The sequence below is a fragment of the Haemaphysalis longicornis genome, unplaced genomic scaffold, assembly GCF_048455015.1.
Source record: "Haemaphysalis longicornis isolate Haplotype H1 unplaced genomic scaffold, Haemaphysalis longicornis Haplotype H1 scaffold_3, whole genome shotgun sequence".
NCBI classification, from domain to species: Eukaryota; Metazoa; Arthropoda; class Arachnida; order Ixodida; family Ixodidae; genus Haemaphysalis; species Haemaphysalis longicornis.
Window position 1 is genome coordinate 101,256,611 of NW_027526335.1, and position 132,069 is coordinate 101,388,679.

The following is a 132,069-nucleotide window of genomic DNA, read 5'->3' on the forward strand; positions in this document are numbered from 1 at the left end:
TTCGAGGGAGAGGAGTACGGGGGAGAGACGCGCATGCGCACACTTCCGTACACAAGCGCGCGAACTTTCCACGCACCCACCACGCCGTTATCACGTGTACACGCCCTGTCGCCGTTACTGTTGAGCGCGACGCAGCGCACGGGTAGCTACGACGCATGCGCGCACAGACGCGCTCCCCCCGCACCGCCGCAGCTGTTGTTGAGAGTGACGGAGCGCACGGGGTACACGCGCTCCTCCCGCACCGCCGCAGCTGTTGTTGAGAGCGAGGAGGGTACGGGGGAGAGACGCGCACCTGCGCCTCGACGCGACGCGCATGCGCGAGCGTATGGACGGCGCCGACAACATCGACGAGTGACATCGCGAGCCTAAGAAATGCTCCGCATTTAAAAGAGGATCAACCGGACATTTATATCGTGTGGACACCAGGGCACGAGTTTCTGGAGGGTAACGTGGCGGGTGACGTCGCTGCCCAAGGCCATTCCCACCGGGCAACAAACACTATCCTCACCACCGTCACAGAAGCTCAAGCTGCTCCCCCGTCGATGTTCCCACCCGTCCCGTGCACGACGCAGCAGAGACATCTTGGAACACTACAGATTAGCCTGAAGAAAATACCCACCTCCTCATCCGGAACTCACCAAAGACGAAGCAATTCTACTGAGAATACTTCAAACGAACTCCTTCCCTCGTGCCAAGCAACTGCATATGATCCACCCCAGTCTCTACAGTTATAAGTGCAAATTCTGAAGCACGCCCAACACTCCTACCACATCGTATGGAAGTGCAGGGGTGCCAAGAAACTCCCAGAGGTCCTGGCCCCGTCGACAAACCAGTGGGAGATCCTGCTGTGCAGCGAGGTCGTGGAAAACCAGCTCGTCCTCGTGATCCGGGCCAGACAAGCAGCTGAAGTCCATGGCATATATCCTGAAAACGGTACACCCACCCTGCAGATCAATGTTAGAGCACCGAAGTGTTTTTGGGTGCAATAAACGCTTATTTCTCCTTTCTATCGCAAAAACCATTCAACGCGTTTTCTTAACTGGAAGTACGCTGGTACTGTCGGTTACGTACTTATATTATGCCTCATATATGCGTGAAAATTCCTTCGCACTATGTCTATGAGCCATGGCAGCAGTTTTAGTGGTTTTCCGTGTTCAAGCACCTTTCATTTTTATTTTGACTTGGTGACTGAATCGAGGGACGGACAGACGGACGGACGGACAAAGATTTTCAAGTTTAGTTAGTACAACAAAGATCATCGCCTTTACAAAAGATATAGCAACACCTTGATCGAACGAGTGGACGCTCAACTCTCCTTCACAGGACCTGTACGTGCTGTTGTGCCAGGGCACTCAGCCCAAATGTGTTGCACGGGGCGACGCGCCGACAGCGGGGCCGATTCACGCCTCAAACCAGACCAAACCGCCCGCGGCCGACTTGCCCAGACTTGTGCCGCCGCAAAGTCGCCTCTCCTTTTGCGTCGTGGTGGCTCGGCCGAATCCTGCACCGGGTGAACGACCAGCAACGGGCATGTCGCCACTCGTTTAGAGGCGAGCTCGCGGAGACGGCGTGGTCGTCGCCCTCCCTTTCCCCATCGTGGCGGCTCGGCTGACTCACCGCTTCACTACCATTCGTCGGATTTAAAACTTCAGCCAGCGAGAGTCCTGACTGGAGCGATTCAAGCTTCTCGACGCCACAACGGAATTCCGGGGGTATAAAAACCCGCCCGGATCACGCATCAACGGCATTCTCCGGCGGCATTCTTCGGCGGCACTTTTCGGAGGCACCGAGTGAAGAGGTGCTGTCGCCTTTGTGCGAGTCTTGTAACGTGTGCTTACCCTCGTACATCCTGTATATAAATGTTACTTCAACTTTTCGTCTGCTCGAGAACTTCATCGCTCTGCTCTGCGCCGCGTCGATAGCGGACGGAGCAAGGCAACGCCGCTACACCGGTGGCTGCGCTCGGATGGCCAGTCGCAACAGTGGTGGCTGCGGTGAGCGGGCCCAGTCCCAACAGCGGAGACAGCGTCGGGATGGCTGATTCCCAACATCGGTGACGAGCTGTATGCGAGTCACAACCTTGGTACCGGCGCTGGGAAGGTCATTCCCAACAGTGCGAAGGAAGTCACTCGAACCCCACGCGTGACACGTGCACTTAACAGTCACTGCATGTGAGTGTTTCTAGCATGTCTTTTGTTACTCAGAAACTCCATAACAAGCAGTTACCGTGCATCTCACATGGACTGTTTCTTCGTATTCCGTGTCTTTTGAATAACTTTTACTATCCTGTTCATTACAACCACGCGTGCTAACTCGAGGACACGCCAACACGCAGCTCGCCACAAGCCTCTTCTTCCCGACGCCTATTGTTATAGTTACGCCAGCGTAAGTACAATGTTTCGCAAATCTGCGGGTTCCACGTGGGGTTTTGCCCTGAAGGCAGAAATTATGTCGCACACGAAAGCGCGAAAGATGAAGCGCGACTGCGGCAGCTGATTGCAATTCAACGCGACTTGTGCTGCGCTCCTTCTACTTGTTTTTAACTTCCCTTTTTAAGCAGTGGGTGCTATGACGCACTACAGGAAAGATTGAAGGGCGTCCACGAGAAAGTAAGGTCGCCGAGGAAGCGCAATCTTTCTTTCCGTCAAAAGAGGTGATAAAAGCCTGCCACGCTCTGACAGCACCACTCCGCCTTTCACAGACGACGTGTTTATTTTCGCTTTCATTCCAGGCACCACCAGTTTTATTCGCATTTCGTTTTCTATGCTTTGTGTAAGAAGCAACGCGGCTGCGACAAGCCGTGCATCATCATCAAAAGTCTTGGCCACAACTCGACAGCTTTCGTGCAATACAAACGCGTCGGGGTGCTCACGCACGCGGGGGGGGGGGGGGGGGGGGGGGTGACCAAAGGTACAACAAAAGACGCTTATAAGTTCCGCGTGTGTGAGCACATTTGCTATTAGCACTCGTGCGTGGATTTTGTTCAAAATGACTTTGTCCTGAGGATGACAACAACAATGAGCGAGCTCTTTTCGTCACGCGGGGCAAAGCGCTCCCCCTGAGGGGACAGACCTCTGTGTTTGTGAAGGAAGCTCTGCGCCTTCCAAATCAACACGCACTTTTGAATGCTTGTTCTCCCCCCCCCCCCCCCCCCCCCGCGCAGAAGGTTTAAATCTCTCCCCCCTCCCCCTCTCTCTATCTCTCTCTCTCCCTCTTCCTCTCTCTCTCTCTATCTCCTATTCTATCTCTGTTATGGTGGCTATAGCGCGCCTATAACTTTTATTTATTTATTTATTTATTTATTTATTTATTTATTTATTTATTTATTTATTTATTTCGAGAAGAGACAGAGGTCCGGTGCGACGTTTATTGTAGAAGCCCAGGCGCTAGAATGGCCCACACACCATGATGATGATTATGTACAGGAGCGAAGATGAGGAAGCGCAGGCGTAATGGGTAGTGCTGATGATTATGTACAGATGAAGACGATGTGCTAGAATTCTGTCCATAGTCCACTCGCTGGTCACCACTGCCAAAATAGTAAACAACGCTCACAATTTGTTTGTTTGTTTGTTTGTTTGTTTGTTCAAGCTTACGTACATGACTACAATTACCTTCGTTGTCAGCTGACTCAGAACAACATTCTTCAAAACGAAAAAGGAAGTGAAGAAAGGCTTCAACACGACGTATATAATAGTTTAAAGCCATGGGGCATAGGATAATTTTCGGGAAATGTTCGGCAGCCATGACGCAGGCACGTGTCCAGGGAAGGCGCAGAAAGTTTGGAGAGAGTGCGACAATGTTCGGGAGGGTAGGACACTTCTCCCCCTTCACCCCCTTTCACGAATGAAGCCTCCTTTCCCATCCCCCTGCTTTTTCGCGGTGAGCACATATTGCTGTCACTAGATTTATGGTGGCTATACTAGATTGGAACGAGCTTATTTTCTGCAGCCGATATCGATGAAGGCCCGTTCTCGTGTACTCTTGAAGTTGTAGACATCCTTGTGATTTTACCGGAAAAATAAAAGCAAAATAGGTCCATTTGTCTGTTTCTTTCTTCATTTCTTTTACTTAGCTGCGAGCTTAAACATCTGCCGTCGTTTCATCTCGCGCAATAAAGTTGGACGTGGGACCGAATTCCAGGTAATCACGAGCAAAAATTTACGAGCGCACGCTTGGCTCCCCTGAACTGAACCAAGCAGCTGATTTGAAATAAAACGTAATAAGTATACTACGAAGGCCTAACATCGATTCAAACGCCGATGCGTCCTCAACGGCGTAAACAAAGCTGAAAGTTAGACGAGTTGTTACATGTCTGAATACTTGAAGGGACATTAGTGGGTCTGTATCGGCAGATAACAGTGCCACGAAAGAAATACACCCCTCGCAGCAGCAGCTGCAGCAGCAGCAGTAGTTGATTATTAAAGGTGAATACGCCAATAGCTTGTAAACCGGCATCGCCGCCCAATACTACCCTTTACGCAGCATGATTTGTGACATCACGAATCGTGAATGGTGAAACGGGATTGGTGCAACTTGTCTATAAGCATTTTTTTTCTGAAACAAACACTACAGCTGAACGTAAAATAAATGTATTCTGAAACTTCTGGGGAGCCCACGTTTCTAAAAAGGACGTGATTCGGCTTTTGAGGATTGTTAAGCATGTTCCCCGATTACAACCGGTGGTAAATTTTGTTTTAGTTTCTATTTCAGCCAATGCTCAGCATTGACGCACAAGTACAGGACTCGGAAGGTTTATGCGAGCGCATGCTGGAGCGATTGCCCCTGTTTGCTACCGGCGTCTATATATACAGTTGAAACTCGAATTTACAAAACCCGATTTTACGAATTTCCCGATTTAAAAAACAAATTCGGGTTCCCCCCGCAGTTGCCCATAGGCCTAATGCTTTTACGAACTCTAAATAACGAAACGAACTTTGCCGCCAAACCATATGTAACGAAGCATTCCGAGGAAGAAAAAAGATGCATATAAAAAGAGGTTTTTCCAAATTTATGGCGTCTAGATTGTCTGGTAGTGTGCTGCCAGCGTAGGAGCGGTAGAACGCTGCCTGCACACTGCCAAAGCAGCTTCCACATTTCTACCTCCGAGGCTGCGTCAGGCTCCACAAGCCCGCAACACGAGCAGGAAGAGGCATCGTCCAGTTGTTGGGAAGACAAGCTTCGTCGTCGTGACAAGGTGGCGGCAAATTTGAACTTGGACGACTTCGTGAACTCCGACGCAGACGCGGACACTGACACAGCAGAAGTTCTCGACGACGAGGAGATTCCTTTCCTACGCATAAAAGGGGTCAGAAGACGCGAACGATCCGGATGCTGTCATTCCGGATCGTTCATTGTCATTCTCTCAAACGAAATTTGTCGTTCAGTCGATTTTACGAAGTTCCCGATTTAACGAAATAATTCGCCGGTCCTGGTGACTTCGTTAAATCGAGGATCAACTGTACACACAACCACCAGCGGCAAAATTGTGGCATTACTTGCGCAATCATCTGCGCTATTTGTCCGGAGGTCAGCCATTATGCTGAGGAGTTGCCCGTGTGTTTTCTGCTTCTTCCAGCACAACTAGAATCGTTTTGAATGACTTTGTAGGCGGTCCCTCTTCGCGATTTCTGGCGTGCTGTGTCGCATCTTTAAAAATGAAAGGAAAACAAAAGAGAGGAATGCCCGCTTCAATTATTTATTTCTAAACAAACAAAGGCCGTTTAAATGTAGTTGAATAAAAGCCGAAACGGCTTTAAAAGGTGGGATCATGTAGTGTCCTCTTAAAGGGGTCCTGAAATGCCTTCCGCCGATGCATGGATGTACATGTAACCAAATAAAGCAATGTATTAGCAATCTCCTCCTGCAAGAATTTTGTTAAAGCGATGAGTATTAGCTGAGAAATCGTAAATCAAAAACCGCGAATTACCGTCGCGCCGTATTTCCTCCTCCTTTCAACTGTTTCTTCGCTGTTGGCCTCCCCTCCCATGATGCTCCGCTCCTCAGCGGTGACGTACTTCCGCTATTGCGCTCCCACAGACTGCTGTCTGCTACGGGCCAGCTCTTTCGGCTTTTTCATCTCTGTAGACACCATGGACACAGGCTGGAAAAGCGAACGAATGACCTGGCCGCATGTGTGCGGCCTGGCCTCGCCCTTTCGCGGTTTACGTAGCTGCAGTTGGTATCGGCGGCGAACTCGCAGCCGCGTGGGGAGAATCGTGCGCTCGTTCCCTTTGGTGCACCGCGCACTGTTTATCCAAAAAGCGCGGTCTCAGATGTGGCCCCGCTGGTGCCGGGTGTTATTTTGCGGTGGTTGTAATTCCTACTACCGGCGGCATGTGAAAAAAGACATTTTCAACCGACACAGAACCCGTGCACAAAACGCGCCGGATCGGATCGCTTTATCAGCGGCGATGAACGTGAAGGCGAAGAGCAAACCAACGCTGCACTCGATCAGCGAGAACCCGTGTTCTGACAAGCTGCAACCATGTGTTGCATTCAACACTGACGGGAAAGCGTTTGTTTGCACTTGTTTGGATAGTCGTAAAATGTCCAAACACTCCGGCACTCCGCTAGCAGATCAGCCGGCGAGACATTTCGGAAAACATTTGACAGATGGCGCCGTATGCATTAGTGTGTCGCTACGCAAAACTGATGAGACGCTCTACTAAAACTCCCATCGCGGTATCACGTAGCGGGACGCAAAAATTTAGCGTTTAGCGTATGCAAAGGCCACAAACGTTGTACTAAAACTCTATTAGCAGCAAAATAGCGTGCGTATGTGAAACCGCTTGCGTTTACAAAGCTGCACGCCGAGCGCGTACGTTTCAAATCTAGTGACATCGTTTAAATATACTGGCAAGCACAGTGTAACGTAGTCAGATATCAACTGTATGCTCAGGCGACAAGCAAGAGCTTGTTTTATGTGGGGCGGAGATTGCGCATAAAGGCCCGTTCGCACTTGCGACGAAAGAGAGTGAGAGCGGCAGGAATTCCGTCGCTTTGTCGCGCGACGATCGTTTTTGTCGAATGGTCGGGACAAATTTTGGTTGCGCGACAGAATTCCCGTCGCTTTCGCTCGCTTTCGTCGCAAGCGGGAATGGAAAGTTCTGCCGCTGCCGTCTGCAACGCAGCTCGGAGGTAACCGCGCGATCTGCTCGGGCCGGATGAACGCGCACACTCCCGCACGGCAGCGCCCCAAGCGGCAGACGGCCGCGTACATCGCTCCCGGCGCCCGCCTGGAGCCCGCCCTCGGCACACTAGCCAGTATATTTCAGGCACTATACTGGAGGAAAGATTTTTTGCTTCCGATGAACCTAGTTCTTTGCCCCTGTGTTTTTAAATACGTGAAGTGGTTAGCACGTCGTCCTCACGCAGCTCTGTATCGTCGTAGCATCGCTGATTGTCCGAACGAAGCTTGCAGTTAAGCCAATGCAGCGACCGAAGCTGTGTGTGTGTGTGTGTGTGCATCGCCTCCTGTGTGTTGTGGACGCGTTCGTTTCGCGATGAAATGCGACATTGTACTTCTGCGGGTGGATAGTGCTTCCCATGGTCTGGATTATCTTTCTCGAACGACGTACCACTCAACCTCGCATGGGGTATGTGCAGTGTGCCTGGCTAAAAGCCTTCTCGCTTGCGCGCCAGAGTTGTGACTTGCTGCTCGTCCCCGCAAACCGGGTGTGAGGTGAGTGCCGAATTTACGACGGGCAGGAGGAGGCAACTCATCGTCTGTCAATCGCGGTTCAGACTTGCAACGCATGTTGTGACGTTGCGTTCGTTCGAAACGCATCTCTGGATTGTTTTGAAGTTGAATAAAATGTACGCGTCAAACCCGGGCATTCGGCTCAGGGCGTTCTCTGCGATTGCACCAAAGAAGTGCCACGGGACTTTCTTTATGGTACGTACTCACGTAAGATAAAATCCACGTCGTGTTATGGCCGTGTTGCATTCAATACAAACGGTTAAGCGTTTGTTTACACTTGTTTCGTTTGTCGTAAAATGTCAAAGCACTCCGGCACTCCGCTGGCAGATCAGCCGGCGAGCCGACGCTGAGCAGACGACTCATCTCTTTGCCGGAAGTGCGTGAAAAAGCCGCCCAATAGCAGGATGTCTAGCTCATGACGAACATCTGGGAATCGATGATGTAGACATGTGAAGATGGCGGCGTCCAAAAACACGAAGGAAAGGGTGAGAAAAAAGCGACAAACTTTGCAACAAAAGTGTGAGCTTTCCGCTGCGCGTAAAAGAGTAATACTTGGCACAGGTGACGTTGGCGACCCAATCTAGCGATTGCGCTAGTTCATTTAGTGTGCTCAAAATGCCTTTCAGGGCCCCTTTAATAGATAGAGCGCAATCACATTTTTGTCATATTCCTTTATCCATCCTTTATCGCGTCGTGTAATATTGTGTACTATTAATTTTCCAGCGGCGTAAACAAGCCACATTATGAGTCACTAAGCCACTTATTAAACCATGTTGCGTGGCTGTATGTGCACAGAAGAGCAAGACGAAGGCGCCCACCTGCAGACCCAGAAAGCGGCTTACGGCATTTTTCACCTGTCTCAGTTGAAGATCCAGCCATATGTGGGATTCTATACTAGTATACGTATTTCTTCCTAAGCACTAGTTCCCGTTCTTCGTGCTTTACTCCTCGAGCGACCCGCTGCTGCTTACCGCTGCTTAGCAGCCGTTCGCGTGAAGGGCAGGTGAAGGCCTTGCTACAGTGAAGTAGACGCTTTGCACTGCCTTGGCCCTGAAGGATGATGTCGTCGTCGTTATCACCATCATCATCATTGTCATGCTATTACCAGGTGTAGTAGTAGTATCCTGGTAGTAGCAGTAGCAATAGCACTGTTATATGATGAAGACACAGCAAGCACCCTCATGCGTCAATTCGCCACTGTGCATATCTCATTCCAAACTCCATGCACCAACCGCTGCCGCGCCGGACGCTCGAAAGAGCGAGCCGAGTGCATCAAGCAGACGCCCCGCATGCATTGGTGCCGGGCGTGGTCACTTGGGCTCGCATATAACATTAGATCTGCCGTTACATTCACAATGTTACGGGGAATTCGAACAGCGTATATGATCTGTAAGGTAGGAAATGTCGTTTGAGTTACTCTAATTACGAGCGTGGTGCTTAATTACGAAAGCCGGCGGTCGCGATTGCAACCATTTAAACTACGCGCGCAATATATAACCTTAATAATGCAACTGATACCTAAAACATTTGTTATTAGTGCATTATTAGATAAAATAAGCTATTTTAGAGTTTAGGATTTTTATTATGAAACAAATGACATCAGTCATCGCACCTGTTGTATTGTTGCTGCCGTAGCCTGCCGTAGCCGAGACAAGACAAGTCAACGTGTAGTGAAAGTTTACAAACAGCAAGCACGTTCGTTCCCGGTGACGGCTCTTCATGTTCTGCCTACCTCGACCCAGCTTGCACGAAAAATGACAGAAATGGAAGAATGTAAAACCTTTTTCCACAGGTATTACCAACCGCTGATTCGCCCCTATGGGCATTTGTCGACTTTTAAATATCCTACTAGCTCCAGGCGCAGCTGTTGTCAATCTAATCAGCAGCGCTTTCCAGGCTCGTTCATCTCGATCTTAAAGGAGCGGCCTTCAAAGATACGTATTACGAACAGGTTGGCACTTTCGTATATTCCTGAACTACAGTTATCTTGCATCCTCCTAGCTCTGGTCTAGCTCTCACTCGTGTTTTTCTTACAGTTCCTGCCGTTCATTGCAAGGATTGGAGCCACCGGAGTCCTCATCGAGTATGAGGACACATTCCCGTATGGTGGAGAGCTCGCCGACCTCAGGCATCCCGAAGCGTATTCTAAAGATTGCATTTTAAAGATACTGCAGATAGCCAAGCTTTGCAACCTTCTAGTCGTACCTCTAGTCCAGACGTTCGGCCATTTGGAGGTATGTATGCTTGTGTCTGAAATGCGATTTGCAGGAATTGTGCTGGCTTTAAGCAGCGCCCTTTATTATTATTTCTTTTTTCATGAAGGGTGGGTGTACTGCCAATTTAGTATCATCGATTCCGGGAGGTTGCCTTTTTAACGACAAAAATAACGAGCGCCTGTGCGTATAGGTGGCATTCATTGAAAAGTTTAGCTGTCAATTTAGCCACGGACATGGCTAAAGCGCCATGGACGTGGCGCGGCTTGTGCCACTGCGGCTGTACCCAAGAAAAAAATAACACTGGCGTGCATTGTCTGCTCCGTTTCAATCCGATTCTCAATGGTGGTGTCAACGGAGTTTTTATTAATTGCACTCACACTGTAGTCGAGGCATTACTTTGCGTTCGGCGGGCTAGAGCTTGGAATGTCCAACCCATATCATGGGCTTAGCACAGACAAGTACCACCATCCCGTGGAGCCCGACGTAACCAGTGACGGCGCCAGGGCCGTACCCAGAGGGGAGGTTTGCGGGTTCGAACCCCTCCCGAAATCTTTTCCAGGGAGCGCGTAAGCAATACTTACTGTTGCTTTTGGCAGAACTACCCCCTTCCCGAAACCCATAACCCCCTCCGAAAAAAATTTCTGGCTACTGCCCTGGACGGCGCACTCACATGGTTGGTTGCCTGCATGCGTGCCTCACTATTGAATACAGGCTAAAGGTGCCGTCAGAAGTAAATGGAACACGGGAGCTGTGACCGAATCGCACACCGGCGGAAATGAAAGGAGCAGAACATGCATGCTTGCCTGCTGACGGTAATAACCTATCTATACCTCTCAACCCACTCCTTTTAACGTTGCAAAGATCGGAGAATGCTTAGCAGCTTGCTGGTACCGCCGAGGGCGCTGATAGCAGACACACCTAAAAATATTAGAATGGAAAAATTGTCACTTCATGTCCCTGTGATAGCACCACTTCTTCAGCAGCTCACACGCGCTGGAAGTGTGTAAGAAACACTGCCAGATGTGCCTTTGCTATCAGCGCCTTCGCCAAGGCCAGTATGCTGTAAAGAATGCTCTTTGCCACGTTAAAAGAGGTGGCTTGAGAGGTGTAGATGGGTTATCACCGTCAGCAAACACACATGCGTGTTCTGCTCCTTTTGTTTACCCCCAGTGCAGCTACACGGCACTCCTATGCAGTTCAGCTACAGCTCTTTTGTTCCAATTATTTCTGACAGCACCTGTAAGTCACTTCGTCGTGCAGTAGTGAGCCTTACGTTGCTCAGATTAATCCGTAGCCTATGGTAGGTGTATGCAAAACAGGCTAAGTTCTCATTCTGCATGTTAAAGGCAAGTTTTAACTATATAACCCAATGCGCGCTTACTCTTGTGGCATTAAAAGTGAGGTTGGTTTTGGTGTCCCACTTTTCGCTTGTCTCAAAACACGGCGCAGTACCGGTTTTGCTGTTCTACAACGCTGTTTTGTTGCTGTTCTGCTCACTGTTACATTTGTCCGACAGCCGTTTCTCCGACATATTTTGTGGCAGGACCCGATTCTACTTTACGGCTACTTCATCAGCAAGCTTCTCAAACGTTTGGGCAATGAATTTTGCAATTCGTGGTATAAACCCTCGCGACCTGGATGTTATCTGTTGATGTCGAAGGTTGTCTGGTCCTGGCATTTGCGCATGACTGTGTTTTCATATTGCTGTGTGACAAGACCTCTGGCAAGGCTGTGACAACGTCCTGTGACAAGACTGCCATCACAGGTCATTTCAGAAGTCATTAATTTTACTTGGTAGTTAAAAAAAATTTGTGAGCTTAAGAAGAAAAAGAATCAGCAGATGCCAGCAAAAAAAGGTTCTTTGTTCCACTGAACGCTCTTAGCAAATATTACTTATCATTTGAAAACTGCAGTAAGGCCATCTATGAGACTGCTAGTGTAAATAAAAGGTCTCGTCAGCAAGGTTCTGGGAATTTAGAATCACAGAACAATACCAAAGCTAGCTGCTTTGTAAGGGGTACTTGTGATGACCGAATGGGAGCAATTTGGGCTCTTACTTTAAAAAAAAAAACCTTATGGCAAAACTCTCCAGAGGCAACTAAGCACAGAGCTCCCCCACAACCCTCAGCCCATACCCCATTCTTGAATGGTTGTATGTTAGTAAAATGAGTACAGATTTCTACCACTAACTTACATGCACCTGCAAGGATTTAGCTTTCGCTCAATGAAAAAGCATAGAGTGATTTGAGTCGAAGACTGCTCTGAATGTAAACAGATTTCGCCAGTCATTCAGAACTCAACTTCAGTGTTGATAGGGTTATTGTGGAGCACAGTGTTTGGGGGCACAAGGGTTTAGGGGTGGGGTTTTAAAGAGGAGGGCTGTATCAAGCTTATGAAAGTACCATATTGCAGAAACAACTGTCTTCGACTGCTTTAGCTAATGTGCAGTCAGTTTGAATCTCCGAAGCACATGAATTTTTTTGGCTGACAACAGACCACCACGCCAACTGTCAAAACATGGAACATGATGAAGTACTGCTTTGTGTCTTGCGTGCTTTGTACCACTATCTATAATTAATTTCAGCAACATCAGCTTGCTTTCGCATTAGCATTACTGTTTGCAGAGGCAACGTTGAAGCCATTGCTGTGCAAGCTATTATTTTCCTGCTGGTGAAGCTTAGCTGCTTGTGTCATTGAAACTTGCAAAAGTAATAGATGTGTTCTCAGTTTCTCCTTATCCTCTTACAGTTTGTCCTAAAGCGGCAAAAGTTCCAAGAGTTCCGAGAAATCGCCCGGTATCCCAATGTGCTCTGCCCATCCCACCCACGTAAGCATGCTGTCAACAGATCTCATTTTCTTTTTCTTTCCTTGACATATTCATTTATTTACAAGTGCACTGTTAACGTCCCTAATCCTTCTTTGCGGGTGCGCTGCATTTTTACAGATTTGGGCAGAGTTAACAGGAACATTCTAAGGCATCCATGAAGATGGAGGGGGGGGGGAGGTAGGAAAGGAGAGCTCCCCTCCTGGGGATTCAGCATTCAGGAAAAGTAACTAATACTTCAGCATTGCTGCCAACAGAAAGACATATTCGTTTTGCTTATAAGCACATTAAGGTTTGGTAGCTCCACTAGTACTGTCTTTGTCAGTGAACGCTCGCCCGATATTTTGATTTGGTTGTAGGGTTTAATGCGCCGACGCAACGCAGGCGATGAGGTGCGCCATAGTAGTGGGCTCCGGAATAATTTTGACCACCTGGGGATCTTAACGTGCGCCGAGATCTCGTACACGTGGGTGTTTTTGCTTTTTGCCTCCATCAGAAAAGCGGCCACCGTGGCCAGGAATCGAACCCGTGTCCTCGTGCTCAGCAGCACAATGTCTTAGCCACTAAGTCACCGCGGCGGATGGCCCGATATTTTGTTGTCTCACCCCTTGGCTTCTCGAAACCGCATTCCCAAATTCCTCTTAATTTTTATCCCTCTGGCGCCCATAAGAGCTTAGGGCCATGCTGTCCTGCTGTCTTGGCAGGGGCTGACAACACACCTGCCAATCGAGCTCTGTTGTTGGTAGTGGGCAAACAGGCCTTCTGTAAACCCTATCGTTAGTATCAAATGGCAGGTACCATGCTCTTCGTGCACAGTAGGCTGGAAGCTTGGTCTTCAACAGAATGACCATCACTGTACGACATGGACCTCTTCAGTGGCCCGGCATACCGCATTGCTGTGTTTGGGTGAAGTGGGAATTTTCAAGGATGCAAAGGCTCAAGCTCTTTTCCTCAGGCTAGGCAGGGCGATTTCTGGTAGCACGTTTCTTTCTCAAAGTGCGGCAGAATGCTGTATTCCCATTTGCTAGTGAGGTTGCATGAACGAACAGCCCACAGTGTGCTGACCACCTGTTGTGGATGCATTCTTCCCTTTTTTTATATTTATTAATGGGATCTGTTTTAGATCTTTCGTTGTTTCAAATTTGTAGCAATGATATTTTTGTTGGTATTTTATCGTCTATTCAGCTTTTTGCCGGTGATTATATAGTCTACCGGAAGATTAGGAGTGAGCAGGATGCCTCCCAACTTCAAAACGATTTTGCATGTATTCATGACTAGTGTACAACGTGAAAAACTTCTTTGCAATTTAATGAGTCCGTTTTTTTTTTTTTTTTCAAAGAAGAAAAAGAAAATCGAATATAGATATTGTATAAATGGTGTACCAGTAACCACGAAGGCAGCTTACAAATAACTTAGGTGTTTTCTTTTCCCCTGACTCGTTCACGGAATGTACATGTGGATTACGTTGTCGCGGAAGCTGCGAGAGTGTTAAACTTTATTCAGCGTAACTTGAGATGTTCGCATCAGCGACTTAAAGAATGTGCGTATTTGACATGCGTACGACCAGTCTTGGAATACGCCTGTGCAGTCTGGAATCCAGCGCAGGTATCTCTCAGTGATAAGATAGAAAAAATACAGAACAGGGCGGAATGGTTCGTCCTGGGACGGTATCAACGGCGGGAAAGTTGTACCGCTTTGAAACAAGAATTGAATCGGGAGCTGCTTTCATGGCGTAGAAGAAAATTGCGATTAAAACTTCTATATTTATTATGTAATAATAAAAACTGCAATTAGCAAAGATATGTATTTACAGATGCCATATTATTTGCCAGATCGAATGGATCATTCCTTTAAACTCAGGGAAAACTGTCCCAGGACTGTAATTTTTGCCAATTCATTTTTTGTTAAAACGATGCATGAGTGGAATGGGCTCTCAAATGTACAAGTGTCTGCTGTGAATGAAAACTTGGTTTTTTTCAAACCTGTAACTCCCCGCTATAACACCTTTGGGCACTGCAAGTGCACGTTGAGTAAAGAATGCAGAATAAAGCGCTAGTTCACCTGGTTGGTAAGAAGTTGAGTTTCTCTGGCAGACAGGTAGGGCACACAACGGTCAAAATGGCAGTCGATCAACAATGAAAAATAGGGGAATGAATGCTTGGATGCTAAGGGAAGCTCTTGTAAACAAGGTAAGGTAATTAAGTTGAGAAGTAAAGTTACTTAAGCTGAGAAGAAAATTGGGTGAATTTTGGTCTTGGTGGGATTCGAACCAGGGTCTTCCAAATCGCAAGCAAGCATGCAGCCCTAAGACCACCGCAACATAATAACTCACTCCATAAGGCTATAGGTGGGCCTAGTGAATGCAGTAGGGCCCATCCTCAAATTAGAAATGTGTGTTTGAGACATGTAGTGAGCCATACAAGAATAATTTTACCATTCAGATTACAAGTAGCATTTAGGGGGGTAGAAAGTATGCTCACACTAAATGTCTCAGCCAGACATCAAGCCCATATTGCGATAAATGTGGTTCACTTGAAACTGTTCAACATATGTTACTGGAGTGCTCTGCCTATGCCGACTCAAGGGGCCGTTTACAACATAAAATTGATTGCCCTCGCTTGAAACTTTTCAACATATATTACTGGAGTGCTCTGGTTATGCCGACTCAAGGTGCCGTTTACGACATAAAATTGATCGCCCCCACCCTAAACCATAGGTATTGAGACTATTACTTGGACCATGGCCTTCTCCCTCCGCTCAGCGCAAAACCCTGGCTGCGCTATTTGAATTTCTCCTGGACATTGGTGTGTCAGTGAAATGGGAGTCGTCCCTTCATTTCAAGAAACTTTGAAATCAGTGGCCTGAAAAATGACCGTATTTTATTTTATTTTTTTTCTCACTGCTACTCTCCTCTCCTTCACTACACCTACTACCTTTTTCCCTCTCATCCTTTCCCCGTAGAGTAGCATGCTGGCAAATTGTTGTCGGCAAACCTCTCTGCATTTGCCTCCTTAATAAAGAGTTTCTCTCTCTCTCTCTCTCCCTTCGCTTTGCGATGCCAATGAGGCAGAAGAAGCAAAAGATGCAAAAGGATAATAATAATTTATTGGTGTATTTGACTATTGGAGATTAATGCTTTTGCAATTGAATCATAAGCAGTGCTTAGGTTTGCACTTTTTATTTTTATTTATTTATTTGTTTGTTTGTTTGTTTTCACCTCCTTCCAGGGTCAATATCCCTAGTTGACGAAATGATTGCACAAGTCATGCAGCTACACCCAGAGGCGCAGTGGTTTCACCTAGGCGCCGACGAGGTATGTGAAATCCTCTCTCACGGGACTCTTGGAAGCGTGGGCATCTGATTCGCGTGGTTGGCGTGGCTTGGGTTAGGTCATGCAACATGTGATGCAAGTGTTCAGTGTCACTAGTCGAGCTAGAAGCAAAGTGGAGGTAGCAAAATTTGGAGACAACAAATTTCCCATAATTCCCCACTTTTTCACCACGAGTGGTACCGCAGGGATACGAAATTCTCAAGAGGTACATCCCAGCATGTAGTGCAGCTAGAAAGATCTTTTTTTTTTTTTTTTGCACTGTGACGAAGAATGTTTAAACCATGCAATATGAGAAGCAGATTTTGCATTTTGTGTTTCAGTAGGTATTTAATTAGCATTATTTTTAATTGGTTAGCAGGAGTACTAGTTCGAACCTAAAAGTTAGAATTGATGTAAACGTGTATGTGATTGCAAAACAAAGAAACTTCTTCCCACATTTCATTCTCCACAACTTGTGGTATCTATTCATGCCTTGCTGGTAATCTTTTGTTGAATAGTTTTTTTTTTCTATTGTTCTCAAGAACAATCAAGGAAAATTTTTAATGAACTCGGAAACTAGTTTCTTCACATCAAAATTGATTAGATATTTGAAATCAGCTAAAAAATTCCCCCGCATTTCTCCGAAGGGGAGTATGAGGAAGTGCGAAGCACGGGGTGATGCTATGAGGGGGAGTTTGTTGAAGTTTGGTGGCATTTTGCCCGTTAGTTACATTAACACCCCCTCGTGATCACGTTCGGCTTAACACGCCTCGTTTGTCCCTCTGCGGAAATCTTGGTGAATTAACGTGTATGTTAGAGAGATGTTCGAGAGGGAATGTAATCTCGCACACACACACGCACGACGAAGACGCGCGCGCGACTACAGGAGCCGAGCGAGAGAGCACGTGCGAGCCGACCCACGGAGGTCTGGCCGTTTATTGCTGCATATATAGGGGAGTGTGCCGCGCCGAGCCAGGCAACTGAGAGAGAGTAGGCGCGGGGCAAGCGCGGCGAGCGAAGGGGAGAGGGCAGCGAACGCGCGCAACGGCGCAGCGGCAGCCGAGCGAGGGGAGAGGAGGCGCGACCGCGTGACGTCACGGCGCGCGGAAGGGGAGGGAGGCGCGAGTGCGTGACGTCACGGCGAGAGCGCGCGCCATCACATGGTGTAGTGACGTCACTGCGCCGTTGCTATGGACGCCTTCCCTCCGCTACCGCGCCGTTGCTAAGGAGAGGAGGGCGCGATAACACCTGCGGGCGACGGACGGCGGTGGAAGGAGTAGGTTCGACTAAGAAGTGCTTCGCACTTAAAAACTGAACAAGCCAATGAAGTTTCGTCAAAATTGGTTGGAAAGCGAAAGAAAAGTTTCTAAGACCACTGCATCAAGCCTTTGCTTGTGTGATGTAGAGACGTGTGGGCAGACTGAGCGGGAGGCGTGGTGCTGTTCCCCCAGGTGTGGCACCTGGGCCAGTGCAACCGGTGCCGCTCGGTGATGGCCCAGAACCGGTGGGGCAAGGACCACCTGTTTGCCGACTACCTGGCCCGCCTGGTGGACACGCTGCACAAGAGGTACCCCACGCTGCGCTTCCTCTTCTGGGACGACATGATGCGCGACATGGACGCCCTCGTCATCACCGGTGGGGACACGCTCTCTCTCTACCTCTCCCCGTCCCTGCCCTCCTCCTCCTCCTCCTTCTTCGGTTGTCACATCGAACAGGGAATGAACGCAGCTTCTTTTTAGTGGCTTCTCTCAACTCTGGCGAGTGCTGTTGAGGGGCACACTGGGGCTTGGCTTGACAGTGACGACCCCGACTGCGGAAGCTGCGTTTCTGACTAGGGTGAAATGTGAAAATAACACTGTGTGTGAGGGTTGGACATGCACTAAAGAGCTCCTGATGCACTGTTTGGGTGAGGTGAATGAATAGATCCAATCCGTAGACTAAGTAGCCCAGGAACTATCCGAGCCAACCGCAATTACGGCTTTGCACGCACCACGTTTCACAGAAACTCGCTTTTGAGGATTGCTTGCCTTCACTGCCCTTGGTGTCGTTGCATTCGGTTGCAATGGTCAGTAGTAGCTTCCCTGTTGCTAGCAGGCACAAAGAAAAGAAATAGCCCCCATTTGAAAGGCTCTATTGAATATCGCCTTGGTGGGTGAAATTAATCTGTAGCATTTCAAATACAGCTGTCCTTGTAGCTGAGGCATAGCCGTGGTGCGTTAAGCCTGCATTTGAACGTTTAAACTACTTGGCCGCAAGGTCTGCCACACATCTCGTGCAGGGTTTTCAGCACACCCTGAACAGGCACCATAAGGCATCTGTGTCTGTTCCCAGATCATTCCAGCTACAGTATATACTCGAGATAATTCAAACTCGAAGGGACCCCAGGATTGTTTGAATTATGAGAAGTTTAAATTGTCAGAGTTTCTCATAAATATGACTCGGGGCAACATACCAACTTATGTTGTCATGAAACATGCACCTATATTTAATAAACCAATATTCACACGCAATACTCAAGTGCTGTTCACACTTTGCAAGGAAAAATCACGAATGGATGGCTGCTTCGCCTTTGCATGAGAGTTCTAAACAAAATCTTCGATGCTGGCAAGGGCAGCTTGTTTATTAAAAAAGTTTTCTGCACCGGTCAAGAACTTGCGGATCACAGCGATGTGCTGAAAGGATGGTAATGTGCAGAAGCGGTAAATTCAGAATATATTTTCCAGCAAGGACAAGCAAAAGGTACTAAGTAACCGAATTTACGCTATGAAGCAGTTTGAAATAACCGTCTGTAAAATACATTGAATATGTAGTGGGCCAATGAAAGTTTTGAAATTTGTTTGAATTATCCAAGTTAGGAGTATCGTGAGCCTACTGTATTTTAAATTTGAGTGGGCTGTGTGAAGTATGTGCTCAGTCACTCTGTGAAATTTATTATGTGGAGCATTCCTTGGCTTCTTCCATTGTGATCTACCTTCTGGTTGTTCTAGACCAAGCACCTGGCCGGCCACAATTTCACTTCCGCTTGATGGCTGTTTGCGTGATCCGCCAGAAGGTGCGCCATCATCTGCGACAGGGCTATTTTAAGTGTTTGTAATTAATTAGCAACTCATTTCACGCTGCTACCAGTTATGTGCCAGTTGGTTTGGTGGTACATACTGTACGTTCGAGGTAAATTTGACCTAGGTGAAATTTGGGTGCAGTTGGCCTGTAACGAGTAAAAGAACAGTGACGTCAACCGTTTTGGACTGACTGAAAACAACATTGAGTGTGAATGAATTCAGTTTACTAAATTACCCGAAAAATTGCACTGTGAGTCTCATGCATGATGCTCTCGCATATCGTAGACAACTATCGTATTTGTATCGTACTATATTGTATTGTATCGTACTATCATAGACAACTGTTTTATTTGTTCTGCAGCATTATTTTTGTTCGAGCAACATGCTACTAGCGGGATGCAGCTCTCCTTTTGTCGGCATGCCATACAATACGTGTGTAACCTGCCACCCAGTGTCAGTGTAGTGCCATTTCAGCTTTCCAAGTTCTCATTCAACTTCGGGCCATCTTCCAAAATTATCTGGTTATAAAGCTTACCATCTCTTCCCAAAGAAAGTTGAGAGCAGTGCGAAAGCTCTCTCACATCGTAACCGTGCCTAATGCGTGTCAAAACCTTCGCTAAAAGTGTGACCAGCCGTTGCTGAAAGTGTCCAATCGATCGTCAAACTTTCAAAGACCTAAATCGCGAACGAAGAATGAACCCACGTGACGATTTTTCGTGCACTAATAAGCAAACACATCTACGACCGATCTAAATGTGTACCGATACGTGTTTTATGAGATAAAGATGTACGCTTGTACTCCTTTTTCATGATCGATGTGTGTATTATCTTATCTAGAAACGTTCCTTTATTGCAATTTTCCAGTAACCAGTTTGGCGCAATAGAAGCCTGGTGTCACGCATCCGCCGTGTGTCCAAAAATCGTATCAAAGCTTTTCGGTGAACCAACCATGGGGAAATGCATTAGTTTTTTTTAACAGGACACCATTGCTCTCGCTAAGAAAGCTTTTGCTTTAAAAAACACATTTTGAATAGGCTTCCAGGGCTTGAACTCCTCTACACAACCATGCCAGGTCATCGTATTCCCCCTCAGAGTAGCATTTTGAGAGGACTTGGTTAACAAAGGTGGAATTTAACTGTACAGTGTGTGTGCAACAGCGGTGTGAGTTATAGCTGGTCCACGAAATGCTCCCAAAGGTGGAATCGTGTGCTGTGCTGATGTTGCTCTCTCTTTTTTTCATTCAGGCTTCCGACTGAATCTTCTGGCGGAGCCCATGGTTTGGCACTACTACCCCCAGCCGGAGTTCCGACTCAAGCAATGCAAGTTACAGCCCTGCTATATTAGAGCCGTCATTTTTGGTCTTTCCTTTTTTCTTCTCTTTCTCCAGTCTTTTCTATGCCCTTTATTCCTTTCCAATTTTCATTCATATTCTTTCGGTTCCGTTGCACCCTGTTGCTTTTATTTGAAGGTTACTTTGGTCGTATGTTCTTGACTGTAGTATCTGAAAATCACGCACTTGTCCCAAGTTTTATATTCGCTATATTGCAACACGCGCAGTCATTTTAAACCCATGCTGCTCTTTTTGAAGGATGATGCTGCTTCCAGCATCAATGTGGAACCCGCATTGCAGTGACATAGGAGCCTGCAGAAGTAGTTCAGCAATGCCTAATGCAAAATGATTGCCGGCTTTAGCTATATTGATTTCACAAGCTTCGACAAGCACGCACTTCTAAGCCTGGTAATGTTCATCCCAAAAAAACACAGACACAGAAGACAACAACAAGTGCTAGTACTTCCAATTTTTATTGAACCAGGGTGAAATATATGCCAGTGAAAAGACGAGATATAGAAAATGTTACAAATATACTAAAGATTAGAATAACGGAAACACTTGGTGCTGTCCCACGCGTGTCAGCCACTACCATGATCAGTTCGTTTTCAAGAACACTGCCTCCTTTTCTGGCAACGCTATTGATGTCCTACCGACACATTCAAAATCGCCTAGTTGCATTTCAGCGGCCTTTACTATCTCAGATAGTAGAGGCAGCTGAAATGCAAATAGGCGATTTTGAATGTTTTAGTACAACATTGATAGAAAGTGGCCTCCTCGCGACTTTCTCTCACACATCTTGGCCTAGAATTTTCCTCCTCTCCACTTTTCTGTGCTGAGTTTTGAGCTTTGCCAGGCATGGATTGAACTCAAGTTTAAACAGCTCCTTTGTTAAAAAGGAGAGCAACGCTTGTGATGCCAGTTCTTACAATGTAAGGTTTTATGGTCTATAGGATATTAATGTTGTGTTTATGTTGTGTTTATAGGGTGCTTATGTTGTGTTCAAACCCAGCTCTGTTAGCAGTCACAGCCTTCGTCATACATTGCAGCCAACTTGATTCCCATAACTCAACGAATTGGCCGCTTTATCCCAGTTGGTGTCAGTTCCGGCCCGCTGGTCTTGGAAACTTTTTTTTTTTTTTGCTTTCCAACCAATTTAAATGAAAATTCATGGGCTTGTTCAGTTTTTGTAGCTGAGTTCAAATATCTAATTCATTTTCATGCGAGGTAATTAGTTTCCAAGTTAATTAAAAATCTTCCTTGACTGTTCTTGAGAGCAATAGGAAAAAACTATTTAACAAAAAATTACCAGCAAGGTATATATAGCTACCAGAAGTTTTGGAGAATGAAATGTGGGAAGCAGTTTCTTTGTTTTGCAATCACAAATAAGTTTACATCAATTCTAACTTTTAGGTTTGAAGTACTCCTGCTAACCAATTAAAAATACTAATTAAACGACTAGTAAAGCACAAAATGCAAAATCTGCTTCCCTTATTGCATGGTTTAAATATTCAGCTTCACAGTGATAAAGAAATGATCTTTCTGGCTGCACTGCATGCTGGGATGTACCTCTCGAGAATTTGCTATCACTGCGATACCTATCGTGGCGAAGAATTATGGGAAAATTGTGATTTTTTTGTTGAAATTGGTCCTCTATGGCTTTTATAAGCACCTGGTATTGTCCCATGTACAAAATTTTCGGAGGAAAAACTGTGCACATGAAGAAAAACGTGATATCAAAGAAAATGCTTTTTTGGGGCAATTTTTCGGTCCCAAAGACCCATGTGCCCCTTAAAGGGGCCATGAAGATAAAATACAAGTTTGGTTCATTAGAAAGACTGCTCTGTCGTGATAACAATGATACTGATTTCATCGCAAACTTCGGAAAAATAATGGAGATATTAAAGAAAACGCGTGGAGGAGTGGCGACTCGCTAGCCAGTTTCCGGCAACTTTTTTATGACGTCACAGAATCTTATTTAGGCGATTGAAGGCGGCCGAACTGATCAATCGCCAGGACACATGACTGGACGATTGTAGTGGGCTACTAGTTCCGTTTGATCGAATCACTTGAATGCTGATCTGCAGTTAAGACACTGAAAATTATGTTTTTAGTGATGGCCCATATGACATCACTTGTGCCGATAACACGTCACTGTGGCACGAAATTTGAAAGTTCTTAAGTATTTCTTGTGTTTTTATCGGTTAAAAAACGTCTTTTGTGGCCGGAATGGAGCTGAGTGAGGTACTGAAGCCTGACTCTTTCAAGTTAACCAAAGTTGAATTTTGTCTTCATGGACCCTTTAAAGCCACCTACGATCGTGTAGTAGGTGAACTTGCTGACAGCGTAGCGCCACTGTGTGAGACACTCTCTGTCCCTCTCTTGTCAACGCGACCGTGGTTGTCGTCGTTGTGGCAGGCATGTGGCACAAGTACCTGTCCCTGTTCCCCAACGTGTGGATCGCCAGTGCCTTCAAGGGGGCCACCAAGATCAACCAGGTGCTCACACCCACGGCCTTCCACATCAGCAACCACGACGCCTGGAACGGGGTGCTCCAAGTGAACGTCCGGCATGCCGGGTCCTTCAGGGGCATTGCACTGGCCGGCTGGCAGAGGTGGGTGCAATCCAGAAGCTGGGTGGGTGCAGTTCAGCAGAGCGTTTATCGCAGGGCACTGTGACTTTTATAAAAGCGAAGCACTCACACGGTGAACATCAGCCAGGACATGGCTGCTGTTCCTATGTTCGGTGTTGAAGACCAAGGCGTATGAGTATGGTCCCGGTTGTCGAGGTAACGTGTTCAGCCGTGTAGATTGCAGGCATAGAGTTGCCTCTATTCTGACGACGAAGAGCCAGAGGTCAAAATTAGCACTTTCGTGACCGCGGAAAAATCTGTCGTTTTTGAGTGTTCCAGGAAATATTTTTTCTTGCCACAGAAAATGGTTGATGCTGAAGTGTAAGATACAAAATGATAAAGGAAGAATAGGGCTTTCTAACAGTAATAATTTCAAACAACAGATTTATTACAATTTTTTTAATTATCAAAACAAAAGAAGTAACAAGAAGGGAAAAAAAAAAAGATGAAAACATTAATGCCACTATGCACACGGTAGATATGAAAGCAATTTGAAATATACACTTTGAACATAAAATGTTTATAGAATAATACTACAAATATAATACTACAAAATATAATAATACTACAAACAAAATTATTTACATATAAAAATATAAATATAAACACGAACAGCCATGCGCTGCTCCTTAGCGCTACACCAAGGTCAACTCCACCCCATCTTCGTGGGGAAAACTCGACTCTCTGTGCAGGCAGCATCTGATGGTCTCACTTAAACAAAGGCGACACCCTGCAGATAACAGCTGTGGCCTTTAGAACAGTACCGGATCTGTTTACAACAACGCCCGCCTGCGAGAGAGCGACCGGAGAAAACAGTAAAACTCACCGGCACACACCTAATGAGGGTCTGGGGCAACTCGACGCACTTTCGCTGTCCGTACAAAAGTCTGACGAATCGAAGTCATCTTCCATGTCTGTGCTACTACCATAATGCACAGATTCAAGCTCAGATACATCGGGATCCGTCGAAATTCGCCTTTGCGCAAAGCATCGGCGAGCGCTGGCAACGCCATAACTGAAACCACGTGAGCTCATCTCCCTGCCAGCGAAGGACATTTAAAAATCCTCCCGTGGTGGAAAAACGAAATTTTAAAGCAAAACTGATAAAATACTATTTACCATTTTGATGGTGTTGTGGTCTAGAAGTGCTCGGAGAGCACCAAAATGTGAATGTGTATTCATCGATAGCATACTATCAATAGGAATAGGCGCGGTCACGAAAGTGTTAAGAAAAAGATTCTTAATCAGGGGTGAGACAGCTGCGCATATTGCGCCTTTTTGATACAATTCCATTTTCCTGCGCCAAGGTGCCCCAGAAGCACGAAAATGGCGAAAATTGCGCCAAACTGCTCCAGAAGAGCCTCGGATTTTGATGCTCATGTCAGTTTCGGTGGGGACGAAAGCCTCCAGCATCCCGGTCACCGCTTTTATCGTCGGTCAATCGCAGACACAGAAATGGCACAAATAGAAAGACTGAAACAAAGCAAGCGATAGCTTCTCAAAACTTGAGTCGCTTTCCGTCCGGGTTCGCGGAAACGGCCTTCTCGATTAGGCATCGCTGTGGCAACAAACATGGCCGCCGCCTGATCTGGCTGCTACCAATGCGCTCATTGCGCATCGCCAATATTTTCCGTGGTTTATGTTATGTTATCAGCTGGGTTCCAGTCTATTCATTCTATCTGTTGTGGCTCTGAACAGTGACGTTAACGCGGGGTAATGGTTTGAGATTGGTGCCAGATTACGGGAAGTTGCGCGGCTCGAAAAAAAGTTCATTGAAATGTGGGGCCTACGACTTCGGCGTGGTTTGTCCGTGAGTTGCGAAACGCGGTGCGCGCGTCTATAATCGGGTTCGCGAAGTGAATTTTTTGGCTCGTTGTGGTGTTATAAAATGCTGAGGTGTTGCTGTACTTCGAAGCGCGATCGCAAGCCTCGGGGATGGAACGGTCGACACGAAAGCTACGGGCTGTGCTGCGGCGCCGCGACCTGTTCAGGCAGCGCCCAATAGCTGTAGGACTACACTGTTGCCATAGAACGCGACTCTAACACTTGATGTATGCAAAGTAAATTTAATGCCAAAATCTAGGTGGCTAAACAGTAACGCTACTCAAATGACCATAGGGTGAACCTGCGCCCCGGGGACTGAAACGGGTAGGCTGGTTGGGCTATGCGACTGTTAGCTCGAAGTTGCTCAACTGTTGCCGTGACTACAGTCGTTCGTACAACGCAGCCTGGGATTACAAAAATAATATTTTTAGCATTAAAACGGAAAAAAAAAAAACGCCACAATTGCGGAGCCCTTAAATTTGATAAGAGTTTTAGCAGTTCGTCTGTTCCGTCGTGTACGTAGTTACCGTGCTGACCGGGACTCGTCTGGGCACTTGGGCATTCGTAGCGGTAGGGGGATTAGTTCCGCGGGCCTGCCTTCGCCTCATGGTTGCTTCGCCTTGTCCGCGCCTCCTCGCCCTTCCGCGCGCGCAGGCGCAGACCGGTCCGGGTCTACCCGGTAACAAAGTAACCAACAGAACAGACGGACTGCTAAAACTCTCTAATGTTAACGGCAGTTTTGTTGTCAGTGTTGTGTGCAGCCGCAAATCAATATCACCAGTTAGGAAAAAGGTAGTGCAGTTAGTACTTTGTGATACTCTTAAAAACTCTTTCAGGTAAGGCTGTTTCAGTGTTCTGTGTGTTCAAAACTGATTGAAATGTGCACTTGACCCTGCAAATAGCGGAAATAATGATTTTTTAAGCTCACAAGACGATGTATCGAATGTCCCTAACTGCTCCAAATCAAGATTCTTCTGCTCCAAAACCGAAATTTTGCTGCTCCGAAAACTGCTCCCAAATCTGTTTGGGCTGTCTCACCCCTGTTAATCCATGGCAAGAAGAGAGGAATGTCAATAGAGAACGCACACTGGGGTGCAACAACAATTAGAACGGGCAGAGTAACATCCTCGAGCTCTGTACAAAATGCACTGGCTCGGCTTGTTGAAGAGTGAGTGTCTTAATACCATTTCACTCCAATGTTGAAACATGCTTTGACATGCAGTTTTCAAAGCAGGCTCAAATACACAAGCAAAAGTGAGTCGGGAGAAACGGTAGATTTTTCTCCAAGGCACGTGCCAAGTGCGCATGGGCAGATGTGTTCTCGTAGCCGATGGCATGCTGAAATGTGAATTTGCGGCCACTGGCAAGACTCCAGGGAGAGAGGCAATGAATCACTGGCCATGAACAGTCATGCAGACTTGGCAAGCGCCTCACGTTTGTTGGGAGGATGGGGGGTGCTTGTACTGACACGCCAGCCTTATTGCATTGCTGGCTCTGCCGCAGTACACGAAGCCTCCATGAGAAAATTTGCCCTTGAGCCGCTTCGTGCCCCATTGAAGCATGGGCGGCACATCAACACAGCATGTCGCAGCCGATTCAATCAAAACATTGGTCTGATTTGTATTGTAAAGAAGCGGAGGCGCTTTGAGTCTTCTAGCTGATCCCAGAGTTTGGAAGTTTGGAATGCAATACAGTTGAACCCGACTATATCGAACCCATGTATATCGAAATTATCCTTCATATCGAACAAAAATACCAGTGACAACCCGAACGAACGATATCGAACGAGAAATGCCGCAGAAGTGCCTCCCCCAAGTTGGCTTTCCCTCGGGGCGGAGGGAAATTCAGCCAGTGCACTCCTCAAAGTGGTTTAGCTCCCCCCCTCACTTTGCTCTCCCTATCGTGACTGCCATCGCTCCGTGTAGCGCAAGCTGTCAACACCTCCCCTTGCAAAAAATTATCTTGGCCTGCCCACCATGCTTTTTTGTTTTTTTTCTGTGTGTTTCCGGTCTCCGTGCTTTGTGGGTTTTTTCAGGAGTTTAGCTGCGGTGGCTAACACTAGTGTCACTAAATAAAGGCATGTGTAGTGGCTCTAGCTAGCGCAAAGCACCCAAATTTTTTTTCGCCTTAAACTGGCAATCGTAAATAAGGTCTGACTTGGTAAGAAGTCGGGCGTCCCCGCCAGGCACGAGATTCCCGAGAATACCTTGTCGAAATGGGTTCTGGTCAGATGTTACTAAGGAAACCACCCGAAATTGCTTCAAGTCTGCCGGCTTGTGTGTGCCGGTGGTAACTGAAAATCATGAGGAGTGCAGCGAAGCCATTGCCGGTGTTGCTGAAGTGTGGAGTGGGCTGTCGGAATTTCTAAATGCTGTTGCGGGATCAACGGTCGGCAAGTTTGTGAGTGTGGATAATGGCGTCGCGACCACGGGAGAGTTTGGAGAGCTACATTGGCGACATCGTACTAAGCGCAAGTGAGAGTGGGCTAAACGGGAAAGCAACGACGATCCTTTTCTCAGGACCTCCGAAGTGATTGGTGCACTTGCACTAGTTCGGCGTTTCTTCTTCGCAAATGTGAAAGATTGTGGCCTCAGCTTCTTTGTCTCTTTAGACAAAGTGGAGAAGTGCATACTGTCTCGGACAGCGAGGTTGTTCAAGCAGAAGATACAGGACTGTTTCATGCGAAAGTAAGCAGTTTCACCAATAAAGTCTTTAAAAATGCTATGGGCTTTTATGACATCCAGTTCCTTAGCTTGTTTATATCGAATTATCCCCTATATCGAACTGATAGGTGTTTTTTTTTTTTCTTTTGCGAGTTCGATATAATCGGGTTTGACTGTATCATTTGCGTGCATTGTGAAAGTGCTTGCCAATGTCACGGCCACAGCAGAAATATAAAGCCGCGATGGTCCTCATCTTGCTAAAGCGGCATGCTACAGAAGTTCACGCTGTGCGAACCAAACCCCTCCACTTGGGACGAAGAGGTGCTAGTAACACCGCATCTTTACATTGCATTACATTACGTTCTTGCATTGGCCGTTGTTTCGCACACGCGTAGGTCACCACACCCATTGTGTTGATTTGCGCATGCCTTGATTGTGCCAGTGCGTTTTTTAGGATGTCCGGTGAGTCTCCAGGCATTCCCTTTTCCAATGGCGGGGTTGCCCATGTCTGCGCTGTGACGGCTTGCGCCGTCGAAGGTCAGCGGACGAGCGCCAATTACACCCAGTCAAGCCCAGATGCTTGAAATGTATAGTGGCGGCCACCATGAGCCCCGTCCTCCTACCTCAGCGAGTGTAACATGCTGGCGCATATGCAGGCGGACGCTAACTTCCGCCTGAAGACGTAGTCAACCTCTGTACTGTATGCGTAGTAAACCTCTGTACTACGAAAGTTATAGCTTCCCTTTGAAGTGGCAGAAGACGTACACGCGCGTAGAGGGCCATGGCTCGCTCTCAAACTTGTGGGCTGAGTCTCCCGGCAGCTTGGTGCTGCGCAAGAGCACTGAGGATAACGACGGCGTGTTATTCCATTCCTTAACGAAAGGACATGCCCACAATGCAGATGGCTGTTCTGGCACACTTTCTGCATCCAGCTTTGAAATGGGAGTGAAAGAAGTGTGAAAAGTTTGTGACGGTTAGATTGAGGCTAGTTATAGTAAAAAAGGGTGTAGTTTATTTTAGCTTCCCACTGTAGCTTCCTTCACTATAGCAGTTGCGGCATTGGCAGCGAACTCAGTTTTAAAGGAGCCCTGAAGACAAAATACAAGTTAGGTTTATTGGAATGACTGCTTAGTCCCGATAACAATGCTACCAATATAATCGCAATCTTCGAACAAATAACGGAGATATTAAAGAAAACGTGTGAAGCAGTCGCAACCCCCTAGCCAATTTCCCGCAACTTTTCTATGACGTCACGGAACCTTGTTTGTGCGATTGGCGGCCGCCTAACTGACCTGTCGTGACGACACATGACTGGACGTCTGTAATGGGGCCTCTTGTTCCATTTGACCGCATCACTTGAATGCTAACGTGCGGTTAACGCACTGAAAATTATGTTTTATTGTTGGCCCGTATGACGTCATTCTTGCTCATAACACGTCACTGTGGCGCAAAATTTGAAAGTTTTTAAATACTTCTTGCTTTTTTTTTCGTTAAAAAACATCTTTTGTGGCTCTAATAGAGCTTAGTGAGATGCTGAATCCTAGTTTTTTCAAATTAAACGAAGTTGTATTTTCTCTTCATGGCTCCTTTAAGAAATTACAGTACAGCTTGCTTTGCAGACAAATCGCACTTCTATTGTTACCTGTGCTCATATTTTCTAAATTGTTTAGTTACTGATGTGTAGTATTGCAGGAAAGTATGTGTCTAATCAATTCTAATTGTGTGTGCAATATCTATGAAGATTCTGCACCCCTCCATGGCACACAGCGGAAGAAACTCCCAGCAAAAAGGGTACAATGGACATGAGTTAGTGCCATGTTTGTTTCTGATAGCATAGCTGTCTCGGGGCTCTCAATATTCGTTGATGCTCGTCGTGCCAGGCAAAGGTACCACACTGAGCCAACATGGCACCAACGCCTTGACAGCTGTGCAGTGCGCGATCTCAGCTCGTGTGCCAAGGCACGCTGTGCACACCCACCATCCTATATGTGCACCAGTAAAGTGCCAGACCTCTGTGGTGAGCTTTGAGTACATACATACCGCAGTAAGTGGCATTGTGAGCGAACCTCAGCTCTGCAGGAGGTGGCCACCAGCATGCCCAAGTCGCCAATACCACTTCCGTAGTCAAACGAAAGGTTGCCATAGACGATCATGAGGGGCCTTACGCGCCCATTGCCGGCCTGCCACCTTCGGACCCTTACCACGGGCCCAGGAGGGCTCCCTGGACAATGCGACGGCCATCCAGTGCGCCATCTCTGCTCATGCGCCGGGGCACGCGGCACACAACCACCCCACGTACAGTCTAGTCCACTTATAACAATATCCCAATGCCAGGGAAATACCATCGTTATAACCGATAATTGTTATAAGCGGGCTGCGAAATAAAAAGATGGAAAAGAGCTCAAAACATTTTATTCGCATGCCAGCAAGGTGGTACTACTACTAATGTGTGGAAAAGAAACCACAGTCAGTCACCGTTGTTTGCCGCTAGCGCAAACCTTTTCCAAGAGCATCTACTGGTGCTTCACTTAGCTGAGGTAAATGTCCTTGGTGGAAACAAAGTCCCTGGGGGACTGTGGCACGCATTGGGCCTCCTACGAAGACACTACCTGAGTAGGCTGCACAACCGCGTCATTAGAGTCGTCACTGTTGCACTTTTGGTGCACAATATAACCGAATTCAATCGTTATATCCGATATCGTGGCACTGGAGCATTGTAATAAGCGGTTTATTTTACCATAGAAAGAACACAAAAGTTGACGGTGCCATAGCTGTTAATCGTTATATCCGATATATTGTTATAAACGGTATTGTTATAAGTGGATTCGACTGTATATGCACCGATAAATTACCATACCTCTGTGGGTCAGCTTCGAGTATGTACACGCCGCAGTGGGCGGCCTTGCGAGCCTCTGTAGGACGCGGCTGCCAGCATGTGCAAGTCAGCTTTGCTGTTTCAGAAGGTTTCACAGGCGTGGAACTGGCTTTAATATTTTCCCCTCTTTGATCCGTTTGTGCAGAACAAATGCACTCTGGGTGGATGTAAGTGCGTGCATGTCAGTGTGTGCGTTTGCAAACGAATGCCATTGATTACATCTCCATCATTGTCCAGCTGCTTTGCCGAGATAGGTGTGAAATCATGCCAATGTTTCTTCCTCCCTAATCCCGCCCCTCTGCAGGTTTGATCACTTCACTGTACTCTGCGAGCTGTTGCCAGTGGCCATTCCTTGCTTGGCGCTGTGTCTCAAGACAATCATTAACAAGACAAGTGAGTGCGATTTTGTCCATACGAGACGAATCACTCAGCTACCTATGCTGTCCTCTGGTCTAAGCGAGGCATTTTGTCTCGCCAGACGCCTTTCTGCTTGATGCCCTGTCATGCGGCGTCATAGAGATTATTGACAAATTTTATTTGAAGGCTATAAAATTAAGCAAAGTGTGGACCCCATTGAGTGGTGCCTAGAAGATGTTCAGGAGATGTCCTCTTTCCATACTAACTTTGCTTGCTCCAGTATGGGCATTCAAAGAGCAGTGATACAGCTCAATGCCATTTAGCTTATTAAAAAAAAATGGAAGCGTTAAGCTATTTATTTAAATTGTGATACAAATGAGCAGCAACAATAGATACCAATGAAAACACTCTAGGGGAGATGTTGATGCTCCAAGGACTGCACTCATGGGAACGAGGCAACTTGGTGGCTGACTCCTCGCACGTGCCTGCTGATTATGCCTTTGTGCTCATCTTACCGTATTTACTTACTCTCCTGTTTGAAAAGTCATGGCTGCTGTCTTTTCCATGTCAATGGACATCTGCCAGATTTCCCTCTGGCTTGCAAACAATGAAAACATACCGTTTCATTAAACATGTATGATAACATCGTCAGTGACAGTCGTAGTTTTCACTGAGCTTGACTGGTTTGGTGGGAACAAATGGCTCACATCAAAGATGTAAAAAGTAGGGGTGTGCGAATATTCGAAACTTCGAATATTCGATTCGAATTTTTTGGTATTCGATTCGATTCGAATGACACTTTTATGGTTCGAAATATTCGAACCACCCAAAACTAAAAAAAAAAAAATTGGAGCGTGTCTCAGCAGCAAAGTGGCGAAGCATATACACGGCGAACGGTACGTGCTTTCGCAGACTGTATCGGGGTTGTTGTTTTCTGCTCGCGAAAACGCTCTGCGCACGCCCAACGCGCGCTGACACCGCCGGGAAACCACCCCCACGCTGCGCGCGGCGCGGCCGGCGGCGTCAACATGGCGTCGGCTCAAGCCGCGAAGTGGCGCGGGCGCTCGAGCGACCGCTTCTAACCGCTCTTTAAAATGCGGCTCAAGGGAGACACGAAGTTGCTTGTGCGGTAAAGGAGCTGACAATGCATGCGAAAACGGTACTATAAAACATCATCCGCGCCGCTAGAAAGCGCCCGTAAAATATTTGCCATGGTGCTAAGCCTAACCATCTCCGGCGGAGCCAAGCCAGCTGTCTCGATCTCATCGCAAGTAGTCAGGCTCCTCCATTCTGCCGCGCGCGTCGTGCGTCTGACTCAATACAGGCTCAATACAGTCAGGCTCAATACAGCGCTCGCAGAGCCGAGGCGAGCGAATCGCGTGCAAAAACGCACCATATATGCGGTTCACGCTTGACTGTTGCGGCGTGTAGCGAGCTTGGGCACAGCGAGTGAGGAGACGAGCGCGAAGCTTTACGTGCTCCAGAAAGGACTGCTTTGCGACATGGGGGTTAAAAAAAGCAGAAAAAATAACGAATTTCTTCACGCGAAAGTAAGAGAAGAAATAAACGAAAACTTTTTTCAGCGCTCAATTTTTTGGTCTGTGTTGGTTCATACGAATTTCGGATGATACGAATATTTTTCGCGGTCCCGCGAGATTAGTATCATCGAGATTTTACTGTATCAGCGCGCGGCAATGTGCACGAGCTCGAGCATGCCAGCCACTAGTGTCTCAAGTGAGCGGCTGTTTTCGGTATCAGGTGGAGTCGTGACGAGCAGGAGGTTGTCACTGCTCCCCGAACATGTCGAGCAGGTAACCTTTCTCCATGTTAACATTTAAGTGAGTGCAGACCTTAACCTGTTGAGTGCAATGGTATTGTGTAATTTCTAATTTTACTTAGTATGATTTGTTGTGCAATAAAGTTGCAGTTTTTGTGTCTCTAGATGGTGAAAACTTTAATTTTACAAAAAACAATAAGTATTCGTATTCGAAAAATATTCGAAAAATATTCGATTCGATTCGAACTTTGTTTTTATTATTCGAATTCGCTTCGAAATTAAAAAAATTGATATTCGCACACCCCTAGTAAAAAGCATACAAAAGCCAACTAAGTGCACAACTTTGTGGAACTCCTGATGTGATGGTAACCAATAATGACAGCACATAGTTCAGTGCGAATTGTGAATGTGGCCATGAGAAATTTTCCATCAAACCAACTAATTCGCTCTCACCATGTGATATTGCAAGTTATAGCGGCCTATGAAGTCAAAGGCTTCAAAGTAACCTTCAAGTATTGCATCAGCTCATCCTTGGCTATGAATTGAAAAGACGAAATCACATGTCAGTTCAGTCAACAATGAAACAGTTGAATAACTAGCTGTGAAACAATGTTGGGAGCTTGGGAAGAAGGGATGCTTCAAAGTACTCTTTTAAGGTTGGAAGAAGAGGTTCTTCCCCCCAAGAAAAAAGAAAAGAAAGAAATGCTCGGGAAGATATTTGTTTGGCCGCTATTTGGGTGATCAAATTAGTGGCTTTGTCCCTGCAAGAAATTTACGTTTTGCTTCTTTTGTCAGACTTCACTGGAAGCACTCTAAGTTGGGACTTGTTTCAAGGCTATGGTCATTGCCTGGCATCACGTGACTTCCTTCTCATTCAAATGCCTGTAGTTCCAGCTCGAAAGATCAACGTGCATGTTACCCTGCGTGTCTAAGCAGGACTGCTTGTTGGCTGGCTTTGTTGCGGTTAGCCTGAAAAATGTGCAGTTTTTAGTTCATTTTTATAGTGACAGCCTTTTTCTGCTTATTTTAATTTTAATTCATTCATTCATTCATTCATTCATTTTAATTTTAATACCTTTATTTTTCTCTTCCTCCCTCTGTGGTTTTGCCTTCCTTTTAAGAAGTAAATGCATGCAGCCGTTATTTTCAAAGCTAACGTGTTACATAAAATTGGGTTTTGCTAGAAAAGAGAGACTGGCGCGTGCTTTTTCCTAACCTTTCCGTTGTGTGTGCGTGTGTTGTTGCTGCAGACCTTACGCAGGAAGCTCGCTCGGAGGTGTCCCAGGCGATTGGCTATGTCGGCAACATTGAGCCCGACACTTACCCAAGGTGTGTGCGACTGTACTGCCGTTCACCTTGCTTTCTACTCGTGGCTCTGCCTTCCCAGTGGAGCTTCAGTGCAGAGGAGCAACCGTGCGCGCCTGGCAAATGCCGCGACTCTTGCAGGACAAAAAATTGCCTCTTTGTGTTGTTAGCCCTTTTTTTTTTTTTTTTGCACTGTTTTGCCTAAAAAACGGACTGTCTGATTTCTTTTTCACAGGCCACAGCCTGTGCCAGCGATTCCCAACTTCCCCGGGGGGAAGTTGTATACGTATGTGTTGCACCTGACAAATGTGATGGCCGAGCTCGACCAGGTGCTCATGAACCCCAGGTAAGCCTTGCTGCGCTGTGTGATCAAATACAGGAAGTATTCTGGGATACTTTCAAGCTGCGTGTGCCCGCAGCATGCAGCTTTTAAAAAAAAGCCCGATTTCAATAACGAAAACTGGATTGAAGACATGCAATGGCCCTATTTGTAATATGCGGTATCACTGAAAAAAACAAAACGATTATGATCATATACCTTACTAACTAGTTTTCGCCAATGTACAGCGGAATCTTGACAGACACAGTCACGGCTGATACCAACTTTGGGGCGATGCGCGAATTTCAACAATTCTCCAGCTCGAGTGTTTATAGGGATGGATTTCGACTGCCGTGAACACATTCTGGGGCCATGATGAACGACAAGAATCCACATGTGCTTTTAGAGCGGTAATGTAGTCTTGGAAAACGACGCCAACTCGTGGTCTAATTCATTCACTTCGGAACAAATTGTACCGCAAAAGGGCTTGTTGAAGGGCTTGTTGGTACATTGTAACTCCAAGAAAACAGCGCAGACGATGGAATTAACTTTTTGGTGACCACGCCATAGGCCATCGATGTTTCACGGGTGAATGATGCTTTTCAAACTTCCCACAAAAACTAAAAAGGCACTATTCGTACAACTGCCACCATCTGGCATGTTCATCGGAAACCCCTTTTTCAGTTTCGTTGCCATTTGTTTGCATTTCGCGCAGTAGACGGCGTGGCGAGTGAAATTTGAACCCAAGGTAGCAGCGAGTTGGGCAAAAATGGCGTCCTGTTTTACTGCGCACTCTGCAAAGGCGGACAGCGGTTTCAGGGACTTTGGCCACTGCTGCTGCTGATTTTTTTTTTTTTACCCCAGCAGCAGTGATTACTCCAGCAACGATCTGGATTCTTCAGATTTTAGTTCTGATGAAAACTCTCCCATTCAACAGCCTCAAACTTCGGCAGATGCTGCCAGGCAAGGTTCGTTTTTACTTCACGCTGTATGTATAAGCAAAACGTGACTAATATCTGACGACTGCGGTATTACTTTCATGTGTAGGGTCTGGACAACGTGCGGCGGGGATATTTTGTCAAATGCACCGCATTATATCGCATTATCACCTTCAAGGTAGCCTGGCGCTCGTGTAAAATTAGCGCTGCGGAGCGACACGCACTGCTTCTCAAAAGCGCTAAATATTTTTTTCTTGGTTTTTACCACTGCAGGGATGAAGATATTGTGTAAGAACACACACAAGCATGCTTGGATGCGCATTTTAGAAAGATCGACTGACTCCCGAGTGGCTTCGCGGAGTCGAACAGTCGTCAGGGTGGCGGGACCGCAAAAGTCCAAAATCATAGCTTAGGAACGTAGAAACATTTTGTATATCTTATAATTCCTAAAATAATTTTTAGGCTCAGTAAAATCGCCTATTCGTGTTTTGTGTATACTCATTTTGTTCACTTTTTTTTTTTGTTTCGTTGACCAATAAACTGTTAATAATCACACCTTTCACAAAACTGCTGCTATGTGTTTGAAAGGGAAATCTATAAGCTACAATTTCATGCATAGCAATGGTAAATGTGTCCAGTAGCTCAAGAGAAAAAAACGCTTTCTGGAAGCACTCAAAATCGGCCATTTTCCGGGGTCACGAAAGAGTTAAGCAAGAAAACACACAGCACAGGTATTGCCCTGTTGTGTGCTTGCTTGTTTTCTTGTTAAACGAAGTTGTGTTTGCGAACCAGTAGTGGCAGTGGCCACTTGTGAGACAGAGAATGGCTTGCTGTCAGAACGGGCCCTGCGTGTGAAAAGCCACACATAGTTGGCGTTGCAGATTAAAGAAACTGCGTAACAAGAGACGTACCCCACATAGCTAACCTCTTTACAGTAATTTGATGTCACTGTGCCTAGTTGCAAACTTATGAAGAATTATCATAAAAAATCTGTTTGCTAAAAGCTGCTGTCCGCTGGCTGTCCAGCCCTTTTCTTACTTTCTTAGTGAGACCGATGGTGTCCTGTCAAAAAACTAGTGAATTTCTTCATAGACTGGTTAGTCAACTGAAAAGCTCTGATAAGGTCTCTAGACACACTGCACATGCATGAAACTATGAAACCGGGCTTCCCTTGTGTCAAAACGGTTACTTAAAGATCGCAAAAATGAATGGCTCTAGGTAAGACAATACACACATCGATCATGAAGAAGGAGTGCAATAGTACACCTTTATCTCATAAACCACGTATCGGTACAGATTTCGATCATTCGTAGATGCATTTATGTAGTGCGCAAAAAAGAAATTCTCACATGGGTTCGTTGTCCGTTTGCAATTTAGGTGTTTGGAGGTTTGAGAATCGATTGGACGCACTTTCAGCGAAGGTTGGGTGCACTTCGAACAAAGGTTTTGATGCACTTTTGACACAGTTTTGATGCCAGGACGCTTTCGCACTTATCTCAACTTTCTTTAAAAAGGGGTAGTAAAGTTTTCACCAACTCTAGGAACTTTCTCGTTGAACTGAGAGATTAACAGCTTCTATCAGCTACTGGCATGTCCCTCCCACTGCTTGTGTGCGTCAGCTCAAAAGAGAAATAATAGGAAGAAAAACACGGTGCTTTGTTCTCCTTTCAATAAATGTATCCCCATCCCCATGTGCAGGGTAGCCAACCGGACATTTCCCCGGTTAACCTCCCTACCTTTCCTGTACTGTTCCTTCCTTTGCAGCAAAAGTTCAGTCAGCGTAGGCACTTGCATGAATGTTCCCTCTTCCTTGAATAGTACCATGGCAATGTGGCCAACCGTGTTCTCTTGGACAGATTGGGTAGATCACATTTTGAAGAGAGATTGAGTATTGCTTTTGTGTCACACTTGTAGCACGAGGTAACTGTGGTACTAACTGTGCGGCGTGGAGCCCATGCTTAGGAGGACAGTATCTTTATGTGTTCCTGCCCGTGTAAAATGAGTAGGAACATTAATCTGCCACTTCCTTCTTGCCTTGCGTGCAAGTGTTCAAGGTGGGTTTCACGAGTACCTGGTGGCTCACAACAGGACCAACCCGCTTCACGTGGACCAGTTTGTCACCACAAGCCGGAAGTGAGTATTCTGTCTTTCTGCCTTTGATAATCGGTAGTTGGTAATGTTATTTGTATAAGTTTACCTGAATATTACTTGTAGCAGAATATTTTGAGCTCATGCTGCCTGCGTGTGTGCGCAATTCACGATAGTTTTTAGCACCAAGTCAACACTTCTAATTCTTCATGGTGGGAAAAGCCCAATGATGACGAAGCGCTTTGTCCGGTCTACTTGCTTGTCGTCGTAGCGCTTTTCCCACCATGAAGAATTAGAAGTGTTGACTTGGTGCTAAAAACTATTGTTTTTTGTTTTGTTTTGTAACTATTGTTTCTATTGTTTTGTAACCATGAACATTTACCAACAAGCCCAGCTCGCAGAGCTTCTAAGTCTATTTTCTTTTTTCTTTTCAGAAAGCAGACATTATTTAAAGCGTCGCATAAACATCCTGTTAGCCAAACCAGCCCAAATTTGTGTGTCCAACCAGCATTGGAAATTATGTGTAACTTGTTTTACATGTCTACTGAGTCTGAGTTTTAGCATCTCATGTCTAATGCGCACACATTGCTGTTAAGGTAGGAGCATAGTATACATATATGGTGGAAGGGGCAAGCTCGACCCAAGCCATCAATAACTTCTTTTTATTTATTGATTAAAATACTGTAAAAGCTTGAAGGCGTTACAGAGAGGAGTAGTTTCGTACATTAGTTACAGCTGTTTTGAATGACGTAGGATCCGGAATGTTGGCAATGGAGGTGGGAAGGTGGTTCCAGTCGTCGCAGGTCTTGGGCATGAACGAGTAAAAGTAGGGGTTTGCACGACAGTTAGGAACCTTTACCTTGTACCTGTGATCGTTACATGCGGATATGTAGAAATGAAGCCGAAATGATGGCCTGTTTCAGAATGGGGTTATTAAAGTAAATCTTATCAAAAAGGCACAATTGCGCAATTTTCCCTCTAGCAGCAAGGTCACCGAGTTTAAGAAAAGACTTAATTGACGTGACACTAGCAGTTCGTGAGTACTTTGTGATAATGAATCAAGCAGCCTGATTCTGAATGGCTTCCAAAGATGAAGACAACACTAAAGAAATGTGAAAAGTCCAAAAAATTTTGGTAAACATTTTGGAAGTTCCAACTTACAAGGTCATCCCTTGGGAACCATAACGAACAAAAAATTTCACATATTATAGAACAATGCAGGTGGACATAATTTGTAAATATTGACTCGCATGATTCATTTCTGCTGTGCATAGTGACATTTTGCAAGTGCTGCAAGTAACACTGCTCACACATGCGCGTAGCATAAGGACATTGAAGTTGGCTACTTGGATTGCTGGAACAGGCCAATTTTAAGGCATCGTTTCAGTTGCTGTAATCTATGCGAAATGTGTAATGCAGGTCAGTTTGTAAGCTTGTCAATTTTGACAATTTTTGACTCTTACAAGGGAACACTCGAGCACTGAACTTGCTACTAGTGGCAATCACTAGAGTTAGTTCTTCCTATATGATTGTTTCTTACAAAAGAATTTATTCTATGGTTTCACTGTTATGTTGGCCCTACTACGGTCTTCATTTTTATTTCTAGTATCCGTCATACAGCACCACGCCAGCATTACTGACTGCAAGATCCCCTGCTGCCTTAATTGTGGCGAAAGAAGCGGGTTATTTGAAAGTTAGAATTTGCAGACATGAAAAGAGGTACACGAATGCGAAGCTGCACGTTGCACCGACATCTCTTTTAACAGTAGCATGATGAGTGCCTTGCATGATGGTAATGCCACCTGCTGTTGTTATTGCAGTCAAGAAGGAACGTATTGGGGTCGCTAAAAGCAAATGCATTGCCAAATGCAACAAATTTGCCACATTGCGTCCCACATCCTGACCAACTTCCCTTTTTTTTTCATATGCATGCAGGCTCCTGGGGGAGATTGAAGGCCTGTACCGAGACCTCACAGACGAGATGTCCGAGATCTACTTCACAAGCACAGTTGAAGAGTGGCTATCTACTTATGTCATTCCGATCCGAGATAAGCTGAAAAAGCTGGTCAGCGATGCGGACTTGCAAATAGCCGTGAACGTGCCCCCCTGATTTATGAGCATTGTCATAGAACACTCTTGGTTGCTGAGCTGCTGTACTGGGATGGCAGCAGGACCAGTCTCTTCTTCTCAGTGTGCCAGCAAAACCCAGACGGTGTTGTGGGGCTTTGTTTGCCCAATGTTTTTATTTATTTTTTCTCCACGTTTATTGAGGTGAAATTTTTTATAGAACAGTATGATAGTTGTATCTTTGATTTGTGAATTGAAGTGGAAAGGGTTTGGCTATTTATTTTGCAAAGCATTAAAAATAGAAATTCGTGATCTTTGGGTTCACCTAAAGTAAAGTGAGTTTCACCCCTACTGTGGAAATAATAGTTCATTGCATTGTCTTTTCATTGCTTCCAAGTTTTGCACATTTAAATGTTCTTGGCATCAGTAAATAAGAATGTTACTTACTCCAAGAGTATATGTGTTGGCATGGTCTTATGGCAAAACCTTCGGAACAGTGTGTAGTATTTGCTGAACGGCAAAATTACGAATGAAAACGTTGCAGGCAGGCTTTATTTAAAGTTTTTGCGATCACTGTCTTTTCATTTCCGTTTCATTGGATATTGAGCACATTCAAATCATTTGATCGTCTGTGAGTCTGAGCCACTTGGCATACAAGCCGAGTGGCACAGACGAAAGAATGCATTAGTAATAATTCCATTCCAATGTATTTACTTTATTTAACTTGTATCTTTTGCGTGTTTATTTACTAAACCCCCTGTGAATAGTTTAAACTTGCACACACCTTGACTTTTGATTCTTTTGGGCAGCTTCTCTTAGGTAACAGGCTTGTATGTGTGAATGGTGGTAAGGCTCATTTAATCATAGCTCTAAGCTCCAAGCTTTGGGAAGGTGTTGCTCATAGGCTTTTGACAGTAAACGTTCAACTGCTTTTTGTTTTGTTCTAACACATAGAGCTGAAGCACCTTTTGCTCAGCATTGTATTTTCGTTGGCCTTAGCTGCTCACTATTGATCCGTGCTCGCAACTTTTGAGTGCTTACAATTTTTGAAGTGGATTCGTATTACTCGGTATGATTTTGCGAATTACAAGTTCTTTGTTGCATATTTCGCAGACAATTCATGCAATATATAACACAGGTACTCCTGCGTCTTTTTTCTTGCTTTTATTACTTCCTGTTGCAGCAATCTATCACTGTAACAATGACCTTTTTTTATGCGGTGAAATTTCTTGTCTGTGGGGTTGTATTACCGTATGTATCAGCATAGCAGTCAGACTGTTCGTATATTGTTTTGTGATTATACGCACACCCAGCGTTCTTTACAAATATGCGGTGATGTTTTATTGCTGTGCAACTAGTACTCTTTGATTATCAATTGTCTTCTTTTTTTAGCTGCATTTGCAAACATGGCAACTGTGTAAGCCGTGTCAATTTGTACTCTGGTTTTTGCACCTTCTCCCTTGCCTCTCCTGTTTGTGTGCGCTGAGACACATGCCCCACTGCTGAAAGCTTCTTTGTATGTATTATAAAATGCTTTCTGTGCTGTCAACGTGAAAGGTTGTTTCTGCATTAGTGCTTGCACCGGTTAATTCATGGGCATGGGAGAAAAACAAACCAATAAAAGAAAAAGGCCACAGTGAGCTTCAATTATGGCAGCAGCGAATGTGAATCCCAAGGAGAAGCTTCACATGTACCTAACTGTTGGTAGTGCAGGTGATAATTTCTGCTGCACTGAATCTAAATAAACTTGTGATGACTCCCACTCCTGATATGTAAACGACAAATCTGTGAACTTCACAAGTGTTTCAGCTGAACGCAAGTGATGCTGAGGATGTTCCACCTTTTTTTTCTTACCCAATACAAGTTCGGGTTACATAAATTCAGGGAAGCTTGCACTCACGCACAAGACTCGATTGGTGCAGCAGTTGTAGGTGCACATTGCCGAACACATAGTTAAGTTTCAGTATCATTGTTTATTCGCATAGTTGCAGTGCTAGTAATCGTCGTCATATGTGTCAAAGAGGAGTCACCTGCTTCGTGGCGAGTGGTGGATGCAGAGTCATCCTCAGCATTGTAGAGTTCCACCAGCCCTTCGTCACCGACTCGAGGCAGCAGTGGCGGGATCAGCAAGTCGTCTAGGGAAGGAGTGGCACACTCTTAGCCATGTCTCCATGGCTAAGAATTATCCATGATGGCTAGAGAATGCGGCGGCCACGGCGACCTCTCCTAAGCAGGGGGTCTTTTTCAGCTTTAGCATTAGCGCTGAAGTCTTGTCTTGCATGCACGGTAGCGATTAACGACAGCACTATTTTTTTTTTTTTTTTTTGTGCTAGAGGCACTGTGGTCGCCGCGAGGCACACACTCACGATTTTCTTTGTGTTTTTTTCCTGCAACGGCGAACTTACGGTTTGTAAAACAGATCCGCCGTTAAAACAGAAAGGAGCCAGAAAACGCTGCCTCGCGACACTTTTTAAAAGGCTGTTTAATATTACATATGCATGAAACGGTGACAAAGAACAAATACGCGGGGAAAAAAACTTCAGATGCGGACGACCTCCACCGTCGTCTTGGAAGCCATGGTCCCCGTGTACGACTCCTGGTCGACTGGCTTCACCAGGACGCGAGCAAAGCAGCCTCCCACCAGGCCCTTCGTCAGGTGCTCTGGGTTCACGCAAATGCAGCCATCCACATCCTGCGACAGGATTGTGAGAATACGCCAGGATGGCAGCGTGTCAAAACTTTTTGCTTAGAACGTATACTGCTGCAATTAAGGGGATGGTTGGTCCAAAACAGAGTAAACTTTCCTTCTAAAAAACTCTGCGGGAGGAAAGAAAAAACTAGACTGAAACAGCACTCCCATGAAAACCTGAAATGGTGGTTGCAAACTCGAGAAAAACTGCTCTAAAGCGATGGCGCAATTCTTTCACAATAATACCAATGCTATACAACCCATCCCTTGCCTATGTCACAGCGTCTACTATGTCACAGCGTCTACAGTGCCATCCAAGTGGCATTCGAATTTCTAAGGCTAACCTGGCCCAGAGCAGGACATCTGCCGTAGTGGTGTGGAGGTTTTGTCTTAGCTCCATGATGTGAAGTACAGTAATTTGAGCCCGGATTTGGCCTGCCTCTTTTTTTTGGGGGGGGGGGGGGGGGGGGGGGGCAGGTCTTTAATACGTAGAATTCTTTGCCGAGTATCCCCACTGCCAGGACCGTGTAACGCCCTGCATTTCCACAGGAATGCAGATTTTGCAGAAGTAACACCTTTAATTGTACGAATAGCCTAAATGGAGATATTTTACCATAAATGTGCATCTTGTACATCTCCCCCAAGACCGAAGAATAAATGACAAAATTCTGCAAAATAACATTCAAAATATGAATAAAATATAGCGTAAACAGACCAACCCCGCAGTACACCTTGGATCTTCGGGAAAAAAACAATTAGTGATGTAAAGGCAGTTCATTGCTATAATGGTATAAATTTACATCATTGGCAGAAAGAACCAAAAGATAACTTTAGACGAATAAAATAATCCAATGTCTTTTGCTACTCATACCCATATTTGGCTATAAAAAAGTTTCACTCAAGACAAGTGAAATAAGAATGCTACACATGTAGGATTCTTCTTTATTTCTCAAGATTTTTTTTTTGTTTCAACCATAGTATAGCCGGTATTCATTGAAAAGTTTAGCTGTCAATTTCTTCGCTTGGCAACACTCAAATGGCCACGGACATGGCCGAAGCGCCACAAACATGGCGCGGCTTATGCTACTGCGGCCGCACGTTGAAGAACAAAAGTAACACCGGCGTGCGTCGTCTATTCTGTTTAAACCCCATTCTAAACGGTGGTGCCAACAGAGTTGTTATTTATCGCACTCACATTTGAGTCGAGGCATTACTTTGCGTTCGGCGGGCTAGAGCTTGGAATGTCCAACGCATATCATGCGCTTAGCACGGACACGGACAAGTGCCGCCATCTCGCGGAGCCCGACATAACCAGTGACGGTGCATTCACATGGTTGTCTGCATGCGCGCCTCGCTATTGAATACAGGCCATTGGTCGCTTAAGTTAGTTCTCTGTGTTTTGAATGACTGTTTTTTATTTGTTAGATTAGATAACATTACATTAGGTTACAATACCTAATGCTTACAGTGTGTGCTTACAGTACTGTCAAATTGCACTCTAGGCAGCAGTGTCAGCACAGTTGTTCTTCACAGGGTCTACAAGGTTTATCATTATTTTCCCTCAAAAGTGACTGCAGCATTGGGGAAAGGTTGGGATTTTAATGCGAAGGCGTTAAAATTGCCCATTAACTCTTTCGTTACGGCGGAAAAACGGCCGGTTTTAAGGGCGTCCACAAAATGTTTTTTTTCTCTTGAGCTACTGGACATACGTAGCTTTGCTATGCATGAAACTGTAGCTTATAGATTGCTCTTCCAAACACAAAGCAGCAGTTTTGATAAAGGTACAATTACTTACAGTTCATTCGTCAAGTAATCAGAAAAAAAGCCCCCAAGAAAAGTATACGAAAAACACAAATCGGCACTTTTACCGAGAGTAAAAATTATTTCAGGTATTTTAAGATATACAAATTGTTCCTACGTTCCTTGGCTATGATTCAATATATAAATCAACAGTGTACACCAAGTTTTGGATTTTTGAGGGCCCGTCAACCTAGCACAATTGACGGCTGTGCCACGCCGCAAGGGCACTCAAGGGTGAGTGAGTCTCTGTAAAATGTGCATCCAAGTACCGTACTTACCAGATTCTAACGCGCACTTTTTCTCCGGAAAAATAGGTCGAAAAATCACATGCGCGTTAGAATCGGATACGAAACCGAAACCGACACAGCAAAAATTTCGTCCCACCCATCGCCATCGCCAAGTCAAGATGGCGCTGAAGCTTTTAGCATATTTTTCGCACGCAGGAAGCATAGGCGCCTAGGCTTTTCTATCGGCGTTCACACAAATTGTCAAATCGTTCCACTAGCGCGCTTGATAACAGCAATGGCAGCAGCGGCTCTCACGCGTTCAAAAAGAGCGGTCAGCTGAAGCGTTCGCCTACGGAGAAGCTCGCGGGATGGGAGTGTGAGGCGTGGGCCACGATCCCATCGACCATGGTTGAACGTTAGTTCAGAAGTGTGGCATCGCGAACGTGCTTGACGGCAGCGAGGACGAGGAGTGAGATGAGTGAGACTACTTCGGGAAATAAATCACCTGTTTCTCTCGCATTCGTTTTTCTTGCTCACACAGTTCCGTGCGCGTTACAATCGGAGGTGCAAGTTTTTTCGTTTTTTTGTCAGGAAAATCGGGTGCGCGTTAGAATCGGGTAATTACGGTATACTCTTTTGTGTCCTCGTACAAAATCCTTATCAGTTCGGTGGTAAAAAAACAAGAAAAAAAAATCGAGCGCTCTCGACAAGCGTCGCAACTGAACCCTGCAGCACTAATCTGACACGAGCGCAAGGTTATCTTGAAGGTGATAGCGCGATACGGCGCGGTGCATTTGGCAAAATATCCCGGCCGTACGTTCTCGAGACCCTAAACACAAAATCAAAACCGCAGTCGTCAGATAAGAAGCACGTTTTGTTTATAAATACAGCGCGGAGTCACAACGAAATTACCTGCCAGCGCTTGTTGACGTGCGAGGCACCTGAACCGGAGCTTCGTCGTCCTAACTGAAATCTGAAGATCCCACATCATTGCTTGACCCCTCACTGCTGCTGGAATCAGAAAAATCGACAGCAGGAGCTCCCGAAGTGCTTGCTACAGCAGTCCGACTGTGCGGAGCGCGGCGCGAACCCCACGCCATTTTTCCTCCTCCTTCCCTCCCCCTTCAGTTCAAATTTCTCTTGCTACGCCGCCACCACACGAGACACATAAACAAACGAAACCGAAATTGAAAGAGGAGTTGCCAATGAACAAACCAGATGGCGATAGTTGTCTGTAGAGCGCGGGTTTCAGATTTTGCGGGAGATTTAAAATCATCGGATGCCGGCTTCCGATTGCCTATGGCGCCGTCGTGAAAGAGTTAAAGGGACACTGAAGGCAAATACCAAGTTGGACCCAGACGAAAGTTCAACTGCCCCGAAGCCCTCTCAGCGTTTATTCGGCGGCGAAAGATGCTCTAATTATTGAAAAATTAGCAATTAAAAAACGCCTTTCATTCCTCACACTATTTCATGACGTTTCGTGTGACGTCAACGGTTGCTGGAAGCAAGTGAGACAGCGGTGTGGTTAAGCAGGAAAACAAACCTACCCGCCGCGGTGGCTCAGTGGCTAAGGCGTTGCGCTGCTGAGCACGAGGTCGCGGGTTCGATTCCCGGCCGCGGCGGCCGCTTTTCTGATGGAGGCGAAAAGCAAAAACGCCCGTGTGTGCGAGATTTCGGCGCACGTTAAAGATCCCCAGGTGGTCAAAATTAATCCGGAGCCCTCCACTACGGCGCACCTCATCGCCTTCGTTGCGGCGGCGCGTTAAACCCCACAATCAATCAAATCAAGGAAAACCTAGTGAGTGAGCCATCGCGGCCGCAGGAGCCACTGGTTGCACACTCGGCGCATACGACAAAACAACTTGCCCGCCCGACTCTTTCGTTACGTGCCCCTCTCTGTGCATCGATCTTGGTGCAGTACGGGACGCGAGATGGTGGTCAAACAATGTGAATGTGTTGTGCGGCCTTTTACTCTACCTACCAAACATCTAGTGTACAGCGCTACCACAGCGAGAATGACGACACGGGCGCTCTTTTGATTTGCATTCTCGTTATGGATAGTTGGGTTTTAGTCGGTTTGATGCACTTTAACAGCGTGGCACTATCTGTTAGTTTAACTTGTGACAGCGTGCAACGCTAAATTTTTTCTGTAACACTTATTGCGCTATCTGTTGAATGTTTTGCGAAGTGAGTTGCCTATTTGCCCATCTACCAGAAGTGTACCTAGAGCTTTTGTGAGAGCGCCCAAACCACTACTAGCAAACGCCCTGCCGCCAGTATGGAATGAAAAACGGGCATAACATAATACAAATATTATTTTACCTAAGTATGCCCCGTAATGAAAAAATAGCAACACACAACGCCCTGAATCAAAAGACCCGGTTTGACGCACTTTTTATTCAACTTCAAGACAACGAAGAAATGGCTTCGAACAAACACATAATCACGGCATGCGCTTCGAGGCCGAAGCGCGAAATTAATGGGCGATTGACTGCCTCCTGTTCATCGTAACAAATAGCACTCGCTTTTTGCAATTTACGGGGGCGAACAATCACTTTACTGTGGCGCAAGCCGAGAAGGTTTTCAAAAAAACTCGCGCACGCGCTATCTACGCGGTGCGGGGTTGAATTATCGTTAGTGATAATTCCAACATAGTAAGCCCTGTTCCACTCGCAGGAGCACGCCGCAGGAGGCGTGGTCACGAAAAAGTTAAGCGAAAAAGCTGCGTCCAGCATCTGTAGCAGCAGAACTGCTCCTTAAAATTCCACTGGCTGCAGCACGTTCTCTTGTAAGCTCTGGTTAAACTGCTGTGCACAATAGTACTACATAAATGCACCGCTATGGAGCCTGAAGCATTCACATTATCAATAGCCGCGAGCCCGGCAGTTGGGAAAAGTGACGACTTGAAAAGATTATACTTGTAGTGCAAACTAGAAGGAGCACACTCAGTGAAATTCAAGTGGACATTAAAATTCTTTTGCATTCACAACTTGTAATTGCTTTGGTGTCCTCGAAATTTGCTGCACTCAGCAGTGCCATGCTTGCATCTTGGAATCTCCAGTGCAACTTGAAAGCTAAGGTATGCTGCCACTTGAAGCATAGTGCCAGTTGCACAGTTCTCACCTTGGCGAAGCCCCTGAGGCCAGACGGAAGGACGAGCAGATGCGGGGTCACCGTCAGACGCCCACTGTCCTCGAGGTGGGACAGGTCGACGTTGATGTCCTCGGATGGCGGGTACAGCGGGTAAAAGCTGTGCCAGAAACACAGGGGTCGGGATGAAAAAGCGTGACATTTCCATTTTGAAAGGAGTCCAGTGTCGTTGCATGCACTGGTCGATGCAGTAACTAAGTGTACTGCGCTGTCGGCGTGCCAGTGCTAACTGCTGCAGGGTAAATTTACTCATCATAAATGGAAAGCAATACAACTTAAACAAAGAAGCAGTAGCCCCATTAGGTTGCATGGAGTTCAAGCACAAATTACTGCTGAACTGGCAAAGAAAAATGCACTTTCATTTTTGCTATTCAAGCTTACATGTGGGACGATTAATCTGAGGCTATGGGTATCACAGAGACCCACTGCTTGGTACTGAAAGCAACATAAATGTGCCCAAGCAGGTAGAACTTGGGATCTGGCTTCTAGCTGAATTCATCCTCATTAAGCCAAAGCTCAGGCTATGGGAAATAGTGAAGACAGCTGTGAGAAAGACTATTTGTGACAGTGTGTGAGCCAAAAACCTTCAAAAAGAATAAAGGCATGGCTAACTCCCAGAAAGTAAAGCACTGGTGTTTCACAAAGCAGCCTTACCTTTGCTGGACCAGGATGTGCTTTGCTAGGCGGGACAGCCTGTCTGACAGCTTGGGAGCGCTGCAGAATAAGGTGCGTTACGCTAAGTAAGCGCTTCAGCATTTCCCAGGTTGAATGGAAGCACAGGAATGGCTTCTAAATCATTTTTAAAGGGACACTGACGAATGGGTTGATTGATTATGGGGTTCAACGCATCGAAGCTGCACCCGGGGGATATGAGGCGCGCTGTAGTGGAGGGCTCCGGGTTAATTTTGACCACCTGGGGACCTTTAATGTGCGCCGAAATTTACCACATGGGCGTGATGAACGGGTTGTAAACATTGTCCGACTTTTTCGCTGCTATGTAACCCACATCTAGGAAAGCACCAAATTACCTAAATTGTAAACCAATTTGACACCACTACGGCAATAATTCCTGAGGTGGCCACAAAAGGCGCATGGTGTTCCTCCTAATTGTAAGCTTAAAAAGTGAACTTACGCCATCCACTAAACAATGAACCATGTCATTACATGTGTTCAAATATGCAGCGCGGCCATACTTAAAGGTTGCCATTAGTTCCTTGCCACTGGTGCCGTGGTAGCAACAGTGGCAAGGAACTACTATATATTTCGAATGCCCATTTCAAACACCAAAGTTTAATGAGCTGTAAAATTAGTTTCAAGCGGTGCATCAAAAAACCAACTCTCGTATTGCACTCACCAGGGTTCATAGTATTGGAAAATATAAATAATACAGTTTCATGGCTAACAGTGTTTTGTCTAGTGTTCCTCCTAAAATGACTGATTACCTCTAATTATCTTGGTAACTAATTGACTTTCAAAAAATAATGCCACATTTGAAAACAGTGGGGGAAAAAAAGCAGCAAGACTGACAAGTTTCACACAGTTTACTTAAAAATTAAAAGAAGTTGTTTTAAAAGCCATGTCCCCTGTTAATGTCGAAGTTAGCAAACCATTATATACAGCCCAACCCCGGGTAGTCATGTAAAATTTTAGTGCAAATAGTAAATCAAAAACAACACAAAAACAAAGCAATGCAGTGCAGCAGCACTCACAGGGAAATCTCCTCCCTGCCCAAGTGCATCAGGACATCTACGCTCGTAACCCCAACAACGTAGCCACCAATGTCAAGCAGACACGGGTCGGGTGCACAGACGATCTTCTGCAAAGTGAAAAAAAAAAAATGTTGCAGGACCTGTCTGTGAGCACGTAAAAACAGCAGTGCAGGGTTTTTGTCAAAACCTTACCCAAGATAGCTAGAAAACGCACATGAAACAAATTAGCGATCGCAAAAAGGTGCGAACCTCATATTTTCTTCCCAGCCTAAACGGCGGAGTCGGATACACGTAGTCATGATGCACATCTTGGTTTGAGGGCACAAGCACGATCTGCGTCCTTGTTCTGGGAACAGAAATAAAAATGTTTGCATGAAATAATTGCACATGAGAATACAGTAGCACTGTGCATTAATCAATTAATTGTGAAAACATCAAAAAAAGAACAGCTAGTCCCTACAGCAGATTTATCAATAAGAAGCCTCCAAACTGTTCTGCTTTAGATCCTGTAAGTACCACATTTGCGCGATTCTAACGCGCACCTTCTTTCGCTAAAAGTAGCCTTATACTTTGCGTGCGCGTTATAATTGGGCTCAAAACCGATTTTTAAATGGCCCCCGCTTAAGGTTTTATGCTAGCAGAAGCTGAATAAGGAAGTTTACAAAGCACAAGGAATTTTCCCTGACACGGCTGCGTACGTTAAATATATTTTCCCAGGTACCTGATGTAAATTCTTTTATACCTGCGCGGTAGTATCGGCGACAAATTATTCTTTCTAATTTTCATAATTAAACTTTCCTGCACGTTACAATTGGGGGGCGCGTTTCAATCGTGCAAATACGGTGCTACTCTTGTTAGTATTCAGGCCCCAAACAGATGAGAATGTACAGAGCCTGCTCTGAACAATCACTGTGTGGCAAAAGGAGTTCTGAAAAGGTTCTTACCCTTGCAGGGCATTAGCCAGTGCATCTATTTGGTTTTGGAATACTGTGTCAAAAGTATCGGGAAGATTTCCTTTCTGAAACGAAAGGAGGTGAAAGCGAACTTGAAAACAACTCATTTTGACTAAATTGCGTGCTTTTTTGTGCATTGTTTGATTAATTAGGTTGTTACCCAGAATATGGATTCATTGCTCAATGACACTGAAAGCAGCATGCATACACAAAGAGCAATGCACCTAAAGGGAATTAATTAACATTGCCCCATTCAGAAAGGGGCTCAAAAAATGTGCAAAAGTGGTTTATGAAAAGACTGGAAAGCAAAACAGCGAGGACACAAAAAAACCGAAACAATTGCAGCTAGAAGGTATGGCTGCCGCTTGAAAGCATTTTTGACCATTAAATATAAGCAATTTACTAACCAAAATAACAGGTAACCAAAATTGCAGTCAATTAACAATGTTCATAGTTTTTGTATATCGCAGAGGCTTACAGAGATGTTTGTCATACTGGTCAATAGTTAATTAAAGATCCTAGCAACTATATGCACCAACCTGAATCAGTTCGTGACGGCAGTCCACAAATGGCCCCACCTGTTGAGCGAAATTAAAGACGCAACACATCATTCATGAAATTATTAAAGACTACGAAAAATTGTTATTGGCTGGTTACAGCAACAGCTTAGCCCAGAAATTGCAAATGGAAGAATGCCACCAAATGCAGTTTGTCAAGCAGAACAAGACGTAGGTGTGAGTTGTTGCAACTGCTCAGAATTTCTTCGGTTTTCCTTTTTTTTTTGCACGATACAAGCAAATTCACCTCAATGCTTTACAGAATAACAATATAGAGTTTAGATGCCCTCCAACCTAATACAGTTGAACTCCGATAATACGACTTTCAAGGGACCACCGGAAAGCGTTGTATGACTGGGGTGTCGTATGATCAGGGTACGCGTAAATGCCGACCTAGTAGACGGTTGCTTGTGACAGGTGGGCTAAGAACTCATTTAAACTACTATATTTAGCACATTCTTGCATAATTTTCGAACCCCTAGCTGAAATTCCAAGCTTCTAAACAAAAAGCCTGTTTTGTGCCCCCCCTCCCCGGGCTCTTTGCTAGCCCACCAGCCATGAACCGCGCACCACGCGACGCCGTGCCGTCGAGCGTTAAGACTGCCAGCCTTGTGCCTTGCGCGCGCGAGATAAGTTTGGAAATCGGAAAGCCAACTTGAGACGGGAAAAGGCAAGAGTGTCAAACTGCCAAGGCGAAGCGAAATGAACAATATAACGAGGCAGCGATGGAAAAAAGGTGGAAAAGAAAAGAACGGAGTGGCAATGCGGGTTTCAAAGACACTGATAAGCAGAGATCAGGTGGTAAGAGTGGTGAAGACCGGAAAGAAAGGACCGCGAGGCGACGCGGAGGTTGAAACAATGCACAGGGGGAGAGAGAGCCTTGTGAAAGGAAGAAACTTGAATCGAGCCCGCGAGGAAAGCGGGTGTTCGGTCATTGCCATGGGGTTGATGCTACGTGTTTTCACGTTCGTTGGCATGGTGGGAGCTTCAAATTCACAGTCCGCAAAAAAACTACATTTGCAACAGCTTATACAGCCTGGCTTTGGGCATAACCCCTTTGCACCTATCCTTTAGGCTCATTCAATGGCACACAATTACTTTAGATGCTCATTGTCCCAAGACAGGCACGGTATGATAGCTAGCTAAACCTTTTCTGAGCCATGATTGTTAATAAAGCATTTACATATTCAAGTAGGACCCTTCATTTGTTGTTTTACCTCAAAAGGGACTCTGAAACAACGCCTGAAAATTTTCTTGAACAACACTTAAAACTCTTTCTGAACACACTGAATGAATCGGTTCGCTATCTGCAGTTTATGCGTACTTTCCCTCCACACAAAAAGAATGCTTGCACACTTGCTAAAAAAAGGTAGCTTCACTTTCACACGCATAAAATCTTCTCTGAAATATGTGGTCATCGCGTCTCCTGCAGCACTAGTGGAAGTTTTCAGTGTTTTTCCTCTTTCAATCTGTGTTGCCTCCTTCACTTACTCCTACGTCCTCAGAGGCTTGTTCTCTTTTTAAGACATTCTTAAGGGCGCAGGGTAAACCCTATACTTCCCATGCATTTTTTGCTATTTTGAAGTGCCTTTTTTTTTTAATCTACTAAAGACACAATTTTCTTTCAAATTTTAGGCTCTTTTAACTGTACCAGAATTATTCAAATCAAACAAAAATTAATCTTTTATGAATTTTTTTTTCACCAGTACCTAAATTTTGGCTTCATTTGCAAATTAAAAATTGTGTAACAAAAAAACCACTGTGTGCATATTTTTAATTTTGGCACAGTAGATGTGACAACGTATGTATATGACAGGAAAAAAATCAGCCGGTTATCCCGGAATATATAGAAAATAATGGTACCTATGTAATAAAAAATGTTGTTTTGGGATAATTGAGTTTAACGCAAGAAAAGAGGTGAAAAGAATACTTTTTTGCCACAGACACCACTTGAGTCATTTATTTAGTAAGCACCAGTTTCGTAATCACCGTCGAAGTCATTTTTTTTTTACTTTTCAGCTTGTCGTCTGTCCTGCCTTGCCTATTTTGTGAACTGTCGTACAGCTCTGTTTGCAAAGTATCTTCGCTTGCGGTCAACCACTTTCAGCCACTTGATGGTGGTATTGCGCCAGGGTTCGATCTGAATGATTTCAAAATGCTGGCTCATGTGTTGCTATCATCGGGCCTCCTCGATTATCAGTCCCGGATCGTCCGCGGACTGCCCGAGACGCGATCCGGCGCTCGATTTTCCCATGCATTCCTATGGGGCTCCCAGTCCGAACGCAGTCCTCGGACTGCCCGCGGACCGTCCAGGACTGGTAAATCGAGGAGGCCCATCATTGAATGAAAGAACAGCATCCAATGTTGCAATCTTGAGAGTATGAAGCCCAAAAAAGACATTTTTTGGTGCACGGCTCCGAAGGACAAATGTGGAAAAAACATGCACAGCATGTTTGGATTGCCTTGGCTGAAAAATCTGCTATGCAATTGTTGCCAAGCAATTTCTTAATACAGCTGGTTCCAGAAAAGTGTTTTCATCTGGAGCTGGAAGTTGCTTGATGGAGAAAATGAGTATAAACACGGAGCACATTCCAAAACGACTACTTGCTTACGGAAAAGCTGTTTTTGAGCGAGAAATACGACTTTCTAAGAAAAGCATAATTATGGAAATGTGCGTAACGTGGATTGCGAAGAAAAAAAATTCATTTTTTTTTTTAATTTCGCCTTACCCTGCGCCCTTAAAGGGGTAACATGAAATTTTTTTTTACAAATAGCGGGGCCATTCCATTTAGCCTCCCCTCACCACATCGTGAGCTGTAAACAGACTGGGCCTGTCCGCCACGTGACGTACCATGATGCAGACATGTGGTTGGTGCTTGATGATGTACGCCGTGAAGTCGGCCAGGGGTTCAAAGCTGAGTGTGTCGGACGTGGTGTAAGGGCCCGCTGCCACAACCAAGTGGAGAGGCTCTGAAACAACACCGGCTTATTGAGCCTTGAGCTGGGCTAGCGTATAGCTTCTGTACACTGCAACAACTGCTTATAAGCTACCAGTGCATTCGGTACAGCAAAGGAATCTCTAATGAACAGCTTAGTTATAAATCAAATTGTGGACTTAACGGGCAACACTGCCACAATCACTATTTGAGAACATCCCAACACAGAGCCGAGTTTGTAACACTCAAAAGCTCCCCATGTGTTTTGCAGAGTCCACTTATACTTCCCAGCACATACCTACGCTATCGTTTAGCAAACAATGAAAATCGAAATTCTCTGAGCTATGAGTCACCATACTGCCCATGCAATGCAAGCAGGACTGTTTTCCAATACTCTGAATCCAAACTTCTTATACATGGACTTTTTGTATTGGTCCAGCTACACTGAAATAGATTGTGCTAGCCACTGAAGAAATTGCAGTGCATGTTCATCTGTACTTTCTGGGGGGCGGGGCACATAGTGCAAACATAACGTTGCCAATAAAAGCTGCAAATGAGTTCAGATTATTTTGAACTATACCGACCTTTCATCCATATAACAACAACAAAAAAAAACTGTTACGGCAGGATATCAAAACAGTGATAAAAATTAAATGACACCAATATTTTCACACTGCCCTGTGATGACGGCTAAATACAACTCGTATGAATAATGAAAAAAAAAAAAAAAAAAAAAAGAAGAGCAGCAGAGCTGTAGAACAATTACAGATGGGGAAGCAGCCTAGCAGTCAATGCATTGAAATACCATCTTATAGCAGCATTACAGTGGAAACCGAATTTTACAGAACTTGACATTCCCCGTATCTTATTTTACAAACAGTTGGCAATTCTTTGACCGTATGCCAATACTGCGCTCTTAATTTTCAATACTGTGCTCTTAATTAAAAAAATATTCGCAGTTGCGATCGCCGTCATAAACATCCCATTTCAACTCTAAATGTGCCACAAAAAAATAATGAGGAGAAAAATTTCCGCCAAGGACAATTCTAAAAACTGAAGACTGACACCAACCTTTCACTTGCGGTGCCTGGTTAGGGAACGGCAACATTTTGCCCTGAAAAGTTATAATTAACATCAGAAGAGGACAAAAACACACGCAATAAAACTAAGGCGTTTAAATTTTGAGTTTTATGACTAGACAGGTTAATATGAGCTGCAGGGTAGAGGTGTATCAGGATAACAAAAAATGGCATCGTCTAGCAGTGTCATCCTTTTCTGCAGGTCTCACATTTGTGTTGTTTTTACCCTCTATCATTTTGCAAATCCCGTAGCTATGGAGATGAGTTTGCACTCTACAATAAGGCCAAGGAAAGTGATATGCGAAAGGAAACACATTAAAACTGTGATGTGGTGGCACGATAAGCCAAGCCACACTTTGGAACATACATCATAGTATGCTAAAGGTTAAAAAATCTGAAACAGATGCAAAACGAGGCACAAGGTTTTTGGACGTCTTAACTTCATCCAGGCTTTAGTTATGTTGATGACAGTGATTAGAGCTTGTATGCTCCCGTTTTTCATTGTTGTCGTACCCAGACCCTTTTTTTTTGGTATTTTTTTATGAAGGGGTTCAATGCCAGCAGCTTTGTGTGTGTGTGTCTTTGCACTTGGAAAGCGATGATTAACATGTGTCGAGTGCCTTTGAAAGCACATTGCTGCATTTCTCCTCTATCAAAAAAAAGTTGTGGAAAGTGACAGAAACGCAATGCATAATAAGGACTGGAGGCATTAAAAACCAGTGCGGCAGCAAGCACCATTAGAAGAAATACAGCAAAGACAATACGGCCACTAAAATTAATTAGATCAATGGCAGCACAGCGTGTAGCTGCGATGTTCACTGCAATCAAAATGATTGCATGAAATTGGACTTACGTCAAACAGCTCCTTTAGGACCAGCTTTGACTGGGTAGGATTGCTCCCTTTGCCAACAATTACCTGTAATGAATAATGCGCAATGTTACTAACTAGAACAGATAGAAACAATTAAACTTCACATCTGCCATTCACAGCAAGCGAGATGTTAGATATATCAGATGTCAACGGTGAGTCATTCACTCTGTTGGTGCACGTTGGTAGGCAGGTGAACACACGAATCACTTTTAAATCTTTTCTATGCCACTACTGATATCTTCCAAAGGAAGTAACCCTGAATTTTTCGCTGAACCGACGAAACTGCACTTGTATCTATCAACAGTGATAATGACATAAAAGCCATAGCCACAGCCAAGCCAGCGTTCATCTGTAATGTATCAGCACTGCATGTGGCATCTACTCTGATGCCTTCTCAGCTTACCACCATTTCAGAGATCACAAAAACATCTTTCTTTCCGCTATTCAGCCTTCGTATTTTTTTTTTTAAGTTCCAAACTTGCAAATGACTCCCAAAAAAAGCTCTTGAGCTCACAGAGCAGCCCATCACTCCAGCAACCACACCGCAATTAGCCTTCGTTTTAACATTTTTAACTAAGCACCTTTCAAATATACTGCTACTCTTCACCGGTACCACACTGGTGTAAACATAACAAATTGCGTTGCATGAGTATTGCATTATTATTCCCTTCTTTTCTCAAGGCCTCCCCCAATCCCCGTTTCTTTTTTTCTGAAGAAAATTCCTCAGGGCCCTTAAGTGTGCTTACGCACCTTGAAAAGGCCTCGCGATTCTTATAGTTAAAATTTCGCTTACTAGTATGGGACCCTGGCGGGCGATCGGTCGAGCAATGATGGATATTGAAGATGGCTCGCTGATCGAAGGCACATAGCTGTCGATGGTCTACTCCGCAATATTTACACTTTATTACAATATTTACAACTCAGTCACAACTGACGAAGTAGCATCGCAGATAAGGGCTCGAGAAGAGCTTGTATCAAGTGGGGCTCTCCCATCTTTCGACAACCAACACCTTGATTTTATTAGGAAAACCACGCCTCCAAAAGGGGAAAAACCCACGAGAAAGAAGAGGACAACATAATGAACATTCCGGGTCGCTCATAGGCCATCTGGCAGCCAAAAGGCGGAGCTCATAATTGGGCACATGGCCCGTACATTCTACAAAGCTTCCTCCCCGTTTCCCACAAACCGGACGTCCATACCAAGAAAAGATTCACACCAAAAGCTGCGAGAAGGGGGAAAAGAAAAACTAACCCAGTTATGACATTTCTTTACGCCGATTCCAGAGTGGCCTCAAGGGGCCCAAAAACCAACACGTCCTCCTAACTACGAGCCTCTACAAAAATGAAAAAGGAAAAAAAAAAAAAAAAACGAAAAGAAGGCATTGCAGGCCAACCTTAATTAGGCAATACAACCCGCAAACTTAAGACTTATGCGCGAATTACTTCACGTGCCTTCTTCTCTGATACACCGTGTATGGGTCTCTTTCACTGCTTTCAATTCTTCATCTTACGACCTGAATTACGTTAGCAAGACTCGCACATGCCGCAGCTTCTTTATAATCACAGTTGTGCATGGCTGCTGTCCACCTTTTCTGCTCACGTGTCATCACATTCAAGTGTCTATTCAACTTTTACGCCTCCAATTTGCAGGTCTGCGAATTTTGTGAGGCGGGCACACTATCCGCTCAAAGCTGATTGATTTATTGATTGTGGGGGTTTAACGTGCCGACGCAACGCAGGCGATGAGGTGCACCGTAGTGGAGGGCTCCTCATTAAGTTTGACCTCCTGAGGATCTTTAACGTGCGCCGAAATCTCGTACACACAGCCAATTTTGCTTTTCGCCTCCATCAGAAAAACGGCCGCCGCGGCCGGGAATCGAACCCGTGACCTCGTGCTCAGCAGCGCAACGCCTTAGCCACTGAGCCACCGTGGCAGGCATCCCCTCAAAGCTCCCATTACGGGCCAATCCCCATAGACATAAAGAAAGGAACGACGACAACAACTCTTGTTCATCTACAGTATAGCCCACTTATAGTGAAGTCAGTTTTAACGAAATAGTGGCTATAACGAACAAATATTCGTTTCCCGTTTACATTTGGATGCATAGCTTTTGTGTCCAGATAAAGCGAAAAGCGGATATAACGAACTGATTTCAGTTTCCTCATGTGTTCGTTATAAGTGGGCTCAACTGTACTAGCAACATGCTGTACTAGCAACATGCAGTTGGTATAGCATCAGGCTGATGCTGAGGAGACCGGGGTAGAAATCCCACCGGGTCGTGCATGCATTTTTTTTAATTTATTTACTCGTTACCGCAATACCCATTTTCTTGGCCGTACAACAACAATCAGTTTATTTCCTGATAAACAATGGTGGCACTTCTGAAAAAAGTGCACTTCAGGCTTTCGCCTTATAAAGCGGTTGCAACCCTTCAAAGGGAAAGAGCATGCGTTCTCCCACCCTGAATTCCCTATTTTCGATTGCGTTACCTGGCCAGGGAATAGGGAGTACTGCGACAGCTTGGAAATGTCCAGCTGAACAGAGTGGCCATGGCTGCTCTCGCTGCCTTCGAGGATCAGCGAGCTGGCATTCATCCTCCCGCAACTGTCACACAGGACCCTGCCCGTCACAAAGCTGTCATCCTGCAATGTCAGAACGCAGCTATAGGCACCTTTAGCCAGCGACAACTTCAATAACAGCCAAACTATCTATGCTACAAGACAGCAAGAATAAGTTGCAAAACTCTACCTCTAGCAGCCCACACACAAAAAAAGACAAACCAACCAGCTCCATTGCACGACTATAATGATGATGCGTCGAAAGTATTTGAATAAACTTAACTTACAGTGGCAATGCAGTCATGGGCATCTGCAGAACTTTTTTAAGCGGGGTCACAAGTTCATATAAAAGGCCCCAGGGGGGCCATTGTAAGGAGGGAGAAACCACTGAAGATAGGCAATCTAAAAAGCCACAAAAGGTCAGAAAAAAGCTGCAAAATTCCAAGCTGCAAAATTGCCCCCCCCTCCCCTTGCACGCCTCTCCAGATGCCCATGAATGCAGTTATGCTCTGAAAGCAATGCTTGTGAAGCCTGTACGAGTTCCTATAATAAACATTACAATCTGCATCCAGTTACTTGCTTCGTCAGGATTAAGAATTGCACTGTCAAGTGCTAGCTTAAAATGGGCATCAGTTTACTGAAAGACAGCACAACCAAAGCCATTCTTAGAGTCTCCTCAAACAAGAGAGCTATTTGTATGCTTAATATTTCTACTTACAAAGCATCTTTCCCACTCTACAATTTACACCTACAGCAGTAGTGTTGTCAGTATGCTGAATAGCAAGGTATGTCGGCAAGATTTGTTTTATGTCCAATGACATAAGATCATTCCGAATAGTTTAAGCTGATGCCTTATTTGAACAACTTGAAATCTTAATAATGTCCAGATACCTAAGAGCAATCAGAATAGCTTGAACTGATATCACGTTTAAATGACTGTAAATCTAATGAGTGGCCTTTGCCTTGTGTTGGCCGAGGACGACGATACTAAGCCAAGCCAAGCATGCTACCCCAGCCAACTGGAATAAGCTCCAGTGATCTAAGAAGAATAAGAATGGCTTGGGCTGATACCATGTTTGAATGACTGGAAATCTTCCTGAGCGGCCTGTGTACCGTGTCGGCTGGTGACAACGGTACTAAGCCAAGCCAAGCACGCCACCCCAGCCTACCAGAATAAGTTCGGTGATATTGGCTACGACGTCCGCTTCATCCATTTCCTCCTTTAGGTTGTACTCAGCCAGCTCGCTAGCCGAGTCGTACAGGCATCCAGCTTTGTCCCTGAGCTTCTCGAACATGTACATGGCGTTGGGTTTGCAGACGGATCCGGAGTGAACAAGTCCGACGTGCAAGTCGAGGTCGCTGGAGCACGTCCAGGCCGGATTCTCCTCATTGCGGAGGTGTGCAATCACATCCCCAGAGTTTGTCCGCGTTGAGTATTTTGCAGACTGGTTGATGCTGGAAAGACAAAAGGTCATGGTCCCCCTTTCGAGACAGAATGCGAAGCTGCAGATTTTAAAGGAGCCATGAAAACAAAGTTACTAGCTTGGTCCATTAAAAAGGCTGCTTTGTCCCGATAACAATGATGCCACTTTAATAGTAAACTTCGAACAAATATTCCAGGTAGTAAAGAAAATCTATGAAGCAGTGGCGACTCCCCAGCCACACTCGGGTGATTTCTCTGTGACATCACAAAATCTTGTTGCGAGATTCGCAGCTGCCGTCCTAACTACTCATGTTACTTGAATGCTCATGTGCACTTAGCACACTGATAAACAGGTTTTTAGTGCTTGGCTATATTACGCCACTGAAGCATAAAATTTGAAGGCTTTTCAACATTTAGTGCGTTTTTCGGATTCAAGAAATATATTTCATGACTGGAATGCAGCTGAGTGAGTTAGCAAATGCTAGTTATTTCAAATCAAACGAAGTTTAATTATGTCTTCATAGCCCCTTCAAGGCAAAGTTGAAATATTTGAGTTGTTCACGTTAGTAGCTTACCATTTTGGAGAGAAGGATGCCGGTGAGAAGACAACAGAGGGGCTTCTATTGGACGATACGAAGCGTTTGTTGACAGGGGTCTCGGGGGTTCTTTGGTGTTTCTTTAGACTCTGCAAAGGAACACACACATGTGCACGGTCGTTCCTGCACACGCATGCAACAAGTGCAACAGTCAACGAAAGAAGCGCGGTCTGCCACTGACCTCTTTGCTGGCACCGTAGCTCTCCAAGATTTCATCTCCAACGTCATAATCGTTGCTGAAAGTATGAAGCAGAGGACAATAACAGCTGAGGACTCAAAGTAAGAAGCTTAATTTGCATGTGTGCCACATCTACAACAGGTGAAAAGGTATTTGGAAAGTACGGGAAAACCAGATGTGTCCAAAGATAACCAGCAAGCATATTTCAAGCCCAGTGCATGTGCTGATATGATGAAGTCGAATCGGGGTTCAATATGCTGAGGCAGCAGTGCGATTACACACTAGTTTGGACAACCAGAAGTTTAATTATACTCATCAAAATTCCGTACAAACACAAGTGTTTGTATTTTGCCCCTATCAGAAATACACCCTCAGAAGCCTCGTGTATGGCAGCACAAAGATTGATGTCACCACAGCAAGGCAGATGCTGATATGCTTGTATTCAGGTTCACACCAAGGCACTTCAGACAATCTGTGGTGATAAAAGATGAAAGACTCCTACAACCCTTCCTTATTCTGTAGCCTCAAGAACTACCGGTGCAAAAAACTTCGAATTAAGGAAAAAGTGGCATGCATAACCATTGTTATTTTTTTTTTTCTATGCTGTATTTTCATGCTGGAGTCCCTGTCATGTCGCTAGTACATTGCGTTTTACAAATAAACCTGCCGTACCACGAACGCCTGACAAAACACTGGCATGTGTCACCCATGACAACTGAACTGCTGACCGTCATATTATCACTGTTCATTACACTCAGCTGTGGGCATAAAGGTAATGCCGCATCACATGCTGCCAAAGAGTTTCTAGAAATCCCTTCGAAGATATGAACGTGATGGAAGTCGCGTTCCCGACTACCTACCTCTTTGAATTGGCTGTAAAAATTCTTGGTGCGGTCTTCCTTGAAACGGGGGTTTTAACGGTCGATTTGGAGCTGTCCTTGGAGAGCACCTAATGGGCGACGTAAAAATTGAAGCGGGCAGATGTTAACAGATTACAGGGTAAGTGAAATGAACCAGTTTGGCGCTCAGAGTGCCGGCTGATTCGCATACCTCTTGTTCCATCTGCTCCAGCAGCGCAACCGTGATGTTTCCCGCATGGATGCCCTTTTTTATACTAAAAGCGATCCAAGCTGAGGCAATCGTTTCGGGTGATGACTCGTACACCGCACAAAACTCGCTCACTGTGAAGAGAAAACAGCGCAAGGGTGAATAACAAAGCTGTCGCAGCTGCGAGGCCCAACGAGTACAGCACTGACTTTTGGAGAGGCAGCCCGGCGTGATCTCTTCAACCCCGAAGACGCCTAACTCGTCTAGGAACACCTCCTTGTTATCTTTTAGTGAGCCGGATGTTCCGGTCGAGTCTAATAAGTCGCCAAATTCGGCGTCAGACATTGTAGGATTCAAGGTTCACCAAATCAACCAAGGCACGTTATGAAACGAAACTGACTGCGTTCCCGCGTTATTCGCGGATGATGTCGATGGAATTTTTTTTACCACTTGCCTGCTGACTTCTAAGAAAAATACACTTTGTGCATAAAAATGTTTTCTGGCGTTTTCTTGTCTTTTTGTTTATTTTTTATTATTTGCAGTTTTTAAATGGGATGTCAAAGTTATCGATGTCACAATTTTAAAAGTTTCTCCGCGCTCAAATCCAAGGCATGTCCAAGGCAAGGCTAGAGTGCCTAGAATATTTCCAATATTTCTCGAATATTCTAGGCACTAGCAAGGCAGTCTCAGCCGGGTGGCCGGGTCAGCTGAGAAGTTGCTGCCAAAACAAGCTTATTGCTTTCTGAACATTCTTAATACAAGTCGTCTGCGCTACTGTTAAAGGTCATGTCAAGCTTGCTGTGTCATGTGTTGTCACAGAACCAACCTTTAACCTACCGTTTGATACGGGCTTTAAGTGCAAACGAGTTGTGGAGGAGCTTATCGTCTGTTATTCCGGACGAGTACCTCGGTGAAACTTTTACGCCAACCTCAGCAGACGGTCTTGTTCTCGCTCTACAAAACAGTTTTGTTTCTACCGCAGATCTTGTTAAGTGGTTAGAAATTGTCAACGCCTTCGATGCATTGCTCCTCCTGAAGCAGGACGAACCGGTAACAATACGGGAAAATCCGCAGCCACGCCTCGAGTTGGAAGCTCAGCCCGACGCTGTGCTGCGACTCAACTGCCACGCTACGTCTTTTCCGCCGCCAAACTACCAGTGGTTTCGTAATGGCGAGCCCCTCGTACAAGATCAACTGACCCGCGTGGGGCCTGTTCTCGAGATTTACCAACCGACTCCGGCACATTCCGGTAACTACACGTGTCGCGCGTGGAACATACGCGGCTCGGAGGCCTTTTCGAGGCCTTGTAAAGTCGTCGTGAAAGCCCCCGCCGCCTCCAGCGATGCTTCCGCGGAACTAGCGGCCCTCTCCGCGACTGACAAAGTTGCGCTGCTCATCGCCAACTCGAGCTACCCGCACGACGAGAAGCTGCCGCTCACCGAAAACGATGTGGAGACCCTGGGCAAAGCCCTGGCTGGCCTCAACTTCCGCATCATCGCGTTCAAGAACTTGCGCAAGGAGGGAATTGCGCACGCCGTGCGCATCTTCTGCCAGTTTCTTCAAGCTGGGTGTTACAGCGTGTTCTACTACGCGGGACACGGGTTCAAGCAGGACGGGCGCGACTACATTCAGCCCGTCGATTGCAACGACGACTCTCCCGCCGAGGACTGCGTCTGTTTCCAGGAGATCGTGGAGACGATCAGGGCCGCGCCGTGCTGCCTCAACCTGATCATGTTGGACGCCTGCAGAGACACCAGGGAACAGTCGAGCTCGCCCGGAGTGTTGTCTGCGCGGCAATGCGAGAGGAAGGTGAATCAAGTCCGGAGGAGCACGATCGTCGTTTACGCCACGTCACCGAGCACGTCGGCCGTCGAAGTGGCCGGTCATCAGAACGGCCTGTTCATGGAACACCTCAGCAAGCACGTGGGGAAGTCGACTAGCGTCCACAACGTAATTATGCAGAGCCTGCTAGACTTGGAGGGACACAAGCTCGCCAACATGCAGGTGCCGGTGGTGAAGTACGACATCCCGGGAAACCACTCACTTAGTGACGCCATTCTGGACAGCGCGGTGTACCGTCAGAACAGCGAACTGTGGCTGTTAATCAGCAGTTTGCCAGGTGATGAGAAGTTTCAGATCGGGGACACGGGCCTCACTTTGCATGTGAATTTCTCTTGCGAGAAAGCGGTGTTCTGCAACAGTATGTTGGTCGATGCATCTGTCGTTCCATTTGCGGCCAACATTCACATAGACTTGCAGATGGTGGAACCATGTGGCGCTAGTGTGTCGCATCATTCCAGTTGTAGCCTAGCTGTCCACGACTTGCAGGATGTGGAGACGCCTGTGCGGCTAAGAGTCGTCCTCAGGGATCTCAACTCAGCGAAAACTCTTTACCTGAGGAACATCGAGTGTGGCTGGCCTCTGGTGGCTGCTTGTAGCCGGCGCAACAAAGAAGGCAGTGTTGGTTAGGCATTGCTGCTACCTACTTGTATTTCTTCTATCACTCTTGTGGCTTTTTTCTTTAGCCGGGTCTAGCCTTGCGTCCCAACAAACAATAGGAAATGCTAAAGTGCCATCCATACAGAATGCATATGGGGAAGTGTCTACAGATTCCTTCAAGATAGAGTGGCATCTCTTACTAAAGTTCTGCCCAGGGGAAACACCAACCTTACACTATTCTGCAACTCGCAATGGATCAGTCTGTCTTAATTTTAACCATGCAACCTGCCAAACCACTTCTACTTTCTGGCTGGCTGGAGTTGCTGCTAAGTATTAATTACTGTTAATAATTACACATGATCGGATATAACTTGAGCTTCATCCCCACTCACTGACTAGCTAGAGTCACTGTCAAGTGTTAATTGCTATTAATTATTACAGATGATCTGGTCTAACCCAAGCTCCGTCCAGGTAAAATTTCAAGCCACTACTTCATGCCTGCTTTAGAATTGACGCGGCTAGAGCCATCTGTCTTAATTTCTACATAACCAGCCAAATTGCCTCCACTCACTGTTTAGTTAGAGTCGCTGTTAAACATTAAGTACTATGAAAAATTACAGATGATTGGACATAACTCTAATTGTGGTTTTATCGGTGATAGCTTCAATGAGAGGCAGTGATTTAATAAAAACCAAGACCGACTGCTCTCGGCATATTTATTGTAAAGTGGGCATCAAATGTAGCCATCAAAAACTGCTATCCAGGTCACCAAAAAAAAAGGAACTTGGGGATATCTGAACATTCATAAGCTGAGGCGTTACCTCTGCACCAAAGACTACAACAGGAATGGCGTCTGATCACCAGTATTTGGCAGTTTTTATTCCACGATGACTGAACTCTAGACACATTTTAGTTCCATCTGGACAAAATGCTAGACACAGCCCTTTTCTTTCTTTTTTCTTTTTGCTCACAGTGCCTACCAAGACATACATTTTGTGGTTCTACTATACTTCGTTACAAGTTAAGAACAGTAATGGAAATCGCCGCTGTGCCTTATCACCGCAGCTGGATGCTACTCCCTGCGGCGCAAGTTGTGCGTTACTGGGAATATTTCAAACACGGCACAAGAGCTGTTTTCGTGATTTTTTTAGACTTAATATGCTTATAAACTACTGCACCGACGACAAACAAACTACATGAGAAAACGATATCGCGCATTCATTGTAATCTCCTTTCAAAATGCGTGCACCCGTTGACATGCGGGTCCGTCGCTCAGGTGAAGTGGTATTGTACATGAGCTATTGCCGTTCTTAACTTGTTCCCAAATATGTATATAGTTTTTCATTCTTATTTCTGTTGGATATTGAATCGAGCACTCTATAAATGGTCTATAATAATTGTTCTTTGTTTGTTTAAATGACATTGATAACATTGTAGTTTAGCTATGGCATTTCTTGTACGCAATCATATTACCTTTCCACTTGTGCCTCAGTCATTTCTTGCAAGGACATTTTCTTGACATTGACAGTGTCCCTGTGTACTCTACGCTTAAGCACAAAGTGAAGATTCACGTATTTAGACGTACCGTCAAAGGAGGGGTACTGTAAAGGTGGAACCGTCACCGCAGCAGTAGGAGGCACAGAGATGTGTTGTCTTACAAATATGCTCAGTGCTCGATCAGTCTGCAGGGAGCAACTATGCGCCCCTGTATAGGACCAAAAGGCTGGGACCAAGAAGACCGAGGCTTTTTTAGCTACAAGTGCAGCCACCACAGCTCTGTAATGAGATCAATGATAATCAAAGGCCAGTTCTAGCTTATACCAGCCGACTTCCTAAAAAGTTTTCCTTAGCCCTTTAATAGCATTCTGAAGCTAGTCAGCTTAGGGCTTGATTTGATTTGTGCGTCTCAGTATTGTGGTCTTTGCAGGGCCTTTGCAAGCTCAACTAGAGCTTGGTGCACAGACTAGCCTAAATGAACCATGAAGATAAAACACAAGGTCGGGTTATTGAAAAGACTGTGTTGTCCCAATAACAGTGACACCAACTTTATTGTGGACTTCAAATATTAAGATATTTAAAAATGGGGCTAGTGATTACGATACTCCCTAATGCGATATTTGGGCGCGGCAGTAGTGCGGTGAGGCAGCACTCATTCTTGGGTTCTCTCGACGGCAGTGATGACGAGTCTCTGCGTCGGTGGTGCGAAGTGCGTCTCGGGAAGGGACCGCGTCCCCATCTTAGGCAGGGAACGCATACCATCATCACGTGCACGCCCCCTTAAGTTTTTGCCAGCTACGCGCAGACGAGCGTCTCGTGCGGGCACAGCATATTGCTCCCCCATGCCCCACCGCACACTTTCGGAGAGCGCTCGCACCGCCACGGCGAACCACCCTCATTCAGAAACAAAATGGCCCCCAGACGCTTCTGGGTGCACGAAGTGGCGGTACTCTTAAGCGTAGTTTATTTAGTGACGCTAGGTGAGCTTCTCGTAGGCGGCGCGAAGTGCATCTCGGGAAGGGGCTGCGAACCGCGTCTTAGGAAGTGAATGCACATCATCGTCATGCGCATGCCTCCCCTCACCCTTTCGCCAAGTGTCGCACGTACAGACCAGCGTCTCATGTGGGCACAGCATACTGCCTTCGCCCGAACCCTTTCACCACACTTTCCTCCGCCGTTCTCTTTCTGTCATTGCTCACACGGTTACAACGCCGTCGCCGTGGCCGTCGCCATTGCGGCCGCCAAACTGCAGTAGCAGGGGCCAAAGTGCGGCACGCTGAAAAAACGAAGCAGTGGCGACTCTCTAGCCACCTTCCAGCGACTTCTCTGTCGCAGACTCTTGTTTGCACAATTTACGGCCACCAACCAAAGCCACCGCTAAGAAACTTGACCGGGCGATTCTGTATGGCCTTTAGTTTCATTTGATCATATCACTTGAATGCTGACGTGCACTTTACCCACTGATAAAAATGTTTTGAGTGTTCACCTCTAGTGCGTCAGTCACTCCTGCCGATATTGCATCACTGTAGCATTAAATCTGAGAGTTTGTCAACATTTTTTGCGTTTTTTTTCCCGTTAAAAAGAAATGTATTTCACCGCTGGAACAGAGCTGAATGATTTACCAAAGACTAGTTTTTTTCTTTTTCAAATTTAACCCGGTTGTATTTTGTCTTCATGGCCCCTAATAAGGCATTAATTCTTTGCCTGCTATCAGTGCCTTAGTAGGTAAAAAGTAGCCTGATAGCTATTTTTCTTCACCACGTGCATTGTTGCAAGGCTAGCATTTCAAGTTGTAATGGTGCAGGATTAACAGTATTGGCCACTTATAGCAAACCCAGTTTTAACAAAATCCCGGCTATAAAGAACAAATCTTTGTTTCCCGTAACTACAGTGTAGACCGCTTATAACGTATGTCGCGGGAGCCGCAAAAATCCGCACTATAAGCGGTACCGCACTATAACCAAAACGTGCGCGAATTCAACCAAATCGCCACCTACCTCTCAAGTCATCCTAAATTTTTTATCACCCAAACGCACAGCGCCTAAAAACGAAGGAAGGGTCTTTATTTCGTATTATTTTTAACATCAGCCGCTGCTGCCGGGTCTCACACATTGCAAAAGCGCGGTCTTACAAACGGCGAGTGCGGCTTTAACTTCCGTTGTGTTTGTGTTTTGAAAGACCATGGCTGCGTTTTTTGCGTCTATGAAGATGCCGCAGGACATGATAAGAAAGGCCAGCGGGATTTTTTTTTTTTTTTACCCCACCTTGCGTTCACGATGCCGAAGGCGGCTGCTTATCAGCGCAACGTACTGGTGGTGGAAATCTTCGCGCGGCTCGCTTGTTCGGGAAGAGCGGTGGCTTATCTACACAACGTTCTAAAGCGTGAACCGCATGGAGCGATTTCTCGTGAAAACGTGACGCCGCAAGCGCGGCGACGCCGGCGCGTAAACTGACGTAATGTGTGCGGCACGGTAAGAGGCGGCAACATGGCGTCGGCACTGGCCGTGAAGCGGTGCAGGCAGCTCCAGCGAGCACTTCTAACCGCTCGCTGAAATGCCGCACGAGGCGCAAGCGACGATACTTATGCAAGAAAAGAGCTGATAATGTGACCGCAAAGTGGAATATAGACTGCCATCCACGCTGCTTGTGAAAGCGCCCATCAAAAAATACCGCGGCGGTAAGCCTAAACTAAAGTCCCTTCATCTGATCGAGGGACTTAGGCCTAAACACCTTTGGCGCGGCTAGCCGGCTCGGAGCGCTTCGAATCTCCCGCCATTAGGTGCTCGTCTTTCCATTGGTGCAAGTCGTCAGGCTCCTCCCACTGCCACGCGAAGAAGCCACCGCGAGCGCGGAATCGTAGACGCGAGCATGAAAAAAACGCACGCGCAACGCCGATGTGCGAAAACGGGCCATGCGGTTCACGATTAATAGAAATAACTTGCCACGCGCGGACGGGGAGCCGGTCGCTATCTTCCGAGGTGTATCAAGCAAGGACAGCTGTGGTTATCACGTATGCGCGAACTAAAGGGTGCCTATTTTTTGCTTCTGTGTCGAAGTTAGAGAGCACGGGGTGCGCGCTGCGTCAGATGGGCGATTTCATCATTTCTTTTTTTTCTTTTGCTACCCTAAAACGATGCCCCCTGCGCCGATCGATGAGCAGACCCGCCGAAAAACCGCACTATAAACGGTATGGTGCTTCGGCCAACCGCATCTTAAGCGGTATGCTTATGCATTGAGTTCTATGGGAGCCAAACCGGTGGTCACGAAAACCCGCATTATATCCGGTCCCGCACTATAAGCGGTTACGTTATAAATGGTCTACACTGTATTTGTACGCAATATTTCATGTTCAGATATAGTGAAAAACAGATGTAATGAACTGATTCCCATTTGCCGATGTGTTCGTTATAAGCGGGCTTGACTGCATTTAGCATCCCACTCCTCATCCTGTTCCTTATAACAGGCATATGTCATTCAACATTACAGGGACATAAGTCGTGATTCCTTGTCATCTACTATTCGTAGGCTCGTAACGGCACACACGTGCACTGCATACATGTATAGTTAGGTGCGTGTATCAGTACAGTTGAACCTGGATATAACGAAGTTTGCAAAATATCGCAGTTTTTCATTACATGCAGGTTTTCAGTTAAGGCCCGCGTGAATGAAGCAGAAGCCAAACCAAAATTCTAGATTTCACTGATAATGAAGTCGCCCTTGAAGGACAAATAAAAACTGCGTGATTTGCGCCTGCTGTTATTCATTATAAGACACGACGAAGAAGCAAGGTCACTTACTCCCGTATTCAGAAACGTAACTTAAGCATCACTTTTGGCTGTTTTTCAATGCCTTGATCCTTTTTAAGGACCAAGCTTATGCTATGCTAGAAGGGCACCTTTCATGAACTTGATGCTCTTTGCCGCACTCAAAATTGTTGAGGGGGTGCTAGCTCTGCGATACTGTACAGGGCGGTGACGTTCTTTCTCATCGGTGGACACGGCATTTATAATCGCGAGCTCGTCTTGAGAAGACAAAACTTTTCATTTTCGGGCAGCAGAACTCGTCACCGACGAACCGACACCGCAGGTAGCAGTGGAGACGCGCGACTATATGCCGACGAGCAGGCCTAGCACCTAACCACCGCCACACTGACACTGGAAACGCGTGGTAGTTCGCGGTGCGGGCGAAGTTCGCTAAATTAGTGCATTTCTCCAGCCAATTTTTCAGAAAAAGTTCAAAAAACAATGGATCATCAGCGTAGCGAATTCGTTATATCAAGGTTAAGCGTCGCAACGCCTTCGTTATTTAGAGGTCACAAACACATGGGTTTCAGTGGGGCTGGCAATGGGGAATTGAAAAAACTTCGTTAAATCCAGGAATTTATTACATAGAGGTTCACTTCGTCCAGGCTTAACTGTACACGCATCATAGGCTGTCGTAATCGATTTTCTTGTCTATTGCCTCGAAGGGGGCATTAACCTTGCAGTCTTCCAAACTTGAATGTTGTGGCTGCAGTAATTCACGGCACGACTACTAATTTTTTTTTCGCTTCTTCCTGGACTAATTGAGGTGCCCCACCTGGTGGTCAACCCAACAACATTGACTGCTCCATTAAACGTTTATTCCTCCTCCTTTCTAAATTCAGCAACCTTAATTTGCATCGGTCCCCTGGTTGTTGAATACGTTTTGTTTGTTCGTTTCAGTGTGGATCTCACTGCTAGGTGCATGAGCTGGCGATGAGATAAAGGAACATGGAAGGCAACCAGCAAGTTGGTTTCAAACGAAAGTCTGACCTTCCCATAGCCATTTTAGCGTTGATTCGGCACCGAAAGATGCCCTAATTGTCGATAAAGTTCTTATCAAATGTTGACCAAACGTGACGAAAACAGCGACTGCAGTCACTGTTTGCGTCACGATCAATTGGAAGCAAGCGAGGCAAAGGTTTTGTATAGCGGTATAGAAGCAACCAAATGCAACACTACCTCGTACCGAGCAGTTTGGTCAGTTTCAGTCAAATCAGTCGTCCGTTCACGAATACCCATGTCCTTTGCAGTTCCGGACCCCTAAGTGAAATGTTCCCTCACGGGACCCATGATCAGTATTGACTCTTTGGTGAAGAAAAACATTCTGTCCTTTTTAAGCCCGCGAATGTTTGCATTAAATCAACCGCTGGTGCTTAGCTCGCACGCTTCCTCGTATAGCGTTACCGCCACCCCAAGTATGGACGACTTGCACCATCCAGTGGCAGCCAGGAACGACGTTGCACATGCTGAACAATTTAAACAGTTCCGGTGCAAGTTGCGCAGTACAGCCAGTGGCAGCGGACACCCATCTTTACATTTTCGCTGTTTTCTACCTTACTTTAAATAAAGCTAAGCGTAAGAGTGGCATATTCGTCTTCTCGGTGAGCTAATCTATCGATTTAGAGTACTTGTACTTCAGGGTCCCTTTAAAGGTGGTTGCCGCGCAGATGTCCACGGGAAAATGTTTTTCCCATCACCACTGAGCTGTTTTCATCCTATAAGCTGCCTAGGATATGCAGCTGTGGACTGCCGCAACCAACTAGTCAAAACTGACACGTAAATATTTTTGCCAGCATGCCTTTCTCTGCAATGGTTTTTTATTCAATTGTTTAGTTAGTCAAAGCAGTAATACATGACATATAAACAATGTTGCTGCAGGCTAACAATGCCAAAGTACATGTTAAAAACAAAATTCGGATTAAGTTAAACATGGTATTTGGTAGTGTGAGCTGTTGTCAAATGAAGGCTTAAAAATTGTAGCTGTGTACCATTTGTGCTGGTGCCCTCACATGCTTTGCTACAAAGTTTGCAAATTCGTGGGAATCGGACCAATGACTGCTGTATTCTACTAAACTAAATGTGTGTGATTCCTGTCATTGTGTCATGAGTATAGATAGTTTTGTTCCTGTAATACATCGTCTGACTGAACAGAATGGTGCTAATCATTCATGTTTGGACAGTCGTGTCCTTTTGTCTGCCAAATGTTTACAAGTTTATAAAGAAGTTTGATGCATAATTTTAACTGCCTCACTATGGGTTATTCGTTTGGGTGTTGAAATGTCGTTATTATACATTCGATGTCTATGCATTGCGGACACTTTTTTTAGCTGGCAATACAGAAAACATGCTTGACAACAATAAACCCCCTTTTTTCTTGCGTATTAATTGTGCATAAAAAGTGTGCATAAAAGAGAGCTCCACATTTTGGTTCAAACTGAAAAAAGCCAACGCACGTGTCTGCCAGCAAGATTTTTTCTGCATTAAATGAAGACTTCAATATTTGAAATTCACAAAGCCAGTAGACAAAAAAAATAAGACGGCCTATGATTATTGAGCTTTCTTTTTTTTTTCAAACGGGCAGAGTGGTTTGCATCCTGGCATTTCACACTCACAAATTCAATCATGCAGGCCCCACGGCAGAACGCGTTCAGCTTTGTTGAAGAATCTGCATTATAAAAACCATAGCACAGCTCCTATGCCATTGGCTGTCGCTATTATTATTATGGTATCTACTGATGCAGTGATTACACCGTAGCACCAAATGCTCCAAACTGCACCGAACGAGAATTGTTGCGCCATTCTAATAGAAAAATCATATACCCTTAAGAGAAAGATGGTTAAAACGTGGAGCAGCTGCGATCGTGTCGGATTGGTGCACTCGGGTGGACGCCAGCTTCATAGCGTGAGGGACTCGGGTTCGATTCCGACTACGAGAAGCGTTTATTTATTGAGGCACCATCATCATCATCATTTTGCGAAACCCATTGTGTAGTTGGCTTTCCTGCAGCACGTTATGTGGCGACATCGAACGCTGTCAGTGAGGCATAGGAAGCTCCGCTTTAAATTGTACAAAATGCACCATAGTGCTCAAGTGAGCCCTTTGCTATCGCAGCTGCACCCTATAGCGGGGTCTGGGGAAATGAAAAAAAACGGGGTATGTGCACAGGTCTCACTGCATCGCCTTCACCACCTTCTGTTTGTTTTATTTTTTTTGTCAGTACTTTCACGAAGTCTTTTTTTTTTCTTCCCTTTTTCATTGGTTTCAATTTTATTGTAATTTTTTTACCTCCTCCTGCCATTTTCTGGCAGTTTATCTCACTTTTTTTTCTCTAGGCGTCTTCTTTGAATGCTTTTTTTTTAAATACCTAGTATAGTTTCACTCGCTCAGCACCCCTTTTCCTAGCCAATCCTTCCGAGTAAATGAGCCAGACCTCTGGCCACCACTGGCCAATCCAACGGCCATCACTGATGGCCGTTAGATGACTCTTTGCTACATACAGTTGAACCTCTTTATAAGAGACACTGATGTAAGACACAAATGGGTATAAGAGACACTATTCACCCACATGGTTGGCTGCCCTATCTTTCCCATTAAATCGACCTTATAACAGACATTGGATGTAGAAGACAGTTGGTTATAAGGGACAAGTCATCCTTGAACTTTAATCAATAATCTCGCTTGTAACAGACATTTTAACTTCAGATGCAGTGCCACCAGTCACTAATTGCAGTTGCTTCCATTGTGGAAACACAGGTGGACGACAGACACCTGCAGACGCTATTTATTATCACTTCAGAAAACACAAAGTGGTTCAGTCAGCTATGAAATTACAATGAGAAGCCCTGCCAATGGAAATGCAACTGACAGAAGTGGTTGAAGCTTACTGCCATCCATTGGATGGAGCGCGATCGCACATGCGGGCTCTCCCACTCGCGTAGCTCCCAATCAAGAAGCACTGTAGATGTTGAGTCCTGCAAGCGTAATGATAGCCTGAGCACACAGCGGAAGCTGTGCGCTCTGGCTATTCATCAGGCTTGTGAACTCAACATCTACGATTCATCTTCCACAAACAAGGAAAGGAAAAAAAAGCTTGTAGAATCAGTTGTAAAAAACAGCGTAAATACAGTCGTGAAGCAAACAAAGTTTCATAAATTCTGGGGCCAAACATTAATTAGAATGAATCTTTTGAAACATGCTGTAGCATTCTTTTGAGCTTATTTTAGTCATACGGTGCCCACATTGAACTATGGGTTGATCAGTTAGTGAAAACATGGTACCCTGCTTAAAACAGACATCTCTTATAAGAGACAGAAACTGCTCCCCGGTACGTGTCTCTTATAAAGGGGTTCAACTGTACTACTTTGCGTGCTTGCCAAGTGTGGCAGCAAAGGATACTTTTCCTCAAGTTCCGCTTCAAGCTGTAACTCCTCTGGCTGAGGCGCACCAAAGACACAGTCAATTCGCGCACTAAAAACATCAAGGACTCCCTTTGGGTCATGTAACGGAAAATGGGGCACAGAAAATTCGAAATGAAATGCCCTGATTACACCGCCGCTAATGTTATGTCGTCCTTAACTCTAAAAGGTCGGTTGTGGCTCCAGTATGCGCAACATCTCCGCGCACAGTGCCAGACTAAAGTCTGGCACAAAATTCCTTTTATAAAATTCTAAACAAAATTCGTCTTGATGATGATGATTATGACTGGAGCTGCTAGCACCATCCCATGGTTAACATAGCACCAACTTTAGGTTTTGCTTGTGTAGTGTGGCACCATGTGGCAAGATAGTAACTACACGTAAATCCGCAAAGTATTGTGCATTTCTACATGTTGGTGCAACGTCGGTTCAAGACTGAAGTTTTGAGGTGCTAGGCCTGCCTGTTGGCATGAAGTCGCGCGTCTTCACTGCTATCTGTGACGGCAGTTCGCCAGTGATGAGTTCTGCTGCCAGAAAACAAGAAGTTTTCTCTTTTCAAGACACGCTTGCATTTTGACATGCCGTCGCCGCCTGGTGCAGTATCCCAACTAGCACGTCCTCTCAACGATTTTGAGTGCAAAAAAAAGAGAAAGTTCACGAAAGGTGCCTTTTCAGCATAGGTTTGGTTCTTGAAATGCATTTTGAACCAAAAAGTGTCAAAATGCAAAAGTGATACTTAAGTTACGTTTAGTTACGTAAGCCTGGTATACACGCGCCTATACACACAGTAAATTATTTCGAACGCAACCTACATTTTTTTTTGCAGCCCGTAGTACATGTCGGCATACTTTCATGCCATGACAATGTAAAATGATGTGATACAATATACTTTCGAGCATTCGGCAAGGTTCCAAGAACTGTTTTACCATCTCCTTACATACGATTACTGGGAATCGTTTATGCCTTCTGCCAAAGTCGACATTCCCAACGGCCTGTAATTTGTTTTCGCCTTGTCGGTTGTTAGCAGCTGGCTGTTGCATTTGTTCAAGTGATTGCTGAATACAGAAGCTGAAGCCTATAGTTCATTCCACAAGCTAGGTGCAGCACCAACAGTCTGCTCACTGAGCACGCCTAACTCACCACGAAGGGGGCCTTGAAAGGACATTTCCTTCGTCCGTCTCGGCAGGTGGAACCGCAAGGCCCCAGCGCCTTTTGTCGCTTCCTTCACAGTGAGTCAGGCGCCCTCAGCAGGCGGACAGTTGACAACAATGTAGCCTCCACAGTGCTGCATGTAGCTTGTGGTATGAACTATAGCTCCGCTCTTCGCGCTCCATACGTATACAGGACCGGCTTCGCAAGGAATGGGGCGACGCCGGCAATGTTTCTTCCAGAGCGGTGTCAAAAACTATACTGTAAGTCGCGCCTTGAGCTAGTGTATATGCCATTTTAAGTCTTTTATTATGATAAAAAGTTGCCCACACGCAAAATTCGGTGTGGACGAGCATCAGAAGTCAAGTGAGCATTAAAAAACAGCAGGAAGACCGAGCCCTTCCACATCCCCCCTTCCAAGTGGATGTGGGAGGGCTCGGCCTGAAATATTTAGGAACTGGTTTTTTTAATAAAGCATTTCACTACAGCTTTTCTTTTTCTTTTTTCTCAAGCCAGCCAGGCCGGGTACATGCAGACCACCTTCAATACATGACGTTTGTGGGGGATAACCCTGTAGCTTTCACAATTAGAACAAACACTGCGTCTAACGCCGCCGGGCTCTCTTTGAACGTGATCTCGCCGTCTAAACATTAATTGCGCGAAACAATGGTTCCAGCGGCAGTAGCGAAACGGCTAGCTGCTCTCATTGCTGTGGGGTCATCCTTCGGTCTCACTCAGGGATTTATACGCACCCCCCTAACACCCCCCAGAAGAACTTCGACACCCCCCCCCCCCCCTCAAAAAAAAAAAAAGATTCCGCAACCACAAGCACCCTGCCTAGGGATTTATACAGCCCCCCCCCCCCAAACATCCCACCGACACCCCCCCCAAATTCTACATAAACCCCTGGCTCTCACTCGCGAAGTTTAAGCAACCGCAAATAGGCTCCGTAGCCCGATTCGCGAATAATTAAGGCCGCGAAATAAAAGGTCTTATAGTAGTTATATCGCAGCTTCAATTGTGAGCTGATGTACCTCGAGCCGTTGGATTTCAGCGCTCTAACTGGCCGTGAAACCTCGCGCGCCCGCAGTACCGTGCGGCACAGGTCGGCCGGCGGCCGCTCTCGCTCCGCACCATGCTTCCTCCATGCTCCGCACGCTCGGGCGCTCCGACTGCTCGCAGCGCTGTGCGTGCATCAGCGGCGCGGACACAAGCGCGCGGACGGCAGACTAGCAAATATTTCTAGGAACCATACCACCAATAAACCATTAATTCCTCCATGCAATAAACGATGATCTACGGCCATAGTCCGTAAAAGCTTTAAGGGCGCAGCCCTTGGGCGCCTGTCTCTGGGCTGAGCTGCGTCGCCGCTGTAAACGAGTGAACGATGGCAATACCGAATAGTGAAAGAAAGCAAAGGAGGGGAGAGTCGCGAAATTGAGGGGAGGGCAGTTCGCCGTGGCGGCGCTAGCGCTCTCCGAAAGTGTGCGGTGGGGGAGGTGGGGAGGCAGCACGCTGTGCTCGCACAAGACTCTCGTCTGCGCGACTTCGGCGAAAACGTGAGGGGGGCATACGCGTGACTGTGTGCGTTCCCTGCCTAAGAAGCGGGTCGCGGTCCCTGAATTCCTGAGACGCACTTCGCGCCGCCGACGCGGAGGCTCATCATCGCTGCCGTCGAAAGAACCCATGAGTGAGTGCTGCCTCAGCGCATTGCTGCTGCTGCGGCCAAATACCGTATTATGGCATATCGTAAGCGCCAGCTTTTTTTTTTTTTTTTTTTCTACGGTAAATGCATTCATGGCAAAACGCGACTGTTATGGAAACAGGCGACGTCTGGTGGCCACATCCGTGCTAAAGCCGGCAAAAAGAGCCAGCCTGCAAGAACACAAGCCAGAAGCCAATGCGAGCCTCTATCTATCCACCTCCGGCAGATTTGAACTGATTTGAATCTGTTGTGTCACTTGTGTGCGAGCTGCAGTGAACTGGAAACTAGTTCACTGCAGTTTGAACCATTTCAACCACGACTCGAGCATGCTGCACGGAAGCATCGCCTCCTGTGACCAAAGCAAGAACGTCACGAGCATGTCGGGTAAGCCCCGCAGGCGATCGCTGTTTACCAAGGTAGGCGGTGGGCCTATGTGCTTCTCCCTGACGGCCTGTCCGGAGCGAAAGGAGATACGAGAACTGATCGAACGTGGAGGCGGTGTGCTCCTGCATCCGGACACGATGCCCGATGAGATACGCTTGGTGCCCTCTTCCACTACAGCGGTGGCCAACAGCGGGGACGATGTTTTCTCCGTCGACTACATCCGTGCTTGCTCCGAAAAGAACAGGCTGTGTCCGCGCAGAGACTTCAAAGTTCCAATGCCACCAATTGAGCTGAACGACAGCAAGAAAAGAACGCCTCGTCCAGCTCGCCCAAGAAGAGAGTACACACTGGGTGAGGACATCGCCATTGCGCGTTTCATCGCGAAGCAGCCGGGAGTCCGCATTAAAGGCAACGCCGTGTACAAAGAAATGGCTGCCGCCGGTGTCGTGCCCGGGAAGCATCCGTGGCATTCCCTGAGACAGCGCTACCTCAAGGTGATACGACCGATGAGACAGCTGTACGAGTCACCCGCTTCAAGCCCGCCTGCAAGGTCATCCAGAAAAGCTAGTGGCAGTTCGAGATGTGACACTCCGGAACAGCGCGACCTCGTCGAGGACAGCCAGGACAACTTCTCTCCCAACCGTAAGAGGCAAGCCGCGCACGAACTAGAAATCTTTGACAGTTCCAACACGAAGGATGAGGCTGTTGCGGAGAGCCAGACTACACCGCTTGAAACTCCTGCTCGCGAAGAAACGAGGGACGAAAAGCGAAAGCGTCGTAACCGCAATTCCAGCTCCATTTCACTCGTTGCTAGCAGCTGCGAAAGGTCGTCAGGTACGCAAGGCTCCCTCAGAAACGGGTGGGAACAGAAGGCTGGGAGGAAAGGCGACGAGATTAAGTCTTCAGACCATTGGCAAGACCTTTGTGAAGACCCCGCTGGGAAGCTTAAGTTGCAGACATCCTTGCGGCGGGCCCGAAAGAGGACGCCAATGAGGTCTTCTGACAATGGCGCCGAAGCTCAATCTCGCCAAGGCATCAACAGCGGCGCTGTACGCACAAAAGACTGTAAAACTGTTGTTGGACCATTGCCCGCTCGTAGCAACAAGCAGCAGACCTTGCCCACAACTCCCAAAACAAGCAAAAAGGGTGTGCAAGTGCATGCCAAAAGTGTTGAGATTGACAGTGAGTATGATTTTGAGGTCAGTCCTGGCCTCATCAAACCAACAACACAGGACACACAACACAGGGCGCACTGTAGCAACCGCTTGAGAAAGACAGGCAGTCGGCAGAGCTTGAGTGGCCGGTTAGAACACACGCCATCTCCTGGAAACACCCATCGGCCTATGCAGTCACCTGCAAGAAAGCGAGGCAGACGCAAACTTGTGAAAAACTCTATTGGCCAGTCAAGCACATGCCCAAAGTCCAGGTGCAACAACGTTGGCCCATGTGAGACAGATTTTGGGAATCCACCAGCTCTAGCGTGCGTTGCAGAAGCCACAATGAGCGTGGCAAATTCAACCTGCTCACCAGAATGCATGCCTATCCGATGCCACAATCTCCATCATTTGAGCGCAGAGCCGTGCCTCGAACCCAGCGGCAACGACAGCACACCCTCCAAGACAAATTCAGAAGATCCGCTAAGATCCAGAAGATCCGTGGTCAAAAGATCACTGTTGCGAGCTACACTACTGCGAGAACATTCAAAAGCCAATGGTGTTTCATCACGGAGGAAAGGCTCCAGCAAAGAGGTGGCATGCCTAGAGAAGCATGGAAGTTCAACACGGGCTAAGGCTTCCGCACTTCGCAAGCAAACCAGGCCCTCCAGACCTGCAGAACAGGGAGGCACCGAGCTGGCAATCATTGCTATGGACAAAGAAGAGGACACTGATGCGGGGCACTTTGACAGTGCTGATAAGCTGATCTTTCAGCGATCAACGAGACAGGCACCTTATTCTCCCATGTCACTGGACAGTGCAGACAAAAACCCACTCGCGAGGGTCAGCAGGCCGTGCGACGACAATGTGAGTATCTAGTGTTGCAGAAGCTTGCTTTTTACAGGGGCAGCATTTCGATGCAGGAAGTTTCGTACTGCGAAGGTGCCTTTGACCATTGACTAATGAGGTTGCACCTGCTTGTGTAATTGCCTTTCAAATCGGTGGGCTAACACAGACTGCATAGGTGCTCATTTGCATAGATGCTCACTTACCACTTGCATTGACCACATTGCTCGAGTGGCCTAACGGATTTCACAGAGATGAGGGAAAGTCGTTCCACTAAGCTGAGCTTTACACCTCAAGTTTAGCTCAGCTTCAAGAGTTTCGTAACTTTACAACCCCTCGTTTCCAAAACAATGTTCTGTGACTGCAAACACAGTTGTTCCAGGGTCTGAATGGGCAAGCTAAAGGTCTGGTTACTGCTGCATTCCGAATCTGTTGGAACCGCTGAACAAAGCATGCAGCAAAACGCCTTGATAGCTGGCCCAGAAATTGGCCAATTTTCTTATCATATTGTCACACCACAAAAATCGAATGTCTTTCTTGTGCAGGTGGAGTTTTAGTGTGGTTGAATGGAAACAGAGCCCCTTGGCACAGTTCTTTTGTTTGTTGCAGAAGTTGCATTACTTGCAACACAAAGTCCATGAGCAGTTCAGAACTAAGTTATGATTGCTGTAAGCAAGACATGTGGTGAAATGCGGAGCAAAACGGATTTTTTGGAACCTGGTGCTCAGCAGGGTATGGCACCAGCATGAACCAGAAAGGCCGCTCAAAATCGGCTGTTTTTCCCTTCCCTGTCATAAGCGTCTTTAACTGGGCTAGTGTTTTGCTTCGTACCACATATTTTTCATTCATGCTTCATACTGTTCCAACCACACATCTCACAATGTTGTTTGTGTAGATTTTTTAAAACGATGCCACTGAAAGGAAACACCTTTCCTCTTGAGACACAATTTCAAAGCTATTCTAGGCTTTCAAGGCAAATCTCTAGCAGCCGGGATAAACAGAAAATACAGCTTGCTTTGCTCTCTTTGGGCAGTGTTGCACTTATAGCGCTGTACCAATACTCAAATCACGTCCCTGCCGTAGGTAATGTGATGCATCGGGGCAAGGTTGAGAGAAGCTTCGGTGGTGTAACTCTTATCGGGAGTGTGCAGACAGTTTGGGAATGCCGCCCTCTCCCTCCTCCTTTTCTCTTCTACCGCAGCAAGCGTGTTTTGTGGTTGGAAGTACCCTTTTGACCAGGTAAACATCCTTCTTCCTCTTCCCCAGACAAGCGTGGTCACCAAAGAGAGCAGCAGCGAGTGCTCAGAAAAGGACGCTGCTCTGGTGTCACACCAGGATGGCTTCAGCCGGGAGCGCCAAGAGCTCGCCAGGCTCCTGGGGTTTCTAAAGGAAAAGAAGCAGCAGCCGCCGCACACCTCAGCCACATGCCCGCTCAGCTGCGACTGCCCCCATTCGGCCAGCTATATACGCGCTGGGCGTGCAGCCGTTGCGCTCTCCGCATTCCTTGCCTACCACGACAGCCCCTTGCCAGGTGATTGCCCCAAGGACCCCAGGATTTCCCTGCTGCTAGAAGTGCTGCTGCGGCGGTTGGAAGGGGGCGACGCCAAAAACGCGTCTTCGTGAGATATCCTCTGCTGTCGTTGTGTCCAACAGCACAGGTAAACACGAAACTTGACAGTGAGGGTGGGTGGGGAGAGAGAGAAAAATTACTGCTACGACGTAAGCGACGTGATGCAAGGGATTGTCAAGTTTGCTGGGTGGTGCGCCATTGGTGTTTTGACCAAACGAGTGCACATAAACAACTAGTCATTTGAATCATTTGGGGTCAAACAGGGAATGTCGGAGTATTTTGGCGTCTTCTTTTCCGTTGTATTATAGTATTGGTGGCTTCGTTTGCTTTGATGACAGAATTGCCTTATTGTCGCTAATGCACCAATCAGAGTTGCCTGTTCTGGACACCTTACAGCATGCTCTTACAGCATGGTCGTCTGGCACCATTGGTTAGCGACTGTTAACATTAATCAAGCCTGCAGTTTCGCACGAGCGTGTAAACCACCTTTCGAGTGTGCAAGTAATTACCACAGCACAAATTACCGAAAGCTTACGAAGTATTGCACGCGGGATCTTGTGCGAGGCCCATCCAACATTTGCCACGAGATCGATGAAAAACTAAAAAGATGGGGCTCGTGTTTTAAGTCTTTTCTTCTAAATTAAAGTGATGCTGTTGCTTTGTTCTATGATTTTGTTTTACGATTTTATATTTGGCACCATATTCTGGTAGTGTTTTATCCGTGTTTTTCAATTTATGCATGCTGTACTGTGATTGTGGGCAAACTACTGAAATGAACTGCGCATGCTTTGTTTTTAAAATTGATGGTGGCATGTTTTAAAGGGGCCATAAAGACAAAATACAACTGCGTTTACTTTGAAACAACTAGCCCTTGGTGACTCAGCTCCATTCCAGTCACGAAAGATATTTCTTAACTGAAAAAAAAGCAACAAATATTAAAAAGCTTTCAAATTTCGTGAAATAGTGGTGTAGCCTGGCCAGGGGTGACCTAATATGGGTGAGCACTAAAAACAGTTATGAGCATGTTCACTGCACGTTAGCATTTCAAGTGATACGAGCTGGAGGACACACTAAGATCGCCCAGTGATGTTTGCTTGTCGGTGGCCTTGGTCAATGGCCGCCAATCACACAAACGAGATTCTGTGATGTCTCATAGAAAAATTGTGGGAAAGTGGCTCATATGTTTTCTGCAATATAGTTGAACCTGGATGTAATGAGCCTCCATGTAACAAATTTGTGGATTTAACAAAGTTTTGTGCAATTCCCCATTGCCAGCTCCATTGAAGCCCATGTGTTCGTGACCTCTCTGTAACGTGACAATTAGCTTTGATATAACGAACTTGCTACACTGATGATCCATTGTTCTTTTTTTTTTTTTCTGAAAAATCGGCCATAGAATGCACTAATTTAGGAAACTTTGCCCGCACCGCAAACTACTGTGCGTTTACAGTGTCAAGGCGGTGTCAGTTAGGTGTTAGGCCTGCCTGTCGGCGTATAGTCACGTGTCTCCACTGATATCTGTGGTGCCGGTTCGTTGGTGATGAGTTCTACTGCCACAAAACGAAAAGTTTTGTCTTCTCAAGACAAGCTTGTGATTATAAATGCCATGTCCACCGGCGAGAAAGATCGTTGTCCCCCAGTCCCAGCTAGCACCCTCTCAAAAATTCTGAGTGCGGCAAAGAGCATCAAGTTTGCAAAAAGGCGCCCTTTCATCGTACGTTCGGCCCATGAAATGGGTTAAGGCACCAAAAGGCATCAGAACTGACAGTCGAGTTATGTTTGTGAATACGGGGGGGGAGTGAGCTTCCATTTTTGGAGTGCCGTGTAGGGACTAAGTTTGTGGGAAAGCAGCAGGCGCAAACCACGGTTTTTTACTGTGAAAAAAATCCTTTAAGGGTGGTTTACCATCACTGATTTCTAGCATTTTGGTTTCATTTCTGCGTCATTCACACGAGCCTTTTAACTCGAAAGCTGCATGTAACGAAAAATTGCGAATTTTTGTCTACTTCGTTATATCCAGGTTTAACTGTAGCTTGATTATCTGTGTGATGTCGGCGGTAAAATTGGAGTTGTTGTAATCTGGAAAAAGGCCATCTGTTTAATGGACCAAACCTGTAACTTGTCCTTATGGCCCCTTTAAATAAAAGTGCTAAGTGGCACATACTGTGGCTTTGCTTCGTTTCGTGGGGCTGTGTTCTGACCTTTACTGAGAAGTGAATTCATTGCTCAGTAGATTTGCCATTCAGTTTGGGGTGGTCTTGAGCCACACGCCTAAATTCCGAAAGTCCAGCACAACTTGTGCTACACGATTTGGGAACAGGGATCGGAGAGAAGATTCCAAAAACCACCCCTCTGTTAATTCGTTTTGGCGTGAAAAAAAAAACTGAGGGTGACGGTAAGCACTTTCTTGACTTGATTCGTGCCTTTTGTGTGCGAGGAGAAAAATGAAATTCGCAGAATTTGGACCTCCTCTTGGCAGCTATCGGATGAGCAATCTCAAGATTGCAGGGCACAAATTTTAACCAGATACATTGCGGTGTTCCAGAATTGTTATGAAAGTGCATGGGGCAGTGTTCAACGCCTGCCTTTTGCCATGAATTGTGTCTTCAAGCAGCCCTGCTTGAAGACAGTTGTTGTGCGACTCAAGACCTTTTCCCTGAAAGGTTATTTATTTATTTATTTATTTATTTATTTATTTTTTATTTTGAACTACAGTTCCTGACGTACGCATGCCACTCTGCATTGAATGCTTTGATCAGCATAGAGGGTCCTGCCTACTATTACCGACGAATGTGTTGCATCGCTTCAATAACAACGGCTTTTAAAATGTGACCAGCAGAAACTGCTTGCTTGTCTGCGCTTTTGCTTTGCACGTTGATGCTATGTTGTCATTCTTTTTTTTTTTTTTCCTGAAGAAAAATGCTTGTTTTGTTTATTTGGGAAGAAATTATATCTTCCATTGCACGAGTGGAAAAAATGCTCTTACCCCATGCTGACTGGGTAATTCGTTAAATTCTCATTTTACAGTTGTTGGGTGTCCATAAGATAATGAAGTTCAAATGCTATCAGAATACTTATCACCTCAAATTGTATCCATATTTACGTCTGTATCCGAGAGATGAGCGTGAAATAATCAGCAAAATGTTGTCCTTTAAAGATTAATACATTTCCGGCGGAGATGAGATTGCACTGTGGCCATTAAAAGCCTTCACTCTGGATAGTGAGCATAGCATTCGCACATTTAAGTAGTCTTATGCTTTCACAAACGGCATTTTTTCAGGCCATATAGAACTGGCACAAGTAGTTGCCATCCATAATGATTTAAACTAGTACCAACTGTTTTCCATACTCCAGATATTTTCAAAAAGAATTTAATAAATATTAAGCAAAGAAATTCTGGGTTTTTTGGCTTCCAATAGTAGATGAATAATATCATAGTTATTCACTTTCATGGGGAGCTGCTTACTCGTCCAATTAGAAATGCATGACCTCATCTCGAACCTTAAAGTTCTCAGTTAATCAATACGTACGCAAGAGTTGCCTACTTTGTTCCTCTTGCATCTCTTATACATTTTCATTCTCGAATAGCCCTGGTGGAATGTTTGCAGCCCACTCCATATACTCCAGCCCGCTCGTGCTACTCTCCAATCTGGCTGCAGTTTATGCCAGGCCTGTTTAAAGTGGCCCACCATAGTTGATGTACTTTCTTGCTGTCCTCTGCACAACACAGATGTGCCTATCAAACCTGCGCCTATTCCTCATGTGTGCCAAATCACTAAAGCTTAGTTGAGCAGCTGGCTGCCTTTCTTGAACACAGCCTTCAAGGTGGTCTGACGCTCATGTGTGGAACTTTGTTGCCCGAGCTAAAGAAAGCCTTTAAAAGGGCCATAAAGACAAAATATCACTTTGATCAGCCTGAAAGAACTAGCCTCTGGCAACTCGCTGATCAGCTTGTTTCCAGCCACGAAAAACGCTTTCCTTAACCAAAAAAATAAATGCAAAAAATATTCAAAAACAGAAATTTCACACTACAGTGATGCAATGTGGGCAGGAGTAATGTAATATGGTCTATCAATAAAAGCACAGTTATCAGTGCGCTAACTGCATGTTAGTGTTCAATTAACACTATTAAACGAAACTAGAGGCCCCACTATAATCGTCCAGTCATGTTTCCTGGTGCTGGCTTTGATCGGCGACTGCCAATCGCACAAACAAGATTCTGTGGCGTCGTAGAGAAGTCGCCGAAAGGTGGCCAGGGAGTTGCCACTTCTTCATTTGTTTTCTTAATATCGCTATTGTTTGTTCAAAGGTTGTGATAAAACTGGTATCATTAATGAATGTCTTTATGGCCCCTTTAATTAGGGTGGGCTGAAGTCATGCGTGAATAAAATAATTGCGCGAAAAAGGAGGAGGCACGGACAAAGTGAGGACAAACACACACGGCCGTCTTCACTTCGTCCATGTCTCCATTTTTTTGCGCAATTATTTTATTTAGTTATGGAGTACAAACATGCCCAGGATGCTACCTTATCATGTGTGAACCTTTGTTGCTTGAGCACAGTTAAGTGGTGCTTTGGGCTGACAAGATTGAAAAATGCTCTGGATGTGCTTATGGAAGAATGAGTCTCTTAGTTAAATATGCATGGGTTTACTATAACAAGCTTTGACCAGTTAAAGGACGTGTATTTAACTGAACATGCTCGTTTTTAAGTTTGTGCCCGCTCGCACTGAAAATATTTAGCACCACCAGGAAGTTGATTTCGGTGTTCCTGATGCATTTTTGTGTGGGTACAGTCCTTTTCAACACTTCTGAGCAGTCCCAGTGTAACAAAATTAAACAGCGAATGCCGGATACTTCCAATGTTAGTGAAAATACACTTTGATAAACCCCAATATTACCGTTAACAAAACTCTGAAACTTCAGCCAAATGGTGCCAAAAGCAAATGCCAGAAACATAATAATATTCGTTTTATGGGGCTTATGCCCAAACATTGCTTTTCTTTTATCAGTGGCAATACTATCAGTCTGCACAAGTTACGCTTACAGAAAAAGCAACAGGTTTTTTTCATGCGAAAATGAAGAGTGGACTTTTCACACGGTTTTAAACACTCTCCAAAAAAATATTTATTCACGAAAAAGAACAAGTTTCTGACCTTGCACTCTGCTGTAACTCTTTCTCAGTAAACATGCCATGCGCCTTTTATTTGCATTCACCCACAACGGTGGCTCAGTGGCTAAGGCATTTTGCTGCTGAGCCCAAGGATGCAAGTTCCGTCCCAGCCGCAGTAACTGCATTTCTGATAGAGGCAAAAAGCAAAAACGCCCGTGTGTGGAGATTTCGTAGCACTTTGAAGATCCCCGGGTGGTCAAAATTCAAAAGGTGCATCTTCAGCGTGTTGAACCCCCAAAATTAGAAAATTTGATTTTTTTTTATTGCTGTCTTTATTTTCTATTGTGGCCATTCTGGAGGAGGGCATGTACAGTGTAGAGGCCACAGGGGCAAAAGGGGCCTTCTCCTGAAAGGTGTTTTTGAGCTGTCCTAACCTAAAAGTGGACTCAATGCCCACTCAAGTCCAAACTACCTTGTTTGGAAAGTAGAAAGGTCATCAGTCAAACGCGCAAAACGTTTGTAGCTGATCCGAATAGGCTACGTGTATCAAGGGCATCTTTCATTGCCATATTCAGGATATTTGACCACCTGGCTCCATGCACACTCATCATCATCATCAGCGTATCTACGCCCACTGCAGGGCAAAGGCCTCTCCTATAATTCTCCAATTATTCCGGTGGTGCGCTAACTGTGACCAATTTATCCCCACAAACTTCTTGATCTCATCTGCCCACCTAACTTTCTCCCACCCCCTGCCACGCTTGCCTACTCAAAGGATTCGCTCTGTTACCCTTCATGACTAACGGTTATCTTGCCTTCGCATTATATGCCCTGCCCACACCCATTTCGTCTTCTTAATTTCTACTAATATGTCCTTAACACGCGTTCGTTCCCTGACCCACTCCACTCTCTTGTGGCCCCTTAATGTTACACCTATCATCTTCCATGCGCACTGTCAGTGTATAAAGATTGTGTCCACTGGGGTCAAGCCTCTTCGAGCTTACCGCAAGGACCCTCTGAATAATTAACCCTGTGTTAATTGCATTATTTACCACAGTGAGCAAACAACAGCATTGTAACCGTGCCTGCACTGTTGCGCTCTTTGGCTGCGAGCAATCTCTGAAAGACGGGCTTAGTTTCAGTGTGCCTGTTCACCAGGTTCACCGTGAAGACAGTGATAGCGAATGATAATGCGATGCAAATGAGGCCCGGCAATGCTATTGCGTTCCACGCTCAAAGGCTAAAGCTTGCCCTCCAGAGGTTTCCTTTTCTCCCTGCCTGCTTTAATCCCATCACCACTGCCAATTCTCGCTCCTGGTCCTCTACCCTCCCCACCACTACAATTGCCCTTCTCCCCATCCCTTCCCCTGTACACTCTCTGTTATCCTATTCTCCCTCCCCTATTTCCTTCACTCTGTGTCCCTTCCCATCCTCCCAACAATCCTTTTCCTCTCACCTATCACTTGCCTGCTAATTCTCAGTAGGTCAGTAACCTAGGCTCGCCAGTAACACTTCTGGCTGAATTCGAGTGCCAGACAGACAGATCGCAATTTTCGCATATAGGTCGCCCAAGATTAAGGCCCTAAAACTAGCTTGCCGCACAAATGGCTTCTGAGCCAACGTCCCTTGCTCTCATCCACCCGTGCGAATCATACGTGTAGCGTTCAGAAGTAAAATGCGCCGGGCCTGAAGTTGCGGTGCATGAGGGCCGGGTTGAACGGTCCCAATTTCTCATCGACGGCACTCTTCCAGTCGGAGGAGTCGAAGTAGCCGTAGTGCGGTGCAGCCGGCGACCTCCCGGTGGCCGCGGCTGCGGCTGCGCTAATGCGTGGGTCCTTCATGATCTCCCAGCACGATCGCTGGGTCCGGAGATTGGGCCAGCGCTTGCCGATGCCACCACGGGCCACTTCGTTGACCTTTTCGGCTCGCCTCTGCCACTCAGAGGGCGGCTGCGGATTGACCTGCTGCTGTTGCTGGGGTGCCACAGAGGCGCGACGCCTCTTGTAGAGGTAGATGAACCACCGTACGAAGATCTCCAGGATCTCAAAGATGACCAGGAAAGAAAGGCCCAGGTACATCCCCATGAAGCCGCCCACGTTGCTCAAGGTGGTTGCGTCCTGCATTTGCCGCAGTATAATTAGAGGCCGGCAGGCACTATTTGGCAGGCATTCTCAGATAATTAATGGCAGCCTACCATTTTCCCTGAAGAAAAAAGTGTACGGCAGCTGCATCTTACCAGTACTCGCCTACGGTGCAGAAACTTGGAGGCTCACTAAAGGGTTCAACTTAAATTAAGGAAGACTCAGCGAGCAATGGAGCGGAAGGTGATAGGTGTAACATTAAGGGACAAGAAGAGAACGGAGTGGGTCAGGGAACAAACGCGTGTTACGGACATATTAGTAGAAATTAAGAAATGTACGTGGGCAGGGCATGTAATGCGAAAGCAAGATGACCGTTGCTCATTCAGGGTAACAGAGCGGATCCCTAGAGAAGGCAAGCATGGCAGGGGGCAGCAGAAAGTTTAGATGGGTTGGGCAGACGAGATCAAAAAGTTTGCGGGGATAAATTGGTCGCAGTTAGCACAGGACCGTGATAATTGGAGATCCATGGGAGAGGCCTTTGCCCTGCAGTGGGTGTAGATGGGCTGGCGATGATGAATTAGTGACAGCAATCGATCACAAATGAGATCTGAATGCACACCAAAGCGAAATATGTTTCTCATTGGGGCCAAATTACTCAATGATGTTGTAAAGGAGCCATGAAGACAAAATACAAGTTTAGTTCGTTAGAAAGACTGCTTCGTCCTGATAACAGGTATACCAATTTTATCGCTGACTTCAAACAAATAATCAATATACAGTTGAACACGGATATATCGAATTATTGTCTATATCGAACAGTGCAAACATCCCCTTGAAAATCTCATGCAAAAGTATAGGGCTGTTGTGCGCGTGTATCGAACTCCTGATCACGGGAAAATTCGATATATCGAATTCCGCGCCGAAGGTGCCCCTGAAAGTTTGCTTCCTCTGATGGGGTGGAGTTGATGATAATGTTGACTCATCGCAGGAGCTGCCTGGCTTGAAGAGACAAAGGCGGCGTCCGCGGCATTATGTCGCTTCGATGGCCTTCAACAGCTGTTTTCACGCTAGCAGGACGGGCAGCTCCATGATAGCTAGAACGCGGATAGTGGTTGGGGCGAAAGGACATAAAGGAGCAAACAAAAGAAATTGACCGGAGGCACTCTTTTTCTGTGATTTAGCTGTTTGGTGGCTCGTGCAGGGGGACCGATGCGGCGTTGTATGTTTGTTTTGAACAAGGCATTCATTTCGGAGCAACGAAGGCGAGAATTCGTCGGGTGCAGGCTGCTGAAAAGATGTTGGTATAAAAGGCGTTCGGAATTCCTCGCAGTAGTTTTGAGGGCGATGCTCGCATCAACGTTGACGTAAAGGCGAATGCAGCACAACCCGCCCCGGCTTTTCCGGAGCGTGTCGGGCGCAAAGCGACTTCGTTGCACGCCTCCAGATGGGGGAGGTGTTCGGTTCAGATACTGAAGTTAACGGCCCTCAGTGCCTGACAACGTTCCCAACCGCCTACTGCAGCCGAGGTTACGTCAGCGTTATTCGCCTCTGTTGTGGCACAGTGTACAGCGTTTATTTTCTCATTTGTGCGTGTTTGTAATCTTGAAGACAATTTGGCGAACTTTACGACGCAGGAGAAAAAAAACAAGCGAAGCTCAACGACATTTCAATGATAAATAAGTGCGGTGGTCATCATGCTGCGGTTCGGATTTTCCGTGCTTTGAGGGTCAAAACGGTAAACTACCGTTTTCCACGACTTCAGAAAACTCTCAGTGATGTGCGGAGTTGTCAGATAATCTTCGGATAGGCGTATTTTATATATCGAATTATCGATATATCGAATTCTTTCGCGATCCCCTTGGAGTTCGATATATCCGTGTTCGACTGTATTAAAGAAAACAGATGAACCTGTGGCCACTCCGCAGTCACTTTCCAGTGACATCACAGAATCACAGAACTGTCAAAAGCCACTGCCGATAAATATGACCGGGCGATTGTGGTGGGGCCTCCAGTTCCATTTGTTCATATCACTTGAATGCTAACACGTGCAGTAAACACATTGATAACTATTTTTAGTGCTGGCCTCTGTGTCACTCCTGTCAATAATACATCGCTGTTGCATGATATTCACAAATTTGTTGAGGTTTCTTACATTTTTTTCCAGTAAAACAAAAGTCTTTTTGTGGCCGGGATGAAGCTGAGGGAGTTATAACCAAAGGCTAGTTCTTAAAAATTGCACAAAGTTATATTTGTCTTGATGTCCTTTTTAATTAAGGGGGGACACTGCTCTTAAAAAAACTTTTTTACTTTTTAAGTAAACTCTGTAAAACTTCCAGGCCTTGCTGCTTTCCCCCCACTGATTTCAAATATGGCATTATTTTTTTACTTGGTCAATTATTTCCCGAGATAATTAGAGGTAATCAACCATTTTTGGAGGAACAATAGACAAAACTGTGTTGGTCATCAAACTGTAATCTTTACATTTTCCAACACTATGAGCCCTGGTGAGTGCAATAATACAATCAGTTTTTTTATGCATCGCTTGGAACTAAATTTACATCTCATTAAACCTTGGTGGCGCCAGTGGTAAGGAACCATTTTGAGTGCCCATTTCAAACACTGAAGTTTAATGAGCTGTAAAATTAGGTCCAAGCGATGCATCAAAAAACTGATTGTCTTATTGCACTCACCAGGGCTCATGGTGTTGGAAAATGTAAAGATTACAGTTTCATGACCAACACAGTTTTGTCTATTGTTCCTCCAAAAATGGTTGATTACCCCAAATTATCTTGGGAACAAATTTACCAACTAAAAAATAATGCCATGTTTGAAATCAGTGGGGGAAAAGCAGCAAGGCCGGGAAGTTTCACAGAGTTTGCTTAAGAATGAAAAGAAATAGTTTTAAGAGCCATTTTTAAGCAACAATTGTTTCTGCAAACCATGGAACGATATCTTTTAATTTATTTCTCAGTACCTCCCACCCACTGTCATTTTGCCACAAAACGCAGGTGCGGCCTTATGCATGCCCCCAGTGGGACAAGTGATGCAATTTTGAGGGGTGAGAATGTTAGCGCACGTATACCTGCTAACACAGACAAGGACACATTCACGAGTTACAAAGGAATGATCACAGAGCCCTCCATTCGTGCGGTGGCTTGCTCGTACACTTACGCTGAGTTCAGGAACCTGGGTGATTTTTTCCACGATAATGGATTCGAAGTAGATGACGACTTTCACGAGGGCTCTGTTGGAAAGGTGGAACAAGGATTTGAGCACATAACTACTGGTTTAATGTAGCGAAATGGTCGCGTTAAAATATATTCCGAAAGCTTTATTCCTCAACCTCCCCGCCTGCAAAAAAAAATTAAAATATCCAAACCATGCTTTGTTTTGTACCTTCTTTGTAGCCTGTCGTTGGTGTCTTCAGGTCGCTGAAAAGTGAATGTTAATGTCAATGATACAACAATAATTTAGCAGGTGTTAACGGTGCAGTAAATAACTTAGCACTTGCATACTAAATTAAAGGTGATCTCTGCTGGTTTATGTATGCAGTTCGACTAAATTTGTGAGAGCAAACTGGTGGCTTTTATTTGTCCTAAAAAGTGGTCCTAAGTCTTAGTTACTTGTAATACTTACTTGTTAGTTATTAATAGCTAGTTACTTAATAGTTGCTTGTAATACCATTCTTAGTTACTTGTAATACAGGGAAAGCTTGGTAATTCGAACTGCACAATATGGTCCTGCCAAGTCTCCATAGAAGTGTACGCATAAAGAAGCCCATTAATTCGAACCCAAGCAGGTTCTGTCACGGATTATTCGAGCTATGCGCCAGCCCACAGGTGACATAGTGCCTGGCACACGGCCAGAAAAAGCACTTCCTGTGCCTACACGCGAGGTTGTGTAGAAAGAAGAAAGCAAAATGGGGTAAAACCTTTTTTTTTTCGTCTATGTTGAAGTCAATCTAAATCCCACGTGCCAGAAGTTTTGGAAAGCATATTTTTTGTGAACTACGTTGGTCAGAAACGCTGAACCTGTCACAGTCAACGATGACAACGGGGACGAGGACGACGCATAGACTATTGCCGCTGTCTGCACGAAAGCCATGGCCTGTAGAAATGTCGCCCATGTCCTCTTCAGTTTTCAAGAAGGCTGAGATAAAGCTTCCCTCTACTTCTGTTTGTTAGAGAAAAAAGTGCCGACTGACGTCCTTAGGGCCAATAGGCAGTCTGCAATCATGGGCTTTTTCAAACATCAAAGTGTTGACATGTATTACTGCTTCCCAGTTGCAGTGTACCTTTGTTATCGTTCACTTTCATTAGTTCGAACTGAGATGAAATCCGCTTTCAGTTCAAATTAACAAGCTTTTACTGTATAAGCTGTATACAGTTCTTTATCTAAATTTACTAAATGTAATAGTGGACTTGCACTCGATCAAGCTTGTAGGCCAAATGACATAACTAAAGCTAAAATAAGGAGTGCCAGCAGCTTAATTGTTTAATCCTTACGGTTTGAAGTAACAGAGAATCCAGAATATATACATATAAAAGCACGAACCACAACAAAATACACGTATTCAAAATGACAAGTCTGGTTGTTTACAAAAAAATAAAGTCTGACAGTTGTCTATTGTGTTGCACTTGTGGGACTCACAAGGCGCTGGGCCCACCCTGTTCTTGATATAGATGTCTTGTAGATTTCTTGGCTGCATGAGGTAAAAGTAAGTGGGAGCAAGAAAAGTGAACATGAACAGCACGTACATCATGAAACGAAGGGCTGGCTATAACAAGCCATCACAAAGTACTTGTACAGTAAGAAAAAAAATGTACAAAATATTCAAGGTACCTGACAACAAGAATGAACACTTCAAAACAGAACGTGCAGTCTCAAGAATACTCAGTGATGGCCAAACGGTGGTTTACTACATACACAATGACAGAAAAGAATACCTAGTAGTAAGCCTTGATTAACTTAAATGCAAGACTTTTATGGGGTGTTATTTATGGCATTCACAAATAAATAACAAACATGAGTAATTTTACATTTTATTACTTTTCCTTGTACTCTGTCACCATGGACGTTGAAATGTGGGAGGCGTAATGCAGTGCAAAAGATTTCTGTATTAACGTTTGTTGATTATCACCCGTGAGACCTGACAAGCCGTAATCTGGCATTTCAGTTAAGGCAACAATGAACATCTTGATTGCTCTCAAATAAAAAAAGTGGGTTTATTTTCTCTTCATTAAAGCAGAAATAGCTGGGTGTTAATGAGGGTGATTAAACGTTGAAAATGTCATAAGCTATCACTCGTGGAATCTTCAGATTCTATGCAAGGAAGGAAGGAAGACAAGTTGCATATCAACCCTTTTACAATACCTGCATTTCAAAGGACAGTCGCATTTCTTCAGACTTCTGTAGGAGGTGTCAGCGAGAATTTTGTCGGAGCAAGTTTTGTCTGCAAAAGGGGACAGTAACGAAGGGCTAGTATCGTAGTGCTGGACAAGTCCAGGACTTTAAAAGTGCTTTGAGGGGATTTGGGGCTGTTCGCTAGAGATTTGAAGAGGCTGGTCACAGTAACTGCATCACTGGAAATAGGATTATGATTCTGCCTGGTTGCACCAGTCTGCTGCGGGTTTTTTTAACAGCAAAGCTGCTTAACAAATCGGAATTTTTTGTGTCTACAGTTGAAAATACTAAGAAATTGCTGATCGCGCGCACGTGAGCGCGGGCTTCCAGACGACTGCCCGGCAGTGAACAAAACCAAGAAAATGTGTAGTGCTTGTGAGTGCGTTTCTCGCGACGACCGCCCAGCGCCCCTTGCGCACGTTCGTCAAGCCAAGCATCCCCGCTTTTGGAGATTGGCCAAGACTGGCCAAAAAAAACTCCAGCTTTCTCCGTAATAGTTGCAACACTTGCTGAGAACAAGAAAGACACGTCATAGCGTACACCCCTCCAAGGTGATGTCCAATGATTATCACTTCCAGAAACAAGAAAGAAGCTCACACTTATAGCAATAACAATGGAGTAAAGGTTGTTGCGGTAGCGAAGAAGAAGCAAATCGGCTGCAAGCATGGACTTAAACCTTTGTGATGGTCGTGAAGGTTGTGGACAGCTTTGCTACCTTCAAGTCTGACGCGTTAGTGTGAGCTTCCTTCTTTTTTTTTTCATCTCATCAAACTAATCGCAAAGGTAGCTGGAAGATAACGCTTATATCAGCGCTAATTACCCACATTCCATGTTCTTGTGTTTTACAAACTGGAAAGAGCAAACAGTGCGAACCTTGCGAGAGTCATTTATTTCTAAAGAAAAATGCATGGAAAATGCAGCTATGGTGAATAAAAGCCAGCACTCCAGAATTATTACGAAAGTACAACACCCAAGGTTTCACTTCCTCGGTTGCTGCTTTTAACTTTTGATTTTGAAAGTTCAACGTTGACTGTTAACATTGCCGCAAGGAAGAGGATCGTGTGAAGTTTTTTCGGTGCCTAGCATTGTGTTTCAATGGAAATATGAAGTATGCAACAGTTTCAGTGCAATCAGTTTGACGTTTTTATAGTGCACAGCCGTTTGTAGTCTATACAGCATGTATAGATGGCGTACGATTCTGGGGATGTTTGCACATGCTATGCAAGCTCGCTTTTTGAAGCCATTCAGTTACCAATCGATCGGCCAAAGAATTCAGGAGGTTCATGTGTGCCTCTTGTGAAAATTGTGAATGAAACGAAAGGTAGTCCAGCTAATCGACTGACGGGGACTGACAGTTACAGCTGGTAAAGAAATTCTAAGCAACATCCTTGTGATCAGACTTAAAAGTGTGAAAGCAAGTTGGCAGACGTCAGTAGGTTAAAATGTGGAGAATGCAGATAGTGCAGAAACAGTCCACACAGGTACGGAGGAACTTTACGGGAAAATTGTGATCCCGCCTCCGCCCCCATTCCCTTCTTTTCTGTGTGTGGTTTGTTTTGCGGGTTCTTCAGGCGTTCTCACTGCTGCCAAATGCCACCATGCAAGCTTATTTGTGTCCTTTTTTTTTTTTTTTTTTTTTTTTTGCTTGTTGTCCCTATTCAGTGTTCAGCTGCCATTGTACTAATTAATCGAGAAAAAAAAAACGACACCCACCTGTTTTCATTTTTTTCTGACAGGTCACAATTTAAATCATCCTTAAAAAAATCATCTTCCATCCATTTAATCTTTTTTTTTTTTTGTCGCTTCTTCCCTGCTTATTTATTTCTAATGAAATTTGATGTGGCAATCTTGCTTTTCTTACACTGATGAACTTTTTCCTGTTTTTTAAGTGTTTACATGAAATGAATTCATGCCTTTTATATTGTAGTGCCCTATATTTTCTAAGCTTATTGTATTGTTATTTATTGCTGCCTAAGTTTATTGCAATTATTACCTCTCTTGTTAACTTATTAAAAGTCCCGCACAATAATCGACTTTGGTTCACTTGTCTGTAACATTTCTATTTTTGTATTTGTCTAATGGACAATAAAACTAGCCGGCAAGAGCCTGGTTCTGACATTGGTGCAAAGGTTTAATTAAGCTGCTTCACTTACGACTCTCTTCACCGTTCCTGCACATCACGATGTCGTGTGGATACGTGCCGTTGCTGAATTGCGGAAGCTCCTCACTCATACATTTGCATAGGTTCACAATGTGATGCTGCGAGCACACTGAAAAGCACATCTGAAACAAAAGAAATGACGAAGATTAAGAAATTGATTAATGAGCCAGTTGAGCAAAAATTAATTTCATTTTGTTCGTTGCATTATTTTAGAGGGGTCGTGATGACAACATTCAATTGCAAGACCTAGCCTTTGGTAACTCAGCTTTGGTAATTGAACATCCGTTGTTCAGTTTGGAAGTTTTAGCCTTTAGTAACTCAGCTCCATTGTAGCCCTGAAGGATGTCTTGTTAACGTAAAAAAAAAATTAAAGCCATTCCACTCAATGTGGAAGCTGACGGAAATGCAGAGCAGTGATTCACCAAAATGGGCCGTAGCTTCGTTATCCGCTCACTGCTGCCACCCAGTGCAATTTACATTTCCCGCCTTCGCAGTGCTCGCGCACCCCCTGCCTGAAACTGCGCCAGCGGGAGTTCTGTTCTTTTTGTGCTTGCTTTTCCTCCCGAACGTGCCGATATTGCACTGCCACTTTTTTTCGCTTACTATCGTAAAAACCAACCGAACGAGCGTTCCTAATTATAAATGAACGCGGGCGCTGCCGGTAAATTCCGCATATTTGGCCTGAAATGTACCTACAGTTTTTTTTTTGGCGCTAAACAAGGGGGGATGTATGACAAGCGCCAGCGGTTCACGAGTTTTGAACGCTTATGACTATATAAACTGCTTGGCTTTCGAAGCCTCTGGGTTACGCCGTGTGGTTATACTTGCAGCCAGCAAGCCAGCTACGACGACAAGGCGCGGCCCTAAAGTTCTCTGCACTTAAAATGCGAGAAATAGTGAAAGATCTTCAGATTCCATGCTACAGTGATTTACTACTAGCAGGAGCGATGCAGTATAGGCCAAGGCTAAAAACATGGCTATCTGTGTTGTTAACTGCGCATTAGTGACACGATCAAGCAGAACTAGAGGCCCCACTGCAATCGCCGAGTGATGGTGGCCTATAGTTTGGCGGCTGTCAATCGCAGAAACAAGATACTGTGGCGTCATGAAAAAATTGCTTGAAAGTGGCCGGGGAGTCGCCACTGCTTGATACGTTTTCTTTAATACAGTTGAATTTCGTTACAACGAACACTGATATAGCGAATTATCGGCTATAGCGAACTAAGTACAAACTTTGGTTGGCCACGCTTTATTTCAATGACACTTATTCTTTTATAACGAAACTGAAACCGTGAGAGCCACGCGTAATATTGGATGTAACGAAGAAATATTTCACCAGGAGGCTGAGAAGCTGCTTTAAATAAAAAAAAAAAATGTTGTCCAAAGCTGCAGAAGTATAAAGGCTCTTTTGTTCGTGGACACTGAGGAAAACATCCTGCTCAGTGCTGTGAGCAGCCACCAGACGAAGGTCACATTCCTTATCAAATAAATAAGGACGCAGGCCTGTATTGTCAAGGAGCTTTGTTCCATCGTAATTTCACGTACTCATGTTCTGGCTCATTGGGGTTGAAATGCAACTAGGGGAAAAGTAAGGGTTACTGTCTTTATAGTGGGTTGGAAGCCTAAAAAATGCATTTTTGGGTCAAGTATTTTTGCGCAAGCCAGATTTTCGATTTGTTAGAGCCGATTTCTACCTCTACTGTTGCAACGAATATCAGATATAATGAACTAATTTGCTGTCCCGATACTACTTCAATATAACGAGGTTCGACTGTATCTCAATTTTCGGTTGAAGTTTGCAATAAAATTGTTGTCATTGTTATCGAGACGAAGCAGTCTTTTTAATGAACCAAGCTTGTGTTTGGTCTTCATGGCCTCTTTAAAGGCCAGGAAAAATCGGATAGGGGAAGGGGGGTGCAGATAACACTGTTTTGCAGTACCATTGAACATAAATAGAAAACATGACTGCACAATAACAATAGTACGAACAAAAATTGTATTGAATTCATTTTATTAATTGATCAACAAGTCACTCAATCAATCAGGTGTACTTCGGTAAAAGCTTGCTGAGTTTTCTCTTTCTTTTCTTTTGTTTTTTGGAAGGTGGCCATCAAACTGCCACCATAGAGTCAGTACTTAGACCTTACCATACTTTTATCTTCTTGTGATGCAAAAAAAAAAAATAACAAGTGCAAATCTGACCTGTTGGAAATACGTCTGGTCTGAGGCGACGTATTGCTGCCACTTTGGCGGCCACTTGGTGACACAACGGTCCTTGTATGGGGCTGGCAACCGCTCCATCAGCCTCTGCAGTGATCAAGGCAATGTGTATAAACTCACATCGATACATCCTATGCATACGAAGAACAGAACACTTTGTGTTGTGAACTAAGCAAGCAAGAAAGTGCCTGCGGAGGCAGAAAATTGCAAGTTTTGTCTCTACTCTGTGTCAACCGTGAGATTAAAGACAACGTGGTTTATGCGGTGAAATGAATCTGACGTGAGAGCAAATATAGGTTTCTCTAATTGCTGTTTTCACCATGCTATCCCAGGACCTGTTGTAACTACCTTTTTAATTCAGATATAAGGCGAGTTTTTTTTTGCAAAATCCGTAGTCTCAAAGTCGTACTCCACCTTACACTCAAAGCTCAGTGTGTGTGTGTGTGTGTGTGTGTATGCTTGTGCATGCGTATATATATATATATATATATATATATATATATATATATATATATGACAGAAATAAGGGTTGGCAGTCAAGAAAACAATGGAAAGCAAAGGGGAGGATATGGTAGATCATTGAAACAGATAAAGAATTTGGAAAGAAAGAAAGTGGAGAAAAAATACCCGCCAGGTGGGATCTGAACCCACGACCTCCAGAATATCGGTCTGGTGCAATAACCACTATGCTACCGGTGGGGCTATTTTTCCCCTCCACTTTCTGTGGTATTTCTTTCAATGTAATTTTTTCCTGTGCTTGGGGGTGGTAGCCAGCACCACTCCGACTTCTCGGGGTGAAGGGGACTTTCTTTTTAACCCCCAGGCCGTGACTCGAGTGCCTATGACATGTCGAGAGTGGTCGACCAGCGTTGAACCCTCTTAAGCTCCCTATGGCACCAAGACTTCCAGAACAGAGGCCCTCGCTATGCATGTAGCGAATCAGAATAGGAAATGAGGGGCTCGTTGAAATAAGACAGAAATAAGGGTTGGCAGTCAAGAAAACCACCTCGGAAAGCAAAGGGGAGGATATAGTAGGTCATTGAAACAGATAAAGAATTTGGAAAGAAAGTGGAGAATATATATATATGTATATATATATATATATATATATATATATATAGTTAAGAGAAAAGGTTCCTGGCTATAAGGTTAACTGTACGATAGACCTGCCCCCGGTCGAAACGTTAGAATAAATATTGTTATGTTTTTCAATGTGACTTCTCTATCTTATATATATATGCACCGATTTTTTTGGCTCTCCAAACTGCACCCTCACTTTATAATTGTGATCACCTTCATAATCATTGTCAGCGCAGCAGCCAATCTACGCCCACTGCAGGGCAAAGGCCTCTCCCATTATTCTCCAATTATCCCAGTCCTGTGCTAACTGCGACCTATTTATCCCCGCAAGCTTCTTGATCTCATCTGCCCATCTAACTTTCTGCCGCCCCCTGCAACGCTTGCCTTCTCTAGGGATCCACTCTTTTACCCTTAATGACCAACGGTTATCTTGCCTTCGCATTACATGCCCTGTTCGCATCCATTTCTTCTTAATTTCTACTAATATGTCCTTAACACGCATTTGTTCCCTGACCCACTTCGCTCTCTTGTCCCTTAATGTTACACCTATCATCTTCCATTCCATTGCTCACTGAGTTGTCCTCAATTTAAGTTAAACCCTCTTAGTGAGCCTCCAAGTTTCTGCCCCGTAGGTGAGTACCGGTGAGATACAGCTGTCGTACACTTTCTTCTTCTGGAGTAATGGCAGGCTGCCATTCATTATCTGAGAATGCCTGCTGAATGCACTCCACTCCATTCTGATCCTCCTAATTATCTCTGCCTCTGCCTCAACCTCACATGAATATGCCAATTGGTGATCGCCTTATAATCGAATAAATACGGTAACTTTTCAGTAAATACTGAAGACAATTGTGTTGAAGGCAGTAATATTACTGGTTTCAGCGACAGGCTAAGCAACCCACGCAAAGTTGTTAATTGCCTGCATCAAGCATAAGGTATTACCTTTCAATTTTGTTCAATAAACGACTCAGCTGGAATGGCCAGCTCATCTCAAGACCTTTGCATTTACACTTGTAGCTACAAATTAGTATGTGACATCAATAAGCAGAACGTGAATACGAGTGTCATGGGTGCAGCATGGACTACCTACATGTGCCCCTGATTGAGTAAAGTGGCTGTACTGGGCTCAAGTCTCTAAGCTTCCACACCAGGCTAATGTACCTAGTAAGCATTCACTGTAGGGACAACCAACTTATATAAGTAAAAGACGTGTTTCACTAACAATGGGCGACTGCGAAATACAGCAAAAGAAGCTAACCAAACATAAGTTTTATTGTAGACTTTGGTAAAGATATGGGCCTCACTTAGTCATGCGAGTAATTTATTTATTCACTTATTTAAAATACCCCTAAAGGCCCTCACCGGGAGGATATTACATAGGGGAGTTACGTGTAGACTTGCCCGCCATTTTAAGACAAGTTCCATTGCTGCTGGAACAGACAGGATTGCTATAAAATAGCGTGTTTGCAGTTCACATTCATACCAACCAGTGTTTGCAAGTATAGCTTAGGCGTCAGATTAAGTTAAGCAGTCGTCCAGATCTCGCCTTCCCATGTAACTGCATGAAGAGTGATTTGAATGGCATTGGCAGCGCGAAGTGCTGTTCCTGAAGCAGCGACTTGCCATTTCGATGCCGATGTAGGTCGTCATGTAGGGGGACAGGTACATGCCGTCCTCGTTGGGATCGGGACTCACGCCCCTCCTGTGCACCATGATGATCATGCCCATCTCGCTGCTGGATCGCAAGTACTCGTCCTTCTCAATGTCCAGCACGAGGGTCAGGCCTGGAAGGGAAGTAAGCGAAAGAAAAAATGATTCTGGCAATGGTCACGTGGCATGATACGATAGGCCGTTGTTATGTGTCCCCTACTAAAAATGGCTTGATATCGTGCCGTTCACTTTTTTTCATTAAAATGTGTTCACATTGTAAATCGGTATTGCAAATGGTATTACATCATGTATGGTATCATGTGTGGTAGTGTTACATCATGTATGGTATCATGTACGGTATTATGCAGGGACTAATGCCCTTTCAGCATGAAGTGCGCATCTGACACAGTTGGCTAGTTGCTATGGGAATACACTCCTCTTTGCGTCTACGCCCCTCCGCGAGCACACCTGCCGGATAAACAACTGCTAGCGCACAGTGATTGGCTGCAGTACGTCTCCTATGTGACAGGAGAACAAGCAGGAGAGGTGCCTAATCAAGAAAACAGCACAAAAAAGACATGGGCAGAAAGAGTACGACGAAGACTGCGCTGTCAGTGCAGTCTTCGTCGTACTCTCTCTGTCCTTGTCTTTTTGCGCTGTTTTCTTGGATAATCTACGCCACGCCCAGTTTTCGATGTTAGGTGACGAATTGCACGGTGCAGGTTGTCAAGACGATGGACCTAATCTGTCGCTACTGCATTTTGAAACGTGGACACCATGGTCTAATGCTTGGAAACAAGTTAAGAACGGCAACGGGAGTTGCCGTTGTGCCTCATCACCATAGCCGGATGTTACTCCTTGCAGTGCAAGTAGTGTGTTACTGGGAATATTTTGAACATAGCTTGAGCTGTGTCCATGATTTTTAGGGCTTAATATGCCTATAAACTACTGCAGCGACGACAAACAAACATTGTGAGAAAAGGCAGACGATATCACGCATTCATAGCAATCTTCTTTCAAAACGCGCACGCCCATTGACATTCGGGCGGGTCCATCGCTTAGGCAGAGTGATACCATACATGAGCTATTGGTGTTTTTAACTTGTTACCAAGTATAGTGCCTTAGTGAGGCTGATTCTGGCGTCTGTGTCTATGTAGCCTCACATTTGAAAGGCAACTTTTTAATATCTGCGCTGCAGTGTGTGCAGTTCCTCCTATGCCGCTATCCTGTGTTCTTACCATTATTCTACAAACCATGACTCGATTTGAGAACATGCGGTGATGCTTACCATCAACGGGCAGGTTGCTCGCTTGGTAGGATATCTTGGAGGCATTAAAGTTTCTGCAGAAGATGCAGTAACAAAGGCCGAATGTTGGATTCGTGCTTCGCTCGTACATGCTGCATGGGTAAGAAGCAAAAAAAAAAAACGCGAAGGGGGAGCTTCATCAAAGTTGCTGCTAGTTGCTGTAGTGCCATATAAAATTTCTAGCAGGGCTCATGCCCATGCATGCAGTTTTGTCGTCCCTTAGATTTTAAATTTGGGTACAATTTTTAAGTGCACTCCAACTACCACAAGGCAATTTTAGGTCCATTAAAATTGTTTAACAGGTTCATTAAATGCTCTCTCTGCTCCTTGTTCAGAAATGGTGTAGAATTTTTGGTCAATGTGGGCGCCTATGCGGACTCTACTGCTCCGAACTACCGTAAAGTTTCGAAAGAATGTCTACCCAAGGTACAGAGATATCAAGTGAAAAATATGGGATGGGTAAACTTTCGGGTCACGTGTGAAAAACTACAAAAAATGGCCGCACCGCTAACCAAAATTGTGGATATATCAAGAAAGAATACGAGATGGGTGAACTTTCGGTTCAAGTCCATAAAGGACAAATACGTGACCGCACAAACACATGGATATATGATTTGTGTTTATTTTGTTCAATCTTTTGGGTCTTTTAGTAAACTGCATATTTCACCCCTAACGGTGGGTGTGTGATGTTTCGAGGGAGGGCGCTCTCTCGGAATTTTACGGTAACACCTTAGTGGCTCTGACATCACACCTCAGCTGTCGCTCTGTTCCACCCTATGAGTTGCTCAAGTGCCCTGACTTTTTGTAAGGCGAAAGCCTCATAAGTGTCTCATCACTCGTGAAAAGTGGTCATTGTCATAGACGTCATCGACGTCGTCAATACGAATGGCACCAAAATGGCTGCCGACGCAAAGAAAAATAAATAAATACATTTGCTTCCATGTGGGATTTGGATCCAGGGCGCCAAGAAGTAGCGAAATGCGCTCACTACTGCACTATACCAGCACCATGCTAGAATAGAACAAGAATTGGCCCATTCTTGCTTGTACGTAGGTGTACGACAAGAACAAGTTCTACTAGGAGTAGAACAAGTGCGCGTGTAGGAGAGGTCTGACTATGTCTGCCTGTCGGTGTTATTCTCATCAAAAGACGAACAAACGAAAGCGAGGAAAGAGACACAAACGTGATGCAACAGTGGAGAATTATTGGATAATTGCTGGCTTGCGACTTCAAATCAAGTAAACAGACTTATGAGGGATTTTTTCTCCACACTCTGGCTGTTAAACTTGTTAAGACTTTGGGTGATGCCTCATGTTGCTTTATTAATTTACTCCACAAATTTAATCCTCGTCAGAGCCCCCAGAGAAGAGTGACACAACGCGTTCCCCCTTGTTTCGTCCCACCTGTCGTCGAGGCAGCTCTCTCCCTTCACGGTGCAGTTGAGAACCATGCTGGACTTTGTGTGGCCCAGGGAGACGAGCGTTTGGCTGTTGTTGTCCTTGCGAGCAATGTTCAGGAAAGGGTAGAGCTCGTCGCGAGTGAAGTTGTTCACTGCGTTTATATCCTGCAAGGAGAGACCATACAGAGAAGCCAAAGAAAAACCGACGCATACCTATCCTCCACAGACAGGAACGTAGTTTAACTCATTGCAGAAATCAGTTCGAGAAGTCAGAACTGATATACTGTTTTCAAGAGCCGTGCATGGGTACCATTCAGTTATTTCAAGGAAACTGTAGAACAGTATATATTCTCTAACCATAAAATAGTGCAAAGGAACAACCGGTCCAAATGGAAAATTTTGCTTCTTACTAAACTATGCAATCCTGGAAAAAACACTTGACGACAGTTAAATTTAGCTAGTAAATCAGCACGCTCAATGTCTATTTATTGTATGTCATGTTATACATACTGCGGACAATAACTAATTCCTTACAGGGTGGTGCAAAGGGATAGAACACAAAGTACAAACAGACAAGGTACTTATTCACTGGGTATTTTGTTCCAAAATGGTACTTCAGTGTGTCAGTACTAGTGGAATATGGATTATGAGCATTCGCTTTTGCGTGGCGTTCATAGCTGAGGTAGGTAGGAAGATTGGTCTTGGGAAAACGAACGACTGAGCAATAATATAAAAAAGTCAAGATGGCAGCATTTTTTTTTATATTCAACGCACGGAAAATTAACAGCCATCACCACTTGTAAGAGAAAGAGAGAGAGTAACCGAATATTCAAAACAAGATACAGTTGAACCTCGTTATAATGAGCACTGATATAGCGAATTATTGGCTATAGTGAACTATAAATACGAACTTTGGTTGGTCGCGCTTCGTTTCAGTGACACTTATTCCTTTTATAACGAAAGTGAGACTGCGAGATCCGCGCGCACTGTTGGATATAACGAAGAAATATTTGACCAGTAGGCTGAGAAGCTACTTGGGAAAAACTCCGAGGGTTCAAAACTGCAAAAGTGGAAAAGGACCCTCTGTTCGAGAACACTGTGGAAAACTGCATCCTGCTCAGTGCTGTGAATAGCCACCAGACAAAGATCACATCCTTCCCCCCCAAAAAATAGGAACACAGGCATGTTTTGTCAAACGAACTTTGTTATGTTGTAATTTCCCGTCTCATGTTCTGGTTCATTGAGCTTGAAATGCCACAAGAATGATAAGAGTTATCTTGTTTATAGTAGGTTCGAAGATTAAAATAATTCGTCTTTGTATCGCGGATTTTGGCGGGAGCCAGATTACCGATTGGTTTGAATCAATTTTTAGCTCTATGGTTACAACGAATATCGGATATAACGAACTAAATTGTTGTTTCAATGCAATTTTGTTATAACGCGAGGTTCGACTGTATACCTAACTGCTTCTCTCTAAACACTATCGAGTTTATTAAAACGGTCTCTGAAACCTTCTTCACCAACATTTTGAAGCGCATTCAGTCCCGCACAGTACATTTTGATAAATACCATTATGAAAGAATTGCGTCAGTGCGGTACGTATGAAAGGGATTCTCGCACGTCAAAAGAGCACGTATTTTCCCTATCTTCCTGCTCCATTTTTAATGCTGTGGAAATTGTGGTGCGCTGGGTAGGACGGCTGGCCTGATTGGGCGTGCATCAGCAAACTCCTGGGTTGAAGCAGTATGGTGGTGGTACACACAAAGCATAACAAAAGAGCTGTTCGAGCACTGACCTCGACAACAGTCTCTACTGGTATCGTGTCACGCTCCATCCGTACCAGGTTTCAGATATTTCCCCCCGCCGCGTAAAAACCGGTTCCCAGTATAGAAAAACTCATAATTTTTTTTTAAAAAAAAGCTCGTGGGGCCCTTATATTGTGATACAAGACGGCTTAAATGGCCCCTAAGAAATGTCTTTTTAGCAATGCATTTATGTTGAGAGGTGAAGCCGACTATAAAAAATTGCTGCACGCTTGGTTTTTGTTTTAAAGCCGGCTTTTCCACATTGCCTGTAGCGCAGTGAAGCATGGCCTTTTGCGGAGGAAGTACGGTTACAGAAAACGGCTCTAACTCTTGTGCTATGGAAAGTATCCCGAAACAAATCATATGAAAATTATCCGCTGATCCGACTCTATCATCGCGCCCGGTTTATAATTACTTCAGTAGAACAGAAAGCTAAGCTAGTTGGAACATTCATCATTTAAAGCGCAAATAGACGTAACACAAGCAGACGACACGAGCGCTTCTATCTTAGTTGGAACATTAATCATTTAAACCTCAAATAGACGTAACACAAGCAGACGAAACGAGCGCTTTCTATCTGCTCGCGCTCTATGGTTATGCGGCTGTACTTGTTTTACCGGAACTATCCGGAAACAAATTAAATGACAATTAGCCGCTAAGACGAGTCTAACAATACGCACAAGAAAGAAGCCGTAGCTGAACGGAATCTTCGTAAACACAACCCTCAGATCCGCCGTTTCAGCAGATTTCACTGAGTGGAACTGAGTCTACTTGGCTACAGGCGCTCAGCACCTGCGCGTCAGCTCCTACGTGCTTAGAGGTTGGCTTTCCCGCACGACTTTGAAACTCGATATAGTGGATGCACGCGAAACTCTGCCGATGAGCGTGCAACTCTGCTCAACGGAAGATGTGCATCCATCTACTGTTGCGAGTTCCAAAGTCGTGCGGGAAAGCCAACGTCCACGTGAGCACGTGGGAGCGGAGTTGACGCGTTCATGCACCGTCGGCTGCAGCACCCGTAGCCGCTCACCGACACTGAAACTGGGGAAGACGTTTTTAGCTTAGCAAAGCGGGCTTACGCGCCACAGTGCAATCGGTGTCGCAGCGAAAAGCATACTCTAGGCCGAACCAGGAACACGTAAGTGTAAAATAAATGTATGGGAGGACGCTTGCTGATCATGTACTTTTGTAGCAGTTGCAAAGCTCAGTGAGCAAGTATTGTAAAACAGGATGTCTCAGCACAGGCGGTGTAGCTTTGGTTTAATTTCGATTTCGTTGAAGCGGTTCGCTTTACCTACAAGCCAAGTCAGAAGGCGCATTCGGGTGAACGCAAGACCGACAAGTTCGTATACATGCAACAGGCAGCGGCAAACAGATATTATTAGCGCAATCGGCTTGAAACGAGATGACCGTCAACCTAATCGACGCGTTGCTAGGTGGTATGGATGAAAGAACTTTACGGGGTCGCCGCCATACCAAGGTGCCGTCAGAAAATGCTCCCAATCTCTACACTTAATGAAAGCAGGCACTCGGGAGGTTGGTGATAATCGAATTAAATTGTAAATAGGTACCCGCGGCTTGCTGTGGGCGCTTTTAGATTCGAAAAATTGAAGGAAAACGGGAGAGAGAAATGCCAGATTTAACTTATGCATTTCCCAGACGACAAGGCTTGAATAGCATTCATACTCAAGCCGAATGAGGTGCATGTGATCGTTCTGTTAAAACTGAGTTATGGGCTTTCACTGTCCCTCTAAGCGCCTTGCGGTGGCTAGCGCAATGCACCCATTTCCCGCATGGGTTTTGTCATGTTTTTATATTTCTCGTTAGTGGTCAAGTGGCGTGTCGCACGTACATGGCGGGAAGAATATCCAAAACAGCAATGCAGGTTCTATTCCAGAATCTCCCAAAAGAAATCTAATAATTTGGACGCCTGCCCATTCGTTACTCCGCGGCAATCAAGCAGCCCGTGCGTACGCCCGAGGTCTTGCAAACTGGGCACTGTTGGAGTGTGACGACACGGTAGACCACCCTCTCATTACTTTCAGCGACATCACGCAACAGTACACGCTTTCCCGACGCACGTTACCCGCCACGAGCTGACCCGATGTCAAAAGAGCAAGAGGTCGCTCTCCGTCAACTCCAAACACGTCTCCAGATCAGACAAGATGCACGCCACCCACCCCACGTATACTCATACCCCCCAGTGCAGACATTGCGGCCAACGCGCTACTCTCCATCGAGTGCCAGAGTAACCTAGATTTGAATCCAATTCCCTGTCCTACCTAGGAGCAGTGGGAGGGTGAACTTGCCAGCTCTGTCCCGAATAGGCAGCTATGGCTAACCGAAAGGGCAAAGATAGCGGGTAGAACCAACAGAGTCCTGGACTAAGGACCCCGCCCACCTATCAGCTCTTCGGTTGAGAGGGAGAGAATAAATATTTTTTTTACTGATCGAGCGGAGACTGACGTATGGAATTTTCTGCCACTCCTCCTGTTACTTTGTTCACTCGAATAACCTGCAGTGTGCATATAATTGTAAAGTGTTTTTCCATTAAGAGAAAGCGGGCAGAGCCAAGCAGAAGTACTAACGCACTGAACAAAATCTCATGCCGTGATTATAAATGACATCCGCACAGGAACTGGAGAAACAAAAACAGTTCAAAATAGTTTCATGAAGCCTCGCACGTAAGAGCGTGATGATACAGCAAGGAATTGAGCGGGACTCCAAGACCCAACCTCTGCAGGTGTCCTTGCTCGCTCACCATCGGTCCCGTTTGATCGCACAGGACGTTTCTTAAGGTTCCGGTGATGATGTCGATAGTGTCCGGCGAGCAGACAGCCGAGGCCCTGAGAGGGTTCAGGTTGCAGAACGTCACAGCCGGCAGCTGAAGACTGCTTCCTTCGGTCATCGATATTGACACGATGTCACGATACTCGAAGTGACTTCGCAGCGTTTTTCCTGTAACAGGCGGCGCGCTCATATAACAGAAACACAAGCCAAACATGGTGTTTGCTTTTATAGACATTATTGGAACAAAATGTTCAGTTAAACTGACGTCTGTTTATATTCTCAAAGTGCATAAGTCTGGCTCATAACGTGCGTATTTCAACTAAACAAACTGATACGGCCAAACTTGCAGCTTTAAAATCATTTTGGGTGCTGTAATTGTATCTTTCTATGTTCAAATCAAGAAATCAGCGTATCCCACGTTACTCGCTGCTAATTGAAACATTTGGCCTTGATCACAGTTAACGTTTGCAATGTAACAGAAGGCAGAAGCATTAATTCTATTGCCTTGACATGCTGACTCGCAAAAGCATTGCACCAATCGGTCAGAGGACGCTAGAACCTGATCTCAGCGAGCTGCGGCAACTCTTTTAGTTGTTTCCTAACTTTATGAGAGCTAAAAATGTAATTAAAAATGCCCACTTCCCCTCAGTTGATCCAAACTCATTGTCATTGCTATACTTCTATTACGGGGTGTATTTATTCGCGAAGATGTGGCGAAGAGCCCTCTCGTCAAGGCTCGTACCTTGCGTTAGAGTGCTCAGCGCATGAAATACTGCGTTGAAAGAAAAACTTTTTTTTTTCAAAGTGCTAATTTGGATGCAATGCCGTCTACCTCAGCCATGAGATCAAATAATATACCAAGAAATTTATTTATTTATTTATTTATTTATTTGGTAATTTGTTTATTTATTTGTTGAGAACATTTATTGAGCATAAAAGCGGGCGGCTTTCTTACTCCAGAAAGCCGCAAGCCAGTGAGAAAACGAAGAAAAAAAACGATGAAGAGAAGCGATTAGGTGCTTCGACAAACAGACGAATTATTTCGGGGGAGTTGAGCGTCAGTCATTGGCTCTGAAGAGCACTTAATTGTATACGAAAGTAGACGACGTGCGTAAGAAAATAGTGCGATGAGAGGAAAACTTAAAACTAAAAAAGAAAAAAAAACAATGGCGACTTGCACGGGACGGCATGCTGCTGTTATCACATTGTTTCGCTTTGGTTTAATCCTTTCTCTTTTATTGTGTTTTAACTTAAACTGTAATTTCTAACGTGCGTTTCCGGTGTAGTTCCAGCTATCCAGCAAGCATTCTAGGCCTAGCCCATCTGGGGTTGACCGAATCTTGACCTTCGGTCAACCTCAGAAAGGCTAGGCCTAGAATGTTTGGGTCAAGAAAAACAAGGAGATGGGCAAGACGCGAATTTCCAGGGCACGGAACTTGGTGGTTCGACCCTTGCAACCCCCCCCCCCCCCCCCCCCACCTTCCCGCCTCCCCTGCTTCCATGTGGCGCGTGCCAAGCAGGAAGTGGTCGTCCACAATCTCATCATCATAATCATCATGGCGATAGTCGTCCCCATCGTCGTCATGTGCCGGTACGTTAAGGAGAACAAGCAGGGCCAAACAAACACATTCCCACACAAATCAAGGCTGGCGCTTAATTATGTTCCCAGACAGATTTAGTGAGGACTGTTTTCAACGTAACGAAAAAGACTCCCTTTTCAACACCATATGTAACTGCCCAGTTATATGGCAAACCGAGAACACACCTCAGTCACTAGAAACGTGGGCGGCGACTCTGGCCAGCGAGGCATTGGAAGACCAGTGCCAGCTGATCGACAGGACCTGGATCGGGGCACAAGCTTCTGGGGCTGTGCAAAGAGGACTCCACCCAGCTTTCTCTCTTTAAACCCTTCCCCAACCTCAATAAAGTTTTTCTGAACTGATCTGGAGGAAGGCGCAGTCTGACTGACCGATGCTGATGACGGTGACGACGAAGAAGGTGACGTAGACGGCGCAGAAGAGCCAGAAGCGCCAGCGGTTCTCGATGACGACCAGCCGGTCGATGCCCGTGGTGGACTCGGCGAACAGCTCCTTGAGCTTCTCCAGCGGCTCCTTCTCCCGGGCCTTGAGGCGGCACAGGCGCGCCGCCAGCCGGAAACGATGCAGCAGCCGGCGACGACGCTCTTGCGCCGCCTGGATTTGGCTGCTGCGTTGTTGAGGAGGGGGAGGCGGGGGAAAAGATAGGCGCCATTCCACTCTGTAACAGTGGGTGGCCAGCGAAGCTTTTTTATCTTGCCCTTATGAAAATTTCTATGTCCAGTCAAAAGACAGTCTGCGTCCCGAAGGAAACAGACTGCGTGCGTCCTGTGTGTTTCCTCTGTGTTGGAATTTCGCCACCGACTTTCTGCGTACTCCAAGTGTCCCGTGTGTTTCCGTCCTCCATGCGTCCAGTCTATCTCCCAAAGGCAACACAGACACCATACGGCCTTTGTGTGTCCCCTATATGTCTTGAAGGCAACAGACCGCATTCGTCCCTTGTGTGTCCCCTGTATTGAAATTTCGCCACCGACTTTCTGCGTCCTCCAAGAATCCTTTATGTTTCCGTCCTCTACGTATCCCACAAGCTTCCACCTTTTGAGTGCCCTTTGCATGCTGTCAAATAACAGTGCCCCACAGCCAGCTGCATGTAGAAAATGTCAGCCAGCTCCACAGTCACTGTTTCATGCTGCAGCTGTTTCTGTAAGAGCAAGCTGACGAAAATCACATGAATCACACGACTCTTGCAAACCTGACTATTTTATTCAGGTTGGATCCATACGTGCTGCTGCCGCCTGCCACACCAGGTGTCGCCTCATCTTTACCCCTCACAGGACGGGATAGCCACTGCCACGCTTGAACCTGAAATGACAAACGCATTGATCGCATATGAAGGGGTTTAAACAAACACGTCTCAAAAATTTGCTGGTTATGCTTATAAATATAAAGGAGTGTTCCCATACAAAACTGAACCAAGTATCCTGAAAGAGAAGGTATAACTTCTAGGTTGCAAAATTAGCCACAAAATTTAGACCACATAAATTAACTAATGAGCTTACGAACATCAAATATGACATACTGTTACATAGGCAACACAACCCAGAACTAAGTACTGTTTAGATTCATGGCCTCCTCATGACGGGCATTTATACAGCCTCGCAAGAACATTTGAGATGAGATTATTGCAGCAGCACTGTGGGAACAAAGCAATATGGGGGGGGGGAGGGGCAACATAAAATTGCATGAACATGCTAAGACAGGCATTGATCAGTCATCATCATGAGTAGTTGCTTGTGTCTACGCGTTCTTTGGAACCTATAAAGCCAGCAGTTTTATTGTGCATTTCGTTTACGAGACAGCACTTGCATTGTCTAGTTTGTTTGTCTGTGCTTGCTTACAAAAAGCAAAATGTACATCACCATGAACTGACCAACCTCTAGGTTGGCTCCTCACTTTTTATATTTCCTTGTGTCGATGGGTAGCAGACACGGGAACAGAAATAAAAAACAACCCTAGAAAAACGTGGTGGATAGCACACTTGCACCCATCATTGCACGCGTGCCACGTGGTCACTCATCCCAACAGATGTACAGTGCACGGAGTGACCCCCAAGCAGCGAAAGCTGGGCGTGGTCGCTCTGTACTTTGTGAAAATACAAGCTACTAGAAAGATTTGACAGATAGCACAAACAGTGCAGGTGCGCCAACTTTGCACCATGGCACGAATTTTTCAACGTACAACAGAAAACGCACCGGTATGTCAGTGACACCGTGGAGGAGAAATTCGAAGACAAACCAGGACATCAGTGACAGTGAAAGGGTTAAAGCGGTCGAATACAGCAAATTTAATTTCAGGGTTTATGCTTACCAGCAATGAGGAAAGCTACCGCAGTAACTTGAGCTGACTACTCTGTAACGTGCACTCAAATGCTAAAAACACACAAGCATTTTTGCATATGTTTGCACACAGAGCATTCATACTGTTTGGAAATAATGCAGGTTTTTCCTACTATAAACATCATAATATTGCCCCCAACCACGCCATTTGATTTGTTTACAAAATATTTTGTTACAAGCACCTGGCCACACCCTGCAATCTTATCCTTTTTTAAGGGAACCGTCTTTTTCCCCTTTTTCCTTTGTATGCTGCACCAGCAGTCCTGTTTGATATGGAAAGGGTGTTGCTTTGCGATCCCTATCCTAGCTTTTCCTGTTTTTTATTGAAAATGTTCTCGATCTAAATGAATGAGTGCAAAAGAAACCCTGCAGCATTCAATTCGCCAACACTCATCCATGCACGTCCCTTTGCTGACTCCTTCGAGGTTTGTGTTTTTTTATGTTTACTGCGGAGCACAAGTTTGCTCCGATAATCTATATTTTTACAAAAACCCTGCATTATCCGTGGCTACATAACAATATTCCAAACAAAGTCTGATACACAAACCAGAACCCCCCACAGCTCTTTCTTCAATTGCTGAGTACCCTTATACAATTGATTGATTGTAGGGTTTAACGCGCCGACGCAACGCAGGCGATGAGGTGCGCCGTAGTGGAGGGCTCCGGATTAATTTTGACCACCTGGGGATCTTTATCGTGCGCCGAAATATCGTATACACAGGCGTTTTTGCTTTTCGCCTCCATCAGAAAAGCAGCCGCCGCGGCCGGGAATCGAACCCGCGACCTCGTGCTCAGCAGCGCAACACCTTAGCCACTGAGCCACCGCGGCGGGTACCCTTCTACAATTAGGACCATCATTATATTTGCTAGAGTAAATAGCTGTTCGGGGGGGGGGGGGGGGGGGGGGGGGGGGGGCTACGATGGCCAGTGAGACTCATTACACTACATGAAACACAGTGGCAAAAAGGCACGCAATACACCCTTTTCACTGCTAGGCACAAGTTGCATCTAGGGCATTGAAGTGAATTCACCTAAATTCTATTTCTGGGTGCATGGAATTGTTTCACTCATGTAATGTAATCCATAATGACTTTTGAGTAGAAGTCTAAAGATCTAGTTCATCTGTAACAGGCGGTAAAAGAAAAATCCCCACACACTGTCTGTGGGCACCACGCAACTACCAGTGAACAAGGGTGACAAAGTCGTAATTAATTAATTCATGGAGCAAGGACGCAGCCCTGATGTGACAAAAAAAATAAGAAAGGTACCAGGAAGTTTCTCACCCTCATCGGTTCCTTATTTTTTGCCCCATCTCTGCAATGTTCTTATGTCTTAATATCACTAAGGTACCACAAGAATGCCACAATGGTTTTCTATGTTTTCATGTTCTCTCAGCCTTCAAAATCGAGATTTTCATGCATTTCACAGCCGTAATGAACTCCACTTACAGGTCGTGCAGGATAGATAGAAACAGGAGGCAGCCAATTCTTCTGGTAGCTCACAACGTACATCCTCCATGTCAAACACCTGGCCCTGTAAAAAATGGAAGTTCAAGTAGTAAACAAGCCGTAAATATGAGGTATAATGCCGTGAAATACTCGCTCTGACAGGACATGACAGAATTTGTTTTTTGTAGGTGCAAAAAAGGCACCTTCAGTTCTTTCAAGCTAAAAAATAAGTACAGTGCTCACTGATTGAAACGCAACACTGCGAGTGCGTGGCTGCCAATACATGCAGCGCCGTCCATGGACGCCGCTGTCGCTGACAGCGCACCGCTGTCGCTGCGGGGAACCACTGCCCCGCTTATTGGCAACCGGAAGCAGCAAGCTTATGGTCAAAACACTCTCATCCTCGTGGTATACCACAATGCAACACCTAGCTTCCACGGGCGGCGCTGCATGTAGCGCAGGCCACGCGCTTGCAGTGTCGCGTTTCAATCCGTGAGCACTGTACATACATGACAATCCTTACAAGGCTTTCAGCCATACTTTAAAGGAACAGAAGCATCCTTACACTGAATTAATGTTAAACTAAGCCTATTAAATATCCCTAGGTGGTAGAAATCTGTGGCCCCAGATTCCACTGTGCAAGCATATTCTCTGGTCCAGAGGGTGCGAAACGTGGTTACGGCTTTTAAAGGAGCCATGAAGAGAAAACACAAGTTTGGTTCATTCAAAGGATTCCGTTGCTAGAATCACGCTGACACCATTTTTAACATAAACTCCACTCAAATAAGCTACAAATTAGGAACAAAGGAAATGGCCATGCGACCCACTAGCTCATTTCCCGCAACAGAACCTATGTCATACCAGCCAGCTCTGCAGTTAGCGGAGGGCGGCAACAGCAAACGCGAATTAGGCAGAGGCTATAAGCTTGCCGAACGAACCATTTGCACTTAAATTTAGGGCACATTCTTTTTACAGTAGTAAGAATGGTGGGACCAACAGTAAAGGTTAGGAAAGCACACGTAAGCATAGAAGTACCGATGCGTACTGCTGTTGGTACTGCGCGCACTATGCTTGGTTTAGCTGCACAGGACTGCGGGGCTTTGGGGTTGTCTCGGACAATAATGGCCGGTTGACACAAGCAACGGTGTCTTACGTGACCATATTTGTGGAGCGAGCACTATGTTTCACGAAACGATTATTTTCTCGCTGAACAAAAATAAGCCACGTTTAAATACGGTAAAAACAAAACAAAAGCAGAAAGCGGCTTGCCACGGTATGGTGGCACCATCTAGGTTAAATAACGGTAAAGAAGGTTTCCCGATCGGCTGCAGAGCGGTCGGTTCCTGTGATGTCATTGCAGACCCTGAAAATGCACGATTTAGCGTGAAAACCAAAATTTTAGCTTAAATTAATGAATTTCTCAGTGAATAAAGCATCGTTTGCATTTGGACAAGTGCTGGGGGCACCATACCACACGAAATCTTTCGAATAACACAAACTTGTATTTTGTCTTCATGGCGCCATTAAAATTCTCTCTGAGGCACATGGTGAACGTCTCAGCGTGCCAATACCTCCAAGGGGTAGGCAAGTTGAAATGCTGACGAAACGAAAAAACAGGATGGTGAAGGAGCACGGTGGCAAGCCCACGCCCTGTTGAATCTTTTTCGCACCGTGATTGTATCCCCATCACATGCATATTTGTAAGAATCAACATGTTTAACCCATGCTCAACATGTTACGGTCAACACAATTTATGCAAGCCAGCTACAAATAATGTCACACCACACAAGAATTTCTGTCTGATCATGACGATGCTGGATGAGCTTAGGAAGGTGGAAAAATTTCTTGCATTAAAACAGTGAAAGCTGCCCTGTGACTGCACCAGCAATGCAGGCTGGAACAGCATGTTTTCAAGCTGCGACGTCTAAACAATTATCTGGTCAAATGTTCACTGCCTAAAGACCTTGTGCATGTGGTACTACTTATAAAGTTGCTAGCAATGCTTAAATGTTGAAAATTCAACGTATATGCAACTCTTACGTATTATAACTACAAATGTAACGCAGCCTCCTTGCATTTCTTTACCCGTAAACGAAAACTACCCGTTAGAACAATACTAAGCTGCCTACGTCCTGTAAAAAAATATACTGTGGGTCAACTGCCTCCTAAAAAAAAAAAAAAATCGGTGAGTGGGCGTTTTGTTTTACAACCATTAACGCAGTTTTATTTATTTTTTCATGCAACAAGCTTTAGCGTCGAATCCACCCAAGCCAAGCGGCGGCCGCTGGGCCGTCAGCATAATGTTTTCGTTGCCGGCAATGGCAAGGGGGTCGATCACTCACACAGCATACTGGCCGCCGCTCCTGGAAGCTCATTATGACCGCGCCGACGCAGCCGGTAATTTACAATAAAAGAAGCGCGGCGAGCCGAACACCAAGGAATATACTCAACACGTTTAACAAAACAGCACTGCGGCAACGCGTAATAAAATTTTAACATGCACCACGATAAACAATCACTTACGGCAGAACACGCAGCATTTTTCACACGTCGCGTCGACAGACTGGAACTTGCAGTAGAGACTCTTGATTCACGTAGGCACGCACAACTTGTCAGGTATTTTGTCAAATGGCGACCTCGATGTGCGTTTGCTACAGCAGCGCAGTACGGCGACGACACAGACGCTTTGCCAGCACTCACGATGTTTCAGGTGGCACAAGAGCACTAACACGTAATATTACGGCAGGAGGAGCACGTAGTAATTCACGTAACACCAGCAAATCGAAAACAAACCACCAAAACCACGCACAACGAACAAACCACGTCTTTTCTTGCGCACCGATAACAATGACTGCATATATGCTAGCCTAGACTAGACTTATTACTACAGTTGGCTATCTAGCAGTCATAGAGTTTTAGCAGTTACTTTCTTCCTTCATCATCACCCCTGAAGCAAACTAGGCAGACGCCATTATAGTATTTTGTTAAAGTTGATAATAGCAAACATATATATAATGGCAGTATATTTTCTTGATGCGAGCAACGTCTTTTGTTGTCGTAAGTTGTTGCTACTCAAAAGCGAATAAAAATGGATTAACAAACGAAGTTATTATCATCGTCATCTACATCTAGATTGACTGTTTTGTGTTTTGTTCAGCGTCCAAGCATTCACCAGTCACTGTTTGTGGGCTTTTCACAAACAGAACGGCCGGATAAAAAAAATTATTCCCCGCAGACATACGAAAACACACGCGCACACGCATACGCACACACACACACACACACGCGCGCGAGCGCGCGCACACACACACACACACACACACACACACACACACACACACACACACACACACACACACACACACACACACACACACACACACACACACACACACACACACACACACACACGCACGCACGCACACAAAAGCACCGTGCGTCAAATCCACGCAGGCAAACAATTCACTCAAATGGAGGCTTAGCAAGACTATGTGGGCTCAAGTATTTATACCTAGGTTTACAACCTAATCGTGTAGTGTTTTGGTGGCTTGGAGGTTAAGTACTCCCCTACTGATACAAAGGGCGGAGGTTCGAAACCCGCTCAGTGACCCTTTTTTTTTTTTTTAAACCGTGCCTTAATTAAAGTTTTTCTGCCTTAGGTTATATTTTGACATTGTTGTTGCTCTTGTTGCTCTCGTCTGGCTGTGTCCCTTTTTTTTCTGTCGCAATATATTTCTACCGCAAGCTCTGCTCCAAAAAACAGTACACCGCTCAGCGTTTAGTTGCAAGGATAAGCCATTTTACAACGACCCTGAAGGAAAGCACAGACTAGGACAATCGGAAGCCACTTTTAGGTTGTTTTTGTTTTCATTGCTTCGTTTTCTATTCGGCTTTTTGTGTTCTTTTTACTTTTTCTGGTCTGTATATTCTTCTCCCTCCCACTTTTTTTTCGTAATGGGAGGGACGAGGCACTTCGATCAGCCTCGTTCAATATGTATCCTTCTTACGCCACTGTTTCATACAAACGTACCAGTTGGTAATATTAATTCTGCGAATTTATCAGACCTCACTAGCACGAAATAACGTATACAGTGCTGCAGAATTTCCACAAACCATCGGCATTGTTTCTTACCATCTCTAGCCAAGCCAAAAAACTTAACCTTTCGAGTATAATTAAGGCTTACATGCTCGACTTTATGTTTACTAGAGGAAGCACAATCTTCAGAAAAAGAATGTAAGGCAACAAATAGTTATCCTTCCTCCCAGTGTCCTAGAGGCAACACAAAAGACATAAGTCAGTCTTTTGACTTCATTTTGCCTTCAGTACATACATAAGCAACAGCATTACGGCACAGAAGAATTAAGACAGCAAATTCAAGTTCTACGTTATAGCCTCTGTCCTAGAGGCAACACAGGGGAAACAGGCCAAAGTCTTTTGACTTCATTTAGCCTTGAGTACACACATGGGCAATAGCATTGCGGAACTCAGAAAGAGAAGAAAGCAAGTCATTTTTAAAGTTTTATACCTCTCATCCGAAATAAAATCTTCGAATAGAAATTTAAACTTTGTCTTTACCATAGTACATATAAAGGTAAAACATCATGGCTGTTTATCCGGCAGTCTATAAAAAGTACACAGCCTGTTTATGTCCTAGAGGTAACACAAAGGAAAAGTCAAAAGAAAGGCCACACAGTCAACATGCAGGAGACACAAAGTAAACAGAAAGGAAAAGTTCATTTTCATAAGGGTGCGACGTATACAGGTGACAGAGCTTAGACGAGAGGTATGAGAAAATTTAATACTGGCGGTGCGCGCCCTTACTCTTCCCCCGTATCCCCCTGTATACGCACCTCGGAATGAACGAGCGAGTAGACGCTTTCCCTGCGCAAGCGCACGAGGCGCTGTTTTGACCTTGGCTGAGCTTGAAGGTCAGATTGACGCGATGCGGAACGACCCGTTTCCTGCGACTACAGTCGAACACAGATATATCGAATTATTGTCTAAATCGAACAGTCTGAACATCCCCTTGGAAACCACAAGCAAAGGTATAACGCTTTTGTACGCATGTATCGAACCCCCGATCACAGGCGCATTCGGCACATCGAACGGTGCGGCGCAACTGCCCCTGCAAGTGCGCTTCTCCTGATGGCGGAATGAGATGATGATGATGACATCTCGCGGGCGCTGCCTCGCTGGGTGAGAAGAAGGCGTTGGTTGGTTTGTTGGTTGGTTGGTTACCTCAGACAATGGCACATACCCACGCGGTGGATTGGCCAAGAAGCTTTGTACCTAATCAGGATGTGACCTAATTTATTTTAGATATCGAAATTTAGAAAAGAAAATACAGAACAATTTTTAATATATAAATATAATATGAAAGTAGAGTCACGAAGAAAATTACGCCATGTTCCCGTGAGGGGAACCCTGAGGAGGATGCGAAGCAGCAGTGGGGGTTGGATGGTGTGTAAGTAGAGTTGAAGTAAGTAGTGTGAGTAGAGTTGGTGTGTGGTGTTAGAGTAAGGAGACGTGTGGGTATACGGTGGTATGAATGTCTTTAATTAGGCAATGTAGGTAACGCCTAGTTGTGCTTGTCGTTTCGCCTTGAGTATGACTGCTTTGTGGCCCGTGAAGTGTAACGTCAATGGATGTTGCAGTAGCAGTTTCATCTTGAAGTTACTGAAGGCTAGGTCAATGCAGGTATCAGTATCAGGTATCAGTAGCCTCTTGACGCCGTTTGCGGCGCATTTTGGCTTCACGTGCGCTGAGTTCGGGATCCGCTGCTCGCCGCTGCCGTTGCGCGACAGCGGCTCGGGCCCTCCTCTGCGCAGCCTTGTCTTCTTCAGCGGTGCTAAAGTTGACGTTAACGTTGGGGCTGATGCTGTTGGTTGTACTTGCGTCAGCACTCACGTTAACGGGGATGTTGGCACTGGCGTTGACCTCGGTACTCATCCTAGCAGCAGCGTAGCAGAACCGGCGAAGACGGGGGTTGGAAGCAGACTGAACGGCGCGCAGCGCGTGTACACACCTGATTTATACGGCTGGTAGGAGGAGAATGGAGGAGAGACGCGCAAGCGCAGTGCAGTAGCGCGCAGCGCATGTGCACACTTGGTTTATACGGCTGTGAGGAGGAAAAGGAAGCGTGCTCGTCTCGTGGCGGCCCACGAAGACACCGGCAACACTGTCGCTCCAGGAGCCATTAAAGGGTATACGACACCACCGGGCGTTCAGCAAGCCGAGCTGCGCAGTGGGGGTGTGGATGGCGCAACAACAACAACAAGGGAGGGACATAGCCCCGACCATGAGATGCTTCGCATCTAAAAAATTAAATAATTGTGAACGCTTAGCCTTGCCGCGTCGCTTCGATTCCTTCAACAGGCTTCTTCTTCCTTCATGCTTCAACACCTGCTCGCACAGCATGTTGTTGTGATAGGTGGATACTGCACCCGTCCTGTCGCCTTTGCAGTGGTCTTGTCTTTGACGCACAGTTTTTTTAGATGCGGAGCATCTCATGCTCAGGGCTGTGTCCCTTCCTCCCTCGTCCTTGTCGCTGTTGTCCGCCGTCCGCACCCCCACTGCGCATGCCTGGCTAGGCACCGCTGATGATGATCGTGGCAGGATGCCCTATAGGAATTGACCAACCAAAAAATCCATCACGAAATAGCTTCGCGTTCAACCACCGTCGTCATCGTTCCGTAGGGGAACCGCTGAAGAAAAAGGAGAAGAAGACAAAGCTGCGAAGAGGAGAGCGTGTACATAGCTCCCAGCCGGTGCACCAACGTCAACAACCTTTACCTCACCAACGCTGACGGAGACTACCGATTCTACCACAGAGACGACAACATCGACAAGAACATGATGGACGAGTTTCGGCGCCTCGAGAACCACCGCCTACTCACCATCACACAACAGTACTTGCGTGCCTTTGCCACCGGTGTGGACCCGGACGCGGAATTCACTCTGGCGCTACTAACACCAGATCACTCAACATAACGGCAACACAATGAAACCACACGGAACCCCCATGATGCTTCGCATCCTCATCAGGGTTCCCCACGGGAAGATGGTGTAATTTTTCTATCTCTTGAAACGTGCTCGCACGCTAGCATGGGGCACCCGCATGGCACCGAGCTAGGTCGGTGTGAGTGATTGGGTGCGAACGGCAATAAAGCAGGAGGGGAAACCGACGGGAAGCGCTCGGATTCTGGTAGTTTTTCTGCGTGATTGAGTGGTTATCACTGGTGGCTCGCGCAGGGGGACATATATGTGTCGTTGTGCGTGCTTCGGAGCCATGGGGACTGAAAAACGGAAGACTTTAGATTTTGCGACGAAATGGGACATTATTTGACGGGTACAGGCCGGGGAAACAATGTCGACAATCTGCAGGTTTCATGCCCATTATCATGCGCATCATGCACATAAAGGCGAAAGCAGCGCGGCCACGGCCCGAACGTATTGGTGCGCGTCGTGTGCAAAGCAGCTTTGTTGCACGGCTCCAGGGGAGAGGTGTTCTGATACCGAAGACGACGGCGCTGAGTGCCTCAAAAGTGATTTTACCAACATTCCCACGCGCCATTCAGATTGACACAACGGAACATGAGTTCGTAAGTGCCGACGACGATGTGCAGGCTGTGGCGGACATCACCGATGCCGAGGACGCGAACCCTGCTAGCGGCTGTGAAAACGTTCCTAATCGCCTACTGCAGCCGAGTTTGCGTCAGTGTTCAGATTCGCCACTGTTGCGGCACACTGTACAACGCTGATTTTCTCGTTCGGGCGGCGTTAGTAATCTTGAAGACAGTCTGGCGGACTTTACGACGCAGACGAAGACGCAAGCGAATCTCGCAGACGTTTTTTCATGTTAAATGAGGTGCGGTGGTTGTTGCGCTGTGGTTCGAATTGTCCGTACTGTGAGGAACAAATCGGTAAGATGCCACTTGTCGCGACTTTGAAAAGCTCTCAGTGATGGGCGTGGTTTTCAGGTAAGCTTCTGGTAGGCATATTTTATATTTCGAATTATCCATATATCGATCTAGTTCGCTATCCCCTTGAAGTTCGATATATGCGTGTTCGAGTGTACTCCAAAGTACTCGTGCAGAGATAGGTCAGCTGAACAGAATTGACAAAAAGAAAAAAAAAACTTTTGTCTCCGAAGTGCTAGGCACAAACTTCCCACACGGATACTTTATTAGCAATGTTTCACTATAATAACGCTTAATGTGCTGGCGAACCCGCCAGCGCGATGCCTACATAGCGCCATCAAAACGGCGGCCGCGCCGTGGCCGGCGCGCACATATCAGACGGGAAAGCCTGCCTGTGCGCCGCGTCCGCTGGGTGCGAGGCTGTTTCCCAGTCACATATGGCAGTTGCCCAAAGCAATACGCGTTTGTATTCGTCAGAAATCGAATACACCATTTGTTAGATAGATATTGGCTTTGGGCTGTTTAGAGAGCACTTCCGTTGCCAGGTGACACCATGAAAGGCTCTTTTTATAACGCCCACGAGGCTTTGTAAGAAGGCCCATATTCCCATTTTATTGAACTTGACGTCACACCCATGGCATGCACAGATGCAAAAGAAAAATGAAAGCGAGTTGGTGAAAAGTAAATCAATTGCTCCGGTGCTTTGATATATTGTCCCCTCTGAAATTTGTGCAAGAGAGTATATAAGTGGGCGGTTTTCATAAGCGATCGTATGATACAGCTTATGATGTAAGAGAAAACGTTTTTTTGTGTTCAACGAAGTGTCCATCATTTTATGCGTTATCCCTAGCGTTTCTTATAAATGTGAAAGCGTTAGTTGACTCTGTTGGCCGAAAATTCGGTGTCCTGCATAGGCCATAAAGGGCACGCAAAATTGGCGACGGCAAAAAGAAAACAAAAGTGAAGTAGTTGAGTTTAAAAGAAAATTAGGTAACTTTAGGCCTCGATAGGAATCGATCGATGACCTCCCGAGTATGATGGGATCACCCTCACACGCCACCACAGATGACTAAAGGTGAACCTAGTGAATTGTGACTTGACTTGTAAACATGCGTGGGAGGCATGTATTGAGGGCTACATGCATCAATTACACCAGTGGCACAGCAGAAACGTTCCTGTTAAACGTCCTCTTTGCCTTTCCTCGTTCACTATGTCCCGGCTTGTCGTTCGCGCGGCATTCGCTGAAACTAGAGCCACTAAATAAGCTACGCTTCATCTAGTGGCTCTAGCTGAAACCTGCCCGTATGGCGGGAGATCACGAGGGAAAAGTTCTGTGATAATACCAGAGGGAGTGCATCGCTTGTTGAAGCCCAGGCGGGTTGTTTGCGGACAAAAACGCTTCCGCGAGCTGGTACAGGAAGAGCTGTGCGCAGGTTTCGGTAGGGAGCCAGAAACCATGCGACATATTAGATAGTTATACCAGAGCAAAGAAACACGCCTGCGCATGCGCACAGCCAGTTTTATCGCCTCGGCGCTTGCGCAGTGGCGCCTGTCGCCTACCGGGTACCGTACAGGGACCGATTCTACGCTCTGTAACGGAGTGCAAAGGTATCCGCCCAGTCCTCAGTGAGGAAGACATCCAGCTCCCGGAAGCCCCTGGCTTTAAGGTTAACGGAAAAGTGAATTGTACAGCAGTGGATGTTAGTAAGAGAAGGTTAGAATGTTGGTGGGAAAAGAGCAGAGAACAATCTGGGAAGACATGCGAACAAAGAAGTCAGACTAGCACAAAAATTCCATAAAGGTTTTCTTTTTTCTTTTTCTTTTTTGGCGAGGCAATTGTACAGTGGCGTTACGACTAAGGTCGCTGTGCAACGCCACCCCGTTACAAAGGGGAAGCCGCTAAGCATCGTCATCATCATGTGCCCGCCCGACGTTGGGCCTCACATTAAGCTTTGAGCTCTAACGTACTCAACGGGTACCCGCAGCTTGACGTACACCGAGACTCACTTAGCTTAGCGTTACGGCTGCGTAACGTTATAATCCTAGATGGTAGGGCTAACAAGGGCGAATGCATGGGCAAGGCTTTTCGTCATTCAAATCATTGATTTGTTCTTGACTGATTGCTAATGGTATCCCCTATGTAACGGGCTGTGCTTTGTGTCGTCTCACCAAGTAACCTGATGTATACTTATGTTGCACTGTTTTAATCTTAGGTTTTTCTGTTGCAGGTGGTAGGTGTCGTAAGCTAGATTATACACTTTCTGCTCTTCCTCCACCACCATTCCAATCTCCTTTTAGTCACCCTTAAAACCTTGTAGTTTACTCTCACTGCGCTGCGTTTAATCAAGCTCCCGTTTTTGCTTGCACTGTGTAGACTGGCTCAAATTAGCACACTTTTCGTCGTTTTTACGATTGACAAATCGGTAATTATTTTACAAAGCGCGAAAGAAGAAAAACTACCATGCGCGGTTTGCGGCGGCCGCACCAACTAAAGCTTGACGTTAGGAGGAGCGGGCACCGTGATTGGACGATGCCCAAGGTGAGCAACCGAACAAGTTTCGGTTTCGGTTCTGTAAAACACAACCGTTGACGTTGTTGGATGGGCATTCTCAATAACTCAGTAATCATCGTACCGCGCTTCTGCCATGTTGTCAGCTGTAAAAATGCATAAACATAAGCCTCCTAGGACGGCTTGGAATCGTAGCATTCACTAGCCGAAACCTACGCAGTGCATGAACGCCCTCCGCGTACCCGCAGACGCCCAAATGTCATGCGCTTTTCCCCCATATTTGGAGCTTGCCTCCCTCATGCCTGTATCGTAAAAAGCGTGTTCGCACCAGGCCAAGGGTCTGTTCATTCTGGCCTGTGCCCACTGCCTGCAAGCAGTAGGTGCTTATGGCAACAGCACGCCAACGAGAACTCGCTAGCGCGCCAGTGCCAGCCTGCGCGCGTTCTGTGAACTAGTTCGTGGAGCCATGAACGTTGCGGCCCCAAAAAGGGCGAACTCAATATAGAAAACATCGGCGGAAAACGAAAAAGTTAACTTACAGAAAAAAAAAAAACACGTACTTGCGGGGATTCGAACTCCTGACTTGCAAAATACTTGCGGTGGCATATCTAGCGCCCCAAACAACTCGGCCACGGAACGGGCTCCGCTGACCTTGGTAATATAGGGTATATATTGTACAACCAGTTTACACTTTTATTTAGTTTTGGCATTTCAAGCAGCTTAGGTGACTATTTGTTGTATTGCGCTCGTGCAGTAAGCGTCGCCCGAGTTTCCACAATAGCTCACGTCTAGCAATTGCATTTCGTAGACGAAAAAGCGTTCGCAGATGCGTAGTCGTGCTGCTGACCGCTGTGCTTGTTCGCCCAGCGCAAAAAAGTGTTTCCCGCACCCTAGTTTTACGCTGTACGCTAAAAATATCAGTTGATTTTATTTCCTTAGTACCTATATTGACTTCGCTGACTCTTCTCCCGCCTTCAAGAGGCCTTATATTTTCCTACTGGCGTACCAGTCAGCGAAGCGTCGCATATGCGCTTGTGCAGCGCTTGTGTGAAGCGACCTTGACTTGGAGCTAGATACAATGTACAAACTAACCAAGTAAAGAAAGGCAGATTCTTCCATTCACAAACGTGTCCTGGCTTCGTTTCAACTGAGCCGAAACCCGTCGGCGGCCGGCGGACGAAACGCTGGGCCGACTGACTGTCTGAAGGCAGGGGAGCCGTGCAGTAGCGCAGCCAATTGCGAGCTCGGCTCCTCTCGACGTCACACGAAAACGCCACAGAAAATGGGCGAGCGTAAAGAGAGGAGGACAGCATTTTCGAATTAATTTTTCTACTAAATAAATTCGCGTAAACGCGCTCAGGGTGGTCGAAACATGGTCTGGGGACTCCGGACTACAATTTGCGCAAGTAATCCCGCAATGTTTACATATCACTTCAGTGTCCCTTTAAACCTTAGGGCTTCGGGAAGACAAATATTTCCCGCATGGGGAGTTGGATAAATACAATATCGTATCCTAACACATTGCAATGCGTCGAATCGTTTCTGTTTTCATTCCGCAGAACCGCGCATACCCCATCATTTTAGGAATACTTCCCCACAAAGCTCTTAGCTCTCAAGCAACGTGGTCAAGCCTCAAAAGGCAAAGCACGGACCTTGGAGTTTTTAGAGAGATTTTCCCTTATAACATATTTCTCTTCTCTGTACATTTCGAATGACGTCTTCGATTTCATTCCCCCTCGCTTGTTCGTTTTTGGCAGCTTTGCCTCCTTTTTTGTTATATCTGGGGCCTTTGCTTCTCTGCTGATCTTGACATATTTCATCGTTAACCATCTAGTCTTTCTTAGCCACTGCGCGTCCGTGCTTTCCATGTAGAGGCACCTAAAAAATTTAGCTGTCCGCGTGCGCGCATCCACCGTTTTTAACTTCTCGACAAAACATATTTTGCTCTGAGCTTCTCGAACTTCAAATAGCTCCCAGCAAACGCCTCCCTGCACTGCTTCATTAGTCGTTTTATTATACGCGCCTCCAGTCAAACGGCCTACCATATGGTTTCCTTCTAAGAGTGACAGCCCGTATATGATTTTAAGCAGAACCCTGCATTCGCAAATGGGAGGCCCAGAACGACTACGTTCACTATGTTCATTATAGCTGCATTTCGCTTTTACTTAATATTAAGTTGTTCCTTGTGAGTTTTTCCCGCCAAGAGATCTAACTACGGGGATTTCGCCATGCTGGATTGACACTGTCGCTATGAAACCTTTCCTAACTGTTCAGTACAAATTTTAATCCAAGTTCTGTTAATTCGTGGCCACAAGTATTTGTGAGAAGTCGCATATCTCTCTGGATAGCAGCTAACAGGACAACAGCGTCCAGCATTGCCGAAATACGCTGCTCTACCACTTTGCCTTGCCGGATGTGCGCCAGGTTGAACCCTAACCGTCTTTTTCTTTTCTAATCCTCTCATGTGAAGCGTAAACTCTATCGGGCTCAAATGGCCCCTATGTTTCAATCCTCGATTAATGCTAACCTGTTGTGTGTATTTTTGCCCTTGCCGGGTGCTCTCTATTATCTTGATAAACGTACTGCCCTAGCGAACTGCATTACCTCATCAGATGGGATGTGAAGTTCCAGCACACTCCACAGCAGTTCCCTTACTTCAACGTTCGACTTAGTCTTTTAGGGGTGAAGCCCCTTAGGAGCTGGGGCTGTTGGCGTCTCCTGTCGTCGTCTTAAGCGTCGTCTCATGTAGTCACGGCACTAAAACACCGGGAAATTCGCTTATGCCTCGCGCTAGAACGTCACGCGTACTAAAAAAGCGCCGGTACACTCGTTTACGCCTCGCGCTAGAGAGCTTCCTGCTTCAAATACGCGAGACTTTTACAGGAAAGGTGTATACCTGTACTCCCAACGGTTTCATCTCCGTTGGCAAAAACGCCAAGGTGCCAAGAATACACTTATACACTGCATGTTTCGCCCCTCCCCAGGTTTCACGTTAGTGAAGATGGCCCGGGATTTTTTTTTTTTTTTCGCGCTGTACGCTAACCGTGCACGAGGCCAGAAAGACCAATGAGAAAAAAAGTACGCATATACACTGCAGTGTGATTGCAACCGAGCGTAGCATGCCACTGGAACGTCCAGCTCACATACTAGGAACTGGGGTGGTCTGCTTTTTGACCCTTTGCTTATCTGCGCGCAAGCCCAGAGAAGAATTGCGTCCAGCCTGGGTGAATAAAACGGCGCGAAGAGTCCTATAATTGCACGAATAAAACATAGAGCCGTAGTGTAAAAAACCGCCATGTCGGACGTAATTCGTTCGCTCTCTTACGAACGGGCCATCTTGGACCGTTCGACGAGGACTTAGGCTGGACACACACATTTCTATTTACATCGGCTTGTTGACTTGTGCCCTGCAGCGTTTTCTCACAAGTCCTATAGTCTAACCGTTGGAGATGGCCCGCTCGTGAGCAACAATACTAACCAGTCTAGAGGCAAGCCACTCCGACTATAATTTGGTATATATCTTTGCCGCGCTTTAAAATTACCATTCTAAAATTTTGGCGTGGAAATTTGACACTTTGGACAACCACGCAAAATGCCCCGGTGACAACAAGACCCGATGTCTGCCCCCAAAGTAATTCTCTACTGGGAAAATCAGTCTGAGCCCAATGAGATCTTCATTTCTGGATACGTGGCCTGATAAAACACCGCCTTTCCAAGACCAGATGCTGCAGAATGACAACGCAGCTTAGTTATATGAGAATTTTTTGTGGCGTAACTGAAACAAAATTTATGATTTTTTAGAAGCATGGGCGGGCATAGTAAGCGGATTAACGAGGTTGTAATTGTATAATGAAGTGCCGCAGTACAACTCAATTATCTCGGCTTCAACGGGCAGGAGACATCTTGCACTTATGGGCGACACCGTCAGCACGCAGTTACCGCGTTCTGTATAGCGAGCGTTAGCAGAACGTTACCTCTGCGACGCCCAGACGTCGTAGACGCCATGCATGCGCGGGCGAATGGCGCCATCGTAGATCCAGTTCGGCCTCGGCGGTCCTGGGTAAGCCATCACCGCCCCGCAGATGGCTTACAAAACGGGATCTAGCTTCGTGAGGCCCCCGCGGCTGGCTTCAACCCGGGGACGAGAAACAGCACCGAGGAAGAAAACGAAGAAAAGGGCGCTCGATAGCCAGACCACGGAACGCGTCGTGTTTTCTCCTAAGCGTTTACCACGAAGGCGTGTCAGCGGTCACGATTGTGCCCAATCAATGAGCACGCGCGGCCACACTGAGAATTCAGGACGTGCCGCGGCTGCTGAAACTAAACAAGGCCGCGTAGTTGTCTCAGCAAGAGAAGGACATTTGATTTGTTGTGTCCGTGCGAGCGATGACGATAAAACCAACATGGCGGATCGTCGAGCCCGAAAAAGACCCGTTTGATGAGAGTGTGGTAAGTTCGGTCGGGAACTACGTGCCCTTTGCGTCATCGAGGTGACGGCTGGGCCGTGTGGTTGCCATTGATCCGGCCTATTGGTCGACGCGGATAGGTTAATGGGGCGATTATGGATTTCACGCGTGTCGCTGCTTTGACGCCGCCTAGCGATTCGCCCCTCACGTAAGCACGCCTTGTAGTTTCCTCCAAAATATATGGCGCCGTTCGGTAATGAGCAGCCACTCCGAGTGCGATGTGCTCACTGTAAAGGATTACGCGAACGCTTCTTTAATTCTCATATTCAGATTAGGTGCAGTAGTTAGTGTGGCCTCATTTTTTTCCCACATCCTTGACTCAGGCGGCAGCCTAAATGCGTACAGCACAAACCAATACCCTATGCCGCGTTGTGTTGGAGCGGCGAAGGTAGGCAGCTGGCACGAAGAGAACGTGCCTTTTGACACCGCAAATCGGGAAATACAGTTGTCAAAAAAGAAAAAAAGGAAAAAAAAAAGAGAGAGGAAAAGGGAAACAGGAAGTAGCGGATGTCAGGGAAAAAAAAGTTACGAAGAAATAAAACGACAGCAAACTTTGGAGAACGAAGAATTACAGCGAGAACAATCCTCGACGAATGTGTGCCTGAAATTTTTATACTAAATTTTTTAGGTAGTGTCTATTATCACGGCAACCGTGAGAATTACCGTCAGAAATTTCTCACGGCAGTCGCCTCTCATTGGCTAAGAATGCTACCCAGATACTAGGGGATAAATATTCCCTAAAAAGCCGGGTTTGCCGCTGCCCCTGTAGCGCTGTGGTATCTTGGTTTAAAACGAGAAGGCTCAGGTTCGAGTCCGACATGGCGATGTTTTTTTTTTATTAGCTTTCGTAATTTTTTTTGTCATCGTGATTTTGTTAATGCCTTTTTTAAATCTGGTTTTTACTATACCGAGAGATCGACGCATAGGGCTTTTAGAATAGGTTGAATTACGTTTAAAATAGTAGGTTGTGTTCTGTGTCGTTGGGCTGGGTTAGATTAGGTTTGTTGCATGTTGGCTGGATTTTGGTAGGTTATGACGAGTTCGGTTGCGTTACGTTGGGTTCGTGGAGGTTAGGTTACGCTAGGTTACGTTGGGACGTAACATCATTCAGCAAATTTTAGGCCAGCCAGCTTTTATGCAAACTGCTGTGAGAATTTCCCAGAGCTAATTCTCACGGCTGCCGTGAGATTAGACGCAGCCAATTTTTTATGCGCATCTTCAATTGCTGCACCCTACGTCTTATTTTAGTGCTCCGCAAAACAAGTAGGGAACTTTCAGCTCCAAGTATACTGCCTTTCCTCAATTTAATTCAATTCAGTCTTGCGGTTGCGGTTCTTCCGACAAAGTATTCAGCGTGGAAATACTACTACCAGCGGCGCAATTTGTTACGGTATCAAGCCACATTGCCAAATTACTATCATAAGCTTACGCCCGAATAGAACCCTCGATAAAAAAGAAATACCGCGGGGTATTTTTAGCGGTCGCGATAAGGCGGCGCAGATCGTTTCTCGCGGTGGAACGAGTGCTCGAAACCGAAACTATACGTAGATAGCACGTATGTTTATTGACGCGTTTATTATTGCGTCGTACTATCGGACTTTCGCATGTTGTAAGGTTCGCGTTATCGACACGCACTTGACCTTGCGGAATCGGTATGAAGTTTTCCTCGTTTTAGCAAGTGTATCCAAGCACGTGAAAACGTTGTATAACGGAATATACTCAACAGATGTGTTCTATACTGCTGCTAGTACTGCACATGGGCATGGGATAGGTACTTTAGTATACATAGAGTACAGTAAACAATTCGTTTGCACCTTGCATCTCACCCTTGATACTTTCGTTCCCGCGCAGAACGCCCATGCCTGTGAGATCAATGTTATTTGGTTCTCTCTCTCGTTCTCACTCACATATAACAACACACTTAGCTTATAAACGAAAATTGTAAACAACAGATCTTGATTGCGATCGTTTATTAAACGAGAAAAAAAATCAGACCGTCGTTGCCGAAGCGAACACATCTTTCGTGCAGGCGTATACTCATTTCTGCCGCCACTGTTTATCTATTATCTTCTATTGCTTATCTTATTATTTATATAATAATTTCTTTCCTTTTTAGCCGTCTTCAAGACGGAACAATTGCGCGTACACTACCGCGCGGTCTTCCCGTCCTTTTTGGCGCCGTTCCAATTCTCTTATCGGCGGGGAATCATATTGTAAAATATGATTAGCGTAAAATTGTATTGGGAAAAGTTGGCCCAATGTGAGCCGGCTATTCCAGCTGAGTCAGTCAGAATGAAAGAAAGACATAAACATAAAAATCGTGCGCAAAAGATAACACACACACACACACACACACACACACACACACACACACACACACACACACACACACACACACACACACGCCGCACGCACGCACCCACACACCGCACACGCATGCACACACGCACGCTAGCACGCAGACACACGCACACACGCGCGCGCACAGGCACGCACGCTCGCACACACGCACACTCACACATGCGCGCGCACGCACGCACGCACGTGGGCACGCGCACGCACGCACACACGCACAAACGAGAAAACTAAACTGAACTGAATACCAAAGCACAGTTTCTATATGCAAAGTTAAAGACACAGCGGCAACATAATTCTATTCTAGAGGAAGCTACGTTAAACGTCAGTAAACTTGCTTACAGTGCTGAAAAATATATGCAACATAATTCAACACGCAACAAACACATGTAGCACGAGGCTTTCCAACTTTAAGCATGAGTTCCCTTTTGAGACGTCGTGGTATACAGGGACTCGGCAGAGAGGACGCGGCGAGGACGTTTCATAGCACGAGGCTTTCCGCAGTTCCGTAGCGCGAGCTTACACTCGGCATATTACGAGATGCAGCCGTCCACGCCAGCACACCGCGGACAGTCGCAACGATGAAAAACTGAATAAAACGCGGAAAATGTCGACAGCACAACCGCGATTGTGCTCGGAGACGTCGTACTTGGTCGTGGACAAGGTGGCGAAGAAGATCGTGCACGGATCAAGCGCGGTCGTCCGAGGCTGCGTCTAAGCGCATGCAGGAAAAATGAGTTCTCCTCCTTCGAGTTTCACCGGCGCGGGTTCCAAATTCAGGAAATATTGCAGAACGTTTCTTAACGTGGAGTTTGGCCACAGTTGTTTGACTCTCTCGCTAAGAACTGTATTAAAATGGGCTTTAGCTAAGGGAAAGGAAGAGACAATAAACATTTACTGATTAGCGTAAAGTTAGCGCACTCGCCCGGTGGAGGGCATGCGTGTTCCGGGATACCCTGGCTGCGACTTGCCGTCCACGCCCTCTTTACCGAATCTTGCCGGTTTCTGAGGTCCCGATGGAGAGACGAGCCATCAACTGCTCGTAAGGGGCGTCGGGTGTAGGGGGTAGGTTTGGAGCTTGTTGACGCTCGCATACCTGGTGGTACAGGGTGCCGGGTGTGGGACAGAAATTGCAAACGGAGGAGGGTGCTGTGAGGATAGCAATTTGTCTGTAATCGCCGAAGAGTGGTCGTGTCGGGTCGGGTCGGACGGGTGCCACGACTTCTCAGTACCGTACAAGTAGGGTTCGTTTTGATGACCGTAGAGAACGTTCCATCTCAGGTAATGGCCCGGTTAATAAGAACTAAAATGACAACTGAACACCTCAGTCACTGTACCGCAATGATCACTATGATAAAAAGAATATGTGACCCGTCCCTGGTGAAAGTAACACGGACGCGATAGCTTCAATTTCCGACCACCTTCACAGCGTGAATTGTAGGCAATGTTTTACAGCGGAGCTGTTATGCCAAATCCCCCGCCTTTACGGAGGAGAAAAACCGCTCCCCACCTCCCTAGACTCAGGTTCTCCTTTCGGCCACCTGTACGTTTCCGGCGCTTCACAATTTGATATGAGTTGGCGCATATTTCCCCTCAAGAACGTCATCCCAGCAATGCAGCTGTGCTTAGAAGTGAGCCGACTTTAAAAATATCGGTGTAAGCTCAGTTTTTGTAAGACGGCTTTCCCACAGTGCGTTTAGCAGAGAAGCAGACTACAAGGCGATCGGGGTAAGTTTGGGCTTTATAAGCGGGCTTTTCCACATAGCGTGCTGCACAGTGAAGCCTACTCAAACTTCCCGCGAACGCGGCGGAAGGCGACCACCCACGACGATCGGGCAGCGGCGCTATGCCCGTCGGGACCTTGAATACCGCGAGATGGAAAACGCAAGACGTCGGCGTGGCTACAATCCCGCTGAACTCTTTCCCGGCGCGACGGCGTGGTTTGGTGGGGAGTTTGTGGCCAACCAGTAGCCCACAAACAGTTCCGCTGCTCATCCACCTTCCCGTAGTGGAATGTGGCTTTAATCGTTTTTCTGTTTTTCCTAGGTAGTTGCGGGCGATCTTTTAGCGGTGCCAGCGAGCGAAAGAAGTGCGGGCGGGAAATGCGCCAAGTGTGGGTGCAAAGTCGTTCAGATTTTGCATGGCTAAAAAAAAAAAAAAAAAGCGCGCAAATCCACTTTGTGTAGGTGGTTGGAAAGCGAAGGTGTAAATGACACCCACAACGATGATGATGGTTGGATGTTTATGGCGCAAGGCCGACAAAAATAGTGGTTATGTATGCAGGATGTAAACGTCAACTCAACGATTACCCATGCGACGTCACTTGAATTCACACACTTGGCTCTACAAAGAGCGAGACCAAAGAAAAGTAATCAAAGAGATATTCTTTGCTAAGGTTAAATGAATGCATG

At 45.8% G+C, this 132,069-nt stretch overlaps 5 protein-coding genes, 1 long non-coding RNA gene and 1 other non-coding gene across 7 annotated transcripts; 3 read left to right on the plus strand and 4 right to left on the minus strand.

The window, feature by feature from the left end:
• The first annotated feature begins 9,361 nt into the window (after nt 1-9,361).
• Nucleotides 9,362-41,048, plus strand: LOC144174961 (hexosaminidase D-like). Its single transcript, XM_077703947.1, has 13 exons — nt 9,362-9,494; nt 9,599-9,653; nt 9,739-9,936; nt 12,667-12,745; nt 15,970-16,055; nt 17,504-17,687; nt 20,356-20,430; nt 22,860-23,055; nt 30,740-30,828; nt 33,820-33,898; nt 34,110-34,220; nt 37,178-37,264; nt 39,155-41,048. Exons 1-13 carry the CDS (start codon nt 9,457-9,459, stop codon nt 39,327-39,329), a joined length of 1,452 nt encoding a protein of 483 aa, XP_077560073.1. The 5' UTR covers nt 9,362-9,456; the 3' UTR covers nt 39,330-41,048.
• A 701-nt stretch (nt 41,049-41,749) lies between these two features.
• Nucleotides 41,750-61,485, minus strand: Pola2 (DNA polymerase alpha subunit B). The gene is made up of 17 exons (XM_077703949.1): nt 61,270-61,485; nt 61,064-61,194; nt 60,874-60,962; nt 60,017-60,071; nt 59,815-59,924; nt 58,986-59,271; nt 57,748-57,900; nt 55,240-55,302; nt 54,379-54,421; nt 53,223-53,341; nt 50,354-50,392; nt 49,806-49,879; nt 49,111-49,207; nt 48,862-48,968; nt 47,807-47,866; nt 47,126-47,252; nt 41,750-41,978 (listed from the first exon to the last, which is right to left on the minus strand). The coding sequence occupies exons 1-17, from the start codon at nt 61,403-61,405 to the stop codon at nt 41,826-41,828; spliced, it is 1,842 nt and encodes a 613-aa protein (XP_077560075.1). The 5' UTR covers nt 61,406-61,485; the 3' UTR covers nt 41,750-41,825.
• Nucleotides 61,486-61,691: 206 nt separating this feature from the next.
• LOC144174964 (mucosa-associated lymphoid tissue lymphoma translocation protein 1-like) lies at nt 61,692-66,481 on the plus strand. Its single transcript, XM_077703950.1, has one exon. The coding sequence runs from the start codon at nt 61,847-61,849 to the stop codon at nt 63,527-63,529; it is 1,683 nt and encodes a 560-aa protein (XP_077560076.1). The 5' UTR covers nt 61,692-61,846; the 3' UTR covers nt 63,530-66,481.
• A 9,793-nt stretch (nt 66,482-76,274) lies between these two features.
• LOC144174965 (uncharacterized) lies at nt 76,275-84,646 on the plus strand. Its single transcript, XM_077703951.1, has 2 exons — nt 76,275-78,474; nt 79,720-84,646. Exons 1-2 carry the CDS (start codon nt 76,396-76,398, stop codon nt 80,074-80,076), a joined length of 2,436 nt encoding a protein of 811 aa, XP_077560077.1. The 5' UTR covers nt 76,275-76,395; the 3' UTR covers nt 80,077-84,646.
• Nucleotides 84,647-84,978: 332 nt separating this feature from the next.
• Nucleotides 84,979-109,287, minus strand: LOC144175355 (acid-sensing ion channel 4-A-like; the record flags this gene model as incomplete). The annotated part of the gene is made up of 12 exons (XM_077704433.1): nt 84,979-87,251; nt 90,387-90,459; nt 90,612-90,646; nt 91,866-91,917; nt 92,589-92,667; nt 94,772-94,901; nt 96,982-97,086; nt 99,703-99,863; nt 101,018-101,127; nt 102,439-102,599; nt 107,001-107,197; nt 108,999-109,287. Coding segments are annotated over 12 exons (1,845 nt in total), but the record flags the coding sequence as incomplete, so codon positions are not given.
• On the minus strand, nt 97,626-97,698 carry Trnai-gau (transfer RNA isoleucine (anticodon GAU)). The gene has a single exon. It is a non-coding gene; the product is annotated as a tRNA-Ile (tRNA).
• A 519-nt stretch (nt 109,288-109,806) lies between the features above and the next one.
• LOC144174966 (uncharacterized) lies at nt 109,807-115,277 on the minus strand. Its single transcript, XR_013323565.1, has 3 exons — nt 114,932-115,277; nt 112,409-112,493; nt 109,807-109,926 (listed from the first exon to the last, which is right to left on the minus strand). It is a non-coding gene; the product is annotated as an uncharacterized LOC144174966 (long non-coding RNA).
• Nucleotides 115,278-132,069: the final 16,792 nt, after the last annotated feature.

What these genes read in the sequence shown, in the direction of transcription:
- LOC144174961 (XM_077703947.1), top strand. Translation starts at nt 9,457, where the DNA reads ATGACAGAAATGGAAGAATGTAAAACCTTTTTCCACAG. An exon ending in TGTAAAACCTTTTTCCACAG is followed by an intron (nt 9,495 to 9,598) that starts GTATTACCAACC and finishes AGCGCTTTCCAG; the next exon opens with GCTCGTTCATCTCGATCTTA. An exon ending in GAGCCCGACACTTACCCAAG is followed by an intron (nt 33,899 to 34,109) that starts GTGTGTGCGACT and finishes TCTTTTTCACAG; the next exon opens with GCCACAGCCTGTGCCAGCGA.
- Pola2 (XM_077703949.1), bottom strand. Translation starts at nt 61,405, where the DNA reads ATGTCTGACGCCGAATTTGGCGACTTATTAGACTCGACCGGAACATCC. An exon ending in ACTCCCTATTCCCTGGCCAG is followed by an intron (nt 55,303 to 57,747) that starts GTAACGCAATCG and finishes TATTCATTACAG; the next exon opens with GTAATTGTTGGCAAAGGGAG. An exon ending in CCAGGCACCGCAAGTGAAAG is followed by an intron (nt 53,342 to 54,378) that starts GTTGGTGTCAGT and finishes GTGTTGTTTCAG; the next exon opens with AGCCTCTCCACTTGGTTGTG.
- LOC144174964 (XM_077703950.1), top strand. Translation starts at nt 61,847, where the DNA reads ATGTCAAGCTTGCTGTGTCATGTGTTGTCACAGAACCAACCTTTAACC.
- LOC144174965 (XM_077703951.1), top strand. Translation starts at nt 76,396, where the DNA reads ATGCTGCACGGAAGCATCGCCTCCTGTGACCAAAGCAAGAACGTCACG. An exon ending in GCAGGCCGTGCGACGACAAT is followed by an intron (nt 78,475 to 79,719) that starts GTGAGTATCTAG and finishes CCTCTTCCCCAG; the next exon opens with ACAAGCGTGGTCACCAAAGA.